General features: G+C 47.2%; 1 protein-coding gene and 1 long non-coding RNA gene across 4 annotated transcripts in view; one reads left to right on the forward strand and one right to left on the reverse strand.

Moving 5' to 3' along the window:
• LOC133045233 (uncharacterized) overlaps positions 1–2,616 on the forward strand; it is an 11,225-nt gene extending 8,609 nt beyond the window's left edge. Inside the window, exon 3 of the long non-coding RNA XR_009690161.1 lies at positions 879–2,616. This is a non-coding gene — a long non-coding RNA (uncharacterized LOC133045233). The remainder of the gene's footprint in view (positions 1–878) is intronic.
• A 12,457-nt stretch (positions 2,617–15,073) lies between these two features.
• Positions 15,074–113,694, reverse strand: BCAS1 (brain enriched myelin associated protein 1). Of its 3 annotated transcripts, XM_061127535.1 has the most exons (13): positions 113,556–113,694; positions 112,724–112,804; positions 100,394–100,470; positions 99,072–99,150; positions 81,265–81,836; positions 60,266–60,406; positions 58,989–59,033; positions 49,268–49,444; positions 37,940–37,981; positions 30,833–31,006; positions 24,173–24,238; positions 17,629–17,892; positions 15,074–16,236 (listed from the first exon to the last, which is right to left on the reverse strand). In XM_061127535.1, the coding sequence occupies exons 3-13, from the start codon at positions 100,463–100,465 to the stop codon at positions 16,162–16,164; spliced, it is 1,707 nt and encodes a 568-aa protein (XP_060983518.1). In that variant the 5' UTR covers positions 100,466–100,470; positions 112,724–112,804; positions 113,556–113,694; the 3' UTR covers positions 15,074–16,161. The 3 variants fall into 3 exon arrangements, with proteins under 3 accessions (XP_060983518.1, XP_060983517.1, XP_060983520.1); XM_061127534.1 differs by lacking the exon at positions 112,724–112,804 and having other exon boundaries at positions 113,556–113,688; XM_061127537.1 differs by lacking the exons at positions 24,173–24,238; positions 30,833–31,006; positions 37,940–37,981; positions 112,724–112,804 and having other exon boundaries at positions 113,556–113,688.
• Positions 113,695–144,179: the final 30,485 nt, after the last annotated feature.

Consider the following 144,179-nt stretch of genomic DNA (forward strand, 5'->3'; position numbering starts at 1 on the left):
GAAAATGCCTTTCTGGATCTCTTGTGTAGTGAGAAATTAAATGAAAGTGGAGGATGATGCATCTGGCATTTTGCAAGGACCGTTGTAGCAGGGAGTGGCGAAGAGATGACAGCACCTTGAGGGGTAAATGGGAGTTTAAGAGGCAGAAACCCAAGCGAAGGGAAAGAGCCTTGTTAAGGCTGCCGAAAGGCCTGGCGGGAGCGGGGTGGGGGGAAACGAGAGGAAGTTCTTTGTTGGTTGGCTTTTAACGGGGGTGACTGAAAATCTCAATAAAATGGTATTTTGATTCCCTTTCACAGAGCATTGCTTCTACAATAGTAGATTCTACAAATCTCAATAAAATGGCATTTTGATTTCTCTTTCTCGTGGGGTTTGCTTCTGATTCAAGATCACTCCTATGACCTGCATCCCAACTCTTCTGATGTAGGAAGTCTAGAAAGATTTTGATAGGAAATTAAAATTGATTGGTGGGATAGGACCAGGATATCTGTATAAAGGCAACACACTCCTGGGGAGAAAATGTTGCTTGAAATAGGATACAGAGGAAGGTCTGCCAATGGAGAGATGGTTAAGTATGTTAGTATAAAAATCAGCGGGGTAGGCTTTTATGTGGTTATTAAAAATCACATTTCCAAGTTTTAAAATTGGAAAACATGCAGAAATGCTGATAATCCAATGTTTGATTTTAAAAATGCTTGCCACAAAACTTCATGTGCAGTGGAGTCCATTTGTAGTTTACAAAATAAGTCTATCTGCATGAGGGGAAGAAAGAAGGAAGCATTCATTTGGTAACAGTGCTTTTCCCTGGGTGATGGGGAAATTGGTGATTTTATTTTTCATGCATTTCTGTTGACATGACAATTTTCTATCGAAAACAGGATTGCTTTTTTTAATTCCCCAAAAGAACTGTTTTTAAAAACCGTCATTGGAAAATCATCTCTGAGGACAACAGCCAAGGGAGGATTCCTGTTTGGCGAAGAAGCCGACAGGCGGGTCCCAAGCAGCCTTGGGGGACTTTCCCCTTTTTGCCCAAATGTCATGTCGGCATTCACATGGATAAAAAGGGCCTGAACCGAGCAGCCTCCCCAGTGCTGGATGACAGGCATCAGGCCCTCCGCCCCTCCCATCCCAGGAGCTGTTGTGAGTGCTTATATTTATCAGAGAAAACACCGAACTTGAATGGGCTGGAGCTCACCGGCTGGCAGCAGAGGTCTGGTCCTTGTCTCCTTGGATGGACGCTGGAATTCGTCTGGAACACACAGGATGTGAATGAACATTACGGAGCAGAGCGCAGTTCTCTCCCTCCTGCAGAATCCCACTTCTTCCCACCAACCTGGCAGCAAGCAAAACGACCTCAGGATTAAGCCCGTAAACTTTGGAATCAAACAAACCCATGTGCAATCTTTGCTTTCTTTTTTTAAACCTAACAGTTCTGTGGCTTCCAGCAAATTCTGTAACTTCTTTGTACTTTTGTTTACTCATGTGCAAAATGGGGATAAAGATCACCACCATGTTGGGTTCCTATGAAGATTAAATAGGCTGAGTACAGAGACTGGACATGTGCAACCCTGTGGACTGTAGATTTCTGTTCTCGGATTACCTGTTTCCTTCTTACCCTACCTTAGGGCCGTCATTCATGGGATGAAATAAGAAAGGATGGTTTGGGGAGAAAGATACTCTTGGTAACCTGCAGATTTTCTTGTGAAAAGTGAAATCTCCCAGTTTCAGGCTGGCGTCTGTTGTTGGTAACTGGGTTGGCTCCAGCCATTGAACCAATTTATTGAGCACTATTCCTTGCTAGGACGGCTTCCCTGATGGCTCAGGCGGTAAAGAATCCTCCCGCAGTGTGGGAGGCCTGGGTTTGATCCCTGGTCTGGCAAGAACTCCTGGAGGAGGGAATGGCAACCCACTCCAGTATTCTTGTCTGGAAAATTCCATGGACAGAGTAGTCTGGAGGGCTATACAGCCCATGGGGTCGCAAACAGTCGGACACGACTAAGTGACTAACACCTGCTAGGCAGTGTGTTTAAGCCCTCTTATAGGTATATGACCAGCGTCCACATAGATTGTATTATCCCGTTATGTTTTATTCAAATAAGTCCTGATAACAGCCACTTCTCACCACCTCTTCAGCAACGACGCTAGTCTCAGCTATCCTCTTCTCCCAAGAAGTCACAGCAGTAGCCTTCTCCTTCGCCTCCCCTCTTGCATTCTTTCCATTTCCAGTGAACTTTGGAGTCAACCAGAACAGGAGAACAACCAATCTGGAGAGAGAGTAATGTTACGTAGGGAAGCCCAGGGACTCTGGTTCAGGGACCGAATCCTGCCTTGCTCAGTTAGCTGCTAACATACCTTCAGTCACAAGGAAGCGACTGGCAAAGGTGCTTTCCACGCCCCTGGTTGCCTAGCTCCAAGGACGCCAGACTTGCCATCACCCATCCCTGCTGAGACTGTCTCTGATCGCTAGGGAAGTGCCTCTCACTTAAGTACACTGCCGTCATTGCCCCTTCCTCTCTGCTCCACCAGCACAGTGAGAGAGAAATTTACCCACCCAACACACCCTAAGATTTGAGAAGGCTTCTGCTTCAGGAAATGTAGTACATAGCTGAGAATCTTTCTCTGCAGCTTTTTAAAGCCAACCTTTGGATTAACCAGATGTCTGATGAGCATTAAAAAAAAAAAAGTCTACTAAAAGTGAAAGTACCGTTGTTTTTGTTTATAAGTACATCAAAATACTCATATCTTTTATTGATCTGTGCTGAGGGAGTTGTGGGTTTTCATGCAATGTTTTTTGAAAGCGTGAAAAGCAAATACCTCAAAATGAAAATAGGATCACACATGGTTTTATCATCTTGTGCAGTTCATTTTATTACAATCTGATCTTACAGAAGGGATCCCGTTTTGGTTTAATCTTTTGGGGCTCCCTGCTCAGCTAACTTGAAAGTTTAGCTTTGGATGTTTAATTCCATAGTCTATGATCATTTTAGGAAATTTACAAAGATGGCAACACACAATATATAGAATGATTCATCGTGGTGGAGTTCAAAGCAGAGTGATCTGTAGTAATTCTGCACACGACAGTATAGCAAAGAAAAATAGCTTAGCCAAGCTCGCACACTGATACGAGAAATCCTAGAGCCATAGAGATTATAACCATGCATCTTATGAAAAAACATAAGCGGAATGTACATGCTATAACTATAACATCATATCATATAATATAACTTAAGTGTAGAAAGCATGGGCTTCCCCAGTGGCGCTAGTGTTAAAGAAGCTGCCTGCCAATGCAGGAGATGTAAGAGAGGTGAGTTCAATCCCTGGGTTGGGAAGACCCCCTAGAGAAGGGAATGACAACCCACTCCAGTATTCTTGCCTGGATAAATCCCATGGACATAGGAGCCTCGTGGGCTAAAGTCCACAGGGTCACAAAGAGTTGGACACAACTGAAGTGACTTGGCCACATGAACAAAGCACAATACAAAATGGTTTGCATTGAACTGGGTAGTCAGGCAGTCACTAGGCATTTTATTAATCACCTGCTGTTTGCAAGGTACTTTCATAACTATGAAATAATCTATATAAAAAAATCTGAGGGGAGGATGTAAAAATAAGGCTGAGTCAGGAAGATGGGATTATCATGGATTCTTTGTCTTTAATTTCCCTTAATATTGAAACATATATGATTTCAAATGGACCTTATTAAACTTAGAAGTTTTGCACAGCAAGGGAAACCATCAAGAAAACAAAAAGACAACCTACTGAATGGGAAAAAATATTTGCAAATGATATGATCGATAAGGGGTTAATATCCAAAATATATATAAATAGCTCATATGACTCAACATAAAAAAACAACCATATTAAAAATGGGCAGGAGCCCCGGTGGCTCAGACGGTAAAGCGTCTGCCTACAATGCGGGAGACCTGGGTTCAATCCCTGGGTTGGGAAGATCTCCTGGAGAAGGAAATGGCAACCCACTCCAGTATTCTTGCCTGGAAAATCCCAGGGATGAGGAGCCTGGTAGGCTACAGTCCATGGGGTCGCAGAGAGTCGGACACGACTGAGTGAATTTGTTGCAGGAAGGGGGACCCCTTCCAGGGCCCAAAACTGGGCTCTTGTCTAACACTCGGAAATGAATTGTCCGAGGAGACACATGTGCTGACAAAGCAAGAGATTTAAAAGAAAAATAAATAAATAAATAAAAATGGGCAGAAGGACTGAATAGACATTTTTCTAAAGAACACATGCGGATGGCTAAGAGGCACATGAAAGATGCTCCTAATCATCAGAGAAATGCAAATCAAACCCACAATGAAAGATCACCTCATACCCGTCAGAATGGCTGTTACCAAAAAGAACAGAAATAACAAACGTTGGCAAGGATGTGGAGAAAAGGGAACCCTCATATACTGTTGGTGGGAATGTAAATGTAAACTGGTGTAGCCACTATGGAAAACAGCATGGAAGTTTCTTAAAAAATTAAAAATAGAGTTACCAGCAATCCCACTCCTGGGCATATATCTGAAAAATAACAAACACACTAGTTTGAAAAGATAGATGAACTCTAGTACAAGATTTATAATTACAAGCATTATTCACAAATGCCAAGATATGGAAGCAACCTAAGTGTCCAACACAGATGGATAAAGAAGCTGCAGTGTATAAATATATATAGTGAAATACTACTCAGCCATAATAAAGCATGAAATTTTGTCATTTGCTACAACATGGATGGGATTAGAGAGTATTATGCTAAGTGAAATAACCCAGACAGAGAAGGACAAATATATATGGTATACATGGTATATTTGTATATATATACATATTGCACACCACCACCTATATATAGGATCTAAAAATAAACTAGCGAATATAGCAAAAAAGAAACAGACTCAGAGAAATAGAGAACAAAGCGGTGATTGCCAGTAGGGGGAGGTGAGAGGGACAGTCCGGGGTGGGGAGTAAGAGGCACAAGCCGCTATGTACAGAGCGACTATAAGGATATATTGCACAACACAGGCAAATCTTTAAAGAATATTTGACTTCAGTATTTTTTTTAAAAAGGATAAAAATATTTGAAGCAGCATAACGATGAGAGTTGCAAATGCTAACTTTGTGCTAACTTAATCTCAGGCATTGCTCTGAGCAGGCTGGGAATTTGATCAGGTTTACTTCTACAGTGATGCTATTATCAATAACATCACTGCCATTTTACAGTGATGTTTTATATAAGCCCAGTGTCTTAGAGATGGTTCATAGGAGAACTGAGTCCCAGAGTGTTCTTGATTACTACTTCAAACCTATCACACAAAGGTATGGAACACAACTCTGCACGTGAGATTTCTTTGATATTTGGCCTTGCAAGTGGTTGCCTCCTCAGCCATCCTGGGGGGTTCTCTGCTTTTCCTATCACTCTCCCAGACCCAGACCCACAATTTATACTCAATTGGTCAATGAATAAAGGAGGCCAGGAATTGGGTCATCCACTTCATTTTTTTCAGAAGTGTTTGTCAACAACATGGAACTTTTAAAGAGTTATTTCTTGTGTCCACCATTCCAGACTGAAACAGATAATGCGTACTCAGTTTACAAGCAAGCAAATACTTAAACTGAGAAGACAGTGATAAAACCAGGGGCTTGTTTCACTCTGGGAATATTCCAGAAACCAAGTTTGAACAATTGCTTCATGTTCAGTTGGACACACGTTCATTCCCACCTTGATTCACACATAGAAATACACCTATCTTACGACTGCTACACACATACACACTCCTCTTTCCAAAATGCTGATTATGTGTGAACCAGTCATTCTTGACTTCAGAGCACTGAGTCCTTCAGTGTCAGCCTTGACTCCAGCCTTTCTCTGATATTCACATCCAATCCAACAGCACACCCTGCCCACCCCATCTTCTAAATCTGAGACCTACTCAATAGGCCAGCACAAGTCACTTTTGGTAAATATTCCATGTGTACTTTAAAAAGAATATGTATTTTGCAGTTATTTGTTGCCTTGTTCTATAAACATTGATTCAACCTTTTTAATTGTTACTAACTTTGTTGGTTTGTTTTTTAGTTACTCATAGAGGAAAGGTGAAGCTTACAACTACCATTGTGAATTTATTTCTCCTTCTAGATCTGGGGGTTTCTGCTTTATATCCATCACAGCTATATTAGGAAGAGTTTGTAGATTTAAAATTGTTCTTCCTCCTCATATCTGTAAATGACAAGGATGGAATAGGCTCTCACGAAATGTTTGCTGCTTGCACCACCTAAAGGGTCGTGCGTGTGTGCTCAGTCATGTCCTCCTCTTTGTGACCCTGTGGACTGTAGGCCGCCAGGCTCCTCTGTCCATGAGATTTCCCAGGCAAGAATACTGGAGTGGGTTGCCACTTCCTCCTCCAGGGGATCTTCCTGACCCAGAGATCGAACCCACATCTCTTGAGTCTCCTGCATGGGCAGGCAAATTCTTTACAATCCGGCCACCTGGGAAACCCCAAATAAAGGGTCAGATGGGGACAACCCAGAGTCTTCTTGGCTCTGTTGATCTCTATTTATCCCCTGAAGGAAGATGTCTGCATTTCCCTCTGAGTCAGAGTCAACAGCAAAAAAATACAAATCTCCTATTCTGGTCATTTTTCCAGAGTTGCTCTCGGAGACTGCTGTGGCACCGAGGAATGAAAGAAACATCACCACCACCACCCCCATTCCAGAATTTCCTGCCCTGTCTTGTGGTTGACTTCAAACATTTCACCTCCCGCCTCCCTCTTTCTCACCATCTCTTCTTCATGGCTAAAGAAGTTACACATTTGCAAAGGAAATGATTAAGCAAATCCAGAGATCTGGGCCAGGGGACCTGATTTTTTCAAGGCCCTCGTTTCTGAGAGCTGAAGAAATCTGTGCGATGAAGGGTTTGCTCATGCGTTTTTAGCTTTAGTCAGGACTGGTGCATAATTTCCTGTTTTTGTATCCTCAAAACTGCTAAGCTACTTGTGAACAACTGGGCGAGAGAGGGAGGGGGCGGGGGCTGCGAGGGAGGGTTGTGAGCCAAGAGGGGTTGGGAAGGGCTGCTCCTTCCTCGGTCCTGGCAGGACTTCTGTGAAAGTGGAAACGTTTTTCAGTGTTTTATTTTTGTCGTTTAATGGCGGCACAGTCGAGACTGGAGGCAGTCTCAGATTCTAGACTTGAAGTTGGGGGATGGAGTGGTAAAGAGAAGAAACAAGTTTCAGCAGGAATTTTAATGGGTGTCCAGATAGTCAAACGACGGTTGAAACTCAGTGTCCTGATAAGTGTGAACCTTTATTAGGCCCTTACAATGCGCCAGGCGCGGCGCCAAGGGCTCGGCAGGGAGGGTGTCTCCCTAAAGCCCGTTGAACCTGCGAGGGGGGCCTCCACCATCGGCTGCGCTTTAAGCGCAGGGAAGCGAGGTGGGGAGGGAAGTGACTTGGAATTCCAACCTGTCCTTTGGACCCAGAGCCTGCATCCTTAACGTCTACTCTGTCCTGAAGGTAACAAAGGGGACCACAACATACATGTTCACATATGTAGATCCAGGGAGAGGGAGAAGCCCTAACCAAAGCTGAGCCCTGGTTGGTTTTTTTTTTTTTTTTCCTCTCTCTCTCAAAGCAGGACCTCAGGTTGTGCTGGGCTTCTGCCTGTTTGCTCTGACTTCCTCTTTCCAGGCTTGCCTTCAAACTACCTTTCCCGAGATCCATAGAAGCCAAGTGGCTTCTCCTTCAGGTCAGCCAGTGGGAGGCACTTGCACCAAAATAATATTTCCTCCCGTCAGCACAAAAGAAGCGCTTCTGGAGAGCAGCTGAACCTCCCCTCTGCTGCACCCTCCCAGGCCTCACCCCCTCTCCCACCCCCCCCCCCAGCCGCCCCCCACAGGGCACCCCGCTTCCCACAGGACCACAGGTTCCCTGGTCTGATGAGCAGACCCCCAGCTGCTGTCTGTCTGGCCCGAACAGTAGTTGCGGCTTCCTTCTGTGTCTCGTCTCTGCAAGGCCTCCTTGTCGCATGGCTGCCTTGTCAGCTCTTCCAGCACCTCTGAAACCAATGCCGTATTAACCCCCCTTCTGTTAAACCACCTTGCACAAGCTAGGTCCCCTGACGAGAGCCTAAGGGAGACACAGGTGTTTGTGCTTTAGATACAGACCCTGAGACGAGAGGTTGCGTGCAGGTCGTTTATTTGGGAAGGGGTCCCAGGGAGCACGAACGAGGGAGGGTGTATTTGTGAGCGTGTTACTACTGTGGGCTCTTGCTGGGGACGCCTGTGGAAATGTGTAGAAGACCCCCCAAAATATGGAGAAGCTGAGCTATTTATCTGTCATCTTCCATCTCTGCTTGGTTGAGGGGGTTTCTGGAAACGTGAACTTTCAGGCATTTCCAGGAATCCTGCATGTGGACTGAACAAGTTCCCATAGTCCTTGGAGGAAGTCATCAAGAAGGAAAGCAAATAATGGAGGGACCATTGAAGTGGGACGTTATCAGGGCTGTGGGTGAACTCAGAGTTGGACTGAGGACCAATGAGGCGTCCACAGCATCTGCTACTATGGCAACATGGCTAATCAGCAGATAACCAAGGAAAATTAAAGGGAGACCTGAGTCCCCTCTACTCAATTCTACTTTACTTTCAAATGGGACGGACACCAGGGAAAATCAACATGTTTTCCCTCCTTTCTTTCTCTTTCCTTGGATGAGCCAGACGGTCAGGTTACCAGGACAGGGAGAGACAGGGATGCAGCTTAAGGGTGTCCCAAGGACTGGGTGGACTTTGAGCCCTTGAAAGAGAAGACATGCAAATTCTACCTTGGGCAGATGTTCTGGGCATCCTCATCAGTATGCTTTCTGAGCACTCATTTGCCAGGCAGTCTACTAACGAGCTATAAATGCGTTATCTCATCCCCCTGGTGGCTCAGACAGTAAAGAATCTGTCTGCAGTGCAGGAGATCTGGGCTCCATCCCTGGGCCAGGAAGATCCCCTGGAGAAGGAAATGGCAACCCACTCCAGTATTCTTGCCTGGATAATCCCAAGGACAAAGGAACTTGGTGAGCAACAGTCAATGGAGCCTCAAAGAGTCAGACAAAACTGAGCAGCGAACACACGATACTAACGAGCTATAAATGCATTGTCTCATTACTCCTCTCATCAAGCCTAAGTTCTCTGATTATTTCCATTCTACAGAGAAGCAAACTAAGGTAAAGTAACTAAAGATCTCACAGCCTTGGGCCACAGATGTGGGTAATCGGATGGACGATGGGGCTAAATTCCAAACTCACATTTATGACACTTGGAAAATAAGCATTCAAGCATCCTTTCAAGGACCAAAGCCATTTAGAGGTTTTATCTGAGTATTTCTTATACTCTGTGAGGAGGCTTAAAAGTAAAATGATGACACTTTGTGGTGTCTGGTAGTTCAGGTCACTCAAGGGATCCAGTGACTATTAGTTGAATTGAGTTTGCATTAGATCCACCTGCAGCAAAGTACAAATCTGATTCTGTAACCCTTCAGCTCAGATCTCTTCTCTGGCTCCCTACTGCCCACAGGAGAAGGTTTAAGCTTCTCACTGCGGGCTCCTTACTGCATGTCCCTGTTGACCTGGTCCTTCCTCCTCTCCAGCCTTCACCATCTTATCTGCCTCCCCACAGCCTCACTCCAGCCATGCTGACCTACTTGCCATTCCCTCTGTAAACGCTGGCCTTTTGCACTTCCGTTCTGCTGGAAGCCCCTTCGGCCACTGTTTATGTGTTAGTTCAGCCGTCCGAAACGGCCAAGCTCCATCCCTGTTAGTCTCGAGGCAGTGCCTTTCTCTACGCGCCACCATGCCCTGTGTTTATTTATATTACAGTCGTCTTTGTGTCTGTGTGTCTCTCACAGACACAAAAACATGCCTTTAAGAAAAGCTTAGTTGGGTTGCAACCTTGGCTCTGACCTGTGTGTCCGCAGGCTGAGTCGCTTCTCCTGTCTCCACTTTGGTTTCCTCACCTGTAAGCTGGGTGGTAAATGGGAATTCCTGTGAAGCACAAGACCTGACCAGGATAGTAAATCCAAGGTTAGCTGTGAGTATCTTTACACGTTCAGAACTGGTCTTTTTTTGGTTGACACTCAGTGAAGTCAGAGCTCAACCTTGACCAGTGGTTTTTAATTTTTCCTGCATCAGAACCACCTGGAGGGCTTGTGAACACACACAATGCTCGGCTCCCCCTGGGTCTGGAGTGGGGCTTGACAATTTGCATTTCTAATTGGTTCTCAGGTGACGCTGTTGTTATGGAACCACACTTTGAGGGCCACTCAGCTGGGCACCTGAGGAGGGAAGACTGATTAAAGTGATCAAACACTTGGAGTTAAAGTCAGGCTAGAGCGTAAGGCAACCCTCTTTCCAATGGATCTGGCCTTAAAAACCTTATCTATCAACTTAACCATCCAGAGGCTATTTATTGAGTATCTACCATGCCCAGGCACTGTGCGTTGATGATAGAGCAGTGAATGAGACAATGTCCCTGATGTTGATGGGCTCACAGTCTAACAACCCTGGCCTGCAGGGCAGGCATCGTAATTGCTCAAGTCCCGTCAGGAACTTGAAGGGACCTGGCTGGCTTGGGGAATGGCAGACTTTAAAAATACTGATATGCACAGTTGCTTTATTGCTTACTGCATCATCATAGTTACCTTCTCAACATCAGTTTCACAGAAATGATAAATCAAAACTGATGACAGTGATCCTGTAATTCCCTTGTCTGGCACTGATGAAGTCAACTCATTTGGGACATGGCAGAACTGAGTCCCAGAGGATCAGAGCCAGGTTGTGACAAAACAGCTGTTGCATAAGATGATAAATATCCCCACTGTTGTTGTCTTTATTAACTAGCCGACTTGAGCAGGAGTTTTCAGGTACTTGGTGCTAACATTCCCGGTGCTCTGACAGCCCTCCTGCACTGTGTTTTTTTTTATGTACCAGGCATTGCACAAAGGGTTTGCCTTGCTCCATCTCAGTCCACGCTCACAGCAGCTCCGCAAATTGTGCATTATTATTACTCTCCTGTTTAGGGAGGAAACTGACAGGCTAAGTCACTCGCCCTCTCCTCTCGTTGGGTGTGAGGGTGACTTCCACGCTTGGCAGTGACACCCACTCAACTGTTTACAATCACACTACACTTCTCAAGCTTCTTCTCAGTCCGAGCTGATAAAAATGGAAAAACCAACCAATAACCAACCTTTGTTCGGGGCCGAGAATCACAGGGAGCAGTGGACTCCCCGGCTCAGCCCTCGTACCTTGCTGCTGCTGAGTCGCTCCAGTCGTGTACGACTCCGTGCGACCCCATAGACGCCAGCCCACCAGGCTCCCCCGTCCCTGGGATTCTCCAGGCGAGAACACTGGAGTGGGTTGCTGTTTCCTTCTCCATCTCGTACCCTAGTTCTCCTCATTAAACTGGGCCACTTTCTAGGAGTTAACCAGCAAGCGCACTCTGAAGAGCTGCTTCAGTGCAACCTCCTGGTCAGCAGTCAGAGAAAAGGGCCAGGCTAGAGGTCTGGGGCCCAGGTCTTGGAACTCCCTCCTGTGGCCAGATTTAAATAGAAAACCTTCAGGGAGAAGAAATCACGTGAGCGGTGAGCCATCCCCGGCCAGCTCCGGCTGGGGGCCGTCTTAGATAACTTAGTCAAAAAGCAGCCTATAAAGTGTGATAACATAGGGATGTTGTTATCATTGCTGCTGCTGCTAAGTCGCTTCAGTCATGTCCGACTCTGTGCGACCCCATAGACGGCTGCCCACCAGGCTCCCCTGTCCCTGGGATTCTCCAGGCGAGAACACTGGAGTGGGGCGCCAGTGCCTTTTCTGGTTGTTATCATTACCCTTGATAAAAGTGAAAGTGTTAGCTGCTCAGTTGTGTTCTCATGGACCGTGGCCCGCCAGGCTCTTCTGTCCATGGACTTCTCCAGGCAAGAATGCTGGAGTGGGTTGCCATTTCCCTTCTCCAGGGGATCTTCTCAACCCAGGGATGGAACTCAGGTCTCCTGCATTGCAGGCTGATTCTTTGCCATCTGAGCCACCAGGGAAGCCTTACTGTCAGCCTTACTTTGATAAAATTGCCCTGATTTGCTATCCAGGCACGACTGTGGCTCAGTAAAGCGCCAGCAGGTGAAGAGTCTCCAGTGAGTGGCTTTCCAAGAGAGGGAAATGAAACAGTTAAGCTCCCCTGAAAACCAATTTATGCCAAGGACCGGATTCCGACTGGCATTCAGGCCAGTGCTAAAGATCTGAATTACAAATTTACAGAATTTGCTGCTCTGTAAGTAATTACTTTTCTTCCTAATGGAGCCTGTAATTTCCGGGGGTGGGGTGGGGTGGGTGGCTAGTGTCACTTGATTTCTACTGATAGAATGAACAGGATCTAGGCCAGAGAGGAGTTTAATTCTACTCACCGTGCGAACTGCCTTTTTATGAATAAAAGGCTGAGAAAGGGCTTGGGAGGATAGCTAAAAGCTGATAAGAATATTTTAGATTTCTGCAAAGTGCATTCCCTGCATTTGCAACTTGGGTGAGTTAACCCTGGCAATCATCTTCCTTTCCTCCTCTTTCAGGTAGGGTGGTGAGCTGATTCTAGTTTGTAAAGCTTAAGAACATTTTGGGATTCTTTGACAAAAGAGATGCTGCTCGGCAGGCCTGCTCCCTTCCCGGCACTTTGAGAGGGAGCCAGCAAGGCGCAGATTCGAACCTCTTGGAGTCTCATTAGACGGGTCCCCAGTGCATCTGTTTGCACACAAACAACAACAATGCAGCTAGAGTGTCTGTGTGTGTGTGCAAATCCCTGATAATTTGTTTAAAGGGCAGGGGGCACAACGAAACCACAAGGACTTCGCTCTCTTTCTCTTTTCCTTCCCTCTTTGGCATTTTCCTTGGGTGGCACGTGGCCCTCTCCCCAGGATGAATTCAGGAGAGACCTCAGGGGCTGCTGAGAACAACTGCAATTTGAATGAATTCTTTTACGGATATCAGTCCAGACATTGCCGTTGGCTGGAGCTGGCAAGCAGCATTTTTCTGTTGTTGTTTTTTGTTTTCCCTGATGGTGGCCAATTCAGCTCAACAGCCCAATTCTTGGAAAGGCCACGTCTTGACACAGGAGAAGACACTTCCATGTGCACCTAAAAATAAATAATAAGTTAATGAGTATGTCAGCTTCAAAAAGACACCTTTGCCCCTCCCCCAGGTGTTAATTTCTCTTTCTGTTTTGGGGTGTTCTTAACATTTTACTGTGTGTGGTTTTGCTATCCAAAGGGCATTCCTGGGCCCTGTAGTTTAAAGAACTTTAGCCCCTCTGTGAATCTGTGTCCCCGGAGCTTTCCTGCCCTCACTTGGGGAGTGGCTACTCTTTTCACCCCTAATCCAACAGGAAGCATGGAAATTAGTATTTATTGCAAATGCGTCAGGAATGGGCTCTCCAATCAAAACCAAACAAACCCCACCAAACTAAAAAAACAGAATTTTAACTTGCTTTGCAGGCTACAACTGGCTTTAGAATCTCCCCAATAATTTTTAGAGTCCTCTCTGGCTTAAGTTTTCTTGAAAACAGAACAAGCAATTTCATTCAAAGATGGCTCTCCTTTTTTGGCCAGGAGGATGGGAAACCAGTTATGGAAACCGTTGGCATGCTCTGCAGCAAGATTCTCAGCAGAGAACTTCTTTTTAAAAGTTTGAAAAATTTTTTCCAGGGTGGGGGGGCTCCTTCGGCATTAGTGAGTCAGCCTCGCCCTGGAGACATTTCTCATCAGGGCGAAAAGCCCCTGTGTCCAGTGAGGTGAAACTTGTCACCTTTCTCAAAAGACTGGCATGGCCGGAGCTCAAAGGTCACACCAGGCAACCCCCGCGGTGTTCAGAGACAAAGCCGTGACTGGCTGCCTGTTTGCCTTGAGTCATCCCATGTGCTGGGATGGGGATGATGGAGGGAACGTCATCCCCCACGGAGGTCTTCCCCAGAGGGTTTTTCCCCTGATCTGGGCCAAGTTAAGCATAGAGACATGAAGCAGCATGAGGTCATTCTCAGTGGGGTGAGTCACAAACAGTGAGGAATCTCCAGGTTCGGGCAGGAGGGCTGAAGAAGCCAAACCCACCCCAAGGAAAAAGCCTCTGGTCTTTTTCGGAAGCTGAGCTCTCAGGTACAGACGGTCCAAGCTGGGAGCCAGCGGGTCCTAGGAGCCAAGGGCCTCCCAAACATTTCTTTTTGGGAAATATTTTTGTCCTGAACACATTTTCCAAAGGCCCTTTTGCCCAAGCCAAAGTTTTATTTGCCTAAGGTATTGCCTTTTGAGGAGCAGGTGTTCAGTGCTGTTTCTAACCACGTGGTGGGGTGTACACACAGTGGGTTTGGAGGAGCCGCGGGTGCCCGTGGTTCTGGGTCAGTTACACATGTCCATTTGCCTGTGTAAGACTGTGAACGTGTGCATGCGTCTATCTACCCCTATATGGAAACGCATGTTCCTGAGTATGTGTGTGTGCATCTGTGGGTATAAATACACACCTGGATGTATGTGTCACTTGAGGACACTTTGACTGACTCTTAACCTCCAGCCCAAGGGATCGAAGCTTCTCAGCTCAACTGTAGAAGTTTGCCTAGCCCAACAACTCCCACGGTGGTCCATGACTCACCAACAAGGGGACAAAGGCCAGCCTCCTTGCCTGTAGGTAGAACCAACTTTGTGGTGCGATTCCTGCTCCAGGGCCCCCTGGGAGACAGAACGGAACTCTGCTCCAGCTGAGACCAGACCCTGCCCTGTCCTGCTCTTCCTGGCTTTCCTCTGGGAGCCCGCCTTCGGGTTTGAATGTGCACTGAATCTCTGTCAGTGTGGCCAGAGGCAGTGTGTGTATATCATACATGTGTGTGTGCATGCATATGTGCAAATATACACGTGCACACAACACATCTGTACGCGCACACGCCGCCTGCGTATGAGGAAATCGAGGAAGATCTGGGAGAGGAAATAAGATGCAGGGGGAGCATCGATTTTCTGACATGGAAGATAAAGGCAGCTCAGACACAGCACAAGACCTGCTTTAAAAGCTGAACATTAAAAGATCGTTTAGATGTCAATGTATTTTTTTATTAAATCAGAAAAAGATACAGTATACACGATATCAGTCGATCATATGGCTGGGTTTTGAACTACATTTTAATACACCATGGTCCTATGTACTCCTCTGTACAAGTATTAAAAAAAAACTCAGGTATTTGAATAATCTGTAAATTTTTATTATTAACTAGGGTTATGGGAGGGTTTTATCAGAGCACATCCTGAGAACATTAGGAAATTACAGACAGACTTGAGATAAGTGTCAGACAGAACAGATGAAGCAAGCCCCTCAGCCATCTGAGAAACATTAATAATGTAAGATTGCAGAGACCAAATCTTTGTTAGGGATACGGGATGCGGGACGAAAAGGAGAACTTGGCGCCCCCTAGTGTTTCAAAAATAAACTAGCAACGTCTTTTATTTGGTTTGGTTTGGGGTTTTGTTTTTTTTTTTGAAGTTGTAATCCTCGCCCTTGTCACTGAGCCTCAAAAAGCAATTGTTTTTCCAAATCATGTCAAGGCCTCTCCAGTCAGTCTTTTCGCTCTCGTCAATAACGTTCAAGGACCCTATTTGAAAAACAACTCATCCATTCCTTTGTCATTCCCCACACATTCCATTCCAGAAAATTGGCAACCTCCCAACAACCCACAGCCCACGTTCTCCCTCCTTGAAACGTGAACTTAAACAAATGGATTTTCGCCTCTCCTCTTCAAGCCGAGAGGATGAGCACGCCTAGACTACAAAGCCTAATTCCTTCCAGCAGTCTTTTCCCTCTTGCAACTTACTTGCCCCTGGCCTTTTTTCTAACGTAGCCGGAATGCAGTCCTCTGCCCCTCCCCCACCCGGCGGGGTGCGCATCTTCGGACCTGGCCGGTTAACCTGCTCAGCCATCGTTACAGTTATTTACCGGGGAAGACTGGACCAGAGACGCAAATAATACACCTCAATATACAGCAGCTCAGGCTTAGCTCGGAGGCAGACTTTCATTGGATGGCCATCAGAAGAAAAAAATATACACATGGAGAGGGTTTGGGGGGAGATGAGTCGGGAGGAGACATCTCGGTCGCGGAACCTGATGGGAGCCGTGAAGATTTGTTTACTTGGATTTGCCCACTGGTCCGATGGACACGGGGTCTGTTTGCACTTGAGCGTCCAACATCCGCTTCGGTCCCTGGAGGAAATACAAAAGAAGGTGAAGATCTGTAATATCAACAACAACGCTCGCCAGTTGTGTAGCACTTTATGCCAGGTGCCGTCCTAAATAAATACGCCGGATTCGTGGGTGGCGGGTAAGAGAACGGTCTCCGGTGAGCCGCCCGAGTTCCATACGTGTGTATATTCCTTCCTAGCTTGGTGAAATCTTGGACAGATGACTGAACCCTCTGTGCTTCAGTTTCCTCATCTTTAGAATAAAGGTGATGACATTTATCTCAGAGGGTTGTTCCAAGACAAAGTGAGGCCTGGCTTATGATGCACTAAGAACAGACCGCGGGGTGGGGGGCGTGGGGGGCGGTCGGGGCGCGGTGCAGAAAACCGTCCACAGTTAGAGCTAATTTCCATCAACCCTCTATTCACTTTCTAACCATATTGGCTGTTTACCTTCCTTACAAAACGTATCTCTGCAAAGTTTTCATGTTAACACCAAGTGGGCTGCTTTCTATCTAAATCCAAGCAGCAGATACAGGAGGAGGAGAAAGGGGCCAGAAGGAAGGATGTCACCATGAGCGCAAAGGTCACATGGGGAGTGGCTGGCGGGGTCGAGGCTGGGCTGGGCGGGGCTGAGGGCAGTTAGAAACTCATTTTCCGGAGGCGTCGAGGCGGCAACGGTTCCCTGGTTGGTGACAAGCCTGCTACTAGCATTGCCCTCTCAGGAGAGGGGTCAGGCAACCCCCGGGGAAATGTGCCTGGCCTGGAAGCCCTCGGGCCTTGACTGGATCCTTGCAAAGTGGCAGGAAAGCCCTCCCTTCTTCTCCACCACTGTTGGACTTTCGGGACAACAGGAAGATGGAGGAATTGAGGAAGAAGCATTTCTACCCCAAATGGATGTAGCCATCATTAAAGAGGTGATGAATGCAAGGAAGCATGGCCTCAGAGAAAGCGCCAGTGACGTGAACTAGACTTAGTGTCCACCCACCGCTCACCGTCTCTGCAGGCATCACGGTGCCACAGCGCCATCTGCGCTCCAAGGCCGTCTGAGAAGTGTGCTGGCTGACTTTTCTGCTGTGGCCCCTCTATGGCCATTTCTGCTCTGTAGCAGCAAAACAGCCCCTGAAGGCGATAAGCAAGGGGCCAGCATTTCCTCGCCGGGCAGTTTTAAGAGCTTCCTCTTCACGTGGGGGTGGGCCAGGATCCTGCACAGCCGGCTTGAGCTGCCCCCCGCCCCGCGTCAGCATCTCACCCGCCTGCAGGCGCCGGGCTTTCTGCCCCTGGCACCCGGCAGGCGCTCCGGGCTTGTCTGGCACAGGCCCGGCCACCTGGTGGCCAGCCAGCCGGTCGCCTTTGGAGGCGGGACCCACAGCCGGGGCCCAAAAGCCCCGAGAGGGGAGGCGCCGCGTCTACGCACCAGGCCCTTGAAGAATCCCCCGAGGGACTGCCGCCGCTTCTCGGGTCTCTTCTGGGACTTGTCCCCGTTCGGCAGCGAGTTCGCCTCCACGTTGGCTGGCTCCACGCCTGGGGCCGGCTCTTTGGCTTCCTGCTTGATGCCCTTCTGCTTGTTGGTCTCCGCGGCTGCCTTCTTGTCCTTGGACGGGCCCTCTTTGCCCTTCTGGCCCGTAGCTGCCGCTTCCTGCTGTGGCGGAGCGACCACCTTCTCCGTGGGGTCCGAGGTCTAGAGCAAGTTCAAACAAAGTGTATTTTTAGTGGCGGCAAGACAACGCTCAGGAGCAGGTGAATGAATACGTTAAGACAGAGATGTTCAAAGGCTGGATGGTGTCTATGTGCTTGTGAGTCCTGGGTGAGACGGAAGAAAATAAGAAAAGATGTGTCATACTTTTCATGGTATGAAGTCAGAGCAGGGACATTTATTTACCAATCTGATCATTCATTCATTGCTTTTTACTCCTCCTAGAACTAGAAGCTGTTCCTTGGAGAACCACCCTTCTCTCTGGTTTATTCCCTGTGGTTTTCACACACTAATTTCATCCTTGGACAAGGACACATGACCCAGACCTGGCCAGCCAGAGCATTGTGTATGACTGGGCTGCTGGGATTGGTTCAGACTGGCCAAAGACAGCTAAACCTGAGCTGATCTCAAAGATACGCTAGAACAACCAAAAGAGAGGTCTGTTCCCTCTCCTTTGCGCTGGAAGCTATGAAGATAAAAGCCTGGAGCACCATTTCTAGGAAAAAATCTGCTTGAAAAAGAAACCCGTGGACACAGAGGCAACGCAGAGATGAGAGCTGAAGAGAGAGAAAGGGAGCAAGACCCCATGTATCGCTGCCATCACACTGGCCCTGGATCTAGCTGTTCCTGAAGCCCCTTTTCTCATGAGCCGGCTGTGAGAGGGTTTCTCCCACTTGCACCACATGTGACTTTTCCTGGGTACGCCTGCTCTTCTCTGCGTGACTGTCTCCCTTAATCTCTGGTGTGACACGGCCATTTCATAAAACAGCAGTAAAAGAAGGTAACTGTTTTATTTGTGGTTTTGAACGGACATCTTTTCGTGGTGAAGTGCCATGTTTGCAGTCCTACTTGGTTCTTGTGGTTTGAAGGAATGAGGCTGTAAAATCCAAAATTCTAGGTAAATTACAGATGCCCAAAAATCTGTTAGCAAGTAAAAGCCTTTTCCCCATAGTTTACTTGAACTGAAATGACGCTGGGGGCCATACAGATAAAATAAAAACGTGAAAGAGGCTAAGGGTTAGGATAATCAAGTGGTGACCTTACACTTGTAAAAGGCTGACTTTATTTTTGGGGGGCTCCAAAATCACTGCAGATGGTGATTGCAGCCATGAAATTAAAAGACGCTTACTCCTTGGAAGGAAAGCTACAACCAACCTAGATAGCATATTAAAAAGTAGAGACATTACTTTGCCAACAAAGGTCCATCTAGTCAAGGCTATGGTTTTTCCAGTAGTTATGTATGGATATGAGAGTTGGACTATAAAGAAAGCTGAGCGCAGAAGAATTGATGCTTTTCAACTGTGGTGTTGCAGAAGACTCTTGAGAGCCCCTTGGACTGCAAGGAGATCCAACCAGTCCATCCTAAAGGAGATCCGTCCTGGGTGTTCATTGGAAGGACTGATGCTGAAGCTGAAACTCCAATACTTTGGCCACCTCTTGCGAAGAGCTGACTCACTGGAAAAGACCCTGATGTTGGGAGGGATTGGGGGCAGGAGGAGAAGGGGACGGCAGAGGATGAGATGGTTGGATGGCATCACCGACTTGATGGACATGAGTTTGAGTAAACTCTGGGAGATGGTGATGGACAGGGAGGCCTGGCGTGCTGCGATTCATGGGGTTGCAAAGAGTCAGACATGACTGAGCGACTGAACTGAACTGAACTGAAAAGCAACCTAAGGCCAAAGAAATATTTCTCTAGTATAAGAAGAACAGTTCAAGCAATGCTGGCCTAAATGTTGGGGAGACAGATTGGAGTAGGGGGGACTGTGGTGAGCTGAATGTCACATGCCTTGTTTAAAAGGGCAACAGCTGCTCAGATCCACCAAAGATATGATTAGATTACAGCCTGGCACTGTCAGATCTATTGTTTTTCAGTGGAAACTTGACATCGAATTATGGTAAATGCAAAATATGTTCATTTAAAAACAGACAGCAGAAGCTTTAAAGCCCTGTTGACAGCAAACAGCCACAACGCAATTATTCCTGCTGCTTCATCTGGCCCGCTGGATACACAGGCACAGCTTATGATCCATAAAACTTACGTCACAGAGTTCTACGGCAAAGTGGCAGTTTTGATTCAGAAGCCAGAAAGTAATCATTTCACATCAGTGGATCAAACACACCCCTTAGACATGAGCAAGAAGACAGAGAAAAACTGTGCGGTCCTGAAGGCTCCCCCAGACTGCAGCACCCTGGAGAAGGGATTCCTTGGAGCAAAGCCTCAGGCATCCAGGGCTCCCTGAGAAGCTGCTATACAAGCACACCTCCTGAGTGCTTTTGTTGGATCCCAGCTGCCTAAGTTGTGGCGGATGCTAAGAGGTCAAGTATAACAGGCACCCAGAGCAGACACTCGCCTCAGAAGGAGACAGACACCCCCAGCACGCTGCTCTGCCGAAGGGCAGAGACCAGCGGCCCTGCCACCCTTGTTCCCACACCCCGTCAGCTGGCTTTGCCCCGCAGAGGATTTCAAGACACGGCGAGTAGCTGAGCGCTCATTGTCTGGGGTCAGGAGAACATGGCGTGGCTCTGGTTTCACGCATCCTTGCTGTGTGACCGGGAATAAATGGTGTGACCGCTCAGCTTCCTCTTCTGGATGGGGTAACAGTAACAACAACACAATCGTACCTCCCGGCACTGCCAGGACCACAACAGCTGGTGACGGAAAGCCCCCGGAGGACAGGGCGTCTGGATGCCGGACATAAAGGGAGCCACTGCCCTGGTCTGTCTGGGAGTGCGGGCGTCCCAGGACATGGACCTTAACAGCTTTAAACCAGAAGTTACAGTGTGCTCGGTCGTGTCTGACTCTCTGCGACCCCGTGGACTGCAGTCCGCCAGGCTCCTCCGTCCATGGGATTCTCCAGGCAAGACTACTGGAGTGGGTTGCCATTTCCTCCTCCAGGGGGTCTTCCCGACCCAGGGATTGAACCCACGTCTCTTGCGTCTCTTACATTGCAGGTGGATTCTTTACCACTACCGCCACCTGGGAAGCCCCCAAATCAGGAAAGTCCTGCAAACTGGGATGAACTGGTCCTCCTGGCTTAACACTCAGCGATGACTTTGTGGGACGGTGGGTCCCAGTGCCAGGTACAGAGGAGGTGCTCAGGAAATGTTTGCTGGATCGGGTGCCCCTGTGTCTCACCGGCCTCGTCCTAGCCCTGTTCATCCTGCTGCAGCCACCGGGGGCTTTTCTCACTTGCACAGACTCTGAAAGCAGAGCCTTCTCCTGGCTGCGCTGCTGCTCGGGCTGTCTCAGGGCTTCAGGGGCCGCCTCGTTCCCATCAGGTCTCAGCCCAGCTGTGCTCCTTGGAGACGCAGTCCCAGCAGAGTCTGAGGAAGCCTGACCCCTTCTTGGGGAACACTGCTGAGTTTTCTTTATATGTAGGGTTTCTTTGCTCATGTGGAAGTGTTCTGACTCCCTCTGATGGAAGGGAAGCTCTAGAAGGATAAGACTGCCCTGTGTTCCTTCCATTGCTTTATCTCCAGCACCTCACCTGACACATGGTAAGTCTGGAATGAATGGCCAGCAACCGGCCTTCCCAGTGTTCCCAAAACATTTCCCTTAGCACGTCACTCAGGTGTGAAGTGGGGAGTTCCCACAAACAGCTCTCCTTTGACACTGATTTTTTTTCAAGAAGGGAGCTTTCAGTGGGCCCTGTCTATTTACCACATGGTTGTGCCATCCCTATTAGCTTAATTTAAAAAAAAAAGCTTAGAAGCTAAATTCTGGAAGCAATACATGGCTGAGTCCTTTCTTTCAAGATGAGCTAAGAATCCGAACAGTGTATGATTGCTTTGTCATGAAATGCAGAAGATTTAGAACCTTTGCTTGTTGTTTGACCCTATACACTCTGAAAATTTATAACAAAAATTATTCACATCTGAATCATTTGAGTGTGTCCTCTCCTAGAACCCAGGGACGTTGGCAGAAGCTGGAGGACAAGATCATCGGGAGGTCCCATTTGATTCAGACACTGGAAGCCACCCAGGCTGGGAATTCCTTGTGCTTTCTGTCTGTGGAAGCATCGTTAAGGCTTTTATAACACAGGGAAAATCTAAAAGGAGCAGAGAATGTCTACCCCTCCTTCTAAAATTAAACTAAGCATTTGTCATCTCCCAATACTACACACAAATCTTCTCATGTCTGTATCCAAGACCCTGGAAAACAGAATTCTCAAAACATTCCTAGATGAGTGTAAATAGAAAGACATTTCCAGCTCATTCAGATTTCCAATGACTACAGTCAGATTTTAGAATCAAAATGATGGGCATAACTGTTTCACTGTCAGATTCCAGACAAAATGTACAAACATATTTAAATATTCCATAGTGAATAACAGAAGTTTATCATGTTTCCAAGACAGTAACCTTTGGGATTTTTAGTTCCAAAGGGGTCTAGAATATAGGTTTGGAGGAGGGGTGGGCATAGTAGTCAGTTTAAAAAAAAAAGATGAAAATAATCTGAGTGCTGTAAAAGGCAATATATTCCATGTTGAAATGTATAAGAGAAACCAACTATTATAGAAGTAGAAATAATAAATTATTTAGTAATTTCTAGAATGTGTGCGTGTGATATGAACAACATTACAGGGCAGTAAATTACCGTCAGAAGCCATGATAGTCATGAAAGAGCAGCAAAAGCTACGGCTTTATATGTTGAAGTCCTAATCCCCAGAGTGAAAGTGTGTGGAGCAAGGAAGAATCGGGTTGGCCAAACATTCGTTTGAATGTTTGTCTGAATGAACTTTTTGGCCAGCCCAATAATTAAGGCTAATGGAGGTAGTAAGCATGGAGCCCTGATTCAACAGGGTTGGTGTCTTTGTGAGAAGAGACACCAAAACGCTCGTTCTCTCTCCTCTCCGTGGTATTCTGTTATGGGAACTCATGCTGTTAGACAGCAACTAAAATTCACTGACTCCTCTCTACCAGGAATGTTCCAAGTGCTTCACACGTATGCTGCTAAGTCACTTCAGTCGTGTCCGACTCTGTGCGACCCCGTCCCTGGGATTCTCCAGGCAAGAACACTGGAGTGGTTGCCATTTCCTTCTCCAGTGCATGAAAGTGAAAAGTGCTCAGTCATGTCTGACTCTTCTCGACCCCATGGACTGCAGCCTACCAGGCTCCTCCGTCCATGGGATTTTCCAGGCAAGAGTACTGGAGTAGGGTGCCATTGCCTTCTCTGTTCACACGTATAGATTCATCTAAATATGACAGTCCTATAAAGCAGTACGTTTCCTAGCCCCATTATAGAAATGAGGAAACTGAGGCCTGGAGGGATTGGTAATTTGCTTTTAGTCACACAACCAAAAAATAGCTGAGCCAGGATTCACACCCAGACAGTTTGAAGCCTGCAGCCCATACTCTTAACCATGTCTCCGTATTGCCAAAATTAGAAGAATATTTGATGACATTTTTTTGGAAGTATATTTCTAAGTTAAGAAAGAGTGCAGATTATAAAATAGGATGTTGAGCATGAAATGATTCCCACTGGGAGAAAAAAAAAGATATGTATAGTTATACAAACAGAGCTATTTCTTTAGGATAGAGAAAATGACAGACACCACCCCCATGACCCTATGTCTTTCACTGGTCTGTTCCAGAAACAGCTGCTACTATGTACCAGGCACCATGCCGTGTGAAAAAAACAGGACAGGTCCCTGGTCCCTGCTTTGCTCCCCAAGCGCTCCAGACAGCGGTGGGAGGGGGAAGGGGGAGACAGATGACTAACGGACAAATGACTGACTGCAGTGTGTGGTAAGTGCCATGAAGTAAAGGCACGAGGTGCAGTGATGAACGGTGGAAAGGGAACAGGTTTTTGAGGAGGTGACGTTTAAGCCAAGATGTGAAGAACGAGGAGGAATTATCCATATGTAGAGATGGAAGAGCATGTGTGAGGCTTTACAGTAAGAAGTAGCTGAGGAAAGCCAGCTTGTCCGTGAAAGTATTTGGAGTAAAGAATTAAGGCTAATTAATGTCATAAAGATGGGGCCCTCAACTAACAGAATTAGTGTCTTTGTAAGAAGAGAAATCAACACACTCATTTTCTCTCCTCTCTCTGGTACCGTATGGTAGCTCATGTTGATAAACACAGTAATGAACATTTATTACATCTTCAAAGTCTAAGATGGTGCCTGGTATATAGTAGGTGCCCGACCTGGAGATGTCAGACGTGTTGGCTGTGGTTGAGAACTCACTGGACATGAAGCTCGAAAGAACCAAGAACATAGCAGCTAAACCCACCACCGAACCGAGCTTACAGATCACTTACTTGGTAGCCGGAGTCTTTCCCATTTATTTCTTCAGAGTGGGTGATCCCTCCATCCCCTTTCACTGACTAAAATAACAAACAGACAATGGCCTTTCAGCGACCACAAGCACAGCAACAGGGAAAATGCAAGGGAGGTTCTGAAATGGATGACCTTAGTCTTTCATCGCTGAGATGCAAGGTCAAGATAAATGGAAGACCAACGAGAAACGCATTACTCACGAGACGTACACTTTCCATGTAGTCGGTAACCAGAGTCTGATTAAATTCAAGTGTTGGTCTCCAAAAACAACAATAAAAGGCTTAAATCCTGAGATTATGTTATTCTGGGATAAATAAGTGATGATGAAACTACTGATGTTGGAAGCAGAACATCGGACATACAGAAAGTATGAATGAATACACGAGGCGTTAAACGGTTGGCAGCTATCCTTTGGTGACATTTAGGTGCTGGGTGTTTTGGCACAGCTACTTTCTGCCCCTTGGAGAGAGATGGGTTATGCTGAACATTCTCTTTTCCAACATTTAGCACCCCTGCCACGGCCAGTGGCATCAGGGACGTGCTGAATGGGGTTGAAGTCACAGCTTTGGCTCCTTAAACCGACAATCTAAACCAGAGGTTCTACCAGTGTGGTATGGCGCCAGCTGCTTCAGCGTCTCCTGAGAGCTGTCCAGCCCAAAGGCAAATTGGGGGTCTGTTCTCTGCGCACAGGTTAGACCCGTTCAGCTGGAAGCTGGCTTTCTTCTCCCTCTAGGTTTCCTGCATGGTTCTGCAAGGCCCATCTTCTTGAGAACAGTGAGCAGGGAAAAGCGTTCCTGGTTATTATTTTGCTCCCTCCAACCAGCTCCTTCAGGTCTCACCTGAAAGTGTGACCACTCTGGGGGTTCCCGGGGCCTCTAGAACTCAGGCTGTGTTGTCACTGACCCTCCTGCTCAAACACGCTCTATAGTGTCCTTTAGAACACAGGGCCCTGCCGTCATGAGCTGGCCGTTAGGGAATGCTGAAAGGCAAAAGCCAACCAAAGTGATTTTTTTAAGGAAAACCTGAATGGACATTAGGAGTCATGTTACATCCCCCTAGGACAGAGATTTTTAACTTCCCTAAATTTAATTGTTTCAATTTGCTAGTGCTAGGTGCCTGCCACTTTAAGACTTAGATCTGCCTTCCTCTCCCCTTTGCTGCTAGCCTTTGGTGGGAGCTGGGGGAGGGGGCCTTGGATTGAGTCTGCGGGTTCCCTTGGCAGTAGTGGATCTAGGCTACCATCCTGAAAACAGACCCTCATGATGCCAGGGAAATCACTGCGAAGACGTTCAAAGTCTTTAAAAAAAAGTAAAGGAGACTGCCTGGAGCTTTTTTATGATTGTCCTCGGCTCTTCATTTTGAGGCATAGTTTAATAGTTTAGTTGCTCAGTCGTGTTGGACCCTTGCGACCCCGCGGTCTATAGCCCTCCAGGCTCTTCTGTCCATGGGATTTCCCAGGCAAGAATACTGGAGTGGGTTGCCATTTCCTTCTCCAGAGGGTCTTCCCAACCCAGGTGTCAAACCCGGGCCTCCTTTATCAACTGAGCTCCCAAGCTGCATTTATGAAAAGGTAACTGTATGGTGAGTTTAGATGAAGAGTCTTGTTAAGTCTGTCTGCGGTCTTTTCAACATCAGCAGGTACTGACAATTACTTCCCTGCTCTCTCTCTTCTTTCTTCCTCTTCTCTCTCTTCTCTTCCTTCTTCCTCTCTCTCTCTCCCCCCCTCTCTCTTGCATTCTTTCCACCCCCCCTCTTTGCTCTCTGCAGAGCCCTCTTTCAGCGATAAATTAAAATAGTTCCTGTTGGGCTTGGTACTCAAAGGACCATAACCACAGCAGCTTATTTTTCCCCCAGCTGTCAAAAATAACAGACTTGCTGTTTAAAGAGATGAAAAAATCTTTTCAGAGACTATTTAGTACTTTAAAGAACAGTCTGAAGACTATTAAGTAATTTCGGAGATTTCCCAGTGTGATATTATTGAGCAACTTTCTTTACAAAGTTTATTTTTATTCATGGGAATCAAAGAGAAGTATCTCAGGGCTTGGATTCGCAACCAAGACTTGCATGTTAATAAAATCACTTTTTAAATGTCTTTCATTGTGCCATGCATGACTATAGCTTCATTCTCTGAAGAATGTTTGAAGCATCTCTGATATATATCACTTATTCAAAATCCTAGTGGAAACGTTTGGTGGTCAGTTCCCATCTCTTTGAAAGGAATGCAAATGTATTTTGATAGAGATCTACTTCAACTGAAGTTGATATTTAAAAGAAGAATTGGGATGACATTTTATTTTAGTGAGTACAATAGCCTGATTGTTGACTAAATCAGCCTCATTACAACGGATTTGGATTCGAGGAAGTGGACCTGCTAGAAAGCTCCAGGATAAACAAAGGTTTTGAGTCCAACCTTTGTGTTTTACCAAGAGGCTCACTTGGAATGGAACTGGACAATTCAGGCAAAATGGCACAGCCAACGTAAATCTCATTTTAGTGGCAAGTGACACATTCAGAAAACTTGTGTCCAAGCTTTACGAAAGTCATGGATTAATTCTCTTATCTTTTGCTTTGTCGTATTTTCAGGTAAGCCCAACACTTAAAAATGGTGTTTCCACAGAGAACATTAATAAGAAAATCACAAAAGTGGGCCTTTGGCTGTTCTGTCTGATGTTAAAGAAAACAGCTCCCAGAAGCAGGGAGTACCAGGGTGAGCTTTGGAAGCAACGAAAGCCAAGTGTGCGTTCTGCCTCTGCCGGTCACAGCTCCGCGACCTCGGGCAGAGCCTTCAGTACCCCCATTTGCACAGTGGGGCAGTAAGAGGTTTGCTGGCAGGGTCTTTGTGTTACAAATGAGTTAATGCATGCATGTGCTTGGCACAGGACTGCCCACATAATTTGCCTGCAATAAACAAACGGCAGCTATTATTATTACTATTAATAGCTGAGACCCGCCAAAAGACTACAGAGTCCCCTTTCAAGGTAGGAAGCGATGCCAAGTCTCTGGTGAAGACGGGAATTGCCCCAAACAAATGCTACTTTAAAAAGCCTTTCCTTAAAGAACAACTTGGTATTCATATTTTAATACTCGGGAGGAGTCCAAGATTAAAAACTTTGGCTAAAAGACTCCTGTGTTTTGTTTTAGAGTTATCCTTACAAACAAGTCTCTTTTTTTCCATGAGACAGTCCAGGTCAGCAGGTTTTCTTAGACTTCCTAGATTGATGCAATTAACAAAACCCCTCTGATTTCACGACTGTCTCATTTGGACATTTAATTTTCCCAATATTAAAGTTTAAGAGTCTTTCTTATCTAAGCCTGAAACGGTTATTCCAACAAAGAGTTTCTTACAAAATCAATGGTCTAAAGAAAGAGACAGGAGGAGGATTAAAGGAAACACTGACAATAGTTTGCACTTTTCAAGTATAAGGTGTTATTAATATTGACAAAGTGAAAATCTACATCTTTATACTTCCATCCACCACCTTTCTGGTTTCATCTGCCCACCTGGTTTGTGGGTACCTGAATACAGTTCTCTACCCACTCACTTTGTAAAAATACCCTAGTGCTTCAAATAGCCAATTTCTTGACCCACCGTTGAATTAATACACATAAGAATTGCCTTCTATTTAGGGTGTGACAGATGTCTTAGCTATTCCTCGCAATTATTTCAGAAGTCTGTAGGAGCCCATATGATTTTTGTGAAGTGCTACATCTACATGTGCTCAATGCGATTTTAAGACTTAGATGACTCTATTTTCTTTTCCTTGAAATATAATTATTTGAAAAATGATTTTTATGAAAGAATAATTTCTGGGAAAAAAGATCTCTTTAGAAATCAACTGGACAATGCAATTATTAAAAAAAAATTCAACCAAGAGGTACTTTGCCATGAGATAGTAAAATATGCTATCTGAAAGAAATTTAAGGGACGTGAAGATTAGAAAGTAGAAAATCAATGGTCAGATGAATTGAAACCCTGATTACAAAACGAGGGTGATGTATTTGCAACTGAGTTTTTTCTTCTATTAAAGTCAATTATTTTAAAAAATTTATTTATTTTTAATTAAAGGATGATTGCTTTACAATACTGGCTCATTACTAAAGTCAATTAATATTAAAAACTATATTCTGCTAAAAATACCTGAAGTCAGTTTAAAATATTTACTTATTAAATTATAATGCTTAGGTACATACACACACACACACACACACAAAAGAAAAAATCCCATAGTGATGGGCCAGATGCTGTCTATCTCCAAGCCCTGAGAGAAGATTTTAATTTTTCTTACAAAAACCCAAAGACTTTTGTTTGGAAGCCATGAAATGTTAACTGGAAGTGTTTCCTGAAACTAACTGCTAAAGCCATCTTGCAGGAGTGTACTCCATGGGGATATTAACACCTGTGCAGAAAATAGGCTATAACGATGTTCATGCAGTTTGGTGAAGCAGCTGAGATTGTGAGCAGAAGATACATGCTACGTGCTCACTGAATGTGGCATAGACGTCAAAATAAATCTGTTTTCTTTACTAGGTTTTGTTCTCTGTGAGGATGGGGACCACATCTGTTTATGCTCACTGTTGCATTTCTGTTGCCTGTAATATCGTGGGAACTTAATGATGTTTGTTGAGTAAGTGAATAAATGAAATGCAGAAAGTTGGCAAGAAAGCAAAGTCCATCAATAGAGCAAAGGCTCATCAGAACATGATAATGTAATGATAATTCAGTATATTTCTATATGTATATTTATATGTAATGATGATTCAGTATATTTATATATATTCAGTATTAATCATGATAATTCAGTAATGTCAATGAACAATTAGGATATCTGGAATTTTAGGGGAAACCCCAACCATCATGGAAGCGTAGGGGTTTGAACACTGAAAAGAGGCACTAATATTCAAATTCCAGGTCTAACCTTTTTAATGCGAAACAGGAAATAAGAATAATGGACACTATGAGACCTGATGCTATGAATTGACTGAGGGTTACTTAGGGGAAATTATGTCCTTGTCTACCTCATCCCTATCCTGCAGAAAATCAATTCCAAGGGACTTTTATTTCCAATTTGTTCCCCTAACAGTTCAGACTTACAGTTTCTACTGCTATAAAACATCCCCAAACATCACCTAGTGGACGACTCTGGAGGATGAGTTTAAACAGGGGACCTCACTTGAATTCAAGGATGTGTTTGGAATGGATGCAGTGGGTGGTTGAGAGGTCTTTCATGCTTTATCTGGAGTCCCTCATATCTTTCTCTCTTTTAAAGGAAGAAGTCTCATGTCAATTATTTGGAAGACAAGGCCATTCTGTTTTCCTTTTCTTTTTTCTTTTTTGTATCTTTCAGCTCCATCCAGAAATGAGGAAGCTGGATCACCCTCGGTGTTATGGCGAGTTATCTGGGGATCCCATTTGTAGCTCAGACGGGCTGCCAAAAAGGGGCCAAATGTTCTTTTCCTTCCTGATGTCATGTACAAATTGATTTAAAAATCTCAAATCTCGATGCCTGTTTTCAGTGCCAAATTGCAGAATAACTGGCCAGGAATATAGATGGGGTTCCAGTCATGCAGATTGCCCACTACTTCTTACTCCATGAGAATTCGGCAATAAAAGAAAATGAGTCCCATCAGCAATTTCTGACAGTGATTTTTAATATGCCTCATCTCCCACTGGCAAGGGTTTTGTTCTGTTTTGTTTTGTGGACTAGAAAGAATTCCTTAACAGGTTGAGCTTGTGAAATTAGAGAGTTGCTTTCTCAAAGGATTAAATTCCCAAATACTCCTGGAAATAAAGGCATACTATAATGAAATTCTTGCTTTTCATTAAAATGGAATTAAACCAATGACCTTTTACATGTTTTTTTTTTTTTTTTGTCTGTGTGTGTGTGTGTGTATTCCAAACAATTGGGGTTTGATTGCATTATATTATTTAAGTTCCTGAATGTTTAGATATTTAATATACATAACTCTTCATAGATGCCCAAAGATGTCTGCCCACATTCTTTCTATGCTATAGAAGTTAAGAACGGCAAATTCACCAACTAAATTACACATGCTATTAGGAAACTGTCATTTCCTTTCATATCATATCCTGTCTGGAACTGTCTATACACTGGCTTTGCCAAATTTGTGTCACTCACACATCCCCTTCAAAAGTTTTCCAACATCAAAATATAAATTGAACTATTTATTACTCAATCCTTTAAAAACGCCTTATGTGCTTTACGGAAGTAAAAGACATATTTTCAAAGGAAACTGCATATTATTACCATAACGAGGAAAGTGGAATTGCTTGCCAAACACAGAAGGAAACTTTTAAAAATAAATAAAATGAGAAATAAATAACATAATTTCCAGGCGGTTACTGTTGGCTGCCCCGGCTCAGGAGCCTAGGCGAGCTCTTCCTTTGTTAAGAAGGAAGTTAGCAGGGGTTAAGGGTTAAGGGTTAAGGAAAATGAGCAACGAAGAGACATTCTCTGTGATTGAATCAGCAGGACGAAAGGGAATTTTCTCTGCACGGTTGGTATTTAGTTGATATTCCCTCCGTACTACCTAGAGCCCTGGCTGACCTCCTGCCTTGGGCTCCTGGATCTCAGAAGCTGGCGCGGGCATTTCCGTTTCCCTGGACCGGAGGCAGAGCTTACCATCTGTCTGAGGAGCGCCAGCAGGGAGGGCCTCGAGGCTTTGCGGTCTCCTCTTCTGGGCGTCTCTTCTGCAGGCTGAGGTGTACGCTCTCCTTCTTCGCTGAGATCCACTGTTTGTAAGGCTGCTTCTACTTCCTCAGACTCTACAGCCTCTACTGGTGATTCACACACCACCTGGATCGTTTGGCCAGGTGATGAGGCAGTGGGGGGAAAAGAAAACATCCCCAGACATGTTTTATAAAGTGGGGTCCTGGTTGTCCCCTCACCCACAGGGTTGCTGCAGATCGGAGCCTAGAGCCGTTTCTACACGGGCACGTCGTCAGACAGTAACCCGTCACACCAGGTGCTCTCCGAAGCCAGGGATTCAGAAGAGGCAAACTTCCTGCCCGGCGAAGCCACAGGCTTTGGCCAAGGACTCCCTTTTAGGAAAGGCCCTTCAGGTCACACGCAGTACCTTTTTCTCTCTATTAGACCCTGTTAGGCTCATTTGGTCTCCCGTCGAGGTGAGTCACGCCTGGCTTACGTGAAAACCGGGCGTCATCCTTCCCTTAAGGGTCCTACCTTGAGGATGGTAGCAGGGATGGGTCCCACTGCACAGCCCAGCTCCCCAGCGCTGGAGAGAAACCACCCTCTTTGCGGAAAGGATGGCGGAAAGACCTCTCATTCATGGCCTTGACTTCCTCATCACCACTTCCTACTCCTCCTCAGAAGAGCCATTTGTTCCTGTTGCTTAACTGAAGTTCCTGCTCTCAGAAGCAGGATGAACTCGACGAAGGAACTCTAAGCTCGCAGGGTCCTCAGCGAGCTGTCTGAGCCGCTGGCCCGCAGCGGGGCCGAGACAGAAGCCCTGCCCTCAGACGACTCACCTGAGCCCCGACTCCAAACCCGCCTGCCTGCACGGCCTCACCCCCTCTGCGCTGTGCTCCTTACACCTGGGGCGGCTTTTGTGTCTGCATTTGTCCTGGAACAGGACAGAGTTAACTGGCCTGGAGAGAGTTTTATAGCTTCCTTTTTGTTTCCGCAGGCAGGGGTTGGCAAACTTCTACCAAATTCTTCCCAGAGTCTGCTTGGGGATGGCCCTTGAGCTAAGAATAGATTCTACATTTTTAAAGGGTTGGAAAAATGGTTTAAAAAGATGAAAAAATTGGCAACAGAAACTCTATGTAGCCGGCAAAATCTGAAACATTTACTATCTGGCCCTTTCCACAAACACTTGCCATCTCTGCCTCAGAGAGAAGTCTCCAGAGCCAGTGGCATCTCTGCCTTTGTTTTGGCTGGTACCAGACCCCCAGCTTCCTCCAAATCCTTTTCTTGCTGTTAGGGTTGAGGGGAGGGGAACAGAGTCATTTCCAGAAACACAGCATGATTGTGGAGAAAACATTTTCCTTTCTTCATGCAGAAAATATCACTGGTTTGTAAATAACCCAAATGATCTGAATTGAGAAGGACCCTTCCTTCGATATTGTCAGTTGAAGCAAGAAGGCATTCATCAACAAATCAACATACAGACACATCGTAAAACATGGCAATTAAATCACAGCACTCTCTCCCCACCTTCCATTTCTTAAGGTATTGATGAGTTCCAGCATTTCCCTTTTGTAATCTAAGATCTAGTCAGGGAATTATAAAGTCTAAAGTCCCAGAATGCACGGTAGGTGACGTCAGCATGGACTGACCAGGGGTAAGACAAAAGGAGTGGTGGGCGCTCTGGCAAACAAAAGTTAAGTTGTCCCATCAGAAGATGTTAAGAGACTAAAAGGGCTGCGTTGGCCAACAAAGCCTGTCTGTAATGAGGTTTCTGCTGCTGGGGTGCTGAACTTTGACCAAGGCCTAACTTTAGGAAACCACGCATTGACTAGGGCAAAATAAGAGCCTGGGTTGGCGGTCACGTGTGGTCCTGGATTTCCACATCCGGGACTGATTTAATCCAATTTCATTTCTGTAAAGTAAGTTCAGCCGAAGAGCTGGCAGTCTGCTACAGTGACTGAGGGCAGCGTCCAGCGCCAGCCGGCCTGGGCCTAAGTCTAGACTCTCCCCCCCAGGGGCTCTAGTCCAAGGTTCCTGCACCATCGTTTTCTCATTTCTTGATGGGGATAGTACCCACATCAGAAAGTTGTCTTGAGAATTAAATCAGGCAACGTATTTAAAGTTCTTAGAGCTGCGCCTGACACAAGTAAGCACTCAGTGAATATCAGTGGTTGTCACATGGGCACGGGTTATCTGAAACCGCCCACTATGCACGTATCCATTATTTAGAAAAGATATCAACAACTATCTCCTATTATGTCAGACGTACAAGGTGTTTAATATGTTACCTCAGTAAAGGGTTACTGAGTTACTGGGGACAGCTCAGTCTCCTTTACAGATGAAGCGTCTGAATGAGTGAATGATACAGTCAGTATCATACCGGTTACCCATTTCAATGAGGATGGAGCTGTTAGATATATGTAACCAGACATCTAACAGTGTCTTAACAAAGAACAGGATGGGACAGGACATTATGGGGCTGGTTTGGTGGCTCCACAAAGTTTCTAAGATCCTGGCTTCTTGCTGTCCTCTGACTCTGCCATCCTTGGATTTTCATCCTTTTATTTGCTACCTCATTGATATAAAGTAGTTGCCACAGTCTCAGGCATCACATCCTCAACCCAATGTCCTAAGAAGGGAGGAAGGTCACAACAAAAAATTTTCTCCAAGTGAATTTCTGTATTTTGATCCTTTAACGCAGAGTACATCTCATTGGCCAAACGTAGGTTACATCCTTATCCCTAGATTAATTATTGCTGAAGAAAATGGGATTTGGTTTAGACAAATCGCAACCAAACACTTCGGGCTGTGGTAGTGACCAGTCTTACCTAAGATCAAGGGGAAAGGGTGCAGGAATGAGGAATGGCCCTTAGGTAGGTAGTGAACAGAGTCTGACTCATGACTCTGGGTTTAGAATTTTTGTGTCGTTGAAGAAGCAAGTTATCTGTGTGTGTGTGTAGGGATGAGAGGGACAATTACTCATATGATAAAACGACTATATGGCAATAACTTTGTAAATCAACTTTATTTGAGTGCCAATGGCTTCTTTCTGGGCCTTTCCAAATGTCAAGAGGTGTCAACTTATAAATCCTAGCCCACAGTCCATTCTTCAAAACACAACTATTTCAGTAGGGAAAAAAAAGAGACTTCCAGAGACTCTCATTAGCTTTGAAGTCAGGCCAAGAAGTTGGCTTTCAGCAGCCAAGGGGGGAAAAAAGATCCATTAACATCCAATGTGGAAATCTAGAAGGATTTGAGCTAAGTGAGGATCTTATTTACATATACAGACATGAGAATTTGATTTTTCTTTGGATAGTTTTCTAATTTCTTTCCAGGCCAGAGCTTTGGAAAAAATGCTATTCCTTATTCAGAATATACGACTGCATTTGTACATTTTAACTTTGGGTGTAATGGGCATAGTGAAAACCAGATTTGCACTATATTTTAGAATTAAATTTCCTTTGCTTGATTTCAGCTGTTGTTCAGTTGCTAAGCCCAGTGCCTTGCGACCCCATGGACTATAGCTTACCAGGCTTCTCTGTCCATAGGGTCATGTCCAGGCAGGCATACTGGTGTGGGTTGCTATTTCCTTCTGCACGGGATCTTCCCAGACCAGGGATTGAACCCACATCTTCTGCATTGGCAGGTGGATTCTTTACCACTGTGCTACCAGGGAAGCCCTTGACTTCAGTAGGGGATATGTTATATGTCGGATGAAGATGGCCAGTATGACTAACACAGGAAATACACATTCAGCAAAAGGTTTCACTTTTGCCTCTAATATTATACCATATTTACTCTTGATATTTGGTTTATATAGTTTTTACTAGAGCTACGAGTGTCAGAAACTGATTTATAGCAAAATAGATTTCTTGCACTTAAGCTTCACCTATGCCATGATAATATTGATAATATTGACAATTTTTATTTTAGATTTTTTTTAGATCCTTTCTGATTTGATTTATAACCTGATTATTTGATTGCAAAGACATTCTAGAGATTTTATTTTTATACCCAAGTCACAGCTGATACACAGCATAAATGGGGGGGGAAGAAAGGACTTTTGCTATTGAAAACCACTGGCATTGGGGCTTGGTTGTTACTGCAACACAATCTGGCAGATGCTGACTGATAAAGCATGTGAACCCATTGAAGTCGATGGAAAAGAACAAATTCCAGGACATGTATGGTTGCTGCTGGCTGGGTCTCTCCTTTGTTCTGCCCTGGCTGACCTGATGCTGAAAACCTGAGGAAGGAGCCAGGCCTGGACGGTGGAGCCAAGGGAGAGCGTGAGGGCCAGCAAACCTCACTTTCTTTTTCTCCAGGGAGGGCTGGGTGTGCTCTCACTTGCAGCTGATAAGTTTGTCACTAAGAGAAAAACAGCAGACCTACCTGTTCCCCTGACCTTGGAGCTTATAGGGAAGGGAGGCTTTTCCCCCATCATGAGTTAGAACACTACCTCAGGTTAACCAGTGTTCCAGACTTTTTCAGATTCAATATTCTCTGTAATCGGGATAAATAAAAACTTTCCCCTGATAGAACCAGAGGTTCATTCTATGAAAAGTTAATTGGTTTCAAAAACCTTATTTTTCTTTTCATGAAAAAATTTGAAATCCCTCTGATTTGCGCTGGTTGATAGATCAATTTTGGGAACTCGTGGTAGAGATACTTTTTAAAAGTAAACTCAACCACATTTTAGCCGTAAGAAGTCGCGAGTGAAAAGGCTCTTGTAATATGGTTAAATGACACCTATTTGTCCCATTCTGAAAGTTTAGAGTACAGTCCATTGCTCTGACTAACACCACCTCTTTTACTCAGGAGAAGGAAATTAAACTGATTGTTTTTCATACCTCTTCACTCCCTGTGGACACGGAGTCAGCTGTGAGCTGTGTAAATTTCACAAGGAAATAGAAACCCTGATCGCTGGGAAGCGCCCACTTCCTGATGTCACACCACATGTACACTGACGTTCCTGCAGGGGGCGATGCACTTCCTGCAAAAGGCCCTGGGATGACTCCACTCTGCCCTTGCAGCACGAATGCATCACAGGAAGGAAGGTGTCTGTGTTCTAATAAAACTTTATCTATAAACGCCGAAATCTGAATTTAGTATAATTTTCATATATCACAAAATCTTCTTCTTCTTCTTTTTTTCCCCAACCATTCAAAATGTAAGAACCATTCTTATTTAGCTCGTGGGTCATATAAACACAGGTGATGGGCTAGATTTGGCCCGTGAACTAGAGTTTGCCAACCCCTGAATTACTGAGTTCTTTTGTGTTTCAGGCATTATTCACGTAATTCTCACAAGAACCCTTACAAGGGGTGGGTCATATTATTATGGCCATTTAAGAGATGAGGAAACTGAGGTCCAAAAGGTAGCACAGCCTGGGGTGATGGGGCCAAGATCACAACGTATTTACCTTATTCTTTTCAACTAGTAGTCAATTAGAGATGAAATGTGGAATCTTAAAATGAGAACATTATTGGTAGGGCTAAGCAATTTAAAGCATTTAAAAATGCTTCTTTATTTTCTTGAAAAAATATTTTGTGTTCGCTTGCATCTCTATCTGATTTTGTGTTATCTTTTGGTATCAGTCATTTAACTCTAATTCATGTTATTTTTCTGTTCTAAATTTCACAGTAGAAAGTGAGGCCCTGTCTATTTGCCTGTTAGAGATCTACTCTGTATTTGCATATGCAAGCTGCAAGACACACGGGATTCCTCGGATAGGCAACTACACACAGACATACAAGAAGACGTTTCACTTCAAAAAACATGGAACTTGGAAGCTAACAGATGCTTTGGATTTAACCTGCAGCTTTTAAATTTAAAGTTCCTGGGAAGAAGACTCATGGAGTTCCCCCTTGTAGGGTGCTGAAATAGAGAGTCAGATTTTCAAGAAAATAACCAGTAAACTCATGAGAATTTTCTGGAATTACAAGAGTCCTGAGGTTTACGAGCTAGTAAATTTGGCTCCAGAAAGGGGGAGGGAGAAGGAGGGGAGAGAGAGAAGTAAGGAAGAAGCAAAGAGGGAGACAGGAAGGAGGGAGGGAGGAGAGAGAAAGAAGCAACGGCAGCAACAACGCAGATTCCAAAGCTCTCTCTCCCAACGAGAATCACGACATAGCCATTCCAATTTTTACTCATCACAGACAACATTTCTGGACATATTTGGATTTTTAACTTCTGCTCAGTTCCAGCAATTAAATAAAAGTGAAAACACAAGCCCCGTCCATGGCAAGCAAACAGAGACACCACGGAAGAGCCAAACATATTTTGCTTTGGCCAAATAATAGTGATCAGTTTCTATCTTAAGGAGCTGTGAACTTACATAGCCCACTTATAACATTTTTTCCAAAGACTGCACTTCTTTTAGAGCAGACAGCTGCTGCTTTGGGTCTGACACTCACAAAGCCAATTTGTTCATCTCCCTGGAAGATTTTTTATAATGATACATTTGTGTGATGGCTTACACGGAGCCATCTTCTTAGACACAAATGCACTGTCTTGAAAGTCTTGACCATCACTCTTGGAAATTAAAGGCCCCAAAGAGAGTGAGGTTCAACTTGTGTCTGTCAAGTGTAGACCCAAGGAGTCTGCTCTCCTGCCTGAGAGAATGTCTCACAGCATCTATTGCAGCAATATGCTCTGATGCCTGGTGCAACTACCTGCCCTGAGTACCACCCACGGTTAGTAGAGAATCTAGGTTGCCATGGAAATAAAGGCGAACGAGCAATCAAAGTAAAATGAAGCAGAGAGTGCAGCATCATGTCCCTTAAGGAAGTGACAAGATGTTCTTAGGCTGAGTAGACTCTTTCAGCCCCTAAACGGTAACAAATGCTAAAAATGTGTGCTCTGATTCTGCATTTTATCTGCATGGATTCAATGGGTGTTACAACTATTGATCCAAAGTTATTTCCCCATGGTCACTAATCATGTGAAAGGGTGAAAGAGTCTACAGTGGGTGAATCACACTTGGAGCATGCAAGAACCCATAACCCCAGAGCTGACGTGCCCAGGGGTCCATCACACCAGAGATGACTATGGAATGATTCTGTCATTTCATGTGTAACTTACATTCTCCTCTGCACCTGTGGGGACTGAATCCTCTTTAACTGACTGAAGGGAAGATAAAAACAAAAGCAAGAGTTAGTATGTTACCAAAACCAGGGCTAACGGCTTTCTGGTGCCATTCTTGGACATTGCTTATGCCACCTTGTTCCAAGAAGAACTCAAACGAGGTTTATACAAACATAAACAGTGTAAATTAAATCACGTATTTTAAAATGCAACGAAGGAACAATAAACATACAGATTCAGCCTGAATACAAATGGAGTGATGAGGGGATGTTACAGAAACACAAACGACGCTCTTGGCTGTGGGCAAGTAGTAATAACACCTTTGCCTTGACAGTTCCTGGTAGCTGTTGAAAAGAGGGACCTACGATCTGTCACACGAGATAGTCACTGTTGGGTAAGACGCACAAGCTGCTCAGGAAAATTCTGGTAGTATGTCCAGAGCAATCCATCCCATGATCCTCTGAGAGGAAGTGGGCACTGATGTGATAAGCAGGGTCCTCAGCCTTATCCTGATGGTCAGGCAGTGGCCAGCGTCTGAAGCTGCTTCTTACCAGCCTTCGATGTGGGCCAAGGTCATTGTGCCAAAGAGCAGTCTGGTTAAAGTACTTCTGTGGAGGGCACGGGGGCTGGGGTCCAGCATAGCCAGCTTCAAACCCTGTTAATCCCTGCAGTAATTCTAGCATCTCGGTCCTGTCCCAGATTCTATCAAAGGTCAATGTCACAAAAGTCCTATCGGTTTGCCGAGCTCCATTTCTTGCAGTTGTTCTGACGCATTTTGGAGTGGGTGATTGGTGCTTACGGGCCACTGCGAGACTCACTTGTCAGAGCTGGATTCTCTTCCCAGAAAAGTAAGCTTGAACAAAATATTTTATAAATAACTCCAGGGTGTTCATAAGTAAGTGTCGTTGCTCAGTCGTCTCTGACTCTTGGCGACCCTGTGGACTGTAGCCCACCAGGCTCCTCTGTCGGTGGGATTCTCCAGGCAAGAACACTGGAGCGGGCTGCCAGTGTCCACAGACCCTTGCATTTCCTCTCTTGGCCTCCAGGGCAAGAGCTCTGTCTCTGTCGGTGTTAGTTTCTTTCTTTTTGCCTGTGCTGGCTCTCTGCTGCTGTGCTCCGGCTTCTCTCCAGTCGCGGCGAGCAGGGGCCAGGACTTCTCCCTGCGGTGGCTTCGCTTGTGGCGGATCGTGAGCTTCAGCAGCTGTGGGACGTGGGCTCAGAGGCTTGGCTCCTGGGCTCTAGGGCACAGGCTCAGTAGTTGCTCTGAGGCCTGTGAGATCTTCAGGGATTGAACCTGTGTCTCCTGCACTGGCAGGCGGATTCTTCACCACTGAGCCATCAAGGAAGCCCCATCGATGTTGATTTTGTCCCAAGCTCTGCCTTTATTTTTACCTTGCAAACATGCAGTGTGAGAGAGAAGGGAAGCTGACATTCACAAACACATCCTCTTCACTTGGCGCTTTGTGAACATCATCTGACTTAAAGTGGTCCCAAGCGGACAGTATGCCCGTCTTCACTGACACAGCAAGAAGCAGAAGTACAGACAGCTGGAGCCACTTGATTAGGGTGTACAACTAGGAAATGATGGAAACGGTTCCAAGAGCCAGTTCCCCCTGCCGTGATGACCTGAAGGATCAAAGACAGTTTTTGGTAACTGTGTGAGCTTCTTTCTCTTCTACCAGAGTTTTCTCTCTAGATGAGATCTTCAGATTGGACCACTAATTTCTACTTATCTTCTTCTCACACTAAAGCTTACCTGAGCACAGAAAAATGTCCCTAGAATGGATTGTGGGTTTTCTGGAAGCTTCTGATTGTTGGAAAATCATAGACCATTCAGAAGCGATTGCCAGTAGTGTAGCTGTCTTGCAACCACACCCCTTCTTCCCGAGACCACTCGGGTACTATTAATCCTATGGAAAGGCAAAGAATTAAATGATATTTTAAGCAGATTGCCTCAAACCTGACCCACAAAAGTTTCAAGAGTCAATATATTATCTACATTGAGCTGAAAAAAACCCTCCCACCATGTAAGAACAGCACTTCTGGCTTTCCAGGCTCTCTCTGCTATCCCAGGGGGTTGGAAGGAGACTAGTCCGTGTGCTGGTTTCCTGTGTTGGGAAAGTTCTTGGCCTTTGACGGCTCACTGTTTTCCAGAGGAAGCTAAGAACTGAGGGCAGTTGAGGCTGAGATGCAGAAGGGACGCCTCCGGACAGCGAGGTTTCTGGCATCTTCATTACGGCTCCGCGCATCCTGATCCTTCTAATGTTTCGGGAGCTGGTGTTATAAGTACTGTCTGTTCCGAAAGAAATTGCTGTCTCCTACTTTAAAGCTATGAATGAGTGAGTGAGTGAAGTCGCTCAGTAGTGTCCGACTCTTTGCGACCCCGTGGACTGTAGCCCACCAGGCTCCTCCTTCCATGGGATTCTCCAGGCAAGAATACTGGAGTGGGTTGCCATTCCCTTCTCCAGGGGATCTTCCCGACCCAGGGATGGAACCCAGGTCTCCCATATTGCAGGCAGACGCTTTAACCTCTGAGCCACCAGGGAAGCCCCTTTAAAGCTATAAAGCTATACTACCCAGCAAAACACTCCTTATGTTGGGAATTAGTCCAGTGGACCATTTCTCAAAGTAACTTGCACACTGTTTTCACAATTCTTGACCTGTCCGTGTACCATCTGTATTTACTTGATAGTTTTCTTTATGTTGACTATCTTTTCACTTAAACAAATGTATTTTAAAAGAAAACAGCTTAACATGAATGTCTATCAACGTCCTCCCCGTAACAGAAGAATGTACTAAAACCAACCGCAATGTGTAACGGTGCTCATCAAATTCTAATTATTTTTAAGTCTTTGTTAAAAAGAGAGATCAGCAAGTGTTAACACAACAACAACAACAAAAAGCTTCTTAATACCAAGAAGAGATCTTATAATTAACGTCACCAGAGGAAATGGAACAGAGTGGAAAGAAGATAACTTTGTGTTACGTGAGGGATCAAGTGTTTCGCGTTGTCTCCCGGAGCCATTCAAAACCATCCTGCACTTTCTTGTACTTGCACACTGGCTTATGGCACAACCTTAAAGTTGGGGTAAGTTGACACATCCGGTTAGAAGAAGGACCCCAAACGGGTAGAGAGACACCAGGTTCGTTTCCCGTTAGGGTTCGACACGCGTACGACAGCCTGCTCAGAGCCCAAGTCCCGAGCATCTCGGACCGTGGGGTCAGGTTCAAACTCACTGCTGTGCCTTGCAGCCTCAGGCGCGTCAACCCCGTCTCTCTGAACCTCTGTTCACAAAGCAAACGTGGGCGACTGGACGGTTGTTCTAAGGGACACTCACAGTACCGCCTGTGAAGGGAGAGGCGCGCCCGAGGCAGAGCTGAGTCTCGTCTAGTCTGGGGGCTGGGGTCTGGCCACAGGGCAGCTCCTCCCAGCGCAGACGCCAGGACCTTCCTTTCCACGGGCGTCAGAGACGCTGCAAGGTCTCTGACGGGAAGAACAACTTGAACTATGCTGCAATGAGGCTTCAGTTGTCTACAGTCTTTTCTAGAAGTGAGGGGGTATGGGAGGAGCAGAAATAAAAATTTTAAGAAATGGGAAGAGAACTCATCCGTGGAAGTCAAGGACTCCGGGCGAGCCAGCGTCCTGCAGGGGAAGTATTGGGGAGGATGCCGGGGGTTGGAGAGCCCCTTAGCCAACCCAGCTCAGCTGCCCGAGAGCTGGGCGTGCCCTGGGGAGAAATGGGCTGCCCCGAGCAGCTGCTCCCGGAGCTGAGCTTCACCCAGTTTTCTCCACCGCCTCTCAGGGGCAGGGGAGCGGCGGCAGGCTCCGAGGACATCAGCAAGGCGTGGGTGAGTTGGCATGGACCTTCTCTTGGTGGCTCTGGGGGCGGTGGGGTGGTTTGTGAGTGATCACCAGGAGGAACACAGAGAGGCCTCAGCGGAGCCATGATCACTTTCTTAGAGTCCCAGAAGTATCTGAACGGGGTGAGTAGGCGTGTGGATTCACCTGCTTCAGTGGTGGAACGGCTGGTGTTATGGTGAGATGTGTGAAGCACGGCGCTTGCACAGAGTCTGCGCTCAGTAATGGATGGGCTTTTTGCGAATGCTGGGAAGCAGCTTCATCTAGGCCTATTTGAGCTACTTAAGGCTTTTCTTAGGGAATCCCCCTGCTGTTGATGGGAATGTACCCTGGTGCAGCCCCTATGGAAACAGTGTGGAGCTTCCTCAAAAACTAAAAACAGGGTTGTTATATGACCCAGGAATCCCGCTTCCGGGCATATATGCAGACAAAATTCTAATTCAAAAAGATACATGCACCCTATATTCACAGAAGCACTATTCACAATAGTCAAGACAGGGAAGAGATCTAAACGTCCATCAACAGATGAACGGATAAAGACGATGTAGTACACACACACTGAAATGCTACTCAGTCATAAAAAGAATGAAACACTGCCGTCTGCAACGAGAGAGATGGACCTAGCGATTATCACACTAAGTGAAATAAGTCAGACAGAGATAAACATCATGTGATATCACTTATTGTGGGATCTAAAATATGGCACCAACGAACTTATCAATGAAACAGAAACAGCCTCACAGACACAGAGAGAGACCTGTGGTCACCAAGAGGGAGCAGGGGTGGGCGGGATGGATAAGAAGTTTGGGACTGGCAGATGGACACTATTACACAGAGAACAGAGAAACAGTGAGGTCCTACTCAATAGCTCAGGAGACTATATTCTAGATCCTGTGATACACTGTAACAGAAAAGAATATGATAAAGAATGTATAACATGAAAGTGAAAATATTAGTCGCTCACCTGGTCCAACCCCTTGCAACCCCGTCGACTGTAGCCCACCAGGCTCCTCTGTCCATGGAATTCGCCAGGCAAGAACATGAAGGTGGGTAGCCATTCCCTTCTCCAGCGGATCTTTCTGACCCAGGGATTGAACCTGGGTCTTCCACATTGTAGGCAGACTCTTTACCGTCTCAGCCACCAAGGACACATGTCTAATTGAGCCACTTTGCTGTTTAGCAGAAATTAACTTCAATAAAATACATTTTAAAAAACTTTTCTTGATTAATATCATGTTGCTTTTAAAATTCCCTTATATCTGGCCCAGACATATGGTTGCTCCTGAATCCCTTTGGGAGAGACATTTCTAACACTGTTCTTGGGTTATATTAGGTTCCAGCATTGGAACGGGTAACAGGATGGCGTGACTCTGTTAAAATATGTGACGACTTGCTTCCATCAGAACAGTGGCACATTGAACTTCATTAAACAAAAAGTCCAGGACATCCTACCCTCAGCCCATTGTGCCAGTATTGTGAGATCCTTATTGCTTATATTTTGGATTGCATTAATGAGCCCACCCAGCTCATAAACTTGATCAATGTGCTTCACAGTTTATTGACCAAGTTACAAATAAAAACTCTGAATAAACAGGCCTGAGGCCAGATTCCAGACACCGTCCGAAAGACAGCTTCTTGCATGTGGTTTTGATCCTCTAGTAAACATTCTTTGTTGGCCTGCTTCTCCCCATCTTGTGAACATGCCTCAGATGCAACTCTACAGAACTGAAGAAAAATAGTAATACTAACAAAGATAATAATAAAACCCCATATTATTAGGCTATGTGTTAGGCAGCAGGCTAATATATATTTTTTTGCATTAGTATTCCATGTCAGTTTGCAAAATGGAAGCAGACCCCCTGTAATTTCTAGGCCTCTGTTCCAATACCTATTAAACTTTAGCTTTTATTCTAAAACCATGCCTCCCTTTGAAGTTTGAGGTGTGTCTCTAATTTTCCTTCAAAGCTGACATCCTGGAGCTCACATTTAATGTATATCTGTAACCAGCATGGTTTCCATGTTCAATAACAATGACAGACAAAATCATCCGACAACTTCTGCTTTTTCTCCTCCTCTTTTCCACGCGGCAAAAGCCTACGGGCTGAGGACCCAGCAGGACCAGATTCCAGTTCATGATTTCCACTGCCAGGGAGTATGCTCTGGTGGAGGAAGAGGAGAGACGACTAACTCTTCCATGTTGGGAATATGTGCGGGAAGGGAGTTCAGACAGGAAGGCGAATCGGAGGGCACCGCAACTCACTTCAAAGTGAGTGAAGACAGAATGACTCCAGAATGCAAGGTCCGTCTCAGCACACCAGAGCTGTCAAGTCCCTCAGTCGGAGGAACACGATCAGGCGTGGGGCTGGTGAGCAAACACCCCAAGCGTGGGACTCTCATCCAAACCTCAAAACCAGAAACACTTCCCTCCTTTTCAACCAACTGGACATCCGGCTGTTATCTAGTGAGTTTAAATGTTGTCCAGCTTCGTTAACAACGACAAAAACCCGGTTTGAAATCTAAAGGATCTGGTTTGGACATTTATATTGCTGAGCATAAGGATCTAAACGGCACATGTACTTATCACATAAGCTTGATTTACAAGAGCACCTCTCCTTTAAAGAGCCCCGCAGTCCTTAAAGGAACATTCCCTTAAAATGCTGTCACGTGGCAGCACTTAAGCCAGCAGACAGCCTGTTGCTACTGGGTCTTCCAGAAGCACCATCGGGATCACGCGGCGGCTGTCCTGCGTTCACTGACTTCACGGTAGATCTTAAGGAAGACCTTTTCTATCAGGTCTGAATGCTTAAGGCCCGTCTTTCAAGTGCTTCCATAGTTATCCAGACCTAGGCCAGCCTTTTCTTGGTTTATTTATGTATTTTTTGGCTGCACCGTGCAGCAGGCGGGATCTTAGTTCCCGGACCAGGGATCAAACCCTTGCCCCCGGCACTGGGAGTGTGGAGTCTTAGCCACTGGCCCACCAAGGAAGCACCTATGCTGGGCTTTCTAAACTGGATCCCAGTGGACTCTGGGACTCTGGTTTTGAAACAAATAACCCATGTGAGTCAGAGGAATGTTTAAGTTCTCTTAGTCTACTTGGACCCACCCTGGCTGCCCCCTTGTCTAAACACCCGCAGCATTTGTAACCTCCACAGGTTACACATGTTACACAGATTACACAGGTTACACAGATTACACACTTGACTGTTTGGGAATGAAACTATCACTCATCAAATGCCAGTCACTTTGTATCCATATTCCAACTCCTCCCCCAGATCATGAAAGGTAGGTATCACTTCCTATTTTCAGAGCTGAGGAAAGGGAGGCTTAAAGGGTTTATATTCTTTGCTCTCGTTCAAATAGACAGTCCCTGTCAGAGCTGAGATTTGATTATGTGTCTCTTTGGCTTCAGAGCTCACACTGTTTTTCTACTTCATCATTTGTCTCCCCCAAAGGAAAGTAGGAAAAGAGCCATTTTGAAGATACTCCAAATAAATGCATCATTTACCAACCGCGTGCAGGCACACGCACACACAGGCGTGGGTGTATTAATACACATGCTGTCCCTCCGTGTGGATTTCAAGTCTTTCGATGGCAGCAGATGAGCCTGACCTTCCCTTTGCACCTCACGAGCTGGGGGCCCCAGAAGCCGCACTTGGATGTTTAGACGGTAACCAGCGATGTCGTACCGGGAGGAACGAGAGGGGCGCTGTTCCCTGAGCACTCACTCTGTCTCAGACGCTCTCCACGTAAGTGACGATTCTCGGCACAACACCGTGAGACAGACACAGTCCCTGCAGTGCAGACAGTAAGGGCTCCGAGGGGTCAAATAATTTGCCTAAAGTTACAGAACCCCATCTTCCTGATTCTGGCTGTTATGCCAACTTGCCATCCCCAAGGTTTTTTAATATCAGCTATTGCAATCTTTTCACTCAACAAATGAGGAAAAAGAAACCCAGAGTAAATAACTTTTGCGAGCACAAAAAGTCACAGAGCAAACGGTATCCCAACTACTCCGAAAGGGTGCAGTTAGTCCACATAACTGGACTTAAACATCTTTTTGGCAAGCACAACAAAATGTGCAATTAATTTCCTCAAAGGTTATTTTTGTTTATAATAAGAACTACTTTAGCAATCAAGACTATAAATCAAAATAATGTATAATTTCATACTGAGCCTGTAGGGGAAAATTTCATTTCTGATGTTCCTAATTGCAGACTTAGAGACTTCGAAATTTGTTTATTTAAAAGCTTCTCAATTAAAAGAAAGCAAGCTTAGAGTTACTGGAAATATCAGAATTTTCTAGTGTTTCTCTTTGTTCTCAAAAATTTTACAAGAATGGTTTTATAACTAAATCTTATTCTAATTTTAAAAAGACAAAGACTGCCATTTTGTTTCCTACAAGAAATAAGCTCCTCCAAGAGAATGGAAGCTACTAGACGGCAGCAAGCTGTTCGCTGATATTTTTTCAATGCCTAGGACCTGCGCGCGCGCGCGCGCACGCGCGCGCGCACACACACACACAAACAACTTAGCACAAAGACAGTGATTAAAACGGCTGTTGGATGAGTGAACGCCCCCCTCACTTCCATACGGATCTGTTTTCTCTGCATGCAAGAAGGAAAGACAAGATTAGAGGTGATTTGGTTTTTAGTTTCTCTTAGCTTCACTGTTTGTATGACCTACTAAAGAAAGAAAGCAGCTGCCGGTGGAAAAACCAGTGAGACTAAAATAACGAGCACATGAGTGCCAAGGGGTCCTGACTTATTTTCAATGGGAAGAGCCGCAATTTCAAAGAGGAACCGACCACATCTCTCATAGATGCCAAAGATCAGTAAAGATAGAGCATGGGAGGTTTTCACGTTTAGAAGCTTGCCCAGACTGGCTGGCACAGAGATGCCAGAGTGGGCCTGACCCACGCCGCAACCCTCCGCGCACGTGGGCGAGACGCGGGCTCCTCGGCTGCTCCCTGTGAGCCGCAGGGTCGGGGTTTCACCCACGGCCCTTAGTCCTCACTCATTTCCATGATGCGGGACTCTTGCATTTCACAGGCGAGGAAACCGAGGCTCGTGGAGGTGGGCTGGGACTCGGAGTCTGATGTGACTGCAGATTTTAACCCGTACGTCGGTGCTCCTCAAACTTCCACTGTTCGCCAGCCTCCCGCGTGGTCTCGGCCCCATTGTACACACCCTCTGTGGGACTTCCCTGGTGGCTCAGCGCCAAAGAAGCTGCCTGCCAGTGCCAGAGACGCAGGTCCGATCCTACGGCTGGGAAGACCCCCTGAGGAAGGAAATGGCAACCCACCCCAGTATTCTTGCCTGGAGAACCCCGTGGTCAGAGGAGCCTGGGGTCCTCTGGGGTCTCAGAGTCGGACACGACTGAGCGACTGAACGACAATGCACCGTCTGCGGCAGCTGTGGCCGAGAGGCTCCCATCTCCCTGCGGGCAGGGCAGCCTCTGAGGGTCCCGACTTCAGCGCCCACGACCTCTGCGCTCCCCCCGCTGCTCCTAGTGACCAAGCGCAGAGTTCTGGCGATCCCAACACAGGGCCCCCCGAGTGAGCTCTGCTTGGGCCCCGCTCAGCAGCGCCCTCATCCCGAGGCCTTCCGGCGCGCTCCTCCTGCCGCTCTGCCCCTCCCGGGTCCCGCAGCCTCCGCCCTCCCACTCCTCCCCACGCCCTTTCTCCTCCACAGCGGTTTTCCTCCAACAGACATTCTACACATCAGCTCTGTCTTCACGTCAGCCTCCTGGGGGGACCCCAATCTACTACTGTTTACTCAGCATTGTTACTGCTCAGTCGCTAAGTCACGTCCAACTCCTGCAACCCCACGGACTGCAGCACGCCAGGCTTCCCTGTCCTTCACCATCTCCCGGAGTTTGCTCAGACTCATGTCCATCAAGTCGGTGATGCCATCCAACCGTCTCATCCTCTCTCGTCCCCTTCTCCTGCCCTCAATCTTTCCCAGTATCAGAGTTTTTCTTTCCAAAGAGTTGGCTCTTCCCATCAGGTGGCCAAAGTATTGGAGCTTCAGCATCAGTCCTTCCAATGAATATTTAGGCTTGATTTCCTTATTAGCATTAGTACCATTAACTATGTAACTATTTCCTTGGATAATTTTTTTTTTCCAGCTGCAGCCCGTGGCATGAGGGATCCTTGTTCCCTGAGCAGAGATTGACCCCTCACCCCCTGCTTTGGAAGTAGAGTCTTAACCACCAGACGCCAGGGAGGTCCCCCTCCTTGGATTACTTTTTTAAACTAAATACATGTAACTTCAGCTTGAGCAAAATATATGTTAAGTCTTGAGCTTATTTAATGGCTAGTTTTATTTTTCCTAATATATTTTGAATAACACATATGATTATTGAAGTAAAAATGTTTGAACATGAGCCACTTAAATCTATCCCTTGCCACCACTATATGGATGTAACTTGCTTGGAAACTGTTCCCTTCATTATAGTGCTGATAAAATATTTTGTTAAAGAAAAAAGAGAGAGAAGTCAATGATAAAGGAGAATTAGGACGGATCTGCCAAGTGATATCACTCAAAGTTTTCATTAAGTATTAGTGCTTGTGTTCTGGGAAGAACCCAGAAGGGAGATTTCTGTACAATGGAAAACAAACGGGAAAAGGTTTCAGAAATCCCGCGGGATTCTGGACAAGAGAAGAAACCGAACACCCAGCGGCATCCGTACTCACCGCCTTCCTGGCACCGTGCCCCAAGACGCACAGATGTGCCATTGGAATTGCTCAATGGGCGATTCCAGCTCTATTTCACACTCCCCCTCCCCTGATCTCTTGCTCATCTTTGGCCACATTTAAAGCAGGCAAGAGCTCTGGACACGTGTGGCAGCTGAGGTTTGCTCAGCAGGAGGATCACGGAATAGCTCTCAGCGCCAGTCAGCGTGCCCACCTCGCTTCCTCGCTCGGCACCTTCACTCTACAGGGAGAACGCAGACAGCGGTTTGCGAGTTCCCCTCCCAGGACACGCTGTGTGCCTGCCCTGGTGGGGAACTGGTGGACGGCTGTGGTTCTCCAACGGGAGAGCGAGGTCTCGGGCTGCTGTCGGCCGAGCCTCTGCGGCTGGGGGAGGAAGGATGGAACGTCGCGAGGCGGTCCACGGCGCCAGGGCAGGAAGAAACCTGAGGACCCCCCCCCCCCCCCACCACCGCGCTAGAAAGAAGGCGACTCACGGAAGACCACGGCCCTCTGTCCCGAACCGGAGTCATTCCAAGAAGGAAAATTCTACGTGTTCATTTCCTTTTCTTTCCCACAAAACACATGCTTGCAACATGACAGACATTGCATTTTTCTCATGGAGTGAGTTACAAGTCTTCAGCTCAGTGGTGAGTTGAGTCAGTTTGAAGAAGAAACTCCATGCATCATTGAATACCGTGGCTAGCCAACCAGAAACCATTTCTCCAGTCATCCCGGCCCCAGGGACTCCCCTAATCTGGAGACTAGGACTTACCTTTTTCCAGAACAGTTTGCCCAGAGGCAGAGAGCTGGGGCCCCCTTTTTCCTTCGCACCCTCCTTCGCTGTTTCAGCCGATGTAGAATTCTTGGCGGCCCCCTGGGGCTCCTGGAGCTGAACGTTGGCTTTGTCTGACTTGAGGTTGGCTGAAGGGGCGGGTGACTTTTCCTCGCCCTATGAAAGTTACAAAAAATGTTAATCATCGCAGGATTTCAAAAGCGAAAGAGCTCTTTTTTACAAACATGGGCTGAGGCTATGCACGTTAAGTTTCCCCTTTCACAACTTTCTGTATTTTCCAAATATTCTATGTGGTTGTGGATTTGTGTTAAAATCTTGGGAAAAGTCCAGATATTTCTCTCTCTCAAAAAATATAGAACCATTATGTATCATATTTATGTAAGTAACACATTAGGGCTCAAGGTGAGGGAAAGCAGCGCTTGGCTGTTAGAATGTTAGTCTGAGCTGAGTCCATGGGTCTTCTTTGGACTGTGGTCTCTGCAAAAAAAATGTTTCTGAAAGTGCATCTGCAACACACTCATGTTTGTTTATGAGATAAAGATGTATTGTCTTACTGATCCAAAATCTGAAATGAAAGATGGGTTCTAATACATCTGCTTTTGAAGAGAAGTGCTCACGTTCGGCTCTCACTCTGCTTGAGAGGTCACTGCAGGCAGCGGCCCCAACCTCGCTGGCCCCAAGGACTGGTTCGCGGAAGACAATTTTCCCGCAGACCGGGGTTGGGGGCAAGGTTTCGGGATGGTTCAGGTGCATTACGTTTACTCTGTGCTTCATTTCTATTGTTATTATATTGTGATATACGATGAAATAATTTCGCAACTCGCTTGCTACTCACTCATGGGTTTTGACATGTCTGCGAGCAACTGATCTGTTGGGTCGCTGTGCGGTCGGACCTCCCTGCTGAGGGTCATGGGTGTCTGCAGCGGCTCCGCTGGCTCAGCTCCCGGGCTCAGCCCCTGCTCAGGCCGTCGGGCATGAGGCTCTCTCTCATAAGGAGCACCCCACCCAGACCCTCGCGGGCTCTAGCTTCCATGAGAGTCTGGTGCCGCTGCTGACCTGGTAAGAGGCAGAGCTCAGGCAGCCGTGCAGGCGACGGGAGTCGCTGTAAGTACAGATGAAGCTTCACTCGCCCACCGCCGCTCACCTCCTGCTATGTGGCCTGGTTCTTAGCAGGCCACGGATGGGTCCCAGCCCTCGGCCTGGTGGCTACGGACCCCTGACTACAGTCATCTGTAGTCTACAGACATCTAAAGATCTGACATCTACAGCGTTTGTGTAAGGCACTCGGGACAGAGGTTTAGGTCTGACGAGCCATCACAAGCCCCATTTCTCCACTTGTAGACGCAGCCTCCTCGTCTAAAGTAGATGCCAGTGGGTGGATGGTAACTGAGAGGGAACTGCAAACGCGACTTGTTCAGGCCCTGGGCCTCCCCGCCCCCCACCGTCTCCCCACCCCTCCTCCTTCCCTCCCCTCACTGAGCAGCCAGACCGCCGTGCAGCGCGGGGCCACCTGCCCTCCTCGGCGACTGGGCTGTTACATCCATGCTCTCACGGGGCAGGGGAAGAGCTGGGAGGTTTACAGTCTCTGGATCTCGACACAAGTGAGCACCGTGTGAAAAATTCTAACGCTGGGCTCACCTGGCCTAACCTCGTCATCGTACGCGTCTTCATTTTAACGCTCCTTGATCCAGGGGCTCATGACACAACCCTTTAAATCCCCAGGGATGTCAGATCTTTGATTACATTTTCTGATTAAATGGAAAAAAAAGTCTGAGAGTAAAAACACAGTGCGGAAACATTCAAAGCTTTCAGAGTATTTCTGATGTTGGAAAGAGTCTTAGAGACCATCCAGCCCCATGCCTGAATTTTCATGAAGCGGGAAACCGAGGTCTGTGACCCGCCTGACTAACCAGGGGCACAGTCTGGCCTTAGATCGGACTTTCCTCTCTGACCTGGCGCTCTCCCCACACTGCACAGTACCTCTCCGAAGAAAGTTCACAAATCACTGAACTTCACTGTCAGACGCAAGGCACAATATCTTCTGTACTGACTTTTTTTGATACTAAAAGGGAGTCATTTACGGAGCAGATTCTACATTTGAATCAGGAGCTAAAGGGCCAATGTATAGAAATGACTTTTGTGACAGGTGATCCTGGAATAATCCCAGTTCCATTTAAGAGTGTATAAAACTGCATAAAGCTGGGGTTTAAAATAACCTCTGCCTTGTATCAACAATGCGATCAAACTGGCTGGGCTCAGGCGGTTCTGCATTTATGCATGTTCCAAACAGTCTGGGACCCCTGGTGCTGTTTTTAGATCTAAGTGGTAATTAAATTAACGAGGACTGGTTGAAGGGGAAGTGCCCTCCACCAACTAGCTTGCTGTCTTTTTCAGAAAATAGGAAGGAGGTATTATGATGTATGCATTTACTCATGAAAAATGCGATCGACCGCCTTCTCTGACCTGTGACAGATACTGAGTCCTGGGGTGATGTGTTCTCATGAAGAGACAGAGATACCAAACAAGTAATTCCACAGGTGAACGTAAAATTTCAACTATGATAAGTGCTACAGGGTAGAGGGAAGGATTTGGTGCTAAAAAAAAAAAAAAAAAAGGAGGGGGTTGCTAAACTAGATCTACCATGACAGACGAGATCAGGCGCGTTCAGGGTGGTGTGGCCATAGACTAGATCTACCACGACAGTCAGGAAAGCTTGACCGAGGAAAGGATGCTGTGCTGTGATCTGAAGGGCGACTAGAAATTAACTGGGGGAGAGGGGAGGAGGCCCCTGGCACAGGGAACGGCGTACACCCAGAGCCCTCAGCCAGCACCAGAGGCCAGGACAGAAGCAGGAGCAGCAGGAGCGGCCAGGCACGGTCCCCACCATCAACTCCACTTCCGCTCTCCCGGGAAAATCCCCATTTGCTCGAGGGGTCTGTTTTTAGACCAAGAATCTGGGGTGAGGCGGGGCTGACCTCACCTCCATCTCTTAGCAAGCACTGTTGTTGGCTTAAGTAACTCATCGGTCCTGCTCACGTCACTACAGAACATGCTCCATCACTCAGTGGGTCCCACACTGTTTTGATTTAAATGCCGCTGCCTTGCTTCCTCTACTGGGAGGCCGTGTTACCTGCCCTTCACAGCTGCTCAGCCTGCTCAGTCAAAGCCGCATGGGAGCTACAAGAAAAAGCTTGGTTCTGGAGTTCCAGAATTCTACCAGGGCAGGTCTAGTTGCTAAGCCCACAAGACACCTCTGATTTGGCTGGTTTTGCCTCCTTCCCTCAGCCTCCTGTCTCCCTCAGCCCCTTGAAGAGGGGACTATGGTCCTAGGGAACTGGGCAAAGAGATGTCCAACTTTTAACTCTGATGTAACAGCGACAGACGGTACCGGTGCCCAGCACCATTCTAAGCCACTGAATGTTGTAACGACAGGCTGGTGAGGAAGGCAGGAATGACTGTGTCCACACTAGTGGTAAAGAAACCGCCTGCTGATGTGGGAGACACAGGAGACGCAGGTTCGACCCCTGAGTCGGGAAGATCCCCTGGAGAAGGAAATGGCAACCCACTCCAGTATTCTTGCCTGGGAAATCCCATGGACAGAGGAGTCTGGTGGGCTACAGTCCATAGGGTTGCAAGAGTTGGACGTGACTAAGCAACAGAGCATGCACGCATGCATTATAGTCAGGGGAGTTTTGGTCCCAGGTGGATAAATAAGTTGCCTGTGATTGCACTGCTAAGGGGACAGAGCTGCCCTCTGAATCCAGGGCGGGTGATCCTCAAACCTGGACCTTCAGTCCCACGTCTCCTGCATGTAGGCAGATTCTTCACCACTGAGCCACCAGGAAGCTCATACTAGATGTGCAGCAATATAACTAATGTACTAATGTAACTGTTGGCTGTGCATCTCTCTGGCCAGACTGTGTGCTCTGAGAAGGTACGAGCTGTTATGTCTTAGTCACCGTTACATCCCTATATCCCATTAGATCCTGTGTGTGACTCAAAACGGGTATTGAATAAATACCAAATTAACTGATGACGGGGATCACAGGGAGAGACCTGCGCAGCATCATGCCACGCCACGTTTCCGCCCATCCGCCCCCTCGTACCGCGCTGTAGAGTCACAGGCTGCCATGAGTCATCCTCTCCCCGCCCACACACCTCCTCGCTTCCCAGAGAAGTGTCCCAAATGGTGTTCTGCCAGCATCAACCAAATTCACACTCTTTGTTTGTGTTACGGTGGAGACTACGAAAGTTCTATCCATGTTTTTTGGAGAAAATCTCCTGAGTAGGGTTGCCAGATTTAGAAAATAACAGTGAGACCATGGGATGTCCTGTTAAATCTGAATTTCAGACCAAGAAAGGATAATTTTTTTGCCTGAGGATGTCCCAAATATTGCCTGGGACATACTTATTTTTATACTAAAAAATTAGTTGCCATTTACATGAAACTGAGTTGAACTGGGTACCTGTTATTTGTCTGACAACCTACTTGCGAAATTCTAATGTATTAGAATTGGAGGTTGCGTATCAGACGACCTTACCTTCCTCTGCAGTACGTTTTCATCTTCTTTCCACATTTGGGTGTGGAAGAGGGGAAGTGTTAGTAAGATGTAAACACTGAACCAAGAACCAGAAAACAGCGAATGTGTGGCAGAAGCGTATGAATCCTGTGAGGTGGTTGCTGACGTTCTACTGTCTAACCGACAGAGTAAGCACTGACCACACCAGAGCTGGGAAGGGAATGTTTCTGGGCGCAGCAAAGACTCTAAATCCACGTCCTTCGTGCGCACGGTCACGTTCAGCGTCTGCAGGACGTGTAACAGTTTTATGCCGAAGCATCACGTGTGATTAAGCCAAGAGAAAAAAGATTCAGATTCAGCAAAGAAACGCTGACCTCCTTATTATTTATAGCAACAAACTTATTCCACTGATTAACTCCAGGCTTCTCCATTCTTTTAAACTAAGAAAATCCTTTTTATAAGAAGGAAAATTGATCTATAAAGAAACAAACCTAGGAGTTAACGAGGATTGGTAGTCCTTATATTCTTTCAGAGCAAAACTAGAAGGTAATGTTTTATCCTGAGTTTGCTTGTATGAGGTCTTCTTTTTGGTCCTGGCTCAGAATGAACTTGAGGAGGAGGAGCATTACACCTCCCCGAATCAGGCACCAAGGTTCACTGAGAGACTCTGGCTAGTCTCCTGTTTGAGTGGCACTATTTTCCTATCTTTTTGGATGACTGAACAATCCACTGAGGAAAAGTCAAACACTTTCTGAGGCAGGAAGGTAAAACCCAATGAGGCCCACCAAACTGCCGTTAATGAGAGGAAAGAATGTCTGGGACTTGTCCCTTTAAATGACGTAAAACAACAGACAGAACGAGACTCGAGGCAAAACCTCCCTAACCTTCCGTCTGCTGGACAGAAGCCCAGCAAGCGTCGCCACTTCTGCCTCACCCAGGAGTCCTGGAGTCCTCCCCTTTCCCCACAGGCAACGAGGGCAGGAAGTGAGACCCAGGGTTTGGGGAACCCCTGGGAATACTGAGTACTGAATACTTGGGTGGTCCATGTGTGGGAGGGGAAGAGACTCCAGAACTCAGCAGGGCATGAAATGAATGTCACGAGACGGCGATCTGCCAGGGGGTGGTGGGCAGTCATATGTGTCTTAAACTTCCAAGGCTCCCTCCTCACAGAAGCTCCCTGTTTGGGAATTCAGCCAGATTCCTTTGCCCCAGTCTCTGACCCGTTCCACGAGCAGTTACCAAATTGTCTACCGCGTACGGTAGTACTGCTTTTTAATCTCCCCTCCCCCACTGCAGTATCTCTCATCTGCCCCCTTCTCTTTTTACAGAACAAAATAACCCTGTCGGGAAATCGAAGGGTGGCTTCATAACATAGCTTGTTTATGCAAATATAGATTCAGCCAGGAGAGCTTTCTGTGGAGCTCTTATTTGCATACACAGTCCAGGGACTCTAATATCCAGCTGGGGACGTTTTTAAAACAAGCTCATTCAACTTCGTGGAGAATGGTGGACATATTGAACAACTTTAGAAGCATGCTGACCCAAGTCAAGGGTCCGTTTAATTGATGGTTTTAGACAAATACTGGCATTTTCTTAGACATGAGAAGAATGAAATCTCCAAAACCGACTTCTCTGTCATCTTCACTTCTCAAGAACGTGGACACAGAGTTGGTTCTGCCTTCATTCATTGTTTGCTGTGCCTGGGATTCCACTTGGGTTCAGCATAAGTTTAGTTAATGCGGGAAGAGATGGCACAGAGCACGAGAAGAAAAAATCCTGAGGTTAGAAAAATGTTTCCCAAAGTGTAGAAAGCAGACCATTGGTGGGATGAGAGATGGCTTTGGGTTGAGCCAAGATGTGATATTAAATAATATTAAAACCGTGAAAATACTTATCCTTTTTCAATTCTCATCTTTGTAAGACAATTCAGGAGGAAATCTCAGTCTGGTTCTGGTAGAGAAATCTTTAACATTTCCCTACCGTTGGCTAAGTGCCTTTTCATGAAGTTAGAAAGGCAAAAGAGTCAGTGCTTAACATGAGCCAGGTAGCTAGAAGGTAATATATTCTTTACTGCTTAATATAATGGTACCTTCTTCTTATGAAAAATGATTCTGCTTTTCCAAGTATGATGTAATGTCAAGTTTCTTTTCAAGATAACTTTAAATAAGGAGTAAGTCAATTTCAATATAAAAATATCAAATAAATATGAAAGTCATTCGGTCATGTCCGACTCTTTGCAACCCCATGGACTATACAGTTCATGGAATTCTCTAGGCCAGAATACTGGAGTGGGTAGCTGTTCCCTTCTTCAGGGGATCCTCCCAACCCAGGCATCGAACCCAGGTCTCCCACACTGCAGGCAGATTCTTTCCCAGCTGAGCCACCAGGGGAGCCCCAAGTAAACAGGGGTATATCTCAAAAATGATGAGGGAGATATGCAAGCATTCAACATTTGGGAAACATTGGGTTAGAAGAAATAATCTTAGAACCCTGGTCCACACTAGTAATTTGAGATGTTTATAAATATGAGGACTTAAAAAAATCACTGAAAATTGTCTCACATAATATTTAATTTCCCTCTAATAAGCCCCACCACCCAAGGCTCTGTCTTCACTGAAGAGGAGCTGGGTGGACACAGGATGTGCAGGTAAGCCACGGAATGAAGACCAGGGTTCTTTTTCCCCCTCCTAGTTTAACGAGATACAGACCTTATTCCTAAAGAATTTTCTAAAGGCGAGTCCCAGCCTGGGGCTGTGCAGGTGCTTTTTCTTGGCGCCTTTAGCCTGGACCTCGGAGGTCTTCTGCCCGGCTTGTCCATCAGAGACACTTTCTCCCTTAGATGCCTTTCGGGCAACAGCAGTCACAGCTCAGAACTTTGTTTTTAAACAAAATCCATTTTTCTCTTTTGATTTTAAGTGCGGTAATCCTGGTTGCCAATAATCTACTTGATACATCACCCCCATCTCCCAATCACATGACATCATCTGAACGCTTATCTTTGTCAAACTCTCAGAGATGATTTGTTAAAGAGCATTGTCACCATCTATTTTTGTTACACGGTGATTTTCAACATAGTAACCTATTTAAATGACCCAGATTAAGGCAACTCCATCTGCTAAAGACAATGACAAGATATTTAAGCTTTGTCTATAGGTCATGAAATAACCAGGTGAAAAAATTTTTTTAAATGAAGAACAGAATGCAGTCCCTACTGATGGCTTTAAATATCTAAATGCTATTGTCATGTGAAAAAGAAAAAAAGACATATACCTGAAGATAAACAACTTATTTTTGCATCCTGGACTCAAGGCAAATCCTGTCACTGAGTGGCTTTCGTTCTCAAACTGATCTCCCCTTTTTTGGTATTAGAAACTTCAGGGGAGCAGCAGTACCCACAAAAGATTCAACTGATTTCAAGATGGGCAGATCCCCTGGGCAAAAGATGTTTCTAGAATGAGCCAGTCCTCCGAGCCAAAATGAGATGAAATTGGGACTAAAATAGCCCAGTTACAATCATTCAGAACTGCTGACTCAAGTCACAAGTGCCGGGGGATTTTGAGTGTGCTAAAAATTGCCCAGGGCCAAGTGAGAAGATGGACAAAGGTTTCAAAGGCATGAATCTAAGAACTTCAGTAGAAAACATGTCCAGGGGGCAAGCGTGAGAACCAGGTCGGAAGGTCTGTTTGTGGGTGTCACGGGCACCCTACATTCACAAAACCCTCTTTTGAGATCCAGCTGCCTCAGTAATGAACCCACCCCTCTCTGGGCAGAACCATGAGATTTTATCACTTAGGTACTTTCTGCTGGGACCACATTCTAGGTGAGGCAGGAGCAGCGGATGAGAGGGAGGGCACCAGGTCACTCGGAAAGCCACACATCACACCCACACACCCACTGTTTTCAAACAATGCAAGACGCAGAACCCAAAGAGAAACTCGTGGACCCAACCATTCACTGAACTTGACCCTAGCGGCCTTGTAGCAAATAAATAACTTTATAGGGAAATGTATGTAGATGCCTCAGATATATCTTTTTTCCCAATGGAAGAAGAAAATTCTAGAGGAACCAATCAACACAAGGCAAATGTAATCCTGGTGTTCAATCTGTCCTGCAGGGATTAGGGAAATAGGAATCACCTACATTTGAACAGAGCTCCCTGGGTTTACCAGGCATGGTCACACCTTCCTTCTGTGCTGGGGGTGGGGAGACAGGAGTTTTATTGCCTCGGTTTTACGGATGTGGAAATTTGGGCTCACATGGCTTAGGGTCACATAGCCTTTAAGTAGCAGGACTGTGGCTTGAACACAGGTCTTCTGAGAAGACAAATTCTAGGATCCTTTGCATAGCTCAGCCCCTTCAAATACGGGAAGCAGCTGGACCAAGCTGGCCGAGCCGTTTGGGGGTCCCATGGTCTTTCAAAGCACTTTCAGTCACAAAAAGGAGGACACGAGACACCCCTCTGTCACCAAGGTAAGTTTCCTCATGATTCCCGGGAAATTCACACCACGTGTCCTGCTAAAGAAAACCGGCTCTGTTGGCTGTGAAGGGAAAACATCTCTAGAAAGTCGTCGCTCCAGACAAAATGTATTTTGAAGGGAACCAGCTGAATTTCTAGGATGACAGCGAAAAAGTGCATGCTCTCCAGGGCGTACTAACCCCTCCATTTGCCAGGGTCAACTCGTGACTGCTTCATGTCACCAAGCAATTGCCATCACAGTAGAGACTGATTTTTTTTTTTTCAAATGACATGAAAACCAAAGCAGGACATCGTTTTTAAAAACCAAAAGTCTGGAGGCTTCCATCTGCTTTAAACTGAGTCCCACCGCTTCCTCACTTCCAGTGGCGTTGACTCTATTCCCTGGGTCTCTCCATACACAACGAAAAAGACTAAGGTGATATATAATTATTAATGGTCTGTTCTGATTCTGTGTAAGAAATTGGTTTTTGTGACATTATTTAGCTACAATCGGCACATATTTCAAGTTTTCCACCAAAATTTTCATTAAAATACCATTAACATAAATGAAACATTTTAAAGACAACCTAATGGTGGCATTAAACTGCTAAATATGTATACATGTATCTACACACACACATAAAATTCAAAAAACAAAGATGACATAAACCCAAATCCAGTTCCACACACAAACCCAAACATAAACATACTTCAGGCTACCTACCGTGTCTTCCAGATCTTTTTTTGTTTCAGCTTTGTTAGGTGAAACCTTAAAAGTTCAAAAAAAAAACCAAAAACAAATGTTACAAACCATAGCTCTTTAGGGTGATTTTCTTTCTTTCTTTTCTCTCTTTTTCCTTTTTTTTTTTTGGCCATGGTGCAGAATCATAGTTCCCCGACCAGGTATTGAACCCAGGGGCCCACAGTGAAAGCATCAAGTCCTAAACACTGGGACCCCAGGGAAGTCCTTATTTCATATTTTTATTTAACATGGTCCAGTTTACTCTACAGGTAAGGAATATAATAAGAAATCCTGGTAATGCCTAGGTATAGAAAAGTTAATAAAGTTAATATGTTATAGTGTAATGCATCAGATCTTATACATTCACCCAGAGCTTGATCACATTCAAGACCGTCTCCTAGAACGCCACAGACTTTCCAACAAGTCTCCCACTAATCCAAGCAAACATACAGCCCTTTGGTGTTTGTCACACACTCTGTTGATTTTCTTCTGTTTCATCTTTTGAAGCTGGTCTTGGTCTTTGGAAACAGCCCAAACGCTTGGCGCTGTCTGTTTGATTATGCACTCACTCAGCCCTTTTCTGAGTGTCTGGCACGCGCCAAGCCGCGGGCTCTGAAGAGGCAGAGATGAGCAAGCAACGCAAGGCGGGGCTCCCTGCCTTGACCCAGTGAGAGCTTTAGACGTAACAAGATAGAAAGTGACCTCTACAGTTCGATTTGCCATTTGAGGGGCAAAAACGCTGTGACAGGTCAGCAACTCAAGGAAGTTTTTTCCAATTATTTCTATGATCAATGAGCATAAGACACCAGCTGTGGCAGAGTTCCATGACCACATGGCTCACGTTGTATTGAAAGCAAGAGGAGAGGGGGCGGCAGAGGATGAGATGGCTAAATAGCATCACTGCCTCAACGGACACGAATCTGAGCAAACTCCAGGAGATGGTGAAGGACGGGGAGGGAGCCTGGCGTGCTGCAGTCCGTGGGGTCGCAGAGTCGGACACGACTTCGCGACTGAACAACAGCATGTCGTATAGTTTGGTCGCCTGCCGTGCGTCTCACAGTTGCCAGCAGTGAAGACTCCTTCACGCAAAGTCAATTCCCTTCTGAAACACCTTGTCCCTGTTCTCCAGGGTCTGGCTACATCAAGATGACACCCCATTTAGAACCATGCCCTTCACGTCTGTGTCATTCTTAGAACTAGCAAAACTTTCTTGCAATAGAACGTAGGAATAGAATAGAAAAGGAGAGGCAGTTACTCACCAGGGTTTTAAAGAAGCTCATGATGGAGCTGTCCTCTGCCTGGGTGTCCTTTGCAACTTCCAGCTGCTCACGGTCCCCGGGGACAGATCGACTCACAGCTGGGACTTCCTGTCCTCCCCTTCCCTCGCCGTCAACTATGTCCTAGGATTGAGACACAGTTTTCGCGGTTGCAACTTGTTGAATGTGGACTCTCAAAGTAATATTTTTGCTTCCCGCCTCTTTCTCCCTTACCCGCTAATTCCAGCCATACTTTTTCTGCCCACGGGGGTGCAGAACAATCAGGGGCTTATGAGAGTCACTCTTCCTTCCCCGCCCCCTCTCTCTAACAGAATCAGCATCTGCAGTCCGTCGGAGGGACATTGTTCGGAGCCAGAGGCGAGCAAACACAGCAGGGCGCGGTGTGTCCCGAACAAAAACCCTTTTCTCCCAGCTCTGCAGAAAGGTTGTGCGTGAAGCCAAGCACTCTGTGGTCCCCCAGTCTGATCACGGAAGATGCTTCTATCTGGTTTCCCACCATCCCCAGTGGACTGTATCAACTAAGGAACACAATGATGTTTTAGAATAACAATCCCGTCTTCAGGATCTGGGAGTTTATTGGTGAAAAGCTGGGATACAGGGGTGGACTTCCTTTTCTAATCCATCCAGGATGGCAGGATGCTTGCCAAAATGGCCTCTATTGTTTTCTTCACTCCCACGACCTTGGGCCAAGCCAGGTTACCTCAAACCCATCCATTCTGCAGGCTTGGGCTCAAGTCTACTTTCTTCACTGAAGTCTTTCTTGGTCAAGCATGCACAGGACCTGTTCCCTTCTCTGGGTTTCTAGATCACTTCCCGGGGCAGAATCACTTGGCATATAGGTTAGCCTAACGCCAAGGACCAAGCCAGAAGAGTCTGCATCAGAAATGGGGCTTTCTTGGGAACTTCCCTGATGGTCCAGTGGTTAAGACTCAGCACTTCCAACACAGGAGGCGTGGGTTTGATTCCTGGTTGGGAACTAAGATCCCACATGCTGCACGGTGTGGCCAAATAAAGAATGGGGTGCTTTTTTTTTTTTTTTTTTTGAACAGCTTTAAAAATATATAAACACATTTTGGTGAATATTTTAAAAGGTAATAATAATGTGTGTATTCCACACAGAGTTTTCCTCAGTTCCAGAGCTCTCTCTAAATGGAGCAGTGCTTCCTGTGAAATGCCTCTGAAAGAGCTGGAACTTCATAAAACCCAACGTCGATCAGAGCCGCAGCTCTAAGTTCTCAGCTTTTCTAGTTCATTCCAGGCAAAAAGAATTTTACCTGGGAAGAGATGCCCTTTTAAACAGGTTCTAACATAACTTCTCGTTCATGCTGTGTGCTATGCTAAGTCGTGTCTGACTCTTTGAGACCCCGTGGACTGTAGCCCGCTAGGCTCCTCTGTCCATGGGATTCTCCAGGCAAAAATACTGGAGTGGGTTGCCATGCCCTTCTCCAGGGGATCTTCCTGACCCGGGGATTGAACCTGTGTCTCTTACGTCCCCTGCACTGGCAAGGGGATTCTTTACCACTAGTGCCCCCTGGGAAGCCCTTTCCTGTTCATATTAGAACTCTAAAATGAGTTGAACTTTTGATAATTCCAAGGTATAATTCAGATCCAGGTTCTTAAGTAGGTTGATAAGAAGGCTGGCCAGAAATTTTGTGTCTAGCAGATGAGTGGCTTCCCAGGTGCACGCTAGTGGTAAAGAACCCCCCACCAATGCAAGAGATGAAAGAGACATGGCCTCAATCCCTGGGTTGGGAAGATCCCCTGGAAAAGGCAATGGCAACCCACTCCAGTATCCTTGCCTGGGAAAACCCATGGACAGAGGAGCCTGGCGGACTACAGTCCATGGGGCTGCAGAGTCGGACATGACCGAAGCGACCTAGCACTTGGAAAGTGGGGCGCCTGTGTGGGGGATGGTTTGATTTCAGGTGGTGCACATACACGGACACACACAGATGCATGAAGTTATTCTTTAGGAGTGTTTGGGAACATACTTCTTTGGTACATGAACAGTTTTGCTTGGATAGAGTTGAGTAGAAAAACTTTAACTGAAATACTAAATAAAAAAAAAATTACATAAATCATCAAACAGGTGTGTTTAAGATGAGCCAGCATGGATGTGCTACCAGGACTAAATCTAAGGAAGTGCCCCACCAGGCCTGCTGGAGCTGATGCTCAGAGAGTTACGTATTTCCACCCACTCATTCATTCACCTTCATTCAGTAACTTGGTGGGAGGAGGGGAATCCTGACCACGTGCAAGCTGCAGAGAGGCCGCGTGGCGTGAGTGCCGCCTGGAGCCAGCCCGCCCAGACCCCGCCCCGGACCCCGCCCCAGACTCCGCCCCAGACCCCGCCCCGGACTCCGCCCCGGACTCCGCCCAAGACCCCGCCCCGGACCCCGCCCCGGACTCCGCCCAAGACCCCGCCCCGGACTCCGCCCAGACTCCGCCCCGGACTCCACCCCAGACTCCGCCCCAGACTCCGCCCCGGACTCCGCCCTCTGCTCCACAGTTCACACCCCTGCCTTCGCGGGCGTGTTCCCTGACGTCCGTGCCAGGACGTGCTCCTGGGCCAAAAGAGCAGCAGCTGCCTCTGAGGGTCGTCGGGGTGTCGGTGGGATGATCCGTCTAGAGGGTTTAGCGCGTGTGTAGCACATAGTGTCGTTTTGCCGTCTAGTCGCTAAGTCGTGTCTGACTCTTTGTGACCCCACGGACCGCAGCACGCCAGGCTCCCCTGTCCCCCACTATTGCTCAAACTCATGTCCACTGAGTCGGTGATGCCATCCAGCCATTTCATCCTCTGTCCTCCCCTTCTCCTCCTGCCTCAATCTTTCCCAGGATCAGGGTCTTTTCTAAGGAGTCAGTTCTTCGCATGAAGTGGTCAAAGTATTGCAGTTTCAGCTTCAGCATCAGTCCTTCCAATGAACACCTAGGACTGATCTCCTTTAGGATGGACTGGCTGGATCTCCTTGCATCCAGGGGACTCTCAAGAGTCTTCTCCAACACCACAGTTCAAAAGCATCAAGTTCACAGTAAATAGTAAGTGCTGTTACTGTCATCATTCCTGTTGAGTTACTGAGCCTCATCCTGAGCCTCTCTAGAAGTGCTAACAGTCTCACAGTGGATAAAGGCCGACAGAGAAGGAGAAGAACTTGGGTAAAAGGTTACGTGAATCCGACGAGCCCACTTAGCTGCCATTCAGAATCAGCCGAGCAGCAGTTTAAACCCGTGTTAACACCCAGACGCTCCTTGAACCAATCTGATCAGACTGTCTGGAGGTGAGGCTCAGGCACTATTATTTTTAGAGCCTCTGGGTGATTCCAACGTGCATCAAGGTTGAGAACAGCTGGGCTGGAGGGATGAGGAAGGGTTGAAGATGGAGCAGCATCTGCCCTTGGCCCTGGAGCCTGGGCTGCGGGTGGACACGTGGGGTGGGGAGGGCTGGGGTGGAGAGGAGTTTCAGACGGCGGGAAGGCCACGAGGAAAGGAAAGGATGAGGAGGGGACCTGGGCGGGAAGGTCTTAAGGGGCAGGTTATTCAGTTCGACTGAGATCCAGGGGGAAGACAGGCTTCCCAGGCAGCTCAATGGTAAAGAACCCGCCTGCAATGCAGAAGACCACAGTTTGATTCCTGGGCTGGGAAGATCTTCTGGAGGAGGGACAGGCTACCCACTCCAGTATTCTGGGGCTTCCCTGGTGGTTCAGCTGGTAAAGAATCCACCTGCAATGTGGGAGACCTGGGTTCAATCCCTGGGTTTGGAAGATCCCCCGGAGAAGGGAGCAGCTCCCCTCTCCAGTGTCCTGGCCTGGAGAATTCCATGGACTGTATAGTCCATGGGGTCGCAAAGAGTGGGACACGACTGAGCGCCTTTCACTTTCACTTCCTTTCTTTCACAGGTCGTCCAGTGGTTAAGAATCCGCCCGCTGAACAGAAGGTACGGGCTTGGCTGGTCCGGGAAGATCCCCCGAGCCACACACACCAAGCCTGTGCGCTAGAGCCCGCGCCCCGCGACCAGAGAAGCCGCCGCAGTGAGAAGCCCGGAACCGCAACTAGGGCAGCGCCCGCTTGCCACAGCTAGAGAAAGCCCTTGTGCAGTGGGGCACACTGCCCCGAGCGGCAGGAATAAAGTAAATAAACAAAAAGTTTAAAAAGATTAAAACGTTTATACAAGCATTACAGGAGAGGGCTGAAACAGTAGGAATGAAGAACCACTCAAACGTCTCCACGACCCTAGAACAAGTAAATAAAGCAGCGCATGACAGTGACGTGTGGGATTTACCCATGGACCATGTGATGGGATATTTTGCAGCCATACATTCTTTGAGGAATGTGGAATGAGGACAAATGTCCATGGTAATATCATTATAGTGATAACGATCAACCTTTATATGTCAGGCCCAATGCTAAGCTAGTTAAAAAGATGTCATTTAGTTCTTACAACGATTTGTAACTCCATTTTTACTGATGAATAAATTGATTCATGAAAAGAATAAATAACGTGCCTTTGCTCTTAGACTGAAGCTAGGATTTGACCCTAGGTCCAAATGATTTCAGAAGCAAAAAGCTTTTAAGTACCATCTACACGGCGTCACACCTCCCTTCCTTCAGGGGTTTACCCAAATATCAACTTCGTACCAAGAGTTCTCCTATTTTAATTGCCCTTGTCTCTATTCCTCTTCCCTGCTGTTTCCGCCACATTTGTCATCATTCACATATAACACAGGTTCGATCCCTGGGTCGGGGAAGATGCCCTGGAGTAGGAAATGGCAACCCACTCCAGTGTTCTTGCCTGGAGAATCCCATGGACAGAGGAGCCTGGCGGGCTACAGTCCGTGGGGTCGCAGAGTCAGACACGACTGAGCCCAATACAACAGCTACAACATGTAAACATTTGAACCAAAGACATGTTCGAGTTTAGTGTGTGATAAAGATTTTTTATACTAAAGGACTTTTTATATTGAAGATGGCCATCTAAAAAAGTTAACACAGCGCCGTAATCCTACACCAGGGTAAAATCTAAATAGATAAACACACTAGAAGAGCACTTGGGGAAAACTTTCACAATTTTGGGTTGAGAGAGCTTTTGTAACTTTGACTCAAAATCCAAAAGTCGTGAAAGGAATGGTCGAAAGTAAAAAAGTCCGAATGTTTGAAGACATTCTGTAAGGAGGCTGGGGCCAGAAGCAGGCACCCTTGTATGTTACTGAGTGACGTGTAAGTAACTTCAGTCCTGATGGAGGGAGGGTTGAAATTTTGGCTCTATCCCCTAAAATTAAAAACATTACATATTCTTTTAAGGACTTCCCTGGTGGTCCAGCGGTTAAGAATCTGTCTTGCAATGCAGGGGACGTGGGTTGATCCCTGATCGGGGAACTTGAGATCCTAAACACTGTGGAGCAACTAAACCCCTTGAGTGGAAACCAGCGAGGCCGCGCCCAGTGAGGCCGCGCGCTGCAGCCAGACGGATGACGGGTGAAGGGTACTGTAAAGAGCATACAATCCTTTACCCAGCGATTCCACTCCTAAGAGTCGAGTTGAAAACTCAATTCACGTAAGTATGAAATAACAAATACACAAGCTTATTTACTACAATGAGGTCATAGCAAATGCTTGGAAACCTGCCAACTGCCGTTAATAAAGTCCTGGGTAAATAACTCATGGTACATCCATTCATTGGAAAACTATGTGTTCCAGATTTGGAAGCTATACAGATATAGACAGAAGTGTTAGCTGGGGAAAAAAAAGCATGGGCTAGAACACAGTGCATATTATATTACCGTTTGCTTAAACAAGAAGGAACGTGAATTTGTGCTTGTCTTTTGCTTGAATGTGCTCAGGAAAGATTCATTTAAAAATACAAACAGGGATTATCTGTCGGGAGCGGCATTGCTAGACAAGTACGCCATTTAATAATTTCTTATTTTGAGCCATGTGAATGCGTTATGTACTAGAAATTAAAATCAAAGCAAAATGGGTGGCTTCCCTGGTGGCTCGGCGGTGACGAGTCCGCCTGCCAGTCTGGGGGACGCAGTTTCGATCCCCCGTCTGGGGAGACCCCACACGCCGAGAAGCCACTAAGCCCGTGGGCCCCGACTACCGAGCCGGTGCTGGAGCCGGGGAACCGCAAGGCCTGGGCCGGCGCATCCTGGAGCCTGCTCCACGGCAAAAGGCACCGCAGCTACAGAAACGCCTGCAGAGCAACGAAGACCCGGCACGGACAAAACTAAATAATAAATACAGCAGAGTGCGGACGACTGATCCAGACTTAGAGAAGACATCCAGAGAGCCAAACCGCACCGCGGGGAGCACGAGCTGGCCCACGGCCACCAGTTTGTGGCTGATGCCTGAACCACTGGGTTATTTGTCGGATCTTTGTCCTTAACTACAGATATATCTTCCCTACTTTCATCAGGCCTCTGGACTGTTTTGAGCAAGTGGAAATTTTAGACAGAAACATTCTCCAGGAACGAGGCAGGCTTCTCCAGGAAATATCTGGAACTTCTTTTTAAGCAAACAGGCATCCGTGGTGTCAGCTAGTCCTTCATCTGTGCAGAAGAGACCTACATACATTTCTTTCCCTTTCAGTTGGCTTCAAAGGGCAAACAGATCGAAACACTAGCTAACGGATCACAATTTGTCACGTTGAAAAATTGTGCTGCCTTATCATAATTTGATTGTCTGTGATCAAACCCACATGGGGCTTCTGGCACCTTCCTTCCACTGTAAATTGTCAGCAGGGTTCCCTCTCCCTTGAAGCAAGGTCTGCACTGTCCGAGTGAGAATATAAGTGAAGGCAGGATGATAAGGCTGAAAAAGCCTCGCCTGGAACTACTTGTGATGAATGTCTACCTCACCTAGAGGTCCCCACCGATCAGGCAGCGCTGGGTTCATTCTGAACTTTTGTACCAAGAATCACGGGCCAACATGCAGCTTAACAGGGAAAATCTGTCTAAGCAATGTCGACTGGTACAGAAACCCATTACCCCGCTTGCTTCCATCTGTTAGAAATTCGAGCCACATGCCGTCCGGGATAAAAGGGAGGGCTACGCTTCCTCTCCCACTTGGTTGCCCCAGAGGCACGAAGGCCATCACTGGCTCAGCAACAACAGTCTCCAGACAAATATCCAGGCTTCGCTTTCTCCCCTCCGAGAGCACGCCGCCTGCACACACCCACTGTCACACTGAGGATGAAAAATGGGGTTCCGTTCACGCTCAAAGCTAAACCGTCATCCTTCAATTTTCCTAAAAGGGAAAGAAACTAAGCAAATAAGCAGGAAGGGATTCCAAGACCAAAGTCTACTAAAAATGTTTAGTGGAAATTTAACGTTTCTGAAGTAATTTGGGAGTTTTTTTAAACACCTCGTTTTACTACAAAGCTCAAAACCACCGAAGGAGGATCTATCCTGGGAGTTTATTTTGCATTTTTACTTTTTTCCCTTTATTCTTTCCTAAGATTTATGTATACATGTATTTTTCGGCCGCTCTGGGTCTTCTCTGCTCTGTGCAAGCTTTCTCCAGTTCCGTGGAGTGGGCCGACCCTGTTTGTGCATGGGCTTTGAAGTGGCTTCTCTTGTTGGAGGACAGGCTCCAGGGAGTCAGCCTTCAGTAGTTCTGGCCCCCAGCCTTAGTCGCGCTGAGGCATGTGGGATCTTCCCCAACCAGGGATCGAACCTGTGTCCCCTGTATTCTGGATTCTCAACCACTGGACTACCAGGGAAGCCCTTTCCCACTATTCTTGCCCAATTCACATCAACAGATAGAAATGCATTCACATCTTTTAAGCTCATGGCAAAAATAAGGAAAGAACTCAAATAACACAGCCGTAAAATACAGTTATGAAAGAACTTTGAAAACTGCCCATCCGCAGTTTTTTCTCTTTCCAAAACACACATTAGCTGTGCATTTTAAAAGCCAGTGTAATTTCTGAACAAGAAATTGCCACGCAACCTCCGGATTGCACAGTCCCAGAATGACTGTACGTGAAAATAACCCCTGTTCAACCTCTGGTTACTGCGGCAGTTTCTAACACAGCTCAGGACGGCGCAAGCTTCATAGCGCCGTCTAGTGGAGGAACGGGAAACTACCTAGATTGCAATATTTTCCTTTTACTTAGGCAGTTCTCTGTGCTTGCTTCATTTATAAAAAAGAGAAAATTTACATAAGCAAAGAATAAAAGTATTAAGTGCACCCATTATCCCTTTACAGCAAATAACTACTACCAACAATTTGCAGTTTTGCATTTCAAGTCCCTCTTTGGGTAGAAGGATGAATGTACATGTTGACAGGCAAGGCAAACATGATATTTATCCTAAAGGAATATTTCTGTATATACTACTTTGAAACTTGATTTTCTTATTTAACATTATGTTATAGCTATCTTCACAATCAATAATTCTATTTCTATGTCATCTGGTTCATGATCTCCAGTGTAAGGGTATACCAGAATCAGTGCAAAGTCTCTCTAACTAGATCTTTTAGATCTTCCCAACTTGAAAAACTATGACCAACCTAGACAGCGTATTAAAAAGCAGAGACATTACTTTGCCAACAAAGGTCCATCTAGTCAAAGCTATAGTTTTTCCAGTGGTCATGTATAGATGTGAGAGTTGGACTATAAAGAAAGCTGAGCTTTGATGCTTTTGAACTGTGGTGTTGGAGAAGACTCTTGAAAGTCCCTTGGATTGCAAAGAGATCCAACCAGTCCATCCTGAAGGAGATCAGTCCTGGGTGTTCACTGGAAGGACTGATGCTGAAGCTGAAACTCCAATACTTTGGCCACATGATAAGTATTGGCCAAATACTGACTCATTTGAAAAGACCCTGATGCTGGGAAATATTGAGGGCAGGAGGAGAAGGGGACGACAGAGGATGAGATAGTTGGATGGCATCACCCACTCAATGGACATGGGTTTGAGTAAACTCCGGGAGATGGTGATAGACAGGAAGGCCTGGCGTGCTGCGGTCCACGGGGTTGCAAAGAGTGGGACACGACTGAGAGACTGAACTTTTCTCTTACAAATAATGTGGGACTTCAAAAAACACAAAACCTTATGGATAAAACGTTACGCATTTTCTCAATAAATTCCTAGATGTCATATTTTCCTTCCAAATTTCTTAAGACTTAAAAATTGTGTACTGCCAGAGTGCCACAGTTGAAGTAAACTTCCTAGTGAGCCAAGGAGTTGATTGAGAAATTACCAGACACTTCAGAGGGCAATAAAAATAACATAAAAAATATGGAAGTATAAAATCTGGATTTTTTTTTTAAATTCACATTGGCAATTTTAGAAACTGTATTTACTCTTAAACTTCGTTTAGGACTCAGCTGCAGCACACGTGGCCTCGCTGTGTCTTGTAGGGTCTCTGTTGCCTCCAGCTCAGGCCTCCAGCGAGGCTCGCGGGCTGAGCCGCTCCGCGGCATCCGGATGTGAGACCTTAGTTCCCCGCCCAGGGATGGAAGGCAGGTTCTTAACCACTGGACCACCAGGGAAGATCCTGAAATCTAGACTTTTCACCATCTTCTGGCGTGTTTTCTAGGTGGGAGAATCTTCACAACCCAGATCTAAAAAATGCTCCACTGACCCGTTTTCCCCTCCTCTTTTTGGAAGGAGAGAGGGAACCCTGTTCATTTTAGCTGCTTATCCTGATTGAATCAAGCCAGGTTGGACCAATTATCCTGTATGATATGCTTTATTATAAATCACAAGCTCACCACCTGTTTTAATACTCTGTAGACATAACCTCGGGTTATTAATAGCTCATCTTACACCTTTGGCAGCAGAAGTGTAACACAGCGCCTCGACATGGTGGAGCCTCATTAGCCCGTGGTATTGACTGAGGCAGAGATGTGATATTTATGAGATTAAACAAACCAGCTGTCCATTTTAGTCATAGGTGGAAGGTGGAAAGAAATCTATCAGAGAAAGCAATTCACACTTTCTTCCTATAAATAAGGGTTTTCCATTTTCTCTCTCAGCAACTCCTCCACTTGAGGGGTAAGTGAATTTTTCAACTTGATTTCCGATGGCAAGTGAAATGTGGGTAGAGAATTAAGCAATAAAATGTTCTTTCCTCGCTTCTTTTTTAGGCAGCAGTAATTACTTTGGGGATATTCCTAAGGACACATGAGCTGGCATATCCTTAAATAAAGTCCACCATGTATGATATAAAATTGAAAAATGCGTTCACAGCAGGTAAAGAGTGGGCGCAGAGTAATTCCCAGGTCATGTCGGGCAAAAAAGAATCTGTGGAAGATGCTTCGGTTCTGTGATTAGTTCCAACATGGACAACCCCCAGACTGATAATGACATTTTACATTTATTAGAGAGAAATAATCCAACATTAAAAAAAAAACTTTAAAATATAAAAGCAAATAACCCATAGCCTAGAACAAGTTTATCATCTGTTTAACAAACACTTCCCGAAAGTGAGAAAACTGTTTTGAATGCTGCAAAATTAGGTTGCATATTTTCTAAGAATTGTTTGGACTTATTCAGGAAAATAAAAGTCACAACCTTTTCCCTGAATTTTTGCATTAGACTGAATCCTTCCTGACCCTACCCTGTATCCAATCCTAATTATCAGGTTCCTCTCTCCTCTACTTTATATTTCAAAACTCTGTTTATTTCACTTATAACGCTTTTTATACACTGGAACTGATTATTTTCTGGTTATTTGTCTTCTCCTTCATGGATCATAGCCTTGACAGCATAAAAAGCAGAGACATCACTTTGCCAACAAAGGTCCATACAGCCAAAGCTATGGTTTTTCCAGTGGTCATGTACAGATGTGAGAGTTGGACCATAAAGAAGGCTGTGCGCCAAAGAATTGATACTTTCTAATTCGGTGCTGGAGAAGATTCTTGAGAGTCCGTTGGACTGCAAGGAGATAAAACCAGTCTATCCTAAAGGAAATCAACCCTGACTATTCATTGGAAGGATTGATGCTGCAGCTGAAGCTCCAATTCTTTGGTCACCTGATGTGAAGAGGAGACTCACTGGAAAAGACCCTGAGGCTGGGAAAGATTGGAGGCAAAAGGAGAAGAGGGTGGCAGACGATGAGATGCTTGGAAGGCATCATTAACTTAATGGACATGACTTTGAGTAAACTCCGGGAGATGGTGACGGACAGGGAGGCCTATCATGCTGCAGTTCATGGGGTTGTAAAGAGTCAGACAGGACTTAGCGACTGAACAACAACAAAATTGTTGATCTTTACGCCATAATGAAAGCTCGCATGGGGTATAACATTCTGTTCGTCCTAAAATCATTCCTGGCACAAAGAAAGCACTCAGATGTTTGTTGAATGAATAAACGAAAAGTACTGATCCTTCCGATCCACTGCTCAACAGCTGCTTACGAACTGACCGTCAGGCAGGATTTACAGCTTATTAGCTACAAATTGTCTTACACGCTATGAAGGATGAAAAGTGGTCTCTGTTGGAGATATTTTACTGTACTCCCAACTCTGCCACAAGAACAGAGCAGCTCACGTGCTGACTTTGGGGAGCCGCCTGGGGAGGCTGGGCACGTGGGCAAACTGTGGAGGAACACCCCGTTTGGGGGTAGGCACAACTCACAGCCCACCAGGGATGGAAGCTCCTACTGTCAGAAATGTACAAAATAGGGATTCTACAGAAATCTCATAATTCAAAACTGCTGTCAACTTTGTCAATTCCAAAATGCTATCAACGGACTAACATATTGTTTAAAACACTGTGTAGACCAAATGGGCTTCCCTGCTATCTCAGACAGTAAAGAATCCCCCTGCAATGCAGGAGATCTGGGTTTGGTCCCTGGGTTGCGAAGATCCGCTGGAAAAGAGAAGGGCTACCCACTGTAGTATTCTCGCCTGGAGAATTCCGCGGACAGAGGTCAAATGAAACCTATGTGCAGCTTCATACATCCCACAGGAGCCCATTTTTCAACTTTGGTCTATGTGCCTAGCTCAGCATTTTCTAGAACTATTCCTTAGGCGGTATACCCAACTGGTAAGACAACTGATAGTTCTATGCAGATGGAAGCCTGAGAAACACTCAGTTAAACAAAGCAGAGCCCCGGCGGCTGCAGGACTTCTCAGAGCCGTCAGTAGGCGGGTGTCCACCGGGAGTCTTCGGGAGAGACGACAGAACAGGTGCTGTTTCCCGAAACTACTCGGGGACGGTGCTGCATTTCCAGGCTGATCTCACTGAACTCATGAGTCTACAGAATATCAGTTTGGGAAATACTAGCTCCAGGAATTTAAACAAGATATAAGATGTTCCCAAAAGTTCAAAGTGTTCCCTCTTTCTGAGCTCACATGCACAATGGTCAACCACATAGGCGACAGACTGGGATCTGCCACTTTCTAGCCACGTGATCTTAGCCACGTTACTCCACCTCTCTGTGGGCTATTATTGTGTCGCGTTAGTCACTCAGTCATCTCTGGCCCATCTGAGTCAGTAAATGCTCAACAAATCAGGGCTGCTATGATAACCTTGAAGAGAATTAGACTGGATAATGCCAAAGGGTAAGTAAGTAAGTAAATAAAATCACTCAGTCATGCCTGACTCTTTGCAACCCCATGGACTGTAGCCTACCAGGCTCCTCCATCCATGGGATTTTCCAGGCAAGAGTACTGGAGTGGGTTGCCATTTCCTTCTCCAAAGGGTAAGCAAACTCAAAATATAGTTTGCCAGTTCACTGCAAAACACAATTCACTTAATATTCAACCATGACGATTTGCACCATAACATACTGAAGACTGAATGAAAATATCAAGTAAATAGGAGAGATATATGACTCTGCACAGTTTATTAAAGCTTCTATAGCATACGTTTTGCTCCCCTAGTGGCTCAGTTCAGTTCAGTTCAGTCGCTCAGTCGTGTCCGACTCTTTGCGACCCCATGGACTGCAGCACACCAGGCCTCCCTGTCCATCACCAACCCCCGGAGCATGCTCAAACTCATGTCCATCGAGTTGGTGAGGCCATCCAACCGTCTCATCTTCTGTCATCCCCTTCTCCTCCCGCCTTCAATCTTTCCCAGCATCAGGGAAAGACTGCTCTTTTCCAATGAGTCAGTTCTTCATATCAGGTGGACATAGTATTGGAGCCTCAGCTTCAGCATCAGTCCTTCCAACAAATATTCAGGACTGATTTCCTTTAGGATGGACTGGTTGGATCTCCTTGCAGTCTGCCAGTGCAGGAGATGTTCATTTAGTCCCTGGGTTGGAGAAGAAAATGGCGGCCCACTCCAGTATTCTTGCCTGGGAAATCCCAAGGACAGAAGAGCCTGGCGGACTACAGTCACAAAAGAGTCAGACATGACTCAGCAACTAAATAGCAACAACCACAGCACAGCATACAAACATTTTGAAACCATTTTTCTTGAAAGTGTGTTTGGCAGAGCTAAGCATGAGATTACAACGACATCCTCTAACACGCTTTGAAAAATTGGAACATGATGGGTACCGTCTTTATCCTTGTCAGAGTCATCTAAAGAACATTACTGCCTGCCAAGGTGTGCCAGGCAGGATCTCCTGGACACACCCAGTTGCATAAGAGACAGTCACTTCCTTCAAGATCACTGTCTCCCTATATGAAAAGGATGACGGTGGTGGAAAAGAGCCTTTCAAACTTCAGATTGTGACTGTGAGTGGAATGGAACATAATTTAGTGGGTGAAAACCAGCACTGTTGTTGTTGTGTAATTACTAAGTTGTGTCTGAGTCTTTGCAGCCCCATGGACTATAGCCCACAGGGCTCCTCTGTCCACGGATTTCCCAGGCAAGAAAACTGGAGTGGGTTGCCTTGCCCTCCTCCAGGGGATCCTCCTGACCCAGGGATGGAGCCTGCGTCTCCTGCATTGGCAGGTGGATTCTTTACTGCTGAGACACCAGGGAATTCCAAAATTAGCATTAAAACCTATCAAATGAAATAGACTAGAAAGAGTAGAAAATATCAGCCCATGTTACTTGCTGTAAGAATGGCACTATTTTGGGAATTCTCATCTATCTCTATGGGTTGTAGTCAAGTTACAGAGCTAGTGCAACGAGCGTATTTAAATACATGATCATAGGGAGATGCTGCAGTAGCGTCTACCAGCTCCATCCACTTAGTGATTTTCTGACATGAAGTTGGACAGAAAATAATGTATCTGGTTTCTACCTGCAGCATATCACCTTTGCTGGCAGAGCCTGCTTTCTGTTGAAGAAACTTTCCATCCTTACCCGACCTTGCACCTCCAACCAAACATGTGACTCAGTTCCTCCAATAAGCAAATTTTAGGAAACTCATATTTCATCTGGTAGGACGTTATGACTCTACACACTGCTCAGAACTGTGGCAGCATTCTTAAAACCACAAAACCAATATTTTATAGCCACTGTAAATGGAGTATAACCTTTAAAAATTGTGAATCACTACATTGTATGCCTAAAAGTTATAGAATGTTGTACATTAACCACACCACAAAAAAGGAAAGCGAACACCCACAAGCCTGTGAACCAAGTCGATACTCAGAGGGTGCTGGAGACAGATGCATCCTGGGGCTGTGAAGATGCTGAACGGGATGGAACCCATCACTTCTCAAATTCTTATTTATTATGTACAAGAAATGTACATTTTCCACATTAACTAATCCACTGTTGAGTCAGCAGTTCTGCTGTTTTTTTAAAACTGCAGCCAAAGGTACCCTAGATGATCTACTACTCAAACTCCATCATGCTGGAAGACCACTTGCTCTATTTCATAATTCTTTATTTCTAAGTTTCTGACAGTTTAGCAAATACCACCCTTTTATTTAGCCTCCTGACTACTGACTGCTTATGTCTCCTTCTGTCCCTTCGGCAGCCTCAGGGCAGGCAGTATCTTCCTCTTGTGAATGAAACACAAGGTTCTGAACGACGGAGTGGCAGAGGCTTTGCTTGTTGCCGGGTCTTAATTCCAGCTCTGCCTGCAATTCACTTGTGTGGCCTTGAATCAGCAACTTAGCTTCTCTGAGCCTCAGTCTCCTCATTTGTTAAAGGGCAATAAAAAAGTCTGCCTTGTTGTGTGGTTACAAGAATCAAAGCACATAAGGTGTGCCAAATGCTTACTACTTGGCCTAGGAAAGCTTAACAAGCTATTAAACACTGGGGCAACTGCTATTATTTAACTTTACCAAACTTTGCCAAAGTGGTAGAATCTGAACTCATTTCCATATCCATTCAGGCTGCTATCACTTCACATCACGTCTGCTACCGTAAATGTTTTATATCAAAGGTTTCTTAGTGCTAATTTATAAAGTTCATAAAATTACAGTGCTATAGCTAAAATTTGAATTGTGGTGCTGTGAAAGACTCTTGAGAGTCCCTTGGACAGCAAGGATTAAACCAGTGACTCCTAAAGGAAATCAACCCTCAATATTCATTGGAAGGACTGATGCTGAAGCTGAAACTGAAGCTCCAATACTCTGGCCACCTGATGCAAAAGAGCCCACTCATTGGAAAAGACCCTGATGCTGGGAAAGACTGAGGACAGGACAAAAAGGGGGCAACAGAGGATGAGATGGTCGGATGGCATCACTGACTCCATGGACATGAGTCTGAGAAAACTCCGTGAGATAGTGAAGGACAGGAAAGCCTGGCGTGCTGCAGTCCATGAAGTCACAGAGTCGGACATGACTTAGCAACTGAACAATCATAGCTAAAAGCCTCGCTTATTTCATAACTTGATAATTAAAGGTGAGGTTTCCCTCTGTTTTGACAAAGTCTTTTGGGTGGATACTTCTCTTAAGTTATGACCTTATCACCAGAGGTAAACAACATGAAATAAAAACATACCTTGTAATTTTTACCTGGTCTTTCGAATGTTGGAGGTAGGTGGGGTTTTTTGTTTGCTTGTTTCTGATTTGAGGTTAACTTGGTATTTCCACACTTGCATGTACTAACATTTTTGAATAGCACTTCCTCTCATTATCATTCAGTTTTCCATAGTCACAGTGTTACTGCAGTTTCAAATAATTGGTAAAAATATAACATTGAGGATGAGAAGCATGGGTTTTAGAGATGGACAATTGTCTTTTGCTGCGTAATTGGGGTAAGTGGCTTGGTTTCACTAAAGTTTTGATTTCTTAATCTGTAAAATGATAAAGATATTAAAATTCCGTTGGACATTTTGATGTTTCAATGAGATGATTCCTTCAAAGAGATTTTATCACAGAATTTCACTGAATATATAGAATACCCCCCAAATACTAGAGGAATTCATGTCCTCAGAAACCACCCAGGATGGGGAACATCTGATCAGCTTCATGGAGAATTTGGCCCTTGAAGGTAAAGTAAATTTCTGATAAACGGAGAGAGAAGGAGATGAAGGCAGAGAGAGGCCTGGGGAGCAGATGGTGTCTGCACATGTGATCTGTTGGCAATTTTGACCAGATAAATTTAAGGCAATAGGAGAAAATACAGTTAGGAAGACAGACAGAAGAGAGCTAATAGAGACCTTGAATGTCACACTAAGAAACTGAGGCTCGTGTGTATAAGCACTGAAGTTCTATTCTTTCTAAAATAATTTCACTATTTCTGCATCTTTTTTTTTACAACCCACATTAGGACATAGGCCTTAGCTTATGCAGATTTAAAGTTAGATTCAACTGTGCTATCTCTGCAAGTTTTAGTTGAAGACTATGGAAGGGAAGAGTAAAAAGACTAAAACTGTGAAGTAATAGGAAGAAAAACTATGGCGGTAGTTAAATTTTATTTTTCTCAGAATTCAATATTTCTGTGTCAAGTACTTCAAAGACTTAGCTTTCACAGGTGTGAATACTGTAAAAATGTGTTGATATGATTATTGCCCCCATTGTACAGATGAAGAAACTGAGGCTCAGAGTAGCTGTGTAACTTGCCAAGGTCGCACAGCCAGTAGGTGACAGAGGCAGACTTGAAACCCATGTAACCTGACATCGATGCTTATGTGTTGGTTCTCTACCTTATACCACCTAGGGAAGGCCTCTGGAGACCCTGGTTCTTCCATTCCAATTCCACCGCTAAAAAGCAGGGCTGTAAGATGGAGTTGCCATTAACTGAGATGAGAAGCCTATGGATTAAATGAGTAGGTGTTTTGTTGTCATCGTTGTGGGGTGTGGATGAAGAGTTCCGTTTGGGACATATTGAGATTGAGATGATCAGCACATCTCTTAATATCTGCAGCTTAATATCTGATGCTCTCTTAACATCTGTAGCCTGGACGAATTTGTGCATCAGTGCCTTTATCACAACCTCCCTTGAAAATGTGTGTCTCCTACTACATTATACAATCCTTGAAGGTCCAGGACCATAATTTTTCATTTAGATGCCTTGCACAAATTTGGTGTTTAAATAACAACTGCAAAATTTACTTCAACTTTAAAAGAAAAAGAATATCCTTGTTTAAATCTCCTGAATCTGTTGGCAACACTTAAAACATCTCCTCTACCCCCAACACAAAGACACCTCTGGAATTGCCAGTGACAACAGAAATTTAATGTTTTTCTTTTTTTAACCAAAAAAGGTCAAGTTTTCATGATGTGATCAGTGTTGAGGGGAATGAAGCTCCTAAATAAATGCTTATCTTGAAGTTCTGGTTCAATTGTTGGGGAGTGGAGAAAAAAAAAAAAAAGCCTCCCTGCCAACATGTTGGTTTGTGTGAATCACAGCTCAGTGAAACCTTTCAGACATATAATTTATCTTTTCTTTGGCCTATGTAGTAAATGCTTCATTTGTTCATGAATTCTGGCCTTGTTTTAATTATGCTATGCTCTGAATGTAGTGTTATGAGGCACAAAAATAAGATTGTCATTCTGAAAACACAGAAGATTTGTGTGTTTCCCCTAGAATGAAATGGTGGTATCTTTTTCCCAGTTCACAGCTCTGTGGGTTTGCGGTTAGAATTCCAATCCAGCAAGGAACACAGCAGTGAAACTGGGGGGAAGGGTTTGTGTGGTGGGCGGGGAGGGACAGCTGAGCCCAGGGCATAATTTACCCTCAGAATTCTGAATCAATACATTGATGGCCACGGATGCATAATGCGCTCTTCCCACCAAGAAAGCCATTGATTGAGAAGTTTTATTTCTGTTACTTTCTGTGGGCCGTCCTCTTTCATTCCACTTCCAAGACAATTGATTTTTCCTCCTAAATACAGGCTGTATGGCCAGGGAGCAGGTCAGAACTTTTAACAATCAGAAGGCTGTTCTGTTGTTGTTTAAAATCTTTGCAAATATATGTATCTGAATATCCACAAGTTTACAGACTAGCAGAGACATCAGCGTCTATTTCATAACTTTTCCATAGGCCAGTGCAGGTTTGATCCCTGAGTTGGGAAGATCTCCTGGAGGAGGGAATGGCAACCCACTCCAGTACTCTTGCCTGGGAAATCCCATGGACAGAGCAGCCTGGGGGCTACAGCCCATGGGGTCGCAAAGTTGGACATGACTGAGCATGCACGCAGGCAGACAGGCAGAGTGAGCCCTCCATATTTCAAATTCCAATGACACAACTAACCAAAAATGGAAATTTGCTGTGTAACAAACACAGATGCAAATTTCGTGGGTGAGTCTAAGGAAACCAATGCACTTAATTCCAAAAGAACGATAAGTGACCATTTTTAGATCTTCTGAGAGGTTACTGTAACTTCAAAATATCACCCACGGGCCTTGGTATATTAAATACCTGCCATGTTGCCAACACAGACCCCATCTCCTGAATCAAATTTGATTTTGGAACTCATTTCATTCCAACTGAGGTGCTGTCCCAAAGAGCGTGCAATTAAAAAAAAATAGAGTTGATAAAGCACAATTCTTAAACTTTGCTGCCCATTTTTTAGGATAGGAATGGATTGACTGCCTTAAGTTTTTATGGTTAAAGATGTTCAAGGGTCGGTTATCAGAGACGGAACTGGTTTACTTGACTACTTTGGGGATTTTTCTATTCAGAGATGGAATACTCAGTCCTTCATTCTCTTTCCATAGATGACGCAGTCTTTTCCCACCTTGGGCAATGGGCTGGCTTTGGATGCCCATGGAAATGAAACATGACCACGCAAAACTCAGAGCGGCCTGGGGAGCCCATGACCATTAACGGGACGGCCACAAGAGACCCCTGCTCAAAGTAAAACAGTAGGTAGTTTTTCAAATATTCATGAATACTGATGTCCTTGATCCAAGACAAGGACTCTGGGCTCCAGGTGCAAACATTTGACAGACGCCTCCCTGGGCCAACTAGACTGATTCTCCTCGAGTCTGGACAACTTCTCCCACACGTGGCCCCTCCCAGGCCCCCGCTAGAGCCCTGAGTGCTTGCATCATAACGGTGAGTTTTTTGTACCTCTTCCCTCACTAGACGGCAAACCCCCTGAGGCCAGCGACCTTCTCCTGCCCACCGCTGTGGTCGCGCCTCGCCTGTGTCTGGCAGCGTCGCACTCGGTAAAGATCTGATGTGGGCGTGCACGCTAAGTTGCTTCTGTCATATCCGACTCTGTTGACCCTTTGGACTGTAGCCTGCCAGCCTCCTCTGTCCACGGGCTTCTCCAGGCAGGAGTACTGGAGTGGGGTGCCATGCCCTCCTCCAGGGGACCTTCCCCACCCAGGGACTGAACCTGAGTCTCCTGCACTGCAGGCAGATTCTTTTACCGTCTGAGCCATCAGGAAAGGGCAAAGATTTGATGCCAGCATACATCTGAAAGACTCACTTTGAATTAAACAGATAGTTTATTCAGTAGGCTCCTGAACTGTTGCATTTGGGGAAGGGGGCATTTAAAGGGCAATTTTTCTAACTTTTGGAAGAAAATTGAAAAAGCAGCTCTTGGAATAAAAATTTACAGAAAGGACATGGATGCTGATAGCATGAGCCTAACATACGAACCTTATTTTCTTTCCCCAGCTCTGTCCAGGATTTTCAGCTATTGTCTAGTATTTACAATATAATTCTTGACACCACCTGGTGGTGTCAGATTAATGCGATACTTATTTTTCTGAAGAAAAATAACATCTGGACAGCGCCTGGCACATTGTAAATGCTAAATAAATGACAGTCAGCGTTACTGTTAGCAGCTTGGCAGGGATGCTAGCTGTCATTAAGACAATTATATTGACAACCACGTAATAATAATCAGCCCACCTAATTTTTTCCTGGCTCTAATCTCAACTAGAGATTCTTGACTCCCAAATTTTGAAAAATACTGTTGTTTAAAAATCCATTAGCTAGAGGAATAAGGGTCTTAAAATACAACGTATCTACTTTTATTTCCTTCTTCACTCAAAGAGTTCTTTTCTGGGTCCCCAATACAAACAAACTCTCAAAGTTAAAAGTAAATGCTCTTTTTTTAAGATCAAAAGAACTTGCCTTTCTTTGCACAGGAAAGAAAAGGACTAATTCGGATGCCTCTTAAAAGAAAAAAAAAATTCTTGTTTTTACAAAGGGACTACCCCAGTGTGTTGGAAAATAATTTGTACACAAAAGAGTTGGCCCAGAGTTGTAAAAGCCCTTTACGCACACTTTAGTGCAGAAGATAGTTAAAGATTAGCCCAGGCTATTAAAAGTAAGAAATGCAATGCATTGCCAAAAAAGCCCATAAACACACTGTATATGAAACCAGCTACTGAGACGGGTGGGTATTGCAGTCTGTTAGGAACCGTCTTTATTCTGCTAATGCCTTTCCTCCAGACTCCATGGATCATAAATGCGACCTGTCCAGCTCTGCCTTTGATAAATGGAGGGACGGATTCATCCGCATGTTAGTCACCTCCTCTTTTCTGTTACATAAAACAGATGCCAGAGCTGTTATTGTTCTTGCAACAGATGTTTCTGCCACAGAAACACGGGCAGGCACCGGCCACAATGTGCTGCCTGTTCGAGAGGGACCTACGGCCTGTCACCTTGTCAGGACCCCTCAGTGATGGCAGAGCAAGACGCGCGCGATCATCCCGGCCCGCAAGCACCCCCGGGCACCCCACCCCCCGAGCGTGCACTAAGAGCAAGGCGGATGTCTCACCGTCTCTGCAGGGCCATCCTCGGCCTGCGTGGGTAACCCAGGGACCTCGGCGGCGGGGCGAGGGCGCTCCGTGCTCTCAGCCTCCTGGGGGAGGTCCACGGGGGCTTTGTCCCGTCCCTTGTCCAGCTTGAAGAGTTTGTCCAAGAAGCCGGCGTCCTTGGGCTTGGTGGGGGCTGCTGCCCCGGCCGCAGACGGAGGCTGCTCCGGCCCAGGGCTGGCAGGGAGGCCCTCCGCCTGGGCCGGGGTCTGCCCCGGGGTTTTATCCGGGCCGGGCCCGGGTGCAGCTGCCAACGGAAGCGCCATGGGCTCACTCGGGCCTTTGTTTCCTGGAGCTTTATCGGAGCTGACATCAAGCCGCACGGACCCGCTGGATGAATCCGTGGCTTGGTCTCCGGTACGCCCTGGTACAGGCCGAGAGAGTGTCAAGAAAAAACGAGATTTAGCAGCTGGTGCCCGGGGTTTGGCCTCCTTCCCAAGACTCTCGCCGTTGGCCTCCGCAGCCGCGCCGGTCTCCATTGTCTCGGGGGAAGAAGCGGCCACAGTATCCTCCCGGACGCCGGCTCCCAGATCGACTGTGAAAGCAAAACATGAACAGCGGTCATTCACCCCAGCGAGGACAGCGAGGGGCGCGGACGGACTCCCCGCCTTTCACACACAGAGGCGGGGAGACAGGCCGGGCCCCGCCAGGCCCTGGCCCCTCCGCGGGGCAGAGGTCAGCTGTCCTGGCATCTTCCGACCCAGGCGAGCGGAGGAAGCCAGGAGGAAAGGACCCGCCAGGGGCCGTGTGGGGGACGCTGACCGTCTGCTTTTACCTCCACGGGATCCTGGGAGAGGCAGGTCATCACGATGTCACCTGGGAGGCAGGCCGGCCGTCACGGGCTTAGGAGAAAAATCTCTGGCCTCAGCCTCCTGTCTGGGTCGGGAGAACTCTTTGCCGGGTCCACCTCGTGCCCCGCAGGGTGCTGGGCAGCACCCCACGGGACGCCCGGAGCACCCCGAGTAGGGACACCGGAAATGTCTCTGGGTGTTGCCAAAGGCACATTTGAGAAGCACAAAGCTGGACTGTCCATTTGACTCTGAGTTAGTGAGCTTTTCCGTGCCTCCGTTTCCTGGTAAAATGAGGAAAACAGTAGAACGTACCCCATCATTTTGTTACGGAGATTCCGTGGGTTAATATTCTCAAAGCACGTCAAGTGGTGCCTGGAATATAGCAAGTGCTCAATAAATGTCACCAACATCAGTTATCATCGTTACTGCTGAGGGAGAAAAGTGACGGCCAAGGACCTGGGCGTCCTCTCCCGGCCGCCCAGCAAGCAGGCTGCTTACAGGCCGAGGTCTGACTGCAGAGGTCACGCTCTCTGCATCTCACCCGCGTTAGCGTGACTGCCGAGAACACAGCAGATTTTAAAAAGGACTGCTCAGACGCTTCCGTTCTGACCTTTGGAGGTGCAGGCATCTACACAAGCAGGTGGGCTATACCCCGGCCACAAGACTGGATACGGGTTCTGCCTCCTCCAGGGAGGGGCTCTGCTTCCAGAATCCACCCGCTTCTGCTCTGAACTCTGCACAGACCAAATGGAACCGCCTCACGTTCTGGGTCGCTTTTATAAAGCAGTGCGCTATTTAGGAGGAAGATACACTACAAACTGGATATCACAGGTGAAGGTCAAGACTCTCGGGCTGCCCTGGCGGTCCAGTGGTTGACCAGTGCAGGGGACGCAGGTTCGACCCCTGACCTGGGAAGATCCCACAGGCCGCAAGGCAACCCCCAGGCTGCAGCCACTGAGGCCCGTGCGCCCTAGAGCCCGTGTTCTGCAACAAGAAGGGCCACGGCAGCGAGTCTGAGCCCCACTCCGAGGGAGCGGCCCCTGCCTGCCACAACCAGAGAAAGCATGAGTGTGCAGTGGCAAAGACCCAGGGCAGCCAAAATCAATCAATCTCTTTTAAAAGATCAAGATCCTCTACCCACAAGCTGTGTGACCTTGGGCAAGTCACTGCAAATCTCTGAATTTCTTTATATGTAAAATGGGGAAACAGAAGCTCCCTGGTAGAGTTGTGATGTTTCAAGAATAAAACATACAAAGAATCAGGAACCCTGCCTTTCCATAGTAGCTGATTAATAATTGACAGATAACTGTGACTGTGTAGTTTGGAGTCAACTGCGTCTTAATATCTGTAGGAAAATAGAAAGGGAAAGAAGAGATGCTAGCTAGGGCCTTCCATGGTGGTCCAGTGGCTAAGACTGCATGTTCCCACTGCAGGGGGGCGGGCTCCATCCCTGGTCAGGGAACCAGACACCACAGTGAAGGGATTCGCATGCGTCGTAACTACACAATGCCCCAACAAAGATCGAAGATCCCACATATTGCAACTAAGACCCGGAGCAGCCAAATAAGTAAATTATTGTCTTAAAAGAAGAGAACTGAGGTTTCTTTAGGTCACAGATCGCTCGTAAGTAGTGAGAGATACATACATCCATTAGCAATTATTTTTGCCAAGCTCTAGTGTCTCACTGCGTCTGAAGTCAAGAACAAACAGTAACGCAGACGGAGAGACACAGACAGCCTGCACCCCGCACTCCTGGGCCGATGGCGGCCTCCTCGTCAAGTTTTGAGGCGCAGAGAAGAGACGGCACAGAAGACCATTGACGAGCACCAGGGGCCCATCGTAAACTCAGACCTCAGGGAAATCACCCTGCATGAGCACTGGGTGTATCTTCTAGCCCATGGTTATCATTTCTCTATGGCCCTGGAATTCCTAATTGTGGTAAATATTGTACTCAGAAGAGAAGAGGGAGGGAGAACGGGGGAATGAGGAAGTGACGGATGGACGTGTCAGGATGCCAAGTAGGCACATCAAGCAGTCAAAGTGTCAGAGTGAATGTGAATGACTTGTGGGGCCGCCCCACGCAGGGAGAAAAGGAACCAGCTCACGAGAAAGGGGAGCCGAAGACTCAAAACAAGGGAGGGCTTTTCAAATGCCAAGATCATCAGCTGAGCTCTCTTGAGCTTTCTGCCTCTCTTCCTTGCTCTCTTAGCTAGTGATAAGTAAGAGCATTTTGGTCAGAGAAAGTTTGAAAAGTTTGAAAAAAAGTTTGAAAAAAAATCTTCACATAGACAGACTTTAAAAAAGTGCCAATGCATTGCTTTGATAAAGGATCCATTCCTTACACAAAGTACCTAGAGTAAACTTCAATGCACCAAGAGTTACAGCAGATGCCAGCCATAAGCACTGTATCAGAGGATGGGTTAGGTGTTTGGATAACTTGTGAGACTTAGGACTTCTTAGATAGGACAACGCATAACTACGGAGCTCTGCCCGCTCCCCAAACGTGGGTGAGCACATATCCAGTTCCATCACTTGGAGTTTCTACTTCTCTTGCTAAAATGCTCACCTCTCAGGAGGGCACATGACCTAAGCTGGACTAATAAAAATAAATCTTGTGATTTTTGCTGAACCTACTAGAACAGAATGGTGATCTTTGTGCTTGAGTAGGCAAGCCAGTAAGGGGGTAGGTCTGGAACTGGTGGCCTTGGCTATCACATTCGAGAGTGCTTGCCTGAGAATCAACACAGATGAAAGCCCCAAGAGGTTCATGGGTGCGTTTGGACAGCTGGATCCAGCTGTCCTTGAAGCTGGTTTACCATTCCACAGCCAGTACATCTTTGTTTTTTTGTTTTTCCACTCATTCCAGTTTTAAATTAAGTACATACTCTGTGACTTGGAGAGAATTTCAGCGACTTAGTCAGTACCTATTTCACTTGTTAATTAATAGCAATCAATCTTCTCCTTGAGACGTTGTCTCCAGGCTCTTCAAATATATCCAGGAGGCATTTAATATGGGATGAAGGGGAGGAAAGAAAATGAAATGCAGGAAAGTGGTTTGTAAGGAGCTGTATAGAAACAAACAAAAAACCTCACCAACACTTTGCTTTCTCAGTAAAAATGAAGGAAAAAAATTCACATGGGGAAAGATATTACAGTCACTTGAGACCTTGGATAAGCATAAAAAGCAAATGAATTATATTACGAAACATTAACTTACACATGCACAGTCTTTGTGAATGACTGGGAAGAAAACCCACTGGAGTTCCAGGTTTTATAGTCTTGCAAAGATGGGGATAACCTCCATGCCTTCCTCACATTATTATGGGAAGGATAAAAAGTTCCTTCTGGGTGACCAGAACTAAGCTTTTCATTCCTACGAAAACCTTGGGAGAAGTCCATCTGGAATCTGGTTTCAATAAAAGGTTTTCTCACAAAGCAGACAGATGACATACCAAAGAGATTTTACTTCCCCTGTAAAAAATGTGTAAGAGTTTAAGGAAAATAAAAAGAAATCAAGTAAGAATGCAAATGGAAGCTCCCAACTATTTAGGAGAGTTGAAAATTTTGATCTCCTTAGTGCAGAAAAGACATTTTGTAGTGTGTGTGTGTGTGTGTGTGTGTGTGAGTGTCTGTGTGTCTGTGTGTGTCTTACTTAAGAAAGTCATTTTATCTAAACACATGATGGAGAACTTATTCCCATGACACCCTGGTGTCGCTGAAAAGTACTTAGATTGTGGATCAGAGGAACGTGGGTTTAACTCTAAAAATGAAATATGTGGCCTGGACAAGTTCCTTTATATCATGTTTACTCAATTTTCTTTAAAAAAAAAATGGACAGGAAAATAATTGTCTTCTTCAAAAGGTAATTGGGAGGACTAAGCAACATGCTTCCTACAAGGTACTTAACATAGGTGGATATTTAATAAATACTATTTTTTTGGCTACATTTATATGGTATAATTACTATGCATTTCCTAAACAGAAGCCTAAGGAAAGGAGTCATTCCAATGAGTTAACCTATACACTTGGGGGGTCTGGACAGACTTTGAAATAGTAACGATATGTGCTTCCCTGTTGGCTCAGCGGTGAGGAATCCGCCTGTCGGTGCAGGAAGCTGAGTTCGGTCCCTGATCCAGGAAGACCCCACATGCTGAGCGGCAGCGAAGCCCGGTGTGTCACGACTGCTGAGCCCGAGGCCCGCGGCTCCTGAAGCCCGGGCCGAGCGCCCCCCACCCCCGCCCCCGGCCCCGGCTGCGCTGAGAAGCGCATGCGCCCAAGCTGGACGGCAGACCCCGCGGGCTGCAGCCAGAGAAACGCCGCTCCGCAGCAGCAAAGACCCCGCACAGCCAAAAACAAGTAAGTGCAATTTAAAGGGCGATGATACGAATTCACTGATCTTCAGAAATCTGAGAACCTGGGCCGTGGAAGGTTCAAGGATGCTTTTTCCAAGCCCCAAGTATTCTTAGTCAAGACAAACTGCTTCATCAGCGATCTGTTACCTATTTAAAACACACACACATACACAGTTCATATGCTGCTATTCAGAATTTCTGAGTAAGGGCTACCTTTTATTTGCTTTTTTCATGAGCCAAAGCTACAATCTTCACTTGATACAACTGTGAACACAATAGCTGATATTCATTGAATGCTTCCTGCATGTCAGGTGGTAAAGTGAACGCTGAATGTAACAAGAAATGTTTTGTTTCTGTATTACAGCAAACGCATGCCAGGTATCATGGTCCCTCCCATTTTACAGGCGTAGAAACTGCAGCTCTGAGAATAAAGTCACTTTAAAAAAAAACATTTGGCTGCACCAGCTCTTATTTGGGGCATGTGGGGTCTAGTTCCCTGACCAGGGGTTGAACCCCAGGGCCCCTGCATTGGGAGCCCGAATTCTTCACCACTGGGCCACCAGAGAAGTCCCTAGAATTCTTTTCTCTTAAGAACTCAGTATCCAAACATTTCCAGTGCTGAAGGTTAAAGAGCAAACTGGAAGCTGTCGTCGTAATTTTATTCATGAACGGAGTGTCCACTTAGGCCTCCCGCTCACACACCGTCATATGCGTCTCCACAGTGACCAGTCAGGAGAGAAGCCGAGAGGGAACACAGCGCGTGCTAATCGCAGAGGGAAACTGCAAACGATTGCGGACTTCACAGGGCCGTGTAAAGATCACACACAGGGTTACTGTCGGATGAGGACCCGAGGGAGTTAAAATAGCTCACAAAGGAGAAGGAAACGTAGATGATGACACAGTAAGTTCTTCAAAAGAGAACTCCAGTTGAATATCAAAGGATTACCACAGGCCCTGGGGCAGACGGTGAAGACCTCCGTTTTGCAAAAATGACCCCTCTGCGGTCAGGCTGCGGGAGTCAAATGACACTTCAAACAACCGTGGCTTTATGTGTTGTGTAAATGCGTTTGTTGTTTTAAAGATCTTGAAATGAGGATTCACGGGTCAGCTGCTTGTGGCTTGAAGGAAGATGTTAGATTTGAAACCTTCACCGAATGATCAGATTTCATGCTCTCCATCTCCATATTAACAGGGCAGGATGTCCTCTCCAAGAGAGTCTAGCAAAAGTAAAAGAAAGGAATGGGTTTGGGGGGCAGGCGGGGAGAATTCTCAACTGTCAGTTGGATACGACATGTCTGAACATTTGATGCTGAAAATGCTGGACTCAAACATTATGTGGGCAAAAGGTGACTTACCCTACACGCTCTCTTGAAAGCATCCTCTGAAGTCAGCCATCACTGTTAGTGACTGTGGGGGCCAGACTGCACCAGAGACTCTCAGCATTTCCCCTCCCTCTCTTCTTTTGTTTATTTTTATTTATTTCTGGCTGTGTTGGGTCTCCATTGCTCTGCAGGCTTCTCTGCAGTTGTGCTGAGCGGGGATGACTCCCTAGTTGCAGCCCACGAGCTTCTCTTGTTGCAGAGCCCAGGCCCCAGAGCCCAGGCTCAGCAGTTGCGGTGCACAGGCTTCGTTGTCCCGAGGCATGTGGGATACTCCTGGATCACGGACCAAACGCGTGTCTCCTGCACCGGCAGGCGGATTCGTCACCACCGTGCCGCCAGGGAAGCCCCCTCCCCCACTTGCATGCATCTCCTGTCAGTCATACGCTTATAAAAGTCTGGAACATGCAAAGATTACCTAAAAGCAGAACCAGTCTTTGCTCCAACATGAGCAAATACTGTCACTCAAAGACAGATGTTTTATTTTTTTCTCAATTTGCTAGTAACACACATTTAACATGTGCTTACCTCCCATGTGATTAATCTCTCAATGCTTCCCTTTCCCTGTCTCTGTCCCTCACCTTCATTGCAGTATAACGAATCTTTGCAGCCTGGTGTAGCTTATCAGACTTTGTTCACGCTCAGACAAATACATACAAGCATCCCAGATACAAGTACTTGGAGGCTGTATTTGTCCTTGTTGGTTTTTACAAATATAGAATTATATTAGATATGATTTTTGATTGCGTTTATGTATCATTGTTATGGATTGAATGTTTGTGTCCCCCAAAGTTCATATGCTGAAATCCTAACTTCCACTGTGATGGTACTAGGAGGTGGAGCTTTTGGGAGGCGATTAGGTTATGAGGATGGAGCCCGCATCAGTGGAATTAGTGCCCTTGTAAAGGAGGTCCTAGAGAGCTCTCTTCCCGCCTCCACCATGTGAGGATACAGTGAAGAGATGACTGACTGTGACCCAGGACCTTGTCCCTCCCCAGGCAGGGAATCTGCTGGCACCTTGAGCTGGGACTTCTCAGCCTCTAGAACCAGGAGAAGTAAACGGTTATTTTTTAAGCCTCCAAGTCTAAGCAGCCCAAATGGACTGAGATAACCTCAGTTCTCCCCTTCCTCAGTCAATATATCCCAAATCTACCTTATCTTTTCAAAATAGCTGCAAAATGTTCCTTAATATGAATATACCAAAGGACGTTTATGTCATTGGCTGATCAGTGAACATTTTGATAGTTTCCAAATAACTTTTTTTCCATGTTCATTACAAACAATGCTGGGGAAAACTTCTATGATCAAAAGTCCTAAGCTAGTGCTTTATCTGTATAGAATAGAGTTACAGATGTAGAATCACTGCACTCGAATTAACATGCATTTAATTTTTAAAAATAGACACTGCCAGATTAATTCCCGAAAAGAGGCTCCAGAGATTCACATTTTTGACAGCAATATGATACATGTCTCTCACCCCCAAGGGTGGCAGGGAAGAAAAACAGCAGGAACGCTGATCATGTATACCATATTAAACGCCTTTTAAATGGTAAAATTAAAAAAAAACCAAAGCTTACCAGGGAAAATCATACAGCACTGTCTTAATGCTCTCAGCTATCAGGACACGAACGCTAAACTCTGGAGATGGGAGGTGGGAGCAGGTTGAATTCAGCCCACACAGAACACTGCTAGACAGAGGCAATTACTAGTTGGGACACTGAGAATAGCTAGAGAGAAAGTAATATGAGACAAGGGGCCCAGAGGAAAAGGATGGGGAAAAGAGCCAAATCAGGAAGACTTTACAGGGACTTCTCCGGTGGCCCAGTGGTGAAGAATCCACCTGGCAAGGCAGAGGCCGTGGGTCCGATCCCTGGTTGGGGAACTAAGATCCCACATACCGCGGAGCCATGGAGCCCCAGCGCCCCAACTAGAGGATCCGTGGGCTGCTTGGCAAGGTCCCACGTGACGCAACAAAGGTCCCTTGTGCCACAGTTAAGATCCAACGCAGCCAAATAAATAGATAAATTCTTTAAAAAAGGAGACATATTCTCCAGAGTGGGAGATGCAAATGATCAATGAGCACACAGAAGATGCTCAATACCCTCAGTCATCAGGGAAAGGCAATCAAAACCACAAGGCGCTACCACCCCACACCCACCAAGGTACCCGTGATCAGAAAGACACTACAACCCAGGTGAACCTGGAAGACGTTACGATCAGTGAAAGGACCCGAATACAAAATGCCACCTGTGGTGTGGATCTCTGTATCTGAACTGTCAGGGGTAGGCAAATCCAGAGGCAGGAAGTGCATTCGCGGTTGCCGGGGTTGGGGAGGAGAGCTAGGGATTTACTGCTCGAGGCATTTCTTTGTTTGATGGAATTTCTGTGATGAAACGTGGAGTCAGACAGTGGAGGCGGCTGTACTACCTCATGGATACAGTAGAAAGAAACCACGTCGTATAATACACGTGAAAAGGGTGAATTATCTGGTATGTGAGTTATATCTCAATTTTGAAAATGCAGACCCTGTAGGAAGGAACACCAGCTCTGGGGTGGGCGGTAAACACCGAACTTGAACAGAGAATTCACAGTCAAGGCAGGTGACTTTCAAGCCAATGAGAAGAAACGGATGGGATACTTCTACAAAAACAGAAATTCTCCAGGAGAACTTCTGATGAGAAAAAGCGCTAAGAGGCTGAGAAGTATGAGATTTCTCAGAGAATGTGCCTGCTGCAAGGAGGGGCACGGAGGTGGGGCATCTGGCGGGCCGTTTTCAGAACTGTCTGTAACCGCTTGAGGCAGCGGCCTGATGCCGCAGGGTCTGTGTGGGTGGCGTGTCCAGCGGGGCTGCAGGGGGCAGAGCTGAGGGTAAGGAGACTGTCTGCTGAGGGAGATGTATCCAGAGAGATAGTGGAAGGGCAGAGAGGGCGGGCGCCCAGGAAACGCGCTGGAGCCCGGGTAAACGCCCGCAATCTCTGTGGTTCAGCTGCGTCCTTGGGAGTCAGCGTGGGCGGACACCAGGCCGGGCCAGGGGCCAGCCCGCGCCTCCTCCTCTTCGCCCAGAGTGGCCCCGACCTCCCAGAACCCCTGCAACTAGCGTGGTCTCGTGCCGTCCTGCTGGCCGGTGAGGTTTAAGTGGACGCCTGCTTGGGGCACGGGCTTCCGGCGAGGACCCTCCTTTCGTTCCCAATAAAGGGAGAAAAGCCAGCGGCGCGCGGTGGCCTTTCCTGCTTCTGGGTCGCATGGCCCCAGGACGGGACGTGTGGGTGGGGGCAGCCCGGAGCCGCCGTGCACATTTAGCACACGTGCCTGGTGTCTGATAAGGCTGGCGAGCTGCCGCACCGCACTAGGGACCCCCAGCCTCCTTTTCATAACGAAACGTGCTGTCTGCTCAGGGCTCTAGCGCCTGCAGAGGATCCACGAGGATCGAGGACTCGCCCTTCAGCTGCTTTTCCTGCTCGTCTCCTGGAGGGTCTGCTGTGTCACGGTTCATTAATCTGCCAGCGTCTGCAAGCTTTCTGTGCCTCTCAGAGCCTGGGCCAAACTCTAGGGTCACTGCAACAACGAATGCAATGTCCTGTTCTCAGGAACTTGCATCCAAGTGGGGGAAACGGATTTGAAAAGCCAGCCAACTGGGGCAAGACCATGAGTGCCAAGTCACAGACCTGTTTGCCCCCTTCCCAACCAGAGATGCTGGTCCCAGGTCTGTCCCTCCACCAGGTGTCCCATTTTTGGCGTTGGGTCTCCCAGCACACTTTGCCCAGCCATCCTGACTGGCTCCTCTTCTCACTCCTTATGGCACAGCATTATTGGCAGGCAGATCATTTACGCAAATCAGGATTTTCAATCCAGAAAGTATTCCATTTACTTCTTTTTAAAAAAGCAAAATTAGGCAATTTTTCTTTTTAGGATAAAACTGACTACAAACAAAAATGAAAGACTAATGTTTTTAGAAACTTCTTATCCAGGTGAGACAGAGACGGTCTTCTATTTGTGATAAATGACGGTTTATGACAGATAAATCATGCCTTAGTCTCTGCCATTCGTTAGGAGTGAGAACAGCTTTCTTAAAAGGGTGAACTGTTGTGATAAATGTGATAGAAAGAAATCAAAGAAGGAGGTAAATGAGGTACTTCTATTTCCCTAAAACTGATGAGGTTTTAGGTGTAAATACGCAGATGAAAAGTTTGGTCAGGCGATACAGCAGGGGAGAGGCCCGTGAGCAAGGACACTCATGACTGTGGACTCTGGCCGTGGTTTTTCCCTGTCTTGTTTATTTCCTCACACTTATCCTGTGCCAGCCACTCTATAGAGGTCATGTTATCATCGTTCCCATTTTCCAGGAGAGTCTCTGAAGGTACACGTTCCTTGCCAAGGTTACACAGCTGCAGTGACAGAGCCGGGCTTCCCAGGAGGCACTGGTGATAAAGGAGCCGCCTGCAAATGCAGGAGACAAGAGAGACGCAGGTTTGATCCCTGGGTTGGGAAGATCCCCTGGAGGAGGGCACAGCAGCCCGCTCCAGTATCCTTGGCTGGAGCATCCCAGGCGCAGAGGAGCCTGGCAGGCTGTGGTCCACGGGGTCACACAGAGTCAGACGCGACTGAAGCGGCTTAGCACGATGCGTGACAGAGCCGGCAGGCGGCCCGGGAGCCTCCGTGCGCTCCTATTAGTTTCTCGTTGCTGCGGTAACAAACTACCACCAGTTTTTGTGCCTTAAAACAACACAGGTATCTGACATCACAACCACCAGCGCCCTGACAGTGGACGGTTGCCATGGCAACAGCTGAAAGACTGTCTACAAGGCCTGAAAAGGCGGGCGGCCCCAGTCCTGGGCGTGTCACACCCCTGTTCTCAGGTGAGTCATGAATATTCCTCCCTCTCTTCACTCAGTTCCCTCCTGTTTGCCTTGACCTTCCATATATACATGGTGTCCCAATCCAAGTCAGGCTGAGAAGTTGATTTTTGAAATAAGTCCCTGCTTTTCCATTCTCTGGCCATTGGGTAAAACTTGCACTGTTTTAGGCTCAGCATCAGTTTCTTTTCTGATTGTGTGACTCTGAATGAAACAAGGACCTTCCCCACCGAGGAAGAGGGCCTCGGCCTGGCTAGGACCTAAGTGGGGATTCTGCCGTGCAGCTGCCAAGCCGTGTCTGACTTTTTAACCCCAAGAACCGCAGCGCACCAGGCTCCTCTGTCCCTCAGCATCTTCCAGAGTTTGCTCCAATTCACGTCCATCGAGTCGGTGGTGGCATCCAAACATCTCATCCTCTGTCGTCCCCTTCTCCGTTTGCCTTCAATCCCTCCCAGCATCAGGGTCTTTTCAAATGAGTCAGCTCTTCACATCAGGTGCCAAAGTACTGGAGTGTCAGCTTCAGCATCAGTCCTTCCAATGAACACCCAGGACTCATCTCCTTTAGGATGGACTGGTTGGATCTCCTTGCAGTCCCAGGGACTCTCAAGAGTCTTCTCCAACACCACAGTTCAAAAGCATCCATTCTTTGGCACTCAGCTTTCTTTATAGTCCAACTCTCACATCCATACATGACTACTGGAAAAACCATAGCTTTGACTAGACCGACCTTTGTCCGCAAAATGACGACTATACATCTCTTTGCCTACAACCAATTTGGTAATACACCCCCACACCTTTTTTTTTTTTTTTTTTTTTTGGTAATACCCCTCTTAAAAGGACCCTGTGGTTATACTGGGTCTACCTGAATAATCCAGGCTCAGCTCCCCACCTCAAGATCCTTAATTTAATCACATCACAAAACCTGCTTTTGACATGCAAAGTGACATATTCGCAGGCCCTGGAGATTCGGATGTGGACGTCTGGCCTCCCGTTCTGGCATGATAGTTTTGTACTTGATGTGGTTCATTCCTACTTCTGCACAGGGATGTACCATCGTGTGAATCTGCCCTAATTGACACAGCCACTCTACTGAAGGACACGCAGCTCTTTGGGAAGTACTTCCTTAGCGACTTTGGAATTCTAATCAACATGTATTGGAAAAAGAGAGGGAAGAACTGAAGAAACGAATTTAAACAACCACGTTTTGGCAGAGCAAACACATAGCCTCTGCCCCAAAAGTGCAAGAAACGGTGCAAGCAGCAAGTCACGGCGCACGTGGCTCTGGCGTCGTCACCAGCTTTCCCCGAAAGAAGACGTTCAAATGGAATCTGAAATTGGCAGCTGAAGCTGGAAATATAATATGGAAATAAAAATCAGGCATTTTGATTTTCTGAGATATTGTTATTGAAGATGAAGTATGATGCTAAACTTTGGCGAGAAGTCCCTTATCTACGTGACTTGTACTCCTTGATGTTGGTTTGATATCAAGATCTCTAGTCTCTTACCCTCACCAAGAAAAAATACTGTGCAAGATAAATTTATCTCTACAAGGCAACAGAAGGCAATTTCATGAATCAGTTTTAAAGAAGGGTTGTGCCTGATTGATCTCTCCCACAGTGTGTCTGGAAGACAAATAAGTAAAACACTGAAAAAGTACAAGGGATGCAAGAAAAAAAAGTTTCAAGGTTATATTTTAAACTTGCAAGAGCTATCTAGATGGAGCTAATACATTTAACTTCATACCCGAATGATGGCCTTTATTAACATTAAATCCAAAACAGAAAAATAAACGTTCCTCACATGTTGACCACATGTCAGACACTCTTCCAAGTACTGCAGGTATATCAACTCATTTAAGCTTTCCAACGATCTTCAAAGCTTTGTCCTACCGTCATTACGATTCCTGTTTTACAGATGTGAGACCAGAGAGGCTCAGCAACTCGCCTAAGGTCACAGAGCAAAGCCACGACTTGCATTCAGGATGCCGCTCCCTAACGCCTAGGCTGTGTGCTCAGGCACTGCTTCTCAATAGCTCTTCATGGGAGATGTCCCCGAGTGGCAGTGAATGTCTTTAACAGGAGAAAACGGGAAGGAAAGGTATAGGTAAAAAGAAGGAAAACGGTCACTCAGGGTCCCATTTATCTATTTTTCCAGTTACTTTTCTCTGTTGTTCAGTCGCTCAGTCATGCCCAACTCTTTGTGACTCCACGGACTGTAGCTCACCAGGCTGTCTGTCCATGGGATTTTTCAGGCAAGAGCCCTGGAGTGGGTTGCCATGTCCTCCTCCAGGGGATCTTCCCAACCCAGGGATTGAAGCTGGGTCTCCTGCTTTGGCAGGCAGACTCTTTACCACGGACCCACCAGGAGAGCCCGAGTTTCTCTATGTGCATACATACACACATGCACCAGATGGACACAAACATGCATCAAAAGGCATGGCCAGAGAATTTTGTCCAAAGGACAAAAAGAAAATCACCCACTTTTGTAGCCCTTTAAAAACTGCACTGAAAGTGATGATAACCCGGAGAAAACAGCACAAGGATGATAAGCTGCCTTCCCAGTTAAAACGGATAATCACTCCAAAGTGAGTTCCAGAGGGCGCATTGTCAGTGGAGGCAGGCGGAGGTTTTGGCTTCAGAGGATTTAAACTTGCTACAGATTCTTCAGTGGGTGCCGATGCAAGGCTGCATCATACGAAAGCTGGTGCAACCAACCCACGGGTCACTCAAACGAGATTTTTTTCCCTGTGTATGCAACACACTGTCCCAGATTGTTCCCTATATTTCTATTACCCATTTTCCTCTTCCCAGGAAGACCTGCCAATTATATGTATATTATATATTATAAAGTATATATATATACACATTGTGTATATATATATTATACATTATATATAACATATTATAATATATATTATATTATAATAATATAACATATATATAATATATATTATTTTATATATATATAAAGGAGCGGAGAGGAAAGTAAGGAAGGGGGGAGAAAAAAGGAGAGGGAGAGAACAAGAGAGGGAACTGTCTCGATTTCCAACGTTTTGTTCCCATGTTCTTCCTTCCGACACTCTCCTCACCCTTGTGCCCCATATTAAAAATAGGGTCCAAAAAAATAGAGGCATAACCTCAACAACAACAGTGATTGAATGACAACAAAGAAAACCATTTCCGTAGGACACATTACATTGTCAGGGCCTCTGGATCAGTCGAGAACTTCGACAGTCTGCACGTTATAAAAACGATACGACTCTGCTTTCCAAGTGTGTGCATCTCAGCAGCCAGCTTCACACCCCTCTCACCGAAGCTGCTGCTGCGGGTTCAGTCCATTCCACGCACATCAAAGCAGACATCTGACTCACAGGTTGAAAGGCAGGAAGAGACTTGTGACTTTATCTCATCCTGTGGTTGCCAATCCTGCCTGTGCCTCTGAACCCTCTAGAAAACGTTCAGCAGTTCAGACCCCCAGGGGCTCAAGAAGAGGGTATTCTGGAAAGATGGGACCTGGGCATCTACGCTTTTAATAAGCAACCTGGGTAAGATACTGGGACATCATATAATAAGAAATATATATTTGGTCTTCATCCCTGTTCCTGGCACAGAGCTCCTCAAACTCATATTTGAGTCAAGAAGATGACTTTTGTTATTGATGACAAGCCAGCCCCTTTTAACCACATCTGAGTTTATGTTAATGAGGTGACTTTGGAAAAGCCCCTCTAAGGATGGGGCCCCTGTTGCCAGAGAAACAAGACATGTGATCAGAGGGCTAGGATTTCAGCTTCACCACCCCAGCCAATCTTGCAGGAGGGGAGAGTGGCTGAAAACTGAGCTCCACCATCAATAGCCAGCGATTTAATCAAGCGCGCCTCCGAAATGAAGCCTTCACAAACGTCTCTGAAGAACAGGGTTCAGACTGCTTCTGGGTTGATGAGCAGGGGGAGGTTCTGGACCGTGGCTTGTCCAGAGAAAGCACGGACGCTCCCCTGCCCCCAGGGTCCCCTCCCCCGCCTCCCCATCACCTCCTCCATCGGCCGTCGTCGCTGAGTTGTATCCTCTTAGAATAAACTGGTGACCTAGTAAGGGGCTTCCCTGGTGGCTGAGCGTAAATAATCTGCCTGCCAATGCAGGAGACATGGGTGCAATCCCTGGGTCGGGAAGATCCCCTGGAGAAGGGAACGGCAACCCAGTCCAGTATTCTGGCCTGGGAAGTGCCATAGACAGGAGCCTGGGGGGCCTCAGTCCAGGGGGCCGCAGAGGACTGGACATGACTGGGCAGCGACCGTCTAGCAAGCACACTGCTCTCCAGTGCCCTGTGAGCCGTTCTGGCAAATGATTGCACCTGAGGGGGCAGTCGTGGGAACCTCTGGTCTGTGGCCGAGCAGGACAGACGTTGTGGGTAACCCGGGGACTCCCCACTTGCCATCGGCAACTTTAGTGGGAGGTAGTCTTATGATACTGAGCCCATAACTGGTGGGAGCCGATGCTAACTCTTGGTAAACGGTGTCAGAACTGAACCGAACTGTGGGACACCCAGCTGGTGTCACAGAACCCCTTGGTATGGAAAACCCACACAACTGCCGTCAGATGTGGTGTGAGCAGCAGAGCATGGACAGGGGAGACAGAGCACTTTCTTCTCTCACATGAGGAAATTCTAAAGCTTCTGGAAGCAGGGCTGTGATTCATCTCATTGTTCAGTGAAGCCCAGAGCTCATGCAAATGACAGCAGCCACAACCGTCATGGAGTCATAAAGCTAACACGTACGGAGCACTCACCACGGGCCACGGAAATGTGTGCTTTTATCATATCTGAGACTTAGCTTGTAGTCACTGTTTTTATCCCACTTCTGGGACAAGGAGGCCGAGGTTCAGAGAGGCTAAATAACTGGCTCAAGGTCACACAGCTGGTAGGTGGCAAAACCAGCAGTCTGATTCCAGAGTTCTTACCCTCAACCACTGGGATACCCTGACTCTTATAGAATTTATTGGTATTTTTACACAGTAGAACTCAGTCACTTCTGATGCTTGGAATTTATAGCCTTGTTGTTGTTTAGTCGCTCAGTCGTGTCCGATTCTGTGTGACCCCGTGGACTGTAGCCCACCAGGCTCCTGTCTATGGAATTTCCCAGGCAAGAATATTGGAGTGGATTGCCATTTCCTTCTCCAGGGATCTTCCTGACCCAGGGATCAAACCCGCATCTCCTGCCTCTCCTGCACTGGCAGATTCTTTACCACTGAGCCACCAGGGAAGCCCTAATAGCCTTATACTCCAGAATAAAATCAAATAGATAAGTACATTTTCCAGTTTCAACACTGCCCTCTGCTGTCTTCTATATTTCACTTGTTTCTTTGGAATTCCAAAGTGCTCGGTAATAAGTAAAATACTTGGCGAAGGATCACCTTGAGTCCTCTCAGCAATTCCATGAGATAGGTATCATTATCCCCACTTTACAGATGGGAAAACTGAGGCTTAGAAAGCCACATGACTTGCTCCAGGTCCCACAGCCAGTAAGTTGCAGGGCAGGGGTTTTAACTTTGGTCTGCTGGACTCCAAAGAGACCTGGCTCCCAGTGTTTCTATTCTGTTGCTTTTCACTTATTGCCGTAAATCCTCAGACTCTTCCAGACATCATACACACCCAAGAGAGACGAGCACTGTTAAGAGCTGAATTGCAGAGACGATGGAGTTCCCCGCGACCTCACTTGGAAACAGGGTCTCTGCAGAGGACCAAGTTAAGACGAGGCTGGGGCTGTGCCCAACCCCACGTCCCTGTGTCCGTACAAAAGGGAGAGGCTTGGACCCAGAGACAGATGCTCATAGAAGGAAGATGCTGGGAAACCAAGGAGGAGTGCTGCGTCAAAGCCAAAGAGTGTCTGAGGCCACCAGGAGTCAGAGCAGAGGCAGGGGACAGTCCTTTTTTTTTTAAAAAAGACTTTTTTGTTTGATGTGGACCAATTTTTTAAGTCTTTATTGAATTTGTTACAATATTGCTTCTGTTTTTTGTTTTGGTTTTTTGGTCATGAGGCATGGGGGAGTCTTAGCTCCCCGACCAGGGATGAACCTGCCACCTCTGTGTTGGAAGGTGAAGTCTTAACTACTGGACCACCAGGGAAGGCCCCAGGGAACGGATTTTTTCACACACAGATCTCTCAGACGATCCCGACCTTGCCTACACCCTGAGTTCCAACTTCCAGCCCCAACACGGTGAGACGGTACATTCCTGTTGCGTAAGCCGTCCGCCCTGCGGAGCTGCGTTTGCAGCCCCAGGAACGACACGCGTGCCTTCCACGCGGCTTCAGCGCCGGCATCTGTTTCGCCATCAGCAGGGCCAGCAGCCCTTCCCTGCCCGCGTCTCCACCCCCAGGATTAGCAGTCCGCCGGGACACTCACCTTCCTCGTAGGGTTGCACCGGGCGGGCGGATATCATGACCGGCAGGCCGTTTTGACCACACGCGTCTCCAGACGCGACCTGGAACAGAACGTGTGGCAGTATTAGCCAAGTCTTGGATGAGAAAAATCAGAAAAACTCAGGAAAGAAACTCAAGGCCACAGGGGCACCTCACAAAATAAAGTCTCCACTTCTAGAAACCACCCCGCTTTCTATCACGCCTCAGTGAAACGAAAACCCCGATCTAAAGCACTGGCTTCCCGGGCTGGCGAGAGCTCTGCATGGTCTATGCCTGCGTTCAGCCAGCCCCGCGAGCCCGGGCAGCACAGACCCCTCCGCAGAGGCGGGACTCCCGGGCAAACGGGGGCGCTGGTGCGACAGGCGAGGGGACCAAGAGCGTGACGGGCTGGGCGGTTAACCACAGCCCAGGGTCCCGCACGCGGGCACAGCCTCCAGGCCACACTCTCCTCAGATTCAGGAGGTTGCCCTTTGCTATTTTTCTGCTCCACGCCCACCCCCTCCATCGAGCTGTGGCGACCCCTTTCCAATTCTAGGTCACTGCTGGATTATTTTCTCTTCTGTTATTTATTGCTGACATTTAAAAAGACTACAGACATATATGTAGGCGTATATGTACATATATATATATACACATACAGATATACTCACATGGAAAGAAAAAAAGAATGTGTTACCCGATGTCATTTTCGTAATAAGTGATACCGCTCGTAGTCGGCATTAACTTAATATTGATTATACGCTAAGTACTTTGCATATCTCATCTCATTTTGCTAACACTATTAGTAGTTAATATATGTTAATAAGTGCAGAGAGAGAAAAAAAAGCTAAGAGACGAAATACCCATCTTTTGGAAGACTTTTCTTTACTTTATATTTTTGTAACAGTTCTGTTTAAAAGAAGCTTGTGTTTGGAAGTTCCCTGGATACCGGGGTTGTGATGACCAAGAAACACCTCCAGATATTGCCGGTGGCGAGGTAGAACCACCCACAGCTGAGAACCACCGGTCCAGACCCGCCTGCACCTGTACATCGGATGGATGGGAGTCATCACCATGGAGACTCAGGTTCCACGGGCCCCCATCCCTGCGATTTCTTGTTCCCTGGGCCTTGAGTGGGGCCCTAAGAGCCTCCACTTTTAACAGCTCCTCGGTGGGGTGTGGAGGTTTGCGTCCCACTGAGCAACCCCCCGGAGCAGCAGCGGCCGCATCGCTCGCCCTGAGGAGCCCTGGGCAGGCTCCTCCTTCTGCCGTCATCCCGACCCTCCCGACCAATAGCTAATGACGCAGGGACCGTAAGGACACCACCTTGTGAGTGTCTGCTTCCGGGTCATTCTCTTGGCCTTCAACTCTTTGGGGAACACTCATTTGGTTACCCATTGTTCCTGCAACAGAGAAGAAGAGAGACACAGGGAAAATTAAAACCCAAGAGAAATGGGAGTCTCACTTCTGCCTATAAACTAAGATGCAGAGACCTGCCCAGTCACTGTGGGAGTATTATCACAAGCACCAGGGAGACCAATTGCTCATGTCTATTTTGAGGAATGAGGGAAGATTTGGGGCTCATGAATTCAACAGAACTAAAGTCAAACGCAGGAGCTTCACTGGTGGTCCAGTGGTTAGAACTCCACACTTGAGCTGCAGGGGGCACAGATTCCATCCCTGGTTGGGGAGCTAAGATCCCACAAGCTGTGTGGTGTGGGGAGAAAAAAAAAAGTGTAATAAAGATTTGGGTAGTTTAGTCGCTGAGTCGTGTCCAACTCTTGCAACCCCATGGACTATAGCCCGCCAGGCTCCTCTGTCCATGGGGTTCTCCAGGCAAGAATACTGGAGTGGGCTGCAATCTCCTTCTCCAGAATAGAGTTTGGGGACCTGAGAAAGAGTGGATACGTGTGTATGTGTGACTGATTCCCTTTCCTGCACAGCAGGAGGGAACACAACATTGTAGAGCAGCTACACGCCCATAAACTTTCTCACAATTTCATTATTTGTTTTAGGCTCTTCTGGGTCTCTGTTGCTGCCCGGGCTGTCCTCCAGCTGTGATGCCCCGGCTCCTCCCTGCAGTGACTTCTCGTGTGGCGAAGCGTGGGCTCTGGGGCACGCAGGCGTCAGCAGCTCGTGGGCCGGGTACGTTCAGCTCCCTGTCTCTGGGCAGGCTCCGTAGTTGTGGCACATGGGCGCGGCTGCTCTGGGGCGTGCGGGATCTTCCTGGACCAGGGATGGAACTTGGGTTCCCTGCATTGGCAGGCAGGTTCTTTACCGCTGAGCCACTAGGGAAGACCCCTAAAATTTCTTTAAAATGCAGTCCCAATTTTCAACTGCTTTTCATTTCTGGGGGAATGTTATCATATGAAAAGCATATTCCACGTAGATATCATTTTCTTCCTTCTTAGCCACTCACAGCTATTAGATCAAGGAGATTTTAGAATGGGGACAGTTAAAATGACATACAATTTTCAATAGTCTCTGATCCTCAACTAAATTAAATCCTATGTGAAAACCTCTTGTAGCACAGGCATTTTTTCATAGCACTTAGCACTATGTGTAATTATATCTCTATTTGGCTATATTTTCATTCATTTATTGATTCAACAAATGTACACTGAACACCAGCCCTGCACCATATGCTGAAGCAGACACGAATTAAACAGATGAGCCCCTTTGACTTCACGGAGTTGAAATCTGTTGGGTGGACGGAGAATAACAAAGAGACAGTAAATACACAAATCAAGTCACGTCCCATAGCTCAAGGCAGCACGTGCAGTGGTGTTGAGCATAGACCCGGAACAGGACAACCTGGGCTTGAAGGCTCTCCCTGCCCCTCACTGCTGTGTGCCCTTGGATGAGTTAATTAGCCTCTCTGTGCCTCAGAGGGCTGCTACAAGTACACAATGAGTTAATGCTTGTGAAGTGGTTAGAACAATGCGTGACTCTTCATGAGCAGTATAGAAGTGTTTGTTAATCCAAACACATAGGGTTCAAGGCTATGAACAAAAACGTAATATGTCTATTATTATATATGAACATTAAAGGGGGCACACAAGAGGGCAGGAAGCGGCAGCGCTGGATAGGATGGTTCTGGAATGAAGTACAACTGACCCAGACTTAACTCTGAGGGCAGGGCAGAACATTTAACTTGCATCTCCCTTCCCCATTAGCTGTAAGCACCATGAGGGCAGGGACTGTCTCTCTTGACCCACCATTATATCTCAGCACTGCGTCTGCACTGATCAGGTGTCAAATGATTGCTTATCAGTTGGGTGGAGGGAGTAATTATTAGTAACAATCCCTCACCCCAGCACTGAACTAGGCCCTAACCCTCTAGAGCCCCGTGACAGCACTGATGGCGATAGTTCACAGCCGTCCACGCGTCCTCAGCTCCAAGCTCTGTTTCCAAGAGTGCGTCCTGGGCCGTCTCGTGTGGCCCTGCACACCCGCGTGAAACGGGGTCACCATCATGTCACGCTAGCCGAGAGGAAGCTGAGTCACAAGGAGGTAAAGTCACTTTCCAGAGGCCAGCTGGTCAGAGACGGCAGAGGGAGACGCCTGCACGGGCTGCCTGTGCCCCAGCCTCTGAACGTCCCCACGGAACTCCCTCCCCCGTGGAAAGCGGGGAACCGAGCCTCCCGAACGCGCACATCTGGAGAAAGGCCACGTGAGGTCTTGACCCAGAGGATGTCTGCTTCCAGAGCTGCGGCTCTTTCAGTCCCCCTAAGCTGCCTTACTAGTTAAAAGCTGCTTTTTTCACGCACATAAGTGATTCCAATGTAGCCCTTCTCCAAAGACCTGGCTCCTGACTCTTGGAATAATAGCCAGGGGTTTTAATTCCTGGCCAAACGCAGTCAATGCATCTCCAAGGATTTCCATGGGAGGAGACTTGAGTAATCAGAAATTTGGGAGGCCACAAAAGGGCTTTCTTGGGGGAACCTGGTAGATATCAGAATTGGGATTTTATATATAAAATAACAACAGGGCATTACAACAGGTAATAAAGCTGAGCAGTGCTAAAACATACAGGACCCCTGTTATGTTGCAATATTTTTTATTTATAAAATCCAAGATATCCACACTCCCAATAGGCCATCACTTCATCTATAAATGGGATACTATGAAAATAATACTGCATATTCAAGGCCAGGGTCAGCAAATGACAGCTGGGGAACAAATCCAGTCCGCCGCCTGTTTTAGGCTGGCCTATGTGCTAAGAATGGGTTTTACACTTATAAAGGGTTGGGGAAAAAAATCAGAAGAATCATAGATTGTGACACATGAGAATTATATGAAATTCAAATTGTTGTATCCATAAATAAAATTCTTTTGGAAGACAGCCATGCCCATTCATTTATCTATAGTCTACCTACAGCTGCTTTCATGGACTGAGGCAGAGTTGAGGACTTTCAATAGAGACCATATGGCCTGCAAAGCCTAAGATATTTACTGTCTGGCCTTTTCTAGAAAGTTTATAGGTTTTGCTTAACATCAGCCTCAGTAACATATACTCATTTTGCAAACAATGAGATTGAAGCAGCTGAGGGATTAAGTGTTGCCCAAATTAAGACTGACCAGGAACTGAACCCACTGTGTATAAAAATAATGACAACTCTAGCAACGACAGTAATGATGAGACAGTAATAGTAGGAGCTTCTCTGGCGGCTCAGTGGTAAAGAACCCGCCTGCCGGCGCAGGAGACACAGATCCGATCCCTGGGCCAGGAAGGTCCCAGGTGCCACGGAGCAGCTAAGCCCGAGCCCCACAGCTGCTGCAGCCTGGGCTTTAGGGCCGGGGAGCAGCAACTCCCGAGCTCACGAGCTGCACCTCCTGGAGCCCTGACCCCCGAGAGCCCGAGCTCTGCGTCACGCGGAGCCACCGCAGTGAGAAGTGTGAGCCCCACCTGGAGAGCAGGCCCCTCCGGGGAACCTGAGAAAAGCTTCACACAGCAACAGAGGCACCCGGCGCAGCTTCAGTAAATAACATCATGTTTGAAAGACGGTGATATTAATAATGGCCTTGACCAGACGGATCTTTGCTGGCAAAGTAATGTCTCTGCTTTTTAATATGCTATCTAGGTTGGTCACAACTTTCCTTCCAAGGAGTTACTTCCTTACTAGTTAAAAGCTGTTTCATGGCTGCAATCACCATCTGCAGTGATTTTGGAGCCTAGAAAAATAAAGTCTGACACTGCTTCCACTGTTTCCCCATCTATTTCCCATGAAGTGATGGGACCAGATGCCATGATCTTAGTTTTCTGAATGTTGAGCTTTAAGCCAACTCTCCTCTTTCACTTTCATCAACAGGCTCTTTAGTTCCTCTTCACTTTGTGCCATAAGGGTGGTGTCATCTGCATATCTGAGGTTATTGATATTTCTCTAGCAATCTTGATTCCAGCTTGTGCTTCTTCCAGCCCAGCGTTTCTCATGATGTACTCTGCATATAAGTTAAATAAGCAGAGTGACAATATACAGCCTAGACGTACTCCTTTTCCTATTTGGAACCAGTGTGTTGTTCCATGTCCAGTTCTAACTTGCTTCCTGACCTGCATACAGGTTTCTCAAGATGCAGGTCAGGTGGTCTGGTATTCCCATCTCTTTTAGAATTTTCCACAGTTTATTGTGATCCACACACTCAAAGGCTTTGGCATAGTCAATAAAGCAGAAATAGATGTTTTTCTGGAACGCTCTTGCTTTTTTTGATGATCCAGTGAATGTTGGCAATTTGATCTCTGGCTCCTCTGCCTTTTCTAAAACCAACTTGAACATCTGGAAGTTCATGGTTCATGTATTGCTGAAGCCTGGCTTGGAGAATTTTGAGCATTACTTTACTAGCGTGTGAGATGAGTGCAATTGTGCAGTAGTTTGAGCATTCTTTGGGATTGCCTTTCTTAGGGATTGAAGTGAAAACTGACCTTTTCCAGCCCTGTGGCCACTGCTGAGTTTTCCAAATTTGCTGGCATATTGAGTGCAGCACTTTCACAGCATCATCTTTTAGGATTTGAAATAGCTTAACTGGAATTCCATCACCTCCACTAGCTTTGTTCGTAGTGATGCTTCCTAAGGCCCACTTGACTTCACATTCCAGGATGTCTGTCTCTAGGTGAGTGATCACACCATCGTGATTATCTGGGTCGTGAAGATCTTTTTTGTACAGTTCTCCTGCGTATTGAATTGATGCTTTTGAACTGTGGTGTTAGAGAAGACTCTTGAGAGTCCCTTGGACTGCAAGGAGATCCAACCAGTCCATCCTAAAGGAGATCAGTCCTGGGTGTTCATTGGAAGGACTGATGCTGAAGCTGAAACTCCAATACTTTGGCCACCTGATGAGAAGAGCTGACTCATTTGAAAAGACCCTGATGCTGGGAGGGATTGGGGGCAGGAGGAGAAGGAGATGACAGAGGATGAGATGGTTGGATGGCATCACCGACTCGATGGTCGTGAGTTTGAGTAAACTCTGGGAGTTGGTGATGGACAGGGAGGCCTGGCGTGCTGCAATTCATGGGGTTGCAAAGAGTCAGACATGACTGAGCGACTGAACTGAACTGAATATTAATAATAATAATGTTATGGTTTAATTGCTAAGTCATGTGTTAGTCACTCAGTCATGTCTGACTCTTTGTGAACCCATGAACTGTAGCCCACCAGGCTCCTCTGTCCATGTGATTCTCCAGGCAAGGACACGGGAGTGGGTTGCCATGACCTCCTCCAGGGGATCTTCCTGACTCAGGCATCAACCTGTGTCTTCTGCTTTGGCAGGCGGATCCTTTACTGCTGAGCCACCAGGGATGTCCCAATATAATAATAATAACAAATTTGGTGAGTGCTCATCACCTGCTGGGAAACTGTCCTGAGAGCTCCATGTGCCAAAAATGAGTTCACTCCTCACAGCAAACCAACAAGGCATTTCAGTTCAGTTCAGTTCAGTTCAGTTGCTCAGTCGTGTCCGACTCTTTGCGACCCCATGAACCGCAGCACGCCAGGCCTCCCTGTCCATCACCAGCTCCTGGAATTTACCCAAACCCATGTCCATTGAGTCGGTGATGCCATCTAACCATCTCATCCTCAGTCGTCCCCTTCTCCTCCTGCCCCCAATCCCTCCCAGCATCAGGGACTTTTCCAATGAGTCAATTCTTCACATGAGGTGGCCAAAGTATTGGAGTTTCAGCTTCAGCATCAGTCCTTCCAATGAACACCCAGGACTGATCTGCTTTAGGATGGACTGGTTGGATCTCCTTGCAGTCCAAGGGACTCTCAAGAGTCTTCTCCAACACCACAGTTCAAAAGCATCAGTTCTTCGGTGCTCAGCTTTCTTTATAGTCCAACCCTCACATCCATACATAACCACTGACAAAACCATAGCCTTGACTAGACGGACCTTTGTTGGCAAAGTGATGTCTCTGCTTTTTCATATGCTGTCTAGGTTGGTCATAACTTTCCTTCCAAGGAGTAAGTGTCTTTTAATTTCATGGCTGCAATCACCATCTGCCATGATTTTGGAACCCCCCCCCCCCAAAATGAAGTCAGCCACTGTTTCCACTGTTTCCCCATCTATTTGCCATGAAGTGATGGGACCGGATGCCATGATCTTAGTTTTCTGAATGTTGAGCTTTAAGCCAACTTTTTGACTCTCCTCTCTCACTTTCATCAAGAGGCTTTTCAGTTCCTCTTCACTTTCTGCCATAAGGGTGGTGTCATCTGCATATCTGAGGTTATCCTCTCAGGGGCGCTGGCTGAGAGGAGCTACCCCACGCCCGAGGTCAGGGGCAGCGGCGGAGAGGAACAAGGCAGAAGTATCATCATTCTAATTTTACAGATGAGAAAACGGAAATTCATAGGTTAAACGCCTCGACCAAGGGGACTTGCAAAAATGTATACACAGTAGATGATGTCTCCATCTAAAATCTAGCTTTTTACAAAATTAAAAATAACTTACCATTGGGCTTACAAACTTTCAAAGCTCCTATTATTCAATTTACATTTAATTCAATTTGGGAGCTAACTTCAATAAAAATGTTTGAGGTTATAAAAACATCTTTGCCCTGAGAGAGGTGTCGGGTGTGCAGATAGGAGAGAAACTTTCAACCCGCAAGAGTTTGGGTTCCGTATCCTGACCATTGCAGGTTTTAAGGCGCCTCTGGGGCAGTGTCGAGGCCAAATGGCCTGAAAGAAGGAAAATCCACTTGCACGTCTTTTGCGGGGACAACTTGGACTCAGATAACATTGGTTTCCGCCAGCAGTTACAACATACGTGTTGTGAAATTGCTTCCGCCTTTCAAATTTTGCGAGAGGCCAGATTTTCATGAGCCGAAAACAAACGGTTACTGCCACCTATCGGTCAACGTCAGTATTGGCCGAAACAAACGCACTGGGCCTGCAGCGCGCGTGCTCGGTCCTGTCCGACCCCGCGACCCCACGGACGGACGGCAGCCCCCCAGTGAGGTCAAAATGTCCGGGGACATCAAAGGAAATGCTTTCACGTTTAGCGGTTAAACCTTCCGTTAAAGGTTCGCAAGACCATGGCGCGTCCTTTTGTGCCCCAAAGATGCTGCTGTTTTTAGTCGCTCAGTCGTCTCCGACTCTGCGCGACCCCAGGACTGCAGCCCGCCAGGCTCCTCTGTCCATGGGATCCTCCAGGCAAATTACTGGAGTGGGCTGCCATGCCCTCCTCCAGGGGGTCCTCCTGATCCAGGGATCGAACCTGCGTCTCTCACACTGCAGGCAGATTCTTTACCAGCTGAGGCCACCAGGGACCCGCCCCAAAGGCGGTACAGCTAATGAGGCGGTAGCGTTGATCACACCCGAGTGGGGACCTGCCAGCGCTGGGACCTCTAGGTGGAGAGCAGTGCAGTCAAATAAGGGCGCGGGCTCTGGGGACTAAACACCCAGGCGGGCGTCCCCACCCAGCCGCCCACTGAATGAGTGACACCGGGCAAGTTACCCAGCCTCACGAGGCCTCAGTTTCCCCTTCTGTAAAACGGGGATAATAAGGGCACACACTCAAGAGGCTGCTGTGAGAGGTCAAGGCACTAGTAGACAGAAGCTGCCCCAAACAGGGTGTGGCACGCAGTGAAGGTGTACCCTGAAGCTGATCTTCATGGTTAGAAGTGTCACCATGATCCCCACTGATACTTTCAGAGTCGTCTGATACAATCGGCTAAAGAACTCGGCAGCACTGCTGATTTCCGTGATCATCTCACACAGTCGGCTAGGGATCCTGGATCTGTATTTTTAGCAAATGCACACAGGTATGGGGGACTGGGTTGGAGAGCAGCACCCAGGTTGTCCTGGGGATGAGGACATTCTGGGGAGGCAGAGCCATCCTGTTTTAGCCAGGAAAGTCCAGGCAAACCAGGATGAGTTGGTCACCATGAAAGCCATGTCAGGGACTCTGTGAGGCAGGAACCCTTTTTATCCCCATTTAGCAGATGGCAAAACTGAGGCTGCAAGTGGTCCAGACTGGACCATTCCTGTCTGTGATGAAGTTTCCTCCAGTCTCCAACAGAGGAGAAGAATAAATCAGGTGATGCATTTTTTTCCATCAAGAAAAACATTCTTTGAAAGAGCTAGGTTTTTATTTTGGAAAAAAAAAAATGAAGGTGACATCAAAATGCCCTTTCGTGACCTGATGGTGTGCATTGTTTTGTTCTTATGAATGTCCTTAAATCTGACATTAAACACAAGTCTCCATATGGCAGAGAGGTTTGTTTTTGAAATTAGACTCAAGGGCCTAGCATTCGGAGAACGTGGGCCAAGTCTTTGGCTGGGGGTCATTCAGATGAGAAAGTCTCCTTACTTCTCCTTTTCCCACCTCTGTAACTGAGGCCAGTCTTCAAACTGTTACACATTCCAATCCCCACGGGAGATTTTAGTCCCCGTGTCCAGGCCCCCGCCAGACCCATTCCATCAGAACCCCTGGCTGGGGCCTGGGCATCAGAATATTTTCGAGATCTCCAGGTGACTTCCACGACGGCAAGGGCTAAGAGGTGCCATCCTGGACATTTTGGGGGAGTAAGGTTCACTTGGGCCAGGGACTCCCCCAGATGCTGACTCCCCTGGTACGTGGAACCAGGGTCCGGATTCTCAGAGAGAGGAAGGGCTTTGGCTTTAAAGGTCCACAAATCACAGCCAGCTCAGGGAACCTGAAAATGTTTGCAACCCTTTCAAAGCACTCTTTTTTTTTTTTTTTGGCCAAACTGTCCACGTGGCATGCAGGATTTGTTTCCTGACCCAGGATCGAACCCAGGGCATGGTAGCGATGGTGACAAATCCTAACTACTAGGCCAATAAGGAACTCCTGAGGGGGGCGTTCTTGTCCCCATTTTACAGACGCATCACCCGAGTCCAGAGAGCCTGAACTCCTTGTCTAAGGTCAGGCTGTGAGCTGAACTATGTCCTCCTCCAAAGTCATGTGTCAAAACCCTAACCCAGCATGACTGTATTTAGAGATAGATTAGAGGAAGTTATAAGGGTGGGGCTCTAATCCTAAGGATTAGCAGCCTTATAAGAGAAGACACCCAAGAACTTGCTTCCTCTCTCTATTATGTGAGGACCCCACAAGAGGGCAGAGGTGTGAGGGCTGCAAGCGAGGAAAAGCACTTCCACCAAAACCAGAATTAGTTAGGATCTTCATCTTGGATTTATTAGCCTCTTGGGTTGTGGGAAAACAAATATCTGTTGTTCAAGTCACCCAGTCTATGGGTTGTTTGTTTGTTTGTTTGTTTTTTGTTATGCAGCTTGAGCTGACTAATACAGATCATCAGCTAGTAAGAGGGAGCATCAGGGCTTAACCCTTAGCAGCCTGGCTCCACAGTTCAAGCTCTAAACTTTTCCTTACTCTTACTGTCTCTTCTGCCATATAAGTTATGCTAAATTTTATTAAGTATTTGCATATAATGTAATACAACATACACTATAAAATACTTATTGCATTTCTATTTTTGCAATGAGAAATCAAAATCATAACTAGTCAAGGAATATGGCCAGATCTAAAGTGAATAAAAAATTGAAAAGTCATCAATAATCTTTGGAAAGATTTAGCCCAAGGGCCTGGCAGCAGTCAGATGAGAAAAATGTTAGTTCTTACTATTTATTTCTCTTCTTAGTGTTGTAATCACATCAGCTCTGTTTTGACCCACAAGTGAATTCGCCATTCTGGAAAGTTTCCTTTGGATTTCTCCTCATTTACTCCGGTGACTGGTGTTCAGGCAGCCTCATTTAATGTAATTAATCAATTAATCAATTTTAGAGAGTTTTAACTGAATGACTTTGACATGTCACATTGATAAGTTTAAGGTGCAACATGTTTTACTTTGATACATTTATATATTGTAATATGGTTGCCAATACAATGATATTTACCATACGATGCAGTTAAATGTCTGTATTCATTTCCTGTGGCCTCAGTCTCTAAGCTGCTACTCCTTACAAGGTCCTTCCCTTAAACACTCTTGTCCCCGCCCACCCTTCCACCACTGACTCTTCATTTAGTTAAAAGTTAACAATGTCCTCCTTCTCCAAACAGATCAAACACCAAAGGTGGTACCAGCTGCCTTAGAGAAAGAGCATTTCTGCAGCAGCCTTGCCGGCAGTTAAATGACTGTCAGATGGAGGAGGAGGTCCTCAAAGGGCGCAGTGATGACAGAATTAGTCACCGGGTAAACAGAAACACCTTTGATCAATGTAGTGGAATGTAGGTAAACTGGAGGCCCTTCTCACCACCCCTGAGGGTGGTGCGCACAGAAGCAGGCTGGCATGCCCAGCAGAGCAAGCCCTCTGCCCGCAGCTCCAAAGACAGGGTCGAGGTGAGTGAAGAGAACAGATGTGCCAGGCCCCGCAGTCCTGCACCGCCCATGGCCCCCGGCTCCGTGCTGGAGCTCGAGCTGCTGTGTGCAGAGGCTGAAGGCCGGTCCTCTGCGCCCCCAGCCCTGTGCCCTGAGCCCTGCGCCCGAGCCCCGGTGTGGGGGTCGGGGGGGGGGCTCCTTATCAGGGTGCTGCTGAGTGTGTGAGGCGGTCTGGGGACTGAGGTGCTGCTACTGGAATCCCTTCACCCATCGCTGTTCCTGGAAGGCTCGGAGCTCAGTGTCTTGTCCCGAGTGTTGCCCCAAACATCTTTAGGCTGGTAGTGATAGCAGGCAACATTAGCCGCAGCCTCACTATGAGCTCGGCAGGGTCAGGAGTGGGGCGGGGCAGGAGAGGCGTCCGGGCGCAAAATGCAAGGAGGCGTCCCCTTCAAGGTTGGGCAGGTACGGTGGGCGCCTCACAGTGAGTGCCTGCCGGCATTGCCCCTGCAAGCTGCCCAGGGCTGGGCACTCGACTCACGCTGTCCCCGTTTTCTCTCATAGCGGCCTGTTATTCCCCCATCACGCAGATAAGGAGACTGCAGCTTGACGATGCAAGCCCTTCACCCCGAGAATGTAAACCCCTTGGGGGTAGGTACCCCACCTATCCTGCTTGCACAGAGTGTGCCCTGATTTAATGGATGAAGGAGTGTAAGGTAACCCTGATCAGACAGAAAGTTCTAGTGAGGCAGAGCTCAGGTTGAACCTGGTTCCATGGGACTCAGGCACTCAGACCCTTCAGGCTGCCCAGCCCAGCTCTGGGCGGCAGGAGAAGCTGCTGACACGGTGACTCTCCACGGATGTTTAAGCCGCCAGCGGCTCAGGCGGGCCTGCAGCAGCAGCCCCCGCCGCCCTCCCGGGCCGTTCCCAAACCTCTTTGTGCGTCCCCATCGTCATCAGAAGCCTGAAGCACATGTCTCTCCCTACAAAGACAACCCTTCCTGAGTTTCAGAACCCTCTGGGAAAAAACAGCAACCCTGATTTGGGACTCCTTCAACTGAAAACCATATTCACAGGGCCCTCCCTTGGTTTTTATTTAGGGGCAGAGCAAGGATTATACGACTTCCCAGGTGGCTCATTGGTAAAGAATCTTCTTACCAATGCAGGAGACGCAGGTTCAATCCCTGGGTCTGAGAGACTCCCCTGGAGAAGGAAATGGCAACCCTCTCCAGGATTCTTCCCTGGGAAATCCCATGGACAGAGGAGCCTGGCGGGGTACAGTCCATGGGGTCGCAAAGAGTTGGACATAACTGAGTGATGGAGCGCACACACACACTCACACCAGGATCCATTCCCTCTAGGCCTCCAAGGCAGCTCAACTCTAGCAGGGCATGATGAGAGTGGGGTCAGACACCCTGGTGCAAAATTTAAGGGGGCACCAGAAAACTCAGCCATCAAGATAAATTATATATATATATAATTATAATTATATATTTATATAATTATATATATATATATATATATATATTTCAATAATATATTATCTTAAAAAACCAGAATTAATGCTGGGACTGATTCTTCACAAAATATGTGGTTACTTGGTTCATTGTGGATGTTTTTGCATTCACTGAAAATTTTAAAAATATTGCTTTAAAAAATAATTTATCTCAAAGATGGAGTTTTTTTTTGGTGTCTCTTAAATTCTGCCCCCAAGGAGAGGACAGAGCCTCACTCATCTCACTGAAGTCGGCTCTGATGGGAGCCCAGTTCCCTTCCATGGATCCAGGAGTCCCTACCCACCCCTCCTCAACCTCATTTCCTAATGTCACACGGAGATGACAACAACAAGAAAAATAACAGCTAATACTCATTGAGCACGTCAGTAGGTGTCCCCTGCCTGGGTCCCCTCAGCTCTCGTGGATGTCACTTTGATCTTGAGACTATTAACTTGCCTGTTTTACAGAGGAAGACACTAAAGCTCAGAAAGTGAAGTCACCCACCCCAGGGCGCCTAGCCGGTTGGTGGCGGGGCTGAGACTGGATTGGGCATCAGTAAGGCTCCAGACCACCCACTTTTTCATCACCAGGGCTGTTCACAGCAATAAGTGGAGTTTCTGAGGGCAGTGCAGATTCTGGAGTCTGCTGCTGGGATCTGAACCCTGCAGGTGCCTCCAGGGGAGGTCTTGAATGTTAAATAAGAATTTATGTCAAGAGCCAGATTCACAAAAGTCCCTGGGGGAGTCCTTCTCCCTATCTCCCTCACCTCCTTAGGCACTGCCCCTGGACACAGGCTCAAAGCTGGCTCTGAGTTCTGACGGTGGTCCCCCAAGCACGCAGCATACCCCTCCATCCGCTGACTTTCCCCCCATACCCCTCCATCCACTGACTTCCCCCCCAAGTTTACACTTGAAATGACACACAATGGGTCCATGCAAACAGGAGTTATTTCTGCTGTTGTGAACTCAACACTGCCCACATTATCACTGAATCCTTGTATCCTTTTAGGTAGGGCTGTCTTTGGGTCCATTTTACAGACGGTGAAACTGAGGCCCTCACAGACCCAACGCCACTCCGTGACTCACTGGCAGAGCAGGGTCAAGCTCAACCCTCTCTGGCCTCTGGCTTCTACAGTTCATCGTCTGCAAGTAACGAATAATGAAGAACAAGCCCTCCGGCCGCGCTGAAGAGCTCTGGACGCAGTTACCTGCCAGCCCCGTGGGAACGCCTGCTGTCCTCGGTGCCTCCTGGAGCTGCGTCCGCGTGGAGCGCCGTGAGTCCAGCTGCCGCTGCCCAGGGCCAGGCTGCCAGCTGAGCCGGGCCCCTTGCCCTTTGCTTCCTCGTCCGGAGCCCGCTGGCTGAATACACAGGGCAGGCAAACACAAGCCTGGGTGGAGCCGCCCCTCCTGGACCGCCCTGGAGGAGCAGGTTCTCTTCCTGGATCCGGGCTGGCCTCGCCTCTCCAGGAGAACCCGAGCTCCCCATTGCTCTTGTGCTGACGCCTCCCTGGCACCATGAGCGTCCTGCCCTCACCGGCTGCGTCTACTCAGGCTGACCGGGCAGCTCGCTCCCTTCCCCAGTGACCACGGGGCCTGGGGAAAGCCGGGAAAACACGTTCTGTGAGGTCGTGCAGTTCTGCCTGCCTTTCACCTTCATTCTTTCTGGAACACCACTGAAGGGGGAGGAACAGCATCTCACCCCCCGACAGCCTCCAGTCAGGCAAACATCCCTCCCTGAGGCCTGCGGGTGCCGGAAAGCAGGTAACCGAAGGTGGTGTACTGCTCTGGAGACAGAGCCTGGCACTGGAAAGGGCACTCTTCTTCTCTGCAAGCTAGAAATTCAAGATAGGCCATCTAATGTATTTAATTCCAGCAAGGATGTTTACTCTGGCATCTTAGAAAGACACATGCAGGACAGTAGGAGAGCCTGAATACAAAGATAACGAGGGACTTCTTTGGTGGTCCAGCGGTTAAGACTCCACACTTCTAAGGTAGGGGGCACAGGTTCGATCCCTGGTTCAGGAACTAAGATCCCATAGGCCACACAGTCAAAACAAAAGCAAAATCACGATGGCTATGCTGTCAGTTATGCAGCTCTGCAACTATACCAAAAATCACTGCATTGTGCAAGTAAAGCAAGTGAATGGTATGGTGTGTAAATTATAACTCAATTTTTAAATTTTTAAAAAGGGTAACAAACAAAGGCATCACCGACTCAATGGACGTGAGTTTGAGCAAGCTCCGGGAGTTGGTAATGGACGGGGAAGCCTGGCGTGCTGCAGTCCATGAGGTCGCAAAGAATCAGACACGACTGAGCAATTGAACTGAACGGAACTGAACAAAAGAAAATAGAGACATGAGAGTGGGTGTACTGAACGGGGCTTAGACCACCGGCCAGTGTGTGTGTGGGTTTATAAACGGGGCTGAGACCACCGGCCAGTGTGTGTGTGGGTTTATAAACGGGGCTGAGACCACCGGTAAGTGTGTGTGTGGGTTTATAAACGGGGCTGAGACCATTGGTAAGTGTGTGTGTGGATTTATAAACTTGCTCAGATGTGGGTTTGAGCTTCCTAACAGCCCGTGCAAAAGGGGAAACGTGATGAGTTATGTTAGTCAGTGTTCTTGAGAAAACATTCCAGAGAAATAAAACCAGTAATTATTGTGGCTTTACTCATTAATATATGCATCCAGCAACCATCATGAATGCTTGTCAAGCACCAGCTATATACAGGCCTATGCTTGGAGGCCCTGCCCCCACCTGCCCTGGCCCATTGTAATTAAACACAGAGTACTGCAAATAAACAGTCACAGAGTGGGATCCTCATCACGAAACAAAAGCTGAGGCTGCTAGGAGGCAGAAGCAGGGAGAGCTAGAGAAGGCCCCTTTCAGAAAGCCCCATTTAAGGAACAGAAACACTGTTGAAATAAATACTGAATTCACAACTGGATGTGCCATAATTAGGTCTATAAACTGGATTCCAGCTCCGCACTGTACCTTTAAATCTGGAAGGTAATAAGCCCGATTGCCAAGTAGTCATCAGGCATGCACAGCATGCCCACACAGACAAAAGCACGGAGTCAGGCGGCCTGTGGGGCGAAGGCCTGGGCTCCCGGACCCCAGGCCCACGGCGGACCCCAGGCCCATGGCGGACCCCAGGCTCACGGCGGACCCCAGGCCCACGGTGGACCCCAGGCCCACAGAGGGCCCCAGGCTCACAGCGGACCCCAGGCTCACAGTGGATCCCAGGCCCACAGAGGACCCGAGGCACCCCAGGCTCACACGAGACCCCAGGTTCACAGCAGACCCCAGGCTCACAGCAGACCCCAGGCCCACAGAGGACCCCAGACCCACAGAGGACCCCAGGCACCCCAGGCTCACAGCGGACCTCAGGCTCACAGCGGACCTCAGGCTCACAGCAGACCCCAGGCTCACACCTGACCCCAGGCTCACGGTGGACCCCAGGCTCACAGCGGACCCTAAGCTCACAGCGGACCCTAGGCTCACCCCACGCCTGACCAGCTGCTGAGTGGGAGCCAGCGGCTCGCTCTCCCCTAGGCCTCGGTCTCTTCCGCCCCTCCTGGCTACGGGTGCTTTTGTGTTTATCGTGTGCTGGGTTTTGTGTCTCTGACACCCAGATCCCTGCAGAGCAGGGTTCCCGCTCCCTGCTGCAGAGGAGGGGCTCAGCAAGCCGTCCCTGAATGGACCGGCTCCCCCGTCGTTATTTGTGACAGGCAGTGCCCTGTGGATGGCGTCTTACCACGAAGAAGCATCATCTAGGCAGGGAGCGTGTCTGGTCTATCACAGACCCTCCCCGAGTGTTACTGAGGAGTGGTCCCATGGGCAAGGCTGGCTCAGTGATGGGCAGGACCTCATGCAAGAGGAAAATCCAGAGACCCTTGTTCTAAAAGCAGGAAATAGTGCTGGGAGGGGTGCTATAGGGCTTCCCCATGGTGCAGTGGTAAAGTATCTGCCTGCCAATGCAGGAGACACAGGAGACTAGGGTTTCATCCCTGGGTCAGGGAGATCCTCTGGAGGAGGAAATGGCAACCCACTCCAGTCTTCTTGCCTGGGGAATCCCATGGACGGAGGAGCCTGGCGGGCTACAGTCCATGGAGTCGCAGAGTTGGACATGGCTGAGCACGCATGCAGAGGTTCTAAAACAGAAAGCATTTTCCTTTCTCCCACAGCCTCTCACTATGTGTTATGCATTTTACCTACTATTCTAAGCCAGCAAAATGGAAATTTTCAGTTATTAGCCTGAGTTTTACCATTCAATTTTCTACCATGCAATATCGGTTTTAAATGCAATGAACTCCTTCTCAGAATACCCCAATTCACACAACTCATATTCCTTTTTTACCAAAACAGAATAAATGCCACACAGACGGACTTGATCGTAGATGTTGCTTCGAGGCACTCACGCACTGTACCCGCACTGTCTCCTCTCAGCTGGCTGAGGAGTAAGGGCAGGTTGGGGGGAAAAGAAGCCACTGGCTGCTTCATCTTTCCTCCTCTTAGCCATCCCTGCAGGGAGGGGGCATGAGGGAGAAGGGGTACCGTGGGTTCTGCTGTTTGCGCTTCTTAGAACGCACGGCCTTCTCTCTGCTCTGAGATCGTTTCCGATTATGAATGGACACCGAGGCTGCTCAGGCTGCCAGGGCCCCTGCAAGCTCGGTTGCAGCCGTGACACACTTCACTTCTACTCACCCTGAGGCTGCTAGACGCCCACCCGCCAGGGTCCACGGGGACCTCCGGCCCGTGGGCGCCATGGAGACCTGTGAACGGGCAGCAACCAGCAGTGGGCGTGGGCACGGCATGTCCTTCCTTCATACACACACCGCCCCTTTGCCATCAGGCTTTTTAAAAGACTCTTTTATTTTTTAGCTTCACAGCTAAAAAATTTATTCCTCCCACCCTCTCCTTCCCCCGCTGTGTCCACAGGCCCTTTCTCTATGTTACAGTTCACTCTTGATGTTATATCTTCTACGGGTCTGGGCAAATGTACAGTGACATATGTCTGCCACTGAAGTGTCATACAGGATAATGTCACTGTCCTAAAGACCTTCTGTGTTCTTCCTATTCATCCCTCCTTCCCCTAAACCTTGGGAAACTGTTCATCTTTTTAATGTCTCCATAGTTTTCCTTTTCCCAGGACGTCACATAGTTGGAAATACAGTTTGCAGCCTTTTTCAGATGGGCTTCCTTCACTTTGAAATATGCATGTAAGTTTCCTCCATGTCTTTTCGTGGCTTGCTAGCTCATTTCTTTCTGGCTCTGGATAATATTCCATTGTCTGGATATGCCAGTTTATTTATCCATTCACCTTCTGAAGGACATCTTAGTGACTTTCAAGTTTTGGCCATTACACACATCCACATTCAGGTATTTGTGTGAACATAAGATTTGCAATCCTTTGGGTAAATGCCAAGGAGTGTGGCTGTTGCATCACATGGCATGAGCATCTTTAATTTTATAAGAAACTGCCAAACCGTCTTCCAAAGCGGCCATAGCGTCTCCCACCCCTGCGACCATCTGTGAGCGCGCCTGTTGCTCACACCCCCCCCAGCATTTGACGGCTCGATGCTCTGCCCTGGCTTTTCTGACAGGTGGTCCCATCCAATCCTGCGTCCACAACGCAAGTTCAACGATGAAACTGTCAGCTCGAGATGGCGACTGCAGAGCCTTAATCCAGGCTCAGGGCTCCGGCTGGGGGCAGCGGCGCGTTCACAAACTTCTGGGGGGAAGAATCTACTTCTGAGTGTCTACCCGGCAGGAGCCGCTCCCAGGCACGCGTGCTTCAGCTGCTGCTCATCGCCACGTCTCATGACCCCTTTCTCCTCCTAATCTCCTTTCTTTACGCTCTCCACCCCTCCTCAAATATTGACGCAGTCATGAAGCTGTCGGCTCCTCTTATCAGACTGCTTCCCTGGAATGTGGACGGGGGTGGCCCCTGTGTTGAAGATTCACTGGAAATCTGCAGCCTCTTTGACACCTTTTCCAGGCCTCCCCCAGCCAGAGTGGCAGACACTGCTCCTTTCTACACGCAGGGCTCTCCCGACTCACTCTGAGTCAACTTCAGCCCTGCTTTTGATCACTGTCCCGGAGAGGGGACCCACCCGGACATTAGAGTGTAGTCATGCGTGCTACAGAAAATCTAAGATACACCCTGCCTTCCTGTGGCCACCTTCACTTGGCATTTTCCAGGTCACTTTCTTCTACGTTACCTGATATATGTGCGTGTGTGCTAAGTCGCTTCAGTCGTGTCCAAATTTTTGCAACCCTTTGGACTGTAGCTGGCCAGGCTCCTCTGTCCATGGGATTCTCCAGGCAAGAATACTGGAGTGGGTTGCCACGCCCTCCTCCAGGGGATCTTCCAGACCCAGGGATCAAACCCGTGTCTCTTAACGTCTTCTGCAGGACAAGTTCTTTACCACTAGTTTCACCTGGGAAGCCCAGGTTACCTGCTATGCTCCTTAGTAAAATCCCATGACATGAGAAGTACCCACTTGGGTAAGGAGGAAACAAAGTTTCAGAGAAGACACAAGTCTTGCTCCAAATTAAACCATGAACTGATTCCGGAGATAGTAGAAGGCTAAACCCAGGGCCCAGCCTTGCAGAGAAACCCAGGCTCTAGAGCATGCAGTCTGGAGAAGAATCCTGGCGTTAGTAGCTGAGTAGCTGAGTGACCTTGAGGAGGTGGCTTGCTGTTTCTGTGCTTCAGTTTTACCGTCTGTGAAACGGGGGTATTGGCAGCACCCATGTCATAGACTTGTTGTGGGAGTCAGATGAGATCGTTCACAGAAAACACTTCATCCCAGTGCCTGGCACAAAGTATGGGTCTTGGTCTGGAGGCTGGGAAGATCCCCTGGAGGAGGAAATGGCAACCCACTCCAGTATTCTTGCCTGGGAAATTCCATGGACAGAGGATCCTGGCGGGCTACAGTCCCTGGGGTCGCAAAGAGTTGGACACGACTGAGAAAGGGATGATGAGAAGTGAAATCATGACCTCATGGATCCTACTCTGGATCTGGGGACTCGATTTTGAGCGTAGATGGGGTAAGGGGGCCCCACAATCTAGCCCACCTGGGTTTGCACACCAGTCTCCAACACCAGGTTCGCACTGGTCTCCACCTGCTTGTTCAGAATCTACCAGGACACACAGGCCACAGGAGGAACCGCACGCCTGCAGGGAGGCGGCCGAGAAGGCGCGCAGATCCACACGGACTGCCCTGGACACCTCACGCCTCGCTAGATCCCAGCTTTGGTCATCCGGCTCCTCCTTCTCGTCGTCGTAATGAATGGCTTCCTGGTTAGCCCCTGTTCTTGGGGATGGCAAGAAGATAGGATGAGACTTTCTCCCATCTTTCTCGCTGGTTCCAAGACCTTGTTACTGCGAATACGGCTAAAGCTGTCTAGATATCGCACGGTTGTCAATGTATCTGCATAAGAGATTTCGGTCAGAAAGCTGTTTCACATTAGAAGCATCTGTAAATACTTTGTAAATCGAGCTGGAAATATGGTATTATGAGGTGCTAATAATTCTCCCTCCTCGTGTGAATTCTCACGGGGTTTTCCTGCTCACAGTGAATGAAATAAGAGGCAGAAAATATAGACTCCAGGGCAGGCAGGGGTTTCCTTTGTTTTCTTTTCCCGCTTTCAGGAAGGTGGATGGGGTTTCCTGAGTAGGAGTGTCGGAAAACCACCGCAGCTCTCTGTCTGCATGACAGCGAACATGAGCCACGACTCAGAGGCCCACCCCAGATTTCCTTCTGTGGGGGCTTCCAGAACAGAGAAAAAACAGGCACAGGCGGTCACGGTATTCCTCATGGCCACGTGGGTGTAAGAGGCGTTTGTGGCCCCTGCAGCTGGGGACACCACCTGCGGTCTTACAGAGACGGACACGGATATTTCTGGGCTCCCCAGGTGCCACCACGGTAAAGAATCCGCCTGCCGATGCAACAGATGCGGGCTTGACCCCTGGGTCGGGAAGATCCCCTGGAGAAGGAGAGGGCAACTCACTCCAGTATTCTTGCCTGGAGAATAGCCATGGACAGAAGGGCCTGGTGGGCTGCAGTCCATGGGGTCACAAAACAGTCAACACATGACTGAGTGTGTGTGCGCGCGCGCACACACACACACACACACACACACACACACACACACACGGATATTTCTGTGTCGATTATTTCTCTGTATCAACATGAGCGCTTTGGACACAGGTGAGTCTTTCAAGGCATAATTTCTAAGTTTCCTTTCCCCTTGCTGGTCTGTTAGCTTATCCCCATCACCAAGGGGAAGTGTGTGAACCTGCAGGAAAAGGCCTCCACTTTCGCAGAACCCAGTCCGTGAGAGCCCAGAGCGAAGGGCAGGTTGCCCTGCTTGTCGTGTTTGTGATTGGGGAGCGGGGCGAGTCCCACCGCGAGAGGAGCAGGGATCAGGGAGCCAGCGGCCTCGCCAGACAGGCTGGGGGACAGAGCCCGCCCTGCATCTTTCGCCAGGAACTTAGGGGTGAGCTGCGACGGTCACCACCCACAGGGATGTGTGGACGAGTCTGCACCACGGGAAGGAAGTGTTCGGAGTCTCATTACAGAGGCTCCAGAGTCACCTGGCGGGGCGGGGTTCAACCCCAGCTCCGACGCCGAACCAGCGGCTGCCGCCGCAGTGCCCGCTCAGACCACCCCTCCAGGACTGAGGGCTTCATCCCGGCTTCTGGGGGCTTGGCTGTGCTGGCTCCCTCTCTCTGTCTCTCCGGAACTTGCCCACACGCACCAGCAGGCTCCTTGGGCAGTCCGCGTCACATGCAGGGTGTACAGATACACAGGCCGGGTCCGGCCCCAGTGGGGCCGCCCTGAAGGGCGGACTCGGCTCCCTGTCGACGGGCAGGAGCGCCCTCCTCCCTCTGCCCAGCCCCGCCCCGTTCGCGCCCCCACCGCCCTGGGAATGGCTGAGGAGCTTGCAGCCCAGCAAACTCCCCAAAGGCAAATCTCCATCCCAGAGTCTGCCTCCCAGGAACAGATCTATGCTAATGACCTTAGGAAAGTTGATTTTTTTAATTGAAATGCACCTGCGGGGAAGTGGAATAAATAATTCAAAAGGTTATTCGGGCAAAAGTAAACAGGAAAGTGGAGCTATCACCGCAGCTCTCCGGGCGGACGCCCCGGAGCTGCACGCTTTCTTGTGGGTCATTTAGGATGGTGATCCTCAAAGGCGTGGTCCCGGCCTCTGTGGCTGTCTCCGAGCCTTTCAGGTGCTCCAAGCGGTCACACAGGGGTTCGTGTTATCACTCAGATGCACGTGCCTTTTTCTCACTCACCCTCCCACAGGTATAGAGAGAAGAAAAAGTTCGTTAAGTGGTTTCAGATCTCACACTACAACTGACCTTAAGAAGCTACCCCTTGTCGAGTTTTGGTGTGGCTTCATAGCACATCACCTCTATCTGAAGAGGGTGTTAAAATGCGTTTTCCTTTTCCAACTATGAAATGTGTGGGGCTGGATTTTCTTCCTATATTTTAACCAAAGCAACATATGGAAACACATTGGACGCAGAGCATATTTGAAAATCCAGCTGTCTCCTCTGAAGGCAGCAATTTAAAAGATTGGCAAACATGAAAAAACATACCATTCCTTTTGCCTTTTGTTTCAGTTTTGGAACAAACCAAATTGTTTTGTTGGAAGCTATTAGACACAGAGCTATTTTTCATAAAATGTGATTTTTGTTAACATGGTGTGGGTTTATCGTTTTTTTAAAAAATGAATTTATAAATAAATGCTCTTAAAAGCCTCAGTTTTAATTTCTAATATGGCAAATTTCTGTAGCTCTAATATGCATCAATGAAAGCACTCTGGGATTCCTCAACAGTTTTTAACAGTTTAAAAGAGAAAACAAAGCTTCCAAAACTGCTCCGTGTCCCCCTCGTTACAGAAGGAATAGATGTTCATTATAAAATACACAGAGAGGAAACGTAAAATAACAACCCATAATCTTATCACTGAGAAGGGCTCTCTTTTGGAGTTTGTCTCACTCCAGGTCAATTCACAAATACTGTTTAGTCACTAGGCTGTGTTTAATTCTTTGTGACCCCAGGGACTGTAACCTGCCAGGCTCCTCCGTCCATGGAGGTTTTTCAGGCAAGCATGTTGGAGTTGGGTGGCCATTTCCTTCTCCAATTACAAATATTACTGATTCTGAATACTGTTTTGAAGAAGCTAAGACATCTTTTTTTTTTAATCACTGTACACCCTGCCAAATATGTCATTTAAAAGAGTGGGGGAGCTCCTCTGTGTGGTTGTGTCCTACAAAGAGAGACGGAAAGTCCCAGCTGTGTTGTACATGTAAGTGTTTGACATTTCCCACTCTCATAAACATGACAGAGATGGACATCCTCACAGCAACGTTACTGAAGTCACTTCCTAGATTTTCCTCTGAGAAGCATTTCACAGATGTTGAAGTATGGGATCAAAGTGTAGTCATGGTTTAAAGGCATCTGAAACACACGGTCAAATTCCTCTCCACTGCACGGGTTTCCGCGAGGCCAGAGACTGGTTCTCCATCACTCATGATTATATTCTGTATTTCTACAGATGAAGGGATGAATGGACCAATGTGTGAGAGGGACAGATTCTGTGTGTCCAGGTTAAATTTGGACGTTCATAGTTAAAAATTATTTTACATTTGCTTAGTGAAAAAGGATGACCTCACGTCAGTACTCCACCTCATAATTTTTTCCTCTTTAGTGAACATGAGGGTGAAAATGTTGTCACATGTTTACTGGACATGTGTCTTTATTCTTTGTCAACTGCCAAAACAATCGACTCTTAATACCTAGTTCCTTTTATTTTCTAGAACTTGTCTTCCTTCCTGATCAGCTTTCATTACACAACCAAGGCAGAGGTGGAGATAAGTGATGTGAAGGCCATGATCTTAGTGATTCATCTCCCTGCTCTTGTTAGAGAGAAGAGTGCTTTAAAAAAAAAAAATTGGTTTTTGGAATATAGTTGATTTACAACGTTGTGTTAGTTTCAGGCATACAGCAACATGCAAGTGACTCAATGATACACATACATGTGTCCACTCTTTTCTAGATTCTTTTCCCGTATGGACTATTTCAGAATATTGAGTAGCATTCCCTGTGTTGTACGGTAGGTCCTTATTAGAATGCGTTTTATCTATATATGTGTGTGGTGTATACATGTCAATCCCAACCTCCCAATTTATTCCTCTCCCTCTTACCCGCTAGGTGACCATGAGTTTGCTTTCTACGCCTGTATCTCTATTTCTGTTTTGTCGATAAGCTCATGTTTACTTATTTGAGACTCCACATATAAGCAATATCATATGATACCTGTCTTTCTCTATCTGACTTCAGTACGACAATCTCTCGGTCCAGCCATGTGCCGCAAGTGGAATTATTTCATTCTCTTTTATGGCTGAGTAGTATTCCATTACATGTGTGTGTCTCATCTCTATCCATGCGTGCATGTATGCATGCTTAGTCACTTTGGTCGTGTCTGACTCTTTTCAACCCTATGAACTGTAGCCTACCAGGCTCCTCTGTCCATTGGATTTTCCCAGGGAAGAATACTGGAGTGGGTTGCCATTTCCTTCTCCAGGGGATCTTCCCGACCCAGGGATCAAACCTGTGTCTGTTGTTTCCTGCACTGTATGTAGATTCTTTACCCATTGAACCACCTAGGAAGCCATATCTTTATCCATGTGATCCAGCAGTCTCACTCCTGGACATATATTTAGAGAAACCCATAATTTGAAAAGATACATGCACCCCAATGATCATAGCAGTGCTATTTACAACAGCCAGGACATGGAAGCAGCCTAGATGTCCATCGACAGAGGAATGGCTAAAGGGAAGAGAGCTTTTTAAAAGCAGGAATTAATAATCAGGGAACCTCATATGAGAATTCACAGTTCAAATTGGGAAAGGGTTTGAAAGTAGCCTATCATCACTGTTGGAATGGACTGGACATTGGCTGTGCCTTTTTAAAGAGCCATGTTCTAGTATCATTAACTAAAGCATAGATCATGATCAAATTTCACAAAATGCTATGCTAGTGGCCATTATTTGTTTTCATAACTTGTTCAAAGTTCCACATTGTATTTAGTTTTACTGAGCACTTTAGCAGCAGCAACAAATTCTGGTAAATTCTCTTTTCATTTTTACTGTTACAAACATTTTCAAATTTCCCTTGTTATGGCTTCTTAGATACACCCATCATTTAAAAGTGTACATTTAGTTTCCAGATACATGGGTTTTTTAAAAGTACCTTGGATATTAATTTCTCATTTAAATTCTTTCTTCTCAGCAGTCACCCTCTGTGTTTCCTAAGCCTTCTAACTTTAATGAGGCTTTCAATGGCTCAGTCAAAGATCTCTCTTGGTCAATGTCACATCGCACTTAAAGATATGCGGGTTATTCTCAAACATGTTTTGATATTGATTTTTAACAGAATTCCACAGTGAACAGGACAGACTGTATGAGTTCAATACCTTTAGACCATGAATTTCTGCACCTTGTTTTATGTCCCTGGATACGTTCCAGTGTCTCCGAGTTTACAGTCTATGGGAATTTGAATAGAATTTGTATCCCTCTGTTGTGTGAAAACTGAATAAATCTTAATTATGAGAATTGGTTCCTGGGGCTTTTCAGGTCTATTACATCCTGCTGCTGCTGCTGCTGAGTCGCGTCAGTCGTGTCCGACTCTGTGTGACCCCACAGACGGCAGCCCACCAGGCTCCCCCATCCCTGGGATTCTCCAGGCAAGAACACTGGAGTGGGTTGTCATTTCCTTCTCCAATGCATGCAAGTGAAAAGTGAAAGTGAAGTTGCTCAGTCGTGTCCGACCCTGTATATTCATTCTATTAATTTTTGAGAGTTTGATAGTGAAATTCCAACTAAGGATCTTAATTTATCTACTTAAAAAATAAATGTAATATACAGTGGAACTGTATGTAACTTTGTTCTGTATTTTCCAAGTCTCCTGTAAGTGTGTTACCATACTTTCATAATTTGAACAATAAAAAGGAAAGAGAAAGAAATAAAGAGCCATGTTCCTTGTTCAGTTTCTGATCCACCTTGCCCCCGCTCACCCAGCCTCTCTCTTCCTCTCTTCCTCTGGCCCGAGTCCCCACATCATTTGCCATCTGTCCTCACCTCATGCTGCCATTTTTCTGAGGGTAAATTTAAAAGAACCACAAACTGCTTCTTTGGGGCAAGTTTCTATCACAAACACCAAAAAGAAGAGTAGGAGACTGCATTGTCTCCATGAAAATGTGTATGTATCCATCGTGAAAATGAAATTACATACATTTCATAGGACACATGTTGAATGTGACTTGATATACTACATTTTAATGCAATGCATTTAATGTGATGTACAATACATATTTGTTGTTGTAAGGTCACTAAGTCATGTCTGACTCTTTTGGGACCCCATGCACTGTGGCCCACCAGGCTCCTCTGTCCCTGGGATTTCCCAGGCAAGAATAACTGGAGTGGGTTGCCAGTTCCTTCTCCAGGGATCTTCCCACCCCAGGGGTCAAACCTGTGTCTCATGCATTGGCAGGCGGGCTCTTGATGCTGAGTCACCAGGAAAGCCCATAATATATATTAAATGTATATAAATATTTAGTTGCATATATTTAGTATGCAAAGTGTATGTGTTTAAAGCAACAGGTGTGATTTTTTTTTCATCCAATACATAACTACCATTAAAAAAAAGACAGCACTGAAAACAACGCCTAGGCATCCAGCTCTTCTTAGATGGAGAGTTTATACCAACATGTGTATCACATACCCTGGTATCTATGAACCTGTAGACACTTCAGTTTTTGAGTCTCAACAAGACTCTCAAATGATGGCCATCCATCTTTCTCTTGCATCTTTAAGTCAAGCTTTGTGAATGTTTTTCTTTCCCTCAGGAGAAGGATATTTCCCAATTCACCCTATGCAGCGTTTAGACATCTGGGTTATCTTAGCCTCTCTAAAGAGTCAGAGCTGAGAAATTGAGAAAAGCTATCTCTAAGGACCAATAACGGACACTGCTCTGACAGCTTAAAACAGACACTGTAGGCAAAGAGATGGCAAATTTTTCATGGTGGATTTAACATTATCCATATGGCCATATTTATATTTTCTTCCTCCTATGACAGGGTTTCCAAACTTCAGTGGCTCACTTTCGGTTTGTGCCAGGCCTCCCCTGCCACCTAAACGCTCACTTACCTATTTCTTTAAAATTGATTCATTAGATGTGACTACCGCAAAAGGAAAACCGGTATTACCTCCCACAATTAAAAGGTAACATGAAGAGCTTCCCCGCTGGCTCAGCGGTAAAGAATCTGCCTGCCAATGCAGGAGGCGTGGGCTCGATCCCTGGTCCAGGAAGATCACACATGCCGCGCAGCACCTAAGGCTGAGCGCCAAGACTGGCGGGCCCGTGCTCTGCAGTCTGGGGGCCACAACTATTGAGGCAAGAGCTGCAGCCACTGAGGACCTCGGCCGCAGAGTCCACGCTCCACGACGAGAGGAGCCGCCGCGGGGAGCCGCCTGCCCTCCGCGGCTGCAGACAAGCCCGCCGCGGTGAAGGCCCAGCGCAGGCCACAAGGAAATACACATATGAATAAAGAACCTTGGGAAAAGGTAACGTTCGAATAAACGTGAGACAAAGAAAATGCAGGTTTTACATTTGATCAATAGCTAGATGCTGTTGCCTGCCTAAGATCCATACCAGCTCCTTAAGAAAGTCCCAGCATCAAATGAAGATTTCCTCCTTGACACAATTAGAAGCAGTAATTCACACCTAAGATAAAGTTGCATGGAGAATAACTTTCCCACTTCCTTACTTGGTGAGTTCATGTTATTTAAAGCTCATTTTATTTACAAGGGAATTTTTTTTTCTCCATCACCAGTGGTAGGTATAGGTATGCCATAATTTGTGAAACTCTATCCTAGTGTACTATTAATCATTTATTAATTGAATTGAAAATATTTGTTTTACCATTTGCTTTACTTCCACCTTACAGCTACCATGTCAACCTGTTACTGGATGAACGATTACTACACCGTGCTAGTTTTTGTCAAACCCTGGCAAAACTCTTTGAGATATCCTTTCATGCTGTGCTTCAATCATTCATACTGCCTGTTTTACAGATGAGAAAAGGGAGGCTTAGAGAAGTTAAATTTAGCTAAGTTTTCTCACAACTGGAAGTGACACAGTTGAAATTCAAACCTGGTCTGATACTACCTGTAGTAACTTGGCATTGCTAACCCTTCAGATCAACATTCCTTCATCAGCTGCCTCCTAGAAGCATCTAAACACCTGTCCACGCATCCATCCATTCATCCATCCTTCTTTCCCTTTCAACATTTATTAAGCACTTGTCATGTGCCAGGCTTTGTACCAAGTGCTAAGATTACAAGAGGATACAAAGATACAAAAAGTACAGTTTTATCTGAGCCACAGACGAACAGGAAGAAACATAGATTATGTGCGTGCATAAAGTAAAATAGTGTTCACACAGCAGTCAGAAAAGTGAGACTGAGGAGGAGACGCCCCGGCTCAGCCTCAGGCGGGGAGAACGGCTCCTGGAGGAAGCAGCGTGTACGTGAGTGTGGCCCAGCAAAGCGGCACGGTCAGGAGGCGGCCAGGGCTCTGGTGGGCGCGGGAGGTCGCTCCTGACACAGAGGTGGCACCTGAAAGGCCCCCCATTTCAGTTCAGAGGTGGCACCTGAAAGGCCCCCCATTTCAGTTCAAGGGGTCCCCTCAGCCCCTGCTGCTCTCCCTGGACACTCAGATTCCTGCCTGGACTCTCTCTGCTAAGGATTCGGGTTTCCATTCGTGTTTGCATTCTGATGTTGGCTGAATCATGGTCAATATTGTCTCAGTTCCTTTGGCACCAGGATTAAATGCTACAATATTACTCAGAGCAATTAACCTTTAGTGTTCAGCCCAGCGTATCCACCGGATGTCTGTCCAACAAGAGAATGGGCGTTTCCCCAGTTTTTTTCTCCTGGCTCAGGGCTGCCTGTTGGAAGCATTTGATGCAGAATTATTTTGTCTGCAGACAAATGGCTTAGAAGTTCTGTGCGATCTTGGAGGTTAAGCCGGTACAGGGCTTGCAGTTTTAGCATCCCCTCTGAGGCCATGATTCCCCCGGCCCCGTACCCACACCAAGCTGTTCTATAGTGAGGCTGAGGGTTGAAAACCAGTGTCTGTTTCCTGCACCCCTTTGCAAAGAACACAAGTTTATGACCTAGGAGTGCATATCGCTAAGTCTATGGGCAACTCACACTTGTCAGTTCCAAAATACTACAGGGCCTGACGTTGGTTTCATTTGCAAACTTGAGGAAAAGTGGCTTTGGACTTAGAAAGGCTCTGTGATCTTGGGCAAGTGATTTAACTGCTTTGGCTTTGGTTTTGTCCACCTGTGAAAATGAGATGATACTAGCACCTACCTCACGCAGTTTTTATGAGGATGAAACAAGTTAATATTTGAAGTGTTCAGAACAGTTCCTGCCACAGAGTAAACAGAGAAGGTTTGTTAAATGCAATAAAGAAAGGAATGCGGCTGAGGACAGGGCGTTGGAGCTGAGGTGTCTGAGGCAGGCGGGCGTGGGGAGCCAGGGTGGGTTCTGCCACCTGCTCGCTGTGTGGCTTTGGGCAGTTACTTCCCGTCTCTGGTGCCCAGTTTATTCACTGCTCAAATGCGGGTAATAATCGTTCCTCCCTCTTAGGACTAGGTGGGGTTGAAATGAGATCGTGCACACAGCATTCTTGGCACAGACCTCCAAAATAAATGTTCACGTGCGTGTGTGCATGCTCAGTCGTGTCCGAGTCTTTGTGACCCCACGGACTGTAGCCCGCCAGGCTCTTCTGTCCGTGGGATTTTCCAGGCAAGAACACTGAAGTAGTTGTCATTTCCTCCTCCAGGGGATCTTCCTGACCCAGGGATCAAACTTGTGTCTCCTGCTTTGGCAGGCAGATTCTTCACCACTGGTGCCACCTGCATTACTATTCCCCAACTGGAGCCCTAGGTGAGTTGGCCAAATGAAAACTCATAAAAGCAGATTTGCAAAGAGACCACCTTGCAATTCCAACCCCTTGCCCTTCTCCTGCAGGTTCTAGAGCATCCACTGTGTGACGGGGGTCCCTGAGGGGCAGAAAGAACTTGGGTCCATCTGGACAGCAGTCCTGGGGTGCAGATGACATTGGCTTTATTGTATAAATGTGGATCCCGAGTCTTGGTGGCTTCCCCAGGCGACCGAAGCTCTCACTGCCAAGGACAGCATTTGAGCCCATGTTTGCCTCCCCACCAGTCCTTGGCCAGCCCTGGGCAGCGCTGGGATCAGACACACCTGGGTTTGAATCTACTTTGCCTTTTGCCAGCCGTGTGACCGACTGTGTCTCACTGCTCTCCTATTGCCTGCAAATTCCTCATCTGTAAACTACGAAGAACAGTCACAGACACGCTCGGGGCAGTTGGTGAAGATTAAGTGAACCAGATCCCAGGGAGCTTGGCCCTCCTGCCTGGGGCACAGGAGGCCCTGAACAGGGGTTTGCCATGGTTAACGTGCTGCCATTGGTGCTGCTCTCATGATTCAGCTGGAAACACTCCAAGTTTCCAAAAGAAGACAGAGGAGAGAATTTTTGAACACCAGAACTTATAGTTTTCCCCGCCCTCTCATGTTATCATTTATTGCTGCCGATTTCCTGGGAATTCTGTTTTTCCCTAAGTTACAGTGTGCAAACTCTCATAAAAGGACACTGCCTTGTTTAAAAGCCATGAACAGCTGGTTGCAGAGCATGTGTTGGCTGGAGTTTCTCAAACAATCGCACACGCTTGCCACCAAGTTGCTGTTGGGAAGAGCAACTTGCCAGCCCTGGCAATTGCTCCTCCTAAAAGGCAAGTGTGTCTGTCACTGGATCGTCCCCTCCACCAACTGTCTTCTCCTGTGTCTTTGGAACCTTACGGCCAAGGCCAGAATCCACGAGCCCTCCAGGGGCGCATCAGTCAGGGTCAGAAGGGACCAGGTGGCACGCTCAAATGAGGACGATTCAGGGGAACTTTATCTCCCGAGAGATTCATCCCCAAGGTGTGGGTGGGTCTCAGCCTGGAAACCCAAGGGGTAGCAGCCCTGGACCCAGAAAGAAAGAGATGGCGGGAGAAAGCTGGTGGCTCTAAGAAGAACAGTGACTTCCTCTTGAGGGACATGGCCAACCTGAGGTCACCTCCTCTGTCCCTTGTCTCTAGTTTCCTATCTGGTATCCCATTGAGGGCTTCCCAGGTGGCTCAGCGGTAAAGAATCTGCCTGCCAATGCAGGAGACACTAGAGATGTGGGTTCCATCCCTGGGTCTGGAAGATCCCCTGGAGGAGGAAGTGACAATCCACTCCAGTATTCTTTCCAGGAAAATCCCAAGGACGGAGGAGCCTGGTGGGCTACAGTCCACAGGATCACAGAGTCGGACATGAGTGAGCACACATGCGTGAATCCCACTGGCGAAACAGCAGGGCACCAAGGCATACGCAGCACTGCGTCCACCATGTGTGGACATCACCCGCACAGGCTGGCCTTGGAGGCAGCGTGCGGGCGAGGGGGTGGAAATGGAGGAAATGCCCCCGGAGAGGTAAGGCTCCTGAGTTGCCTGGATGAGACGTTTCTGGAGAAGCTAGTCCTAAAGACCAATGGTATCACGGATCAGCTATTGGGCTAGCGATGGAAGGTACCAATTAAAGCCGGGCAGCTCTTTTAAAACAAGAATATCAAGCTGCATTCCAGTCCACAAACCACCATATCTGTTTCAGGGTAGTATATTTCAAAGCCCAGATAACAGAATGATTGACTAAAGCAAAATGGATCTTGTTATTCACCTCTGGATTAACTTTTCCTCCATTGCCTCTGTAAATAAATGGTTCTTTTATTGCACACACAGAGCCTGGAAAACACTCGCAGATGCCCTCCGCATCCAAGGGCTCATGGGAGTCGGTTATTTCATGGTCTGGGGGCTTCCTTTATTTCTTCCTGTTGGAGTTTACATTTATAGGACTCGATTATGTTTGTCCCCATACCTGCTGACACTAGTGGTACCTGTTAGTGATCACCGACATAAATGATAAATAATTCAGTAAACTATCAGGATCAAGGGCCTCCAGTGGTAGAGAATCAACCTGTCAGTGCAGGAGATGAACGGGATGTGGCTCCATCCCTGGGTCTGGAAGATACCCTGGAGGAGGGCACGGCAGCCCACTCCAGTGTTCCTGCCTGGAGAGCCCCATGGACAGAGGGGCCTGAGGGCTACAGTCCATAAAGTCTCAAAGGGCCAAACAGGACTGAAGCGACTTAGCCCGCACGTCAGGATCAAAATAAAGGGAGTTGTTGCTTCAGTGAAAATTTAGTTAAATTTCTTCAGGGGAAAAAAAAGCCTTAGCAAAAGACAGCTTAAAAAAAAAAACTGCTTGTCAAATTAGTTGTGAACAAGGCAACTTGTTCATGATAAGGGCATGAACAAGTGAATGATAAGGCAAAACCTTGTGAATGATAAGGACAAAACAAGAATCTGGAAGGATCTATTTGTAATTTATGGTTGTCAATCTCAGATTTCCCCGTGGTCCTCAATTCAAGCTAACAGCTAGACTTTAGATATTCTTGCCTTGAGGGTTTTTTTTTTTTTTTTTTTTTTAAGAGCAGAAGCTTCTGCTGTGAAGTCACTTGCTAAAGCCTTGATAATTTCCTGGAATCTCCAACAGCCCTTTCCTTTCATCCAAAGACTTTTCTTATTCCTCTCTCCCTTTTGAACCTCAGAGTCACCTGGAAAAATTCCTTCATTCATCTCTTAACATCAAGGATGGGACTTGATAATGGTGCTTGAAAGGTCACAAGCCCTTCACTTCTGACCGTTTCTGCTTTTTACCAAAATTCTTGAGGCAGCTGAACTCAGAGCAGCCCGTCTCTCTGCTCAGCTGCAACCTTCTGCACTTGCCAGGCTATATTTGAGACTTTTTCTTCCCACACCCATCTCTCCACTAGACCGTGAGCCCCGAGCCCCGTGAGGGTTGGCACTGTGTCTCAGGCATCCTGACACCCCACCCCCCATCTCCCAGGATCCTCAGGAATACAAATGCTTGTGGAATAATCTTAAAAGTTTGTGAAGAGTGTTATCAGAGGCACAAAGGGGCCCAAAGACCTTGCATTTCTAGGTAACAACATAGGACCCCAACTCTTCAAACCTGAAGGAGCTTTGGGGACCAAGCTTCTGAAAGATCTAGTCTGAAAAACTCAGCAAAGGCAGAAAAGATTAAAGCACTGTTAAGTCAAGGAAGCTGGTACTGTAAAGTTTGTTCAGATTTTTCTAATGACTTATTTCTCCCTTTTGCCTGAATGATTCATGTTTCTGTAGGAAACAGTTTTATCCACAAGTAGCAGATAACAGTGGTTTAGACCCTAAGCACACGTGTTTATGACTTAAGTACACAAATTTGCAGCTACAGGAATAATACTGCTTGAATAAAGTCATCAAGGGACGTTTGACTTTCCATTGAACTGTCCTTGAAATGCTGACTTTCACCCCCGGGGCTATCTTACGGTTACACTGATCTGAACATCACCTGCGTGGAAGCTTTCTAGGTAGGACAGGGCATCATCTTTGTGTGGCTTTTTCAGACTCAGTTCAGTTCAGTCGCTCAGTCATGTCCGACTCTCTGCAATCCCATGGACTGCAGCACACCAGGCCTCCCGGTCCATCACTAACTCCCGGAGTTTACTCAAACTCATGTCTATCAAGTCGGTGATGCCATCCAGCCATCTCATCCTCTGTTGTCCCCTTCTCCTCCCGCCTTCAATCTTTCCCAGCATCAGGGTCTTTTCCAATGAGTCAGTTGGCATCAGATGGCCAAAGTATTGGAGTTTCAGCTTCAACATCAGTCCTTCCAATGAATATTCAGACTCAGGGAGAAAACTACTTCCAAGAGCCCCTCACGTGCAGACAAATCACTGGCAAATTGTAATGTGTTGCCACGTGTGGTGACTGGCTTGAGGCAAGCATGGTTCCCTCCCTAGGGCTGGAGGTGCTGCTGTCTGGAAAAATAAACAGGTTTCTGTTTGCAAAGAGGTGGGGAACCAATGGGGTCTGTGAAAGTGATGTGTTTCCATGGCACACCTCAAACATTGAGACACACACACACATCTGGGAAAAACAAACACACACACACTCCTCCCTACTCTATGTGCTACATTCTACTTCAATTATATTCGACTGCATTTTATCATGGTCCACTTAAAAAAATGTTTCTGGTGAGCCACAACATTGATTTTAGGAATCATTAGTAGAATGAGTTCTTTTCCTCAGTTGACAGAAGGTATGTTCAGGGAAGTTCAGGCAGGTTACAGAAAAGGCCTAAGAAACGCAGGCAATCAGAGAGAAACCAGAAATACACCAATGGCTTCTCCGAGGTCCGGGAGCATCCCCCACCACGCCTGCAGGCTCCGCGGTTCCCCAGCAACCAAGCTGGGGTAAGCCCTGGGTGAGGCTGCGAGGAGGAACTTTGTATTATTCTCAGACTACTCAAGTAATTCAACCTGTATCCGGGGTAAGCCTGGAGTCGGGGCCCCTGGGAGGCTCTGGCTTGTCCTGTTTTGCTGGGGTTGAGAGCGCCTGGGCAGCTGCAATGTTAGGGAGCCTGGCAAGCTGCCTTCCCCGAGGCGCGGAGGCTGACACAGCTCAGCGACTCACCACCACCAACGGGACTGCAGCTGTGTTCAGTCGCCGGGGCATTTCTAACCAGAGAAGACCAAACAATACGGACAAGCAGAGGCACGGAGCATGGTGTTAAATCAGACGTGTGTGCAAAACAGTGTTCTTTCAATTGCACTATCGTCTCCCTCTTCCTCCGGCGGGCTCGCAAGTCTGGAATTCCCCTGCATAAGCGGCTGTGGGCAGGAAAGAAGTGGACTGTGCTCTCCTGGTTTCGACCGGAACCACCCGCTTCACCCAACCTTCCCTCAACCATAGACCAAGGCCCCCCCACTGAACGGGGTCTGGAGCGGGAATATGAGTCTGCTTTACTAATTCTAGCTTTCGGTTTGTGTAAATTACTTAAACACTCCGGGTCATGAGGCCCTCTCTAAATTGGAAAGCTGCTTTATTTTTACATCTGCAGCATAGCAGCTCAAAGAACACGGTCAGATTGAATTTCCTTCTCCTGAAAAGATGGATGAATTTATAAATTCTAAGTGGGTTCTCTGTGCAAACAATTTATTCTTGAAGTCATGACTGTCCTCCATGAATCACAGAGGAGACCATCCTCAGTCAGATAACAGTCCATTTCCTTTTCAGGACGCAGTATTAAGAATTCATGGCTTGTTTATTTCCTGATATGGAAAAAGGATGCACCTTTTCAACAGCAGAAACTCCCAAGCTACATATTTAGAAAATAAAAATGAAAAATCTCCTACTAATTTCAAGATTTGGAAAGGCCCTTCTGCCTACTGAGTCCTGTAAAGACTGTGGGGAATTCATGAGAATGACTTTTTCATAAGCCTCGGCGTGTCCACCTGTAACAAGTCCCTCTTCCAAAGAAAGGTCTATATTCTCAAAGAAAACGATGAAATGCTGCATTTATGACTAGCCTTGAGATTCACGGCTCTTCGTTTTTGAAAAGCTGCAGTGTGATGCCTCCTGGGAGCAGCGCTGACAGCTCTTGGTGATCGTCGGCACTGACTGGTACTTGCTGTGAATGGGTGCCTGCTGGTCGCTTCAGTCATGTCCACCTCCGTGGGACCCCGTGGACTGCAGCCCACCAGGCTCCTCTGTCCATGGGGTTCTGCAGGCAAGAGCCCTGGAGTGGGTTGCCGCGCCCTCCTCCAGGGGATCTTCCCCACCCAGGGATCAAACCTGCGTCTCTTACGTCTGCCTGAACTGGCAGGTAGGTTCTTTACCACTAGCGCCACCTGGCAAGTCCCCTATGAATGGGGCATCTTGTCAAATTCTGGATTATCTCATTTAATCCCAATGACTATGAGATGAGAAACGATAATCCCGCTTTTCAGATGACGAAACAGGTTCAGTAATGTCAGTCACCGGCCCCCATCACACGAACACAGATGTCACTGCCAGGAGAAGAATCCGGTCCCAGGGCTCCTGAGGACTCAGGCGTGTCCCCCAGGTATGATGGGACGGAGAGAAAGATGCTTCTCAGCTTTACAGAAATGAATTCTGGGTATTCTAAACGACTAAAACAATAGCTTTATCAAGTAACGCCACACACATGCTTTGACAGATATTACTTTGGACAAGGACAAATGAAAATGGGTTACAGGAAAATCACTACCTGAATAATCATCCAGCTAGTGCATGTCAAAAATTTTAATAGCTTGAATGGCTACAAAATAATGCTTTAAAAGGTAGAGGAGAATGTGGTGGTCCCTAGATCATATTTTTTAATGAGTTATTATTCCTAGAATCATATATAATCAGAGCCCCTAATTGTCCCAAACCGGGGGTCTAGTCATGATCCTGCTTTTCCTGCGGGACGCCACCTCATGCACGAGATGCGGCAGCGCCCGCTCGAGGGTGGACGGCTAAAGAAGCTCGAGTGGCCTTGCTGACCCGTCACCAAGTAGCTCTGTGGCCTCAGGCAAGTCGCCTCACCTCTGTGCCCGTGGTGGTTGTTTTCTGTTTATAAAATGAAAGGGATGGAAAAGTCTGTGCCTGAAGCATATTCCAGGGCGACTTTATTGGGAGGGGCGAGTTAAATAACCTAAACATGTTTGTTGGGCACTTTACTCCCACTCCAGTATTCTGGCCTGGAGAATTCCGTGAACTGTATGGTCCATGGGGCCTCAAAGAGTAAGCGACTTCCCCTTACTTCCTCCGGCTGTTTTTTGGGAGGGAGCATAGAATGGAGATTTAGGGCAGGCAACTAGGGGGGCACATTAGTTGGTTTGAATTCTGTCTCCACCACTTTTTGCTGAGTGACTTTAAGCAAGTTCCTTAAATTCCCTGCACCTGGCTCCTATAGGAAGCTCGGGAACAATACAGGTCATAAACAAGCACTGCTGAAGCTCGGATGCTTTGCACCATACAAGTGTTACTTAACTTTCGCTTCTTTGATTTTTATGTGCCTGGCACCATTTAGGTGTCAACTAAGGGCTGACTTCTTAACTACATAAATCATGTTTATGTCCTAAATAAAGGCGAGGAGGGCGGTGGTTACTGTCTCCCATACTAACGTGCTTGCCAAGGTTCATTTGCAGTGAGCCATTTTCAAGTAGGACGACATCTTTTGCACTTCCTAAGATCACCAGCAGGTGGTAGACTTAGATTGTATTTTAGATGGTCAGGGCCTAGGGCTCCTTCAGCTGGGGGCTTTGTGAAATGATAAATATTTGTCCTTTTTAAATCAACACCTTGAGTCATTAGCATCTAGAATAAGTAACACCTGTCCTGATGTTAATGCTCTGATACTGCTGCTAAGTCGCTCAGTCGTGTCCGACTCTTTGTGACCCCGTGGACTGTAGCCCACCAGGCTCCTCTGTCCATGGGATTCTCCAGGCAAGAACACTGGAGTGGGTTGCCATGCCCTCCTCCAGGGATCAAACCTGCATCTCTTACGTCTCCTGCATTGACAGGCAGGTTCTTTATACCACTAGCGTCAACTGGGAAGCCCCCACTTAATGCTATAAAATAGCGAAGAAAAAGTTCTAATTAAGAGCTCTGGTTCTCAAAATGTCAGGCATCATTTGTAGCACTTGGGGGCCTTGTTAGAAAGGCAAGTTCTCCAGCGGGGCTGGAAAGCTGGGTGTGGGGGTGTTTGGGTCCAGTGATCTGTGATTTGCATGAACTTGGGTAGGAGACTCTCCCTGCTAGGACGATGCCCAGGCCGGCCAGGTCTTGGTTCTGACTCCGAAGCTGAGTAGGTCAAGATGGGACATTTGCTGAGCCCAGGAACCAGCAGTTTGGACCGCAACGTGGCAGCTGTTGGCCGTGCGGTCTCAGGACCCAGGCAGACACGGGGACCGGGTCTGCACGTTACCCGGCCCCAGAGACCCCGCACAGCCGCCGTCTCTTGCCTTTCCCCTCGCCGCCCCCCGCCTCTGCCTTGGCCGGTCCCACTTCTTACCTTTTTCTGCAGCAGTTCTGACCGGGAAGCCGTGACCCCAGGCCCCACCCCGTCGTGCTGGCTGTCAGGAAAGGGAAATATGAAGAACAGAGGAAAGAGCCCTTGCTGCTTCTGTTAGGGGAAACACGCTGACGGAGACCACCGCAGTGAGACACCCGCCCACCGCCCCCCAAGCGTCAGCCACGTGCCGCCGCGACAGCGCGCCTGCGCGGCTGAAGACCCCGCGGCCAAAAGCAACGAGCAGAGGAGCCGGGCCGAGGCTGGAACCTTAGCTCTCCGTAGCCTTTGTTGTAATTTCTGAGTGGACGCTGTCTGTAGCTGTGAGCACACACCATGGCCTGTCAGCCGAAACGTTAAACTGAACTGCCTTTATTCAGCTCCGGGGAGGCCTTCTGACCCTCCCACCTGTGAACAGAGGCAGAGAAGAAAAAAATGAACACATCCCCTCCTGATGCTGGCCAAGCCAGGAGAGATTCCGCAAGACTTACGGGCTTTTTACTTTACTTCCTCACCTCTTCCCTGCCTCTGTTCTATAACAGATCCTAGCATCCAGACCCCCATAAGGTGGTAGTCTAGGACACTCGTCCACCGTCTTCTCAGATGCCTGGTCTTCCAAATAAAGTCGCTATTCCATGCCTCAGCACCTCATCTCCTGATTATGGGCCTGCCGGTGTGGTGAGCAGACCGAACTTGGATTCAGTAACAAAATAGGATTTATCTAAATCATGATTCTTTCTTGGCAATGACAAGGTGTAGCAAATCAGGACCCCAAGAAGCAACAGATGGTTACAAAGTGATTTAGGAGGGGTTATTTAAAATAGAATATTTGTAGGGGTGTGAACATATGTGACTCCAAGGGATAGTGAAGCACTTGTAGGCTAGCAGCGACAGAGCTGTACCTTCCCTAGACCAAAGGCACAGGAGAGTCATCACAGAATTTAGGAAAGTCAAATGGGGGGGGGGGGGGGGGGGGAGGCGGTTCCCTGATGACACTAGTGGTAAAGAAGCCACCTGCCAACGCAGGAGATGCAAGAGACACAGGTTCGACCCTGGGTCAGGAAGACCCTCTGGGGAAGGAAATGCAACCCACTCCAGTATTCTTGCCTGGAGAATTCCATGGCAGAGGAGCCTGGCAGGCTGCAGTCCCTAGCATTGCAATGAGTCGGATATGATGGAAGCAACTTGTCATGCAAGTAGGGGGGACCCTCTTGAGAGGAGAGGAGTTCACAGTCAGCCTGAGGGCACGTCCTGGGAAGACATCCTCTGGGGGATTTCCCCCCTGTTTCATCACTGTCTTTTCTCACAAGGACCTTCTAGAGTGGTCCCCCATTGACTGAAACTGGTCAGGGGGTGCGGGGGACCTGAAGTCCTTATAGGCAGTCCTCACTGGTCGACACAGAATGTTGAAGAAAGGGTGAAGAGCCGGGGTAAATGGAAGGCTTCTAGCTCAGGGGTCTGTGGATGGGGAGGTGACCCAGCCTGACCAGTGGGGCATATGGTTGGGAATGTCTGCTGAGTGCTTCCGGGGAATGGTCTTCTTCCCTGATTTTTACAGGAAGAAGCTCCCTGCTTGGGATGCTGTTGAGAGGGTGTGCGTTCTGCAGCCAACTTGTATCTAGGAGGGGGATGTAAAGAGATTTGAAAGCAAGCCGGGGGTGAGGTCAGCAAGATAGAGAAGGAATGGGCAGATGGGGAGGGTCTTGTTGGAATGTCTGCTGCCTGTGGCACACGGGATTTATCTCTTCCTCCTTTCTGCCTGGCCAGTTCCCGTCTGCTCCACACTGCAGCATCTATGCGGCCAAACTCAACTTCACATCTGTCTTCCCTGCTTGACTGAACTCCCTAATTACAGTAGAGAAATTTATGTAAAAATCTGGAATTCATTTTTAACAGTAGATTGTGTTTCTTGTACTGCTTTCTGGGACTAAACCGCGGGCCATGATTTAATGGGGTTTCACTGTACTGGTTCACCAGCACAGACCGTAAGAGCCCAGTCCGTGGTTGACTCGCTGAGGTGCTGCTGGCTGGGCTATGTGATCCCAGACCTCGAGCTCTGCACAACGTGGACCGGGATCCAAACCTTAGGAGCCTTGGTGGCTAGCTGTTTCCTTAGGTACCTTACCTGACTTCTCTGAGCAAAAACCCTGATAAGTGAATATGAGGATTCACTGCGTTTAGTACGTGCGTGCGTGCGTGCATGCTGAGTCACTTCAGTTGTGTCCAACTCTTTGTGACCCTATGGACTGTAGCCCACCAGTCTCCCCTCTCCATGGGATTCTTCAGGCAGAAATACTGGAGCGCATTGCCATGCCCTCCTCTAGGGGATCTTCTGAACCCAGGGATTGAAGCCGCATCACTTGTGTCTCCAAGTGATGGAGACAGTCTCCACAACTGTCTGCATTGGCAGGTGGGTTCTTTACTCACGGAGCCTCCTGGGAAGCCGGTGTTTAATACATCACAGCACAAAAGCCCATTGACATCCCTCCACAGATATTTCCCTTTTCTCTACCTCCCTTTCCCTTCTCATTAAAGGAACAGCAAAGCTCCAAGACAAACCCTGGAGATTACATAACTAATAAAATTAACAGCCCAACAGGAACAAAGATACAGAGAATGGGCCTGTGGAAACCATTGGGGAAGGAGAGGGTTGGAAAAGTTGAGAGGTGGCGTTGACATATATACACCGTGTGTGTGCCAAGTCGCTTCAGTCGTATCCGACTCTTTGTGACCCCATGGACTGAGCCCCCCAGCCTCCTCTGTCCGTGGGATTCTCCAGAGAAGAATACTGGAGTTGTTGCCATGCCCTCCCCCAGGGGGTCTCCCTGACCCAGGAATCGGACCGTATCTCTTAGGTCTCCTGCATTGGCAGGTGGATTCCTTACCACTAGCGTCACCTGGGAAGCCCATGTATACCCTGCCATGTGTCAAATAGCTAGCTAGTGGAAAGCTGTCGGATAACACAGGGAGCCCAGCCTGGTGCTGTGTGTCTACCTAGAGGGATGGGATGGAACAGGGGTGGAAGGGAGGCTCAAGAGGGAGGGGATGAATGTGTGTGTGTGTGTGTGTGTGGTTATGGCTCTATTTATATAGAGTTACTGCGGATTAGCACTGTTGTATGGCAGAAATCAACACAACATTGTAAAGCAATCATCCTCCAATTAAAAAAAAATACAGACTGTAAAAAATTAATAGCCGAAAAGCTGAGTGAAGTCTCACCCAAAGATGCAGACGTGATGAACCTGATGCTCTGTCCCAAGCTCCACGCTGAGTGATGAGACCACAGGGGACCGGTCTCACACGGTGGCGTGAATCGGGTGGACAAGGTTAAACCGTGAGACTGAGCGGACTTTGTGAACACCCCGGGCAGGCGGCGCCCGGAGCTTCGCCTCGACCCTCGGATGCTCCCGGACAGCCCCGCTCCGCAGGCGGGAGGCCGCGGCCGGGCGCTCGGGCTGAGCGCGCTCCGCCTGGGGGTTCGCTGGGGAGGGCCGAGTCACGCCTTCCGAGGGCACAGGTGGCGGGGCGCCCCGGCCGCAGCTGGTCCAGACCGAGGCACCAAAGACTCGCCCGCGCCCGCGGCGCCCGCGGGAGAGGGCCGGGGCGCTGTCCGCAGCAGCCGTGGGGGGTGCAGTGGGGGGAGGGCCGCCAGGTGCGGCCCGGCGGAGACGGCGGCCGTTCACTGAAGGTCAGTCGTGTGCCAAGCATCGCACAAGCTGTGCCTTTTTTTTTTGTTTCCATTTATTTTTATTAGTTGGAGGCTAATTACTTTACAATATTGTAGTGGTTTCTGTCATACATTGACATGAATCAGCCATGGATTTACATGTGTTCCCCATCCCGATCCCCCCTCCCACCTCCCTCTCTACCGGCTCCCTCTGGGTCTTCCCAGTGCACCAGGCCTGAGCGCTTGTCTCACGCATCCAACCTGGGTGATGATCTGTTTCACCCCTGATAATATACATGTTTCGATGCTGTTCTCTCAAAACATCCCACCCTCGCCTTCTCCCACAGAGTCCAAAATTCTGTTCTGTACATCTGTGTCTCCTTTTCTGTTTTGCATATAGGGTTATCGTTACCATCTTTCTAAATTCCATATATATGCTGTGGTACATATACACCATGGAATATTACTCAGCCATTAAAAAGAATTCGTTTGAATCAGTTCTAATGAGATGGATGAAACTGAGCCCATCATACAGAGTGAAGTAAGCCAGAAAGATAAAGACCAATACAGTATACAAGCTGTGCCTTTTGCAGATGAGGAAACCGTGTCTCAAAGAGGATCACTAATGTGCCTGAGGGCACATCACCAGGACGGGGTGGCCCCGGGGTGCGAGCCTGGCTCTGCCACCAAAACCGAGTCGCTTCCCCCTTGGGATGCTACAAACCGGCCTGGAAGGTGCCGGCAGATGGCTCGGACAGCCCCTGCTGTGCTGGAAAAGCAGAACTTCAGAGCAAGGGCCCGGCTGTGCCTGTAACTTTTGTGAGACCTTGAGACTGGCTTACTCTATCTTGGAGTCTTTCCAGCACCTGTAAATTGAGATGGCATTCTTTTTGTTTGTCAGGATAATGAATAATCATTAATAAAATTTGGAAAGTTTTGTCTCTTCTAGAGGCTTCCTTGGGAAGACTTCTTACTCATCACCAATAAACAGGCTAAGTTAGTTTACTGCCATATATAGAAGGACCAGGGCTTTCAAAGAGGCCAGTGCCCGCTCCGCTGGTTTTCTTATTAAACCTCTGTTAGTTCATCTATAAAATGGGGGTAATAACCACAGGCTATAAGAATTACAGTAATAATTTAAGTTGTTTAACTCAGCACTTAATCGGTGTCAATATCATTGGGCGTCCCAGGTGGCGCTAGTGGTAAAGAATCTGCAGGCAGCAGAGGAGATGTAAGAGCCGTGGGTTCAATCCCTGGGTCGGGAAGATCCCCTGGAGGAGGAGATCCTCTCCAGTCTTCTTGCCTGGGAAATCCCATGAACAGAGGAGACTGGCAGACTGTATGGTCCATGGGGTTGCAAAAGCGCTGGACACAACTTAGCCTCTAAACAACACCACCACCACCATTCGTGTAGGAGAGCAGGGGAAAGCATTTGACTGTAAGCACAGATGCTGAGATCTGTAAGAATGTGACTTGCTTTTTCCGGGCAGTGGGATGGTGGCAGGGTTAGGTAAGGAGCTCATATCTTCTCGAAAGGGAAATGCATGGGATGACGTGGAAAGGCTGCACCTTGCACTGGCGAGCCCCACCCTTCAGTTGCCCTCTTGCCTCTGGGTCTGTCTCCTCGTGTGCAAAATAGTTTCTTTAGCTCAATGAGCCCTAAAGGGAACGAGGTCTGTGGGATGCTGGCCCCCAAGGATGGGCAGGGGGTCTTGACAATGGAAGGATGTTGAGATCCAGTTAGTGAGGGACGTGAGAGCCAAGAAAATGAAACTGAGTTAAAGATCATTATGGATTTCCCAGAGCCTTTCATGTGCCAGTGTATGGTCTAAATCTCCAAGATGGGGTGTTTCCCAAACTCAGTTAAAAGATGATTTGAAACTATTTTACTCTGTCATCTCTGAAGCTGTTCTAGACCTGAAATCCTATGATTCGAATATATTTGAATATCTTGTATACTGGCTAGTTCTTCAGAGGCCAGCAACATTTTTCTAATTATAATGTAAGGTTGTTGATGAAGCAACACCTTTTTACCATTCCTCTCTGGAGGCCTAGGCAATTATTCAGTCATTTCTCCTTCTTCTGAACTGGGGGTACACATTCAATTGCATCGCTTGTTCCTGTGGATTTTAACAGTAGCGGTGCTCAGGATAACTGGTGAGGCTGGCTATAGCCAGACCCAAGTTAGCACCATCTTGCACCGATAAAGACACGCTGAGCTGAGACAGTGGCGGCCAGAATTATTTGAAGCCCTTAGAATGAGTCACTTGTGACAGCAGAGGCCCCCAATTTTAGCTTTTCAACATTAAGATTATTTATAACATTCTTAAACAGCAGAGTTACTAAACAGAAAAATAATGATAGCTAATCATTGTTGAAGGGCTTTCCATGTGCTTGAGACTGTTCTGCGTTACCTGTACTGTATCATCAGATCCATCCTTACTAGACCAGTGTGATGATTTTCCTGCTTTTTACAGGTGAGGAAATGGAAACAAAGGAAATAAATTTTCTGAGGCTATGCAGCTTAGGGGGATGATCCAAATCCTGTGTTCACCAATTCCTTGCCGTATGGCTCTGGCCAAGTTGCTTAAGATTCTTGAGAGTCCCTTGGACTGCAAGGAGATCCAACCAGTCCATCCTAAAGGAGATCAGTCCTGGGTGTTCATTGGAGGGACTGATGCTGAAGCTGAAACTCCAGTACTTTGGCCACCTGATGCAAAGCGCTGACTCACTGGAAAAGACCCTGATGTTGGGAAGGATTGGGGGCAGGAGGAGAAGGGGGCGACAGAGGATGAGATGGCTGGATGGCATCACCGACTTGATGGACGTGAGTTTGAATAAACTCGGGGAGTTGGTGATGGACAGGGAGGCCTGGCGTGCATGGGGTCGCAAAGAGTCAGACACGACTGAGCGACTGAACTGAACTGAACTGGATCAGAAAGCGCAAGTGCAGCCCAGTGTCCCAGCAGCTCAGGGACGTCCCCGAGGAGCCCTCGAGCAGAGCACTCGGACCTTGACAGCAGGGCGACGTGAGAGCATG

Source organism: Dama dama, chromosome 23 (assembly GCF_033118175.1).
Source record: "Dama dama isolate Ldn47 chromosome 23, ASM3311817v1, whole genome shotgun sequence".
In the NCBI taxonomy this organism is placed as follows: domain Eukaryota; kingdom Metazoa; phylum Chordata; class Mammalia; order Artiodactyla; family Cervidae; genus Dama; species Dama dama.

Coding starts and splice junctions, on each gene's coding strand:
- BCAS1 (XM_061127535.1), bottom strand. CDS start 100,465: ATGGGTAACCAAATGAGTGTTCCCCAAAGAGTTGAAGGCCAAGAGAAT. Junction 37,982..49,267: donor GCAAACTGTTCTGGAAAAAG/GTAAGTCCTAGT, acceptor TCTTCCCTTCAG/TCAGTTAAAGAGGATTCAGT. Junction 24,239..30,832: donor TGGCGCTCCTCAGACAGATG/GTAAGCTCTGCC, acceptor TTGTTATTTTAG/TCAGTGAAAGGGGATGGAGG.